The sequence below is a fragment of the Gopherus flavomarginatus genome, chromosome 2, assembly GCF_025201925.1.
Source record: "Gopherus flavomarginatus isolate rGopFla2 chromosome 2, rGopFla2.mat.asm, whole genome shotgun sequence".
In the NCBI taxonomy this organism is placed as follows: domain Eukaryota; kingdom Metazoa; phylum Chordata; order Testudines; family Testudinidae; genus Gopherus; species Gopherus flavomarginatus.
In genome coordinates this window covers 205,877,062-205,998,957 of record NC_066618.1, presented here as the reverse complement: position 1 = coordinate 205,998,957, position 121,896 = coordinate 205,877,062, and the positions used below count along the sequence as shown (strand labels likewise).

The window sequence follows — 121,896 nt, the reverse complement described above, 5'->3', positions numbered from 1 at the left end:
TGCTCTTGCTAATCCTGCTTTGGGAGAAAGGAGAAGGCAGTTTCCTTCACTCTAGACTCCAACCAGTGGTGCACTTCTGGAATCTGTTTTCCTCCACTTGCAGGACAGAAAGGGTCTCTGAGAAGATCACTTGGATATTCTTTTTCAGCACAATGAAATCATCTATAATCTGAAAGGTATCCCATGACACCTCATGGATTATTTGTTTGTGAAGTAAATCTGGTTACTTTGGCCCATTTCTCTTGTAAATGAAAGGCTGAGGTAGTTACTCTAAGCCTAAATATGTGTGTTTTTTTTAGCAGTCAAAGGTACAATACAGGTGACATGCAGTAGTTGAAGTGTCAGTGAGTGATGTCTTTATACATATTCAGAACTACACATGAGTGATAACTTCATAATCTACTCATGGCTTTATCCTTTACAAAAAAAAATGTTCTAAATAATCTTGTATATTCTATTTATACCATGCTATGCCCATACATAAGACAATAAGAATCTCAGATATAGCCATATGTCAAAAGCCACTTTTGATCTCATGCAAAATTATGCTGCAAAAGGGAAGGGTCATTAGGTATGTAAATATTCACCATCTGACAGTAGTGTTGAAAAAATAATGTGCTCATTAATGGTAGAACTTTACACTTTTGTGAATGAACTATGCATCCATAATGTACATGTTTATGCAACAGCAGTTTAGTTAGTTATGTACAGAATGGTTGCGTGTGTGCCACCCATTATGCAGCTACGTGTAAATGTATATGCCTAAATGCAGCATCCCAGACACCTAACTGCAGAAAGATCCTATATTTCTAGGAAGTACTGTAGTAGTGACAACACACAGTTCTCACAAGCTACTTCTTGTACAAAACTAGGGTGACCAGATAGCAAGTATGAAAAATTGGGACGTAGTGTGGGGGGTAATAGGTGCTCATATAAGAAAAGGCCCTGAATATCGGGACTGTCCCTATAAAATTGGGACATCTGGTCACCCTATGCAAAACTGTAGTGGTCTACATCATGCATGGTTTGTGTCCTGTCTTAATTTGCACTGATTCTCTAATGTAAACCATGTAAAGAAGTAAATCTTTCTACACCTGACTAACTGGGATTATAGTTTTGAAGTTATCAGTAATGGATAGAAAACAAGATGCTTGAAAGCGTCTCCTTAAGAATTAAAGCAATAATGGCACGGCCACAATGTGTATTTTATTATAATGATTGTGTTAGCTTGAATGTTTTAAACACCTGCCTGTTTCAGGAAGGGGCATCTTAAATGAGTGTTACACAGTGCATTGGTAGTGTACTGGAATATGGGGCTGGATCCTATCACATGCTGAGTGCCAAAATCAATGGGAGCTGAGAGTGCTCAACAGCACTCAGCACTGGGTCTCTTCAGTACCATTACGCTGTAAAATTATCTCTGCTCTGTAAGTGTCCTTCCTTTCCTGTTCTCTTAGGGAGCAACTGCATAATTAAACTATGAAAAAATCTTTCATTTATCTTCCTCTGGAATTCTTTGTGCCTGAAAAAAAGCAAAGAAACCTCATTTTCCCAAAATGACTCTGTGTTGCCTGTACATTTTCTCCCCTATGATTGTCCAATCAACTCATCAGAATATAAAACAAACTTAATGTTACATACTGCCCTGCAGGCTTATGAAATCAAGATGTATTCTTTCTACTTAAAAGATTATCGTCATCAAAACAGTCAGATAATTGCCAGGGGATAATTATGATTCTGTAATTATTATTGTTGCTGACAGTAAATGATGTACGAGGAAGAATACAGCTTGATTTTCTAAGCTGAAACCCCCCCAGAAGAGAGACAGACAATCAGAAAACTTGTTTTGACTAGAACACTGAACAAACTTGACAGAGAAGTTACAAAAGGAAAAAAAACTTGCATACTCTCTACCAAGCTGAAGGGGATTCTACTGCATTTAAAGGCTGCACCTCAGTGACCAATAATCCGGGCAATGAAAGATGAAAAGTGGAAGGAATAGGCTTTTTTTTTTTCTTTTAACAAAATGCAAGGTTTTAAATACTTAAAAGTTCACAAGGTAACAACCAAGAGCCTTTTATAAAATGTTTTTGAGCACCCTGTGTGAACATGACTGGCTTTCAGTGATGTAATACAATTATATAATTCTTATATACTACCCTGCTCTGACTCCTTAATACACTTTCTAAATTCCAAATACAACACCAAAACAACACATTTCTAGAGTCAGCTTCTCTATTTAGATAATCACTAGAATTATTGCTTCCTTGCTGAAGATGCATCAAAGGCTGGATTTCTCCCCCTCCCCCAGCCACTGCTGGTGCCTTGAAAAACATTTTTTTTAATAGAGGCAGAAGGGAGGACCCTCCAACGACATTCACATTCTTAGGTTGAGCTGCCAAAAATCACTTCTTGCTCTGAACTCTAGCCTTAAGGGTTAGCCTCTGCTAAAGTGGGCTATCAAATGATGTGTTTGTAATGGTCTTGCACAAAGAAATGTTAGTTTAGGCGTTTTAAAAATGAGATCAACTTGATTAAACATGAACCAGTGGGCTGCAACTTGTCAGGCTTTAACATCCCAATGGAGACAAGCCTTTTTGTGTGTGTGTTTTTTTCAAGGAATATTCATTTTCCACCCTTCGTTACACTAAACAAGCAGCTAAAACTGGAAATCAGTTAACTGTTTTGGGGATACTGAGCTAAGGAGGCAGCTGCTCGGTGTCTGTAAATGCGTCTGTTTCCTGTTTCTACTAGTTGTAAATATAGCTCATCTTTCAAGCACCAGCTCTTAATATTGCCAGTAATAATGAACCACCACTAAAACTGCATTTATAACCTTTTTATTTTTACAGTAGGTGTCTGAAAGAAGACAGGCACTGCCGTTTTAAAGTTATTTCAATAAGACAGCTCATGCGCCTGTGGCCAAAGAAAAGAGCACAGAACATGTAAAACCCAGCATCAGTTCTTTAGCCCAAATAACATGGTCTGCGTGTTAGCTTTCAGGTTTCAATAGTAGGGAGAGGAAATCGATGCCCATTTGAGAAGAAAGGACGTTAATTTGGGTATAAAATAAGCAATAACAGCTACAGCAGCTGCACTGAGCTGGTGAAATAAATGAAAATGAAATGGCAGGGAGGGGAAGGAGGAGGAGAACACAAAATAGGAGAAACATCAGCATTATCGTTGCAATCGTTGGAAGCCAAAGAAAACATAAACACAACAAAAAAGCCCATCTGTACCAAGTATTTTACTTAACCTTTTACCAGTTATGGTTAATGCCTTATAACTATTATCTGTAATCTGGATCCAGTAATTACAATTTGTTTTTCCTTCAGGTCTCCATAACATTTTACTGCAACTATTGTTTGCATTTTTTTGGCTTAAGAGCCACTGGCACCCTTCCATGCCCAAGATTTGTTATGTCTATTTAAGCCACTATGGCAGGCGTGGCTGCTTTGAGTCAGACATCTCAAGAAATGGCCTGAGCACCACTGGACTCTCACATTAGACGCTTTATAGTAGTAGCTCTTCCCTGCAGTGTGTGGCACCTGGGTTAGCCTAATCCAGGTGTGAGCAGCCACACTGCAGAGCCATACTTGAGTTAATGTGTTTACCTGGTCTTGCTTGCAGGTGTGTCACGAGCCCTTGGGGGTGTGTGTGTGTATAAAATGGTCATGTACCTGTATTGTAACTGTTGCTCTTTAAGCTGTGGGTGCAGCCGTGTATTCCACTCAGGGGTGTGTGTATGTGTGTGTGTGTCCAAGCCAGAAACAGTTTCTGCTGCAGTACCTGTCAGGGCAGTGCACACACACAGTGCAGCACCTTGTGGCCCTTCCCAAGGGTCTATAAGGTAGCACAACCCTGCTTCTCCCCCCTGCCCCCCAATCCCTGGTCCAGCACTCCAAAGTGGCCTACAACGCCAATGCAGATATGGAGGGTGGGTTATTCTTAACATGTGGCTGCAGACAAGAGTTACACTACAGGTAAGTAACCGTTCCTCCTTCTTCCAATGGCTGCAGATGTATATTGCATTCAGGTGAGTCACAAGCAGCATTGTAGGCAATGGGACTTGGAGGCTGTATAAACAGTGACTGAAATATGACCTTGCCAAAGTTTGCATCTTCCCTTGAAGCTGTTCCATTCATTCAGCATTATGCCACTGCATTATGGAGGACCAAGTAGCAGCCCTGAAAATGTACAGGGTAGGTACATCATTCAGAAAAGCTATATACATTGCTTGAGCGCTCTTCAACGGTGCAGAAAGACATGGCAGAGGTGGTGTATTGGCCAAACCATAAGCTGCTGTAATACAGGATATGGTCCATCTGGAGCAGTGACTCTCAATCTGTGGGCTGCTTGCGGCCCAATCAGAACACAGCTGCAGCCCATGTGACATTCTCAGGGCCATACAGCTAGTATATGTATTGTATGGATGCAACCCACATAACAAAGAGAGCTGCATATGCGGCCCACAATGGTAAATAGATGGAGAATCACTGATCTAGAGCCTGCCTGACCCTTCAGCCTACCCACATAAAAGTCAAAGAGGCTGGATAAATGACGTCACATGAATGGGCAATGCCCTTCTTACATCCAAGGTATGTAAACACTCTTCTTGCTGACCAGCCTGCACTTTCAGAAAGAACACAGCTGGGTACATTGTCTGCTTGAAGTGGAAGCCTGACACCACTTAATTTAAAAACTTTGGGTGAGGCCCCAAAGCTACCTTGTCCTTAAAAAACCCCAAGATCTGATGGCAATAGGAATGGTCATCATCTGAGAAAATATATCACCAGGAGTAAGTAGCCAGAAAGTTCAGCTGGGTGGCCCATGAAAGCAGCTAACGCTATTAAGCTCCCAAAGTGGAACTTATGCTTTTGCAGGTGGATACAGGTGAGTAGTTCCCTTGAGAAACACTGTTCTGTCTTGAACAAGGGGATGAATGGCAGAAATGGATGCCAGGTGACCCTTCAAAGAACTTAACAAAAGGCCAGACAATTTCAGACACTGGAACTGTTCCAAAACATCTTTGCTACAAGCTCTCATAGGCTGAGTCCCTTGAACAGAAGCCCAAAGTAAAAAAATGCTTCCACTTAAACTAAAAGTGGCCCTAGTTGATTAGCATAGGCTGTTGGGGTCTGGATGTAGGAGCAACCCATGATGCTGTGAGAGCAGAGCTGCACGAGCTTGTACGAAGCTACAAAGTTCTGAATAGTGTTCACCAAGCCCAGGTAATAGAATCATCTTGATGTGATCCTGCTTACTTTGAAGATGAGTTGCAGGATCAATGGAATTAGGGGCAAGGTATACAATAGGTCTTATTGCCATTTCAATAGAAAGGCATTGGGCAATCAGCCAGCACAGAAGCCACTCTGAGAGCAAAACTGAGACCAACAGTTCTTCTTGTCTTTTGTAGCAAACAGGTCAACTGCTGCAATGCCCTCCCCAAGAAAACAGATCTCCAATTTTTCCATCTTTTTTTTTTTAACAGTAGTCTAGCATCTGTCTAACTAAAACCATATAGGCAGGTAAAAAATCACTTTCCTACACTAGTTCACGACTCCTCTATGTATCCATTCATGAATTTCATTAGTCCTGTTTGCAACAGCATAATCCTGGGTGCACACATTGTTGCTTGTCTACTATGACCCCCTAGATCCAATCACCACTTTCCATTATAGTCTCTGCCCCAACCATCCATAGGTATGGGCGGCATTACATGTTCCTAAACTTTGCATTTGGCTTTTTTTTTAAAAAAACATTGTTTGAATGTGCCTAGCGTAGCACATGCTCTAGATGGCTCTGTCTGCATACCCGCTCCTTACACTTCTTTGTGTCAGCCACAACTTTTATCAGTGGTGATTTTAGATTTACTTCCAGATCACTGCCTAGCACTGGCAAGTCTACTACCAAATTTGGTTGTATCCCACCAGAAACACTGTTAGTCACTGGTGCTGCCTTACTGATGACTAATTTTGAGATCTGTCAGTTAGACAGTTCTTAATCCAGTTAATGTGCATCGCAATGATAGTGTTATACCAGGGGTTGGCAACCTTTCAGAAGTGGTGTGCCAAGTCTTCATTTATTCACTCTAATTTAAGGTTTCATGTGCCGGTAATACATTTTAATGTTTTTTAGAATGTCTCTCTTTCTATAAGTCTCTATATTATATACCTAAACTAGTGTTGTAAAATAAACAAGGTTTTAAAAATGTAAGAAGCTTCATTTAAAATTAAATTAAAATGTTGATCTTATGCCGCCGGCCCGCTGCTGGTCTGGGGTTCCGTTCACCTAGGCCGGCAGTGGGCTGAGTGGGGCCTGCAGCCGGGACCTCAGCTGGGAAGGGTCTGGCAGCCAGAACCCCAGACCGGCAGCAGGCTGTGTGGGGCCGGCGGCCGGGACCCCTGACTAGCAGTGGGCTGAGCTGCTCAGCCCACTGCCGCTCAGGTGTTCCATCCACCAGCTCCTACCAGCTGGGATCCTGGCTGCTGGACCCGCTCAGCCTGCTGCTGGTCTGGGGTCCCGGCCCTGTCCACATACAGTGGGTACCTACCTTCTCCCTGGTTCTGGCCCATTCTCTTCCTCTCTCTGCACTGAGCTGAGGATGGGAGTGCACTGAGCACAGGGCTGAGGGTGAACAGTTGGGCCAAGAGCTAGAATGAGGGAGGGGGCTCAGGGTTGGGGCAGGAGGTTTGGGTGTGGGGCACTTACCTGCAGGGGCGGCTCTAGACATTTCGCCGCCCCAAGCACGGCGGTATGCCGTGGGGAGGCGGTCTGCCGGTCGCTGGTCCCGCAGCTCCGGTGGACCTCCCACCTGCAGGAGGCCCACTGGAGCTGCCTGCCATCCTCCCGGCGACCGGCAGCGTGCCCCCTGCGGCATGCCACCCCAATCACGCGCTTGGTGTGCTGGGGCTGGAGCCGCCCCTGCTTACCTGGGCAGCTCCCATTTGGTGCGAGGGTTGCAGGTGTGTGTGTGTTAATGCAGGAGCTCCCATTTGGCTCAGGGTGGGGTGGGGATGGGGGGGGTGCATGGGGTGTGGGGGGGGCTGGGTATGTGAAAGGGTCAGGGCAGAGGGCATGTGAAGGGGGTACAGGTGTCAGGGAGGGAGGGGCTGGGTATGTGTGGGGGTGCTAGTCAGGGCTGGGGGCGGGTGAAGGAGTCAAGCAGAGGGCTGGGGTGCATAAGGGGGGGGTACAGGGCTCAGGGCCGTGGCCTGGGGTGTGTGCAGGGCTGTGGGGCTCAGGGCAGGGGGTATGTGTGCCCCTATTCCACCCACCCCTTCCCCAAGGCCCTGCCCCTGCTTCTTCGCTGCAGACCCCAGGACTCCCATGCCCCATCCAATCCCCCCCTCCAGAGACCCCCTCCATCCCTAACCACCCGGCCTGGGATCTCACCTCCTATCCAGCCCCCCCTCATTGCACTCTCCTGGCCCCGGACCCCTTACCATGAGGCTCCTAGCAGCATGTTCTGCTCCGTGAAGAGCCAGACATGCTGCCCCGCAGGAGCGGGCAGTCCTGCCCCTCAGAGTGCTGCATGCATGGCGGCAGGGCTCCAGTGGGGGTGGGGGTGTGTGTCTGACTCCCCCCAAGAGCGCTGTGCGTGTGCGCAGCCGCAAAACTCCAGGGGAGGGCGGCGGCTTGGTGCGCTTGGCCGGGCACTCCGGCCTAGTAGCGTGGACCCCGCAGCTTGCCGCACTGGAAAAGTGGGATGATTTGGCAGGGTGTGCCTGGGCACGCCCCGTGCACACGCCTATGCTTCTGCCCCACCCCACTCCGGTCCCTGCGGAGAAGAGCGGGCTGGGCTGGATTTTTAATGGCACGCGTCCATTAAAATCGGCTCACAGGCCCCCATTGGCATGCGTGCCATAAGTAAGTTGCTGACCCCTGTGTTATACCACTGCTGAGTCCGTTTTTTTTTTTTTTTTTTAAAATGCGTAAGTGGGAGGAAAGCGGGAATGCAGGTTTTTTTTTTTTTTAAAGTACATAATTATGACCAGCAATTATGCTGTTCAGTGACAATTTAATTTTTAATAAACTGAAACATGGCCATAGCACTTCAGCTCTTTGGGGCACAGTATATGCCTCACACAGCCCCTGTGAGGTAGACACTGTTTGATCACTATATCTTTATATAGCTGGTGAAACTGAAGCAGAGCATAAGGGTTTCATCCTGCATGTTTAATGGGTGCTTTGCCATTGACTTCAACTGGGGCAAGCTCAAGCCCTAATGGTATGTGTACACTGCAATGTAAACCCAAGGTCTGTGGTACTTAAGGCCACAGGCTTCATGGTTGTAGACCTGCCCTTTAGCATCCATACTGCGTACTGACCCTATGTTTAGAATGACTGGACCCAGCTCTCATTCCCACACTCACCTGTCTACACTATGCGGAGCTGAGTTAAGCCAGCCTACCCAGGCTTCCTAGCACCCTCCCCAGGTGCAACTATGCTAGCCGTATTCATGGTACATAGTGGGAAAACTTGACTGGCTAGCTCAGGGTGGCCAACCTGAACCTGAGGAGCCATAATTTACCAACATACATTGCCAAAAAGCCACACTAATATGTCAGCAGCCCCCTCCCCCTGCACCTTCCACACACCAGAAGCCCCACCAATCAGTGCCTCCCCACACTTCCCAATCAGCTGTTTCATGGCATGCAGGAGGCTCTGAGAGGTAAGAGGGTAGGAACAAGGGCACAGCTGGCTCAGGAGGGCAGGAAGGGGTAGAGTAAGGGCAGGGCCTATGGCAGAGCAGTGAGCACCCTCCCCCCCCCAGCACATGGGAAAGTTGGTGCCTGAAGTTCCAGTCCCAGAGTTTGTGCTTATACAGGAAGCCGCCTATTAACTTTTGAAGAGGCATGTGGCTGCCAAGCCGCAGGTTGGTCACCCCGGTCTAGCCAGTGGCACTTTGCTGGAAGTTGTCACAGCCCACCACCACAAGCTGCCATGTCATCTTTTGGGTCTGCCCATTTCCAGACCCTAAAGTAAGAAACATGGAGCAAAACCATTTGAAGAACTTGTTTGGCTTGGGCTTTCATGCCTGTTTCAGGGAACAGGCAGTGCCTCCATGAAGCACTGATGGACATTTCAGCAGTGTTTTCTGACCTACCAAAGGCACCTGTTGGATGAAGTGGATAATGATACAGCCATGGCAGACTCCAACTCGCTGATGCCGCTCAGGGAATAGATGCTGGTGACCCTTATGTAGACTTCTTCTGGAGCAGGGCCATAAGCACAGACTGGTGGGCTCACGTAGTCATGCAGACATGGGATGACCCAAAATGGCTTCATAACTTTTAGTGACAAAAGCTACATTCCTGGAGCTTTGTGAGCCACTTACTCCTAGCTTCCAGCATCAGCAAATGCATGAGAGCCAACATGCCACTCCAGAAGCAGACTGCTATACGCCGCAGGAAATGTGCTAGTCCAGACTGCTACAAGGTCACTGCTAACCAGTCTGGCATTTGAAAAATCCACTGTGGATAAAGTGGGGGCAGAGGTTTCTGTAACAATCGGGCACCTGATTTAACCACAGCTGGTGGACAAAAACAGTATCCCACATGCAATTGCTGGTTTTGAGAATGGAGTCCCAAGCTGTGCTGAGGACACTGATGGGACTCACGTATCCACACTTTGCCCTCTTCAAAGAGGACATAACTACACAGGGTCCTACTCCATTGTTATGCAGGCCCTGGTGCAAGAGAGGTTCACTTATGGATGTCAATGTGGCCTGTACTGAAAAAGTTCATGGTGCCTGGGTTTTCTGCCAGTTGGGAGTCTACCTTCATGGCCAGGCTGGGACACTGTTCCTACCAAATAACGTTGTCATAAATAGTTACTGTTCCCACTGTTATTCTAGGTGAAGCTGACTACCCCATTTTGCCTTGCCCTGGCAAAAAAAAAAAAAAAAAAGAAAAAAAAAAGCTTTTCTGTGTCTAAGCAGACACAGAAAAAAGAGTCGACAGTTGCTTAAACTGGAGCTGCTCTTCACTTCCTGACCCCCACTCAATCCTCCAACATTACTCTCTTTTCTTCTCCTCCTAAAAGAAACCTTTGTGAAACAAGTAGTGGAGGCCATCTTCTTGCTGCAAAGTGATAACTTGTAATAGAAATAATGGGGAAGCCCACACCAAACAGAAAGAATTCAGTCTCCTCTCCTGCTTCTATATGGATTTTGGCCAAAATGGGTCATGAAATGATGGTGCCCTGGTAGTCAGATGGTCTATAGTTTCAGCCAGAGACCTTGTATGGTGTTCAGGAACAGTGCATAAACCTTTACTCCAATTAACATTTTTAGGTTAATTTAAAACCAGAAGTGTGTGTGGAGGAAACTCGTTTTAAGTGTCTGATAGGATTCCTGCTTATTGCATGTTATCAGTCCTATTGACATCAGTGAAAATTCTCATGTAAGTGAGCAACATTTGGGCCCACCACTATATTTTAAAAAATTATCACTATATGCCATCAGTAAGTGCAGACTTATCTCCCTTTAATGTTTATTATTGCAAGCTAGTACAAAGCAGAACACCGTCAGTAAATTACAGCATCATTCTGGATGAAAATGAACCAGTTATGCTTTAGTCCGTATGCAGTTACAGTCAGTACATTTTATTCAATCCTACAACATTCTCAATCGTAATTCAACTTTATATAAAACACAAAAAGTATAAATGAATACCTGGCTACTGTAATTAACTCTTACTATAATTTTCAGTTGAAAGGTCTTTGAAAATTTCAAGACACCATTTTTTAAAACAAAGATCCAGATCCCCAGCTGGTGTAAGCTGTTGTAACTCAACTGAAGACAGTGTCGCTATGGCATTTTACACTAGCTAAGGATCTGGCCCATTAGTTCATTCACTTGCAGCAGCAGCACAAAGGGTTTGTCTCAGAATTGAGATGGCAGTAGTTAGAGAGAGATCAGTGCGTATGTTATATGTGACTGAAAGAGACATATCCTCTCTCTGAAAAACAAAATCTGTATTCCCAGGGAATGGAGGAACCAGTCTGACAATGGTGGTTCCCAGCTGACGACCAGAATAATATTGTGGATCTTAGAGAAGCATTGTGACTTACCAAAAACTGACCACCATTGGCCATTGCACATATGGATTTTTAATACTAGATTCATTTTCTTTCATAAGACAGATTTTTTTCTTTTAAAAAGAAGCTTAGCATTTAAGAATCTTTACTCCTTAGAACACGGATATTCTCCAGCCAGCCAAATGAAAGCTCAGGAGAAAGTCCATATCAGGATGCTCCAAAAAAGGCTAAATTGCATAATTTTTTGTACAACCTAAGCTGAGCATTTTCTTATTCTTTTCTTTTTTTAAATGAAACTTTATCTTTGGTTTCTTGTATTTTTTCTGTTATTCTATCCTTTGTTTCTTCCATCTTCTCTGTTAGTCTATCCTTTGTTTCCTCCATTTTCTCACTAATCATGTCCCTGGTTTCCTCCATTTTCCCTGAGAGACGCTCTTTTGTTTCTTCCATTCTATCCTGGAGGTATTCTGTTACCGGAGGAGGTGTGGACATGTAGCCATGCTTACGAAGATACTTGACAGTAATGGATGTTCCTCCTAAAGTTACCGTGTATCTGGCAGGAGTTGCAATCTTAAAGGAAACCAAAAAACTATCAAAATTATGTGTAAATGGGCCAAGGATATTCTTTAGAAAATCTCTCCATTTTTTTATAAAGCTTATATTGGCCAATTCCAACTTTTAAAAAAAGGAGCTCCAAGTTATAAGGAAATAAATTAACCTATTCTGAAGTGAATTCTTCAGAAAGGCACTCTCTCTCACACATACACTTTTTCATTTGAAGTATCCCAAGTATTACAGGTTTGAAGAGAAATTGCCAACTAGGCAAAACTTCATGTACCCCTGAGATGTATCACTTCTGGGATGAAATACAGCAGCTGTTTAACATCGCAATGAGTTTGCCCCTAAACTAACTTTTTTTTTTTTAATGCAAAGTACCACAGGATCTTTGCTGACTGCAAGTGATCAGGAATTCCATTTTCCATCTCCTGCAAAAGCACAGTGCCTCTTTATTATATACCAATATGCACCATGACATGAGCATTTTGCCTGAATTACATATACTAAATAACCAATACTACTTCTTCATTTAGGCCCTAGAGGTTCTTTAGAAGTCTCCCATCCAGGTAACAAGGTGATTTTGTCCTTGTGCATAAAACCAGAAGGTTTGTAGGTTAATTTCTTAAAAAGTATGTACCAGCGTAATACTTCCTTTTGATCATGCAGATCGAGAAAAGTGTGACGGGGGGCAGGGGGGAGGAGGTGACAACTGAAAGAATGAGAAGTTTAAAAACTATATACGTTAAAGAAATGCAGACTGGATTTGCGCAGTGGCTAAGGGAGCATCCACATTAGGAAAAAAAAGGTAGCCTTTTTACCATGTGTTAGCAAACATGTGGTAAAATCCTGCTGTCGACAAGTAGTTCTCATTAACCTCTCCATCAGCTAACATGCGTGAAAACTACAAATGGCCTTGTCCACAGCAGGATTTTACCACATTAGTACTCTTTTTTCTAGGCTATGTCTACTGCAGATGCACCGCTGTAAGGTCTCCCACAGAGCCGCTCTCTCCCACCAGCACAGAGAGCTCTCCCACTGGCATGTTAAACCACCTCTAACAAGCGACGGTAGCTATGGAGAGCATCTCCAGCCGACACAGTGCTGTCCACACCAGTGCTTTATTGGTCAAACTTCTTTCAGTCAGAGGTGTGTTTTTTCACACCTCTGACAGAAAAGTTTTACTGACAAGAGTACTAGTGCAGACAAACCTCTAGTGAAAACAAGGTCTAAATGAACCCTCTGGATCGTGCTGTCTAATCTCTCATCCTTTATTGCTCCTTTTCTTCTCCTACCCAAGTCTTTGTTCCCAGCTCTGATCTCCATATGATGACATATCATCATGAAATAAAAGTGGGAGGACAAATACTAATTCCTAATTCTCCAAGGGCTGAAGATTTGACAGCTCTTTAGCTACTTATAAATACTCTCTGCATCTGTCTCTCACTTTAGAATAATCTCACTTTGCTTAATTGCTCCTTGTTGGAAAATACTAAACAATGCTATAAGACTTGAAGGCCAGTCACCTTTACTACAGGATAGACGCTGGCGTGGAATAAGACAGATAAGCCCAAACAGAAAACCAGGAAGTCATAATTTGTCATGTTATTGACAGTCACTGCACCCTGTAACAAAAGAGCAAGTTCCTACAAATATTTTAAATACCATTTAAACAAAACAAAAATAAAAGAAAGCGAATGGTGAGCAGCCACCAGGATGATTTGATAACTCAGCATGCAAAGTAAGACTGAAAGAATCTGTTTCATTACAAAGAAACACCAAAAACCAAAAATGTAAAAAGGTGATGTAAGACTAAATGCCAATTCATTTTTCATAAAGTTTACAATAGCAAAGATAAGTTAGTATTGAATTGAAACTGTATTTTCTACTGTTTTCTAGCAACAAAGCAGATTCAGTCCTAGTCTGCATCAAACCAGGCCCTTGATTACGTATAATTAAAAGGGACTTCTACTTACTGACTAGAATTTTCAAAAAACAGTGGCAAATATTTATAAAAATTGTTAGAAAATTCATTGAATACTTACACATTCTATACTATCTTCTGGGATTCTAGGACACCTAGCCTCCAGCTAATGGTTAAAAGAAACCCTCTTATTAAAAAGGGTATTTACTTTACAGGGAAATGTTATTCCAATATCCAAAAATGAAGACTACTGGGAGAATCTAGCAGTTACCCCACAACGTGAGCAGCTACAGAGGAGGCAGGAAATGTAAAAGAAAAAGAGATAAAGTTGGTCAAATGAATATTCTCTTCCAAAAAGCAAAGACCCTGAGAAAAAGATTACTAGCATGCGATTTTAGATTATGAATTCTTTGGGGGTAGGAATTATTTTTTAAATGTCTGCACAAGTGACTAGCAAAATGGGGCCTGGATGTGGCTGGCCTCAAGACACCACCTGATGTTAAACATTAAGTCAACTCCGAGTAGCTACAGGGCCAGATTTTCAGAAGAAAATAGCACCCAGCAGCTCTCATTGTTTTGAAAATGTCATCTGCATTTATGGACCTAGATAGGAGATGCGTATTTCTGAAAATGTAGCCCTTACATTTATATCAGGCTTGATCCTACTTCCCTCCATTTCAATGGGAGCAGGATTGGACTCAAATCAAGAAAATGTACATATACTTGGCACGGCCACATCTCCTGAAAATAGTACACATATGCACTATATACCAATCCAAGAATAGGTTGTGTTTATTATAAAATCTTTATATTTTAAATGCATACATCCATTGACTACCTATAAGCACCAGTATACTAAACTGTTTAAACTGGCAAGTATCTGTGCCTTTACTTCATCATCCCTTTACTTAGGACAAAAGTTAGCTACATAACTAGTAAAATGCATTAAAACAATCAATCAGATGTTCGCACAACAAAAGGACAATGTATTGTAAATAAAGGTGTTAATACTTAGCTCTTGTACATATTCAAAGCACCATAAAAACAGATTATGCAGATCTAAACCCAGAAAAAAATATCCAAAATCTGATCTTTAAAGTAGTATATTAGGACAATTGGACAATGAAATCTCAACTAAGAGAGAGTGATGAAAGCATAAGCACTAAACTAAAAAAATTCAGTAGGAAAAAAAAAATGCACTGTCACCTGAAGAACTCAAAGCATTTAAACTGTCACTCTCTAGCTCTGTGAGTTACGTACGGGGAAAACAGAGATATTACGCTGGATTGTCACCACTTTTAGAGAACACTTTTATTCAACAACAAACAAAACAGTTCAGGAGTATTTTATAGTGATGCAAAGGTGCTTAAAAGCACTATGACCCTTTTAACTTGAGTAACATGAATATTTAGGTTTAAAACATTCATTTAAAAATGTCTAAACTATTAAGAGGGAGAACAGAGCTAATTCTTTCTGATCTAAGAGAAATAAGAGAACTGTTCAGATCACTGGGCAATGTCAGAACCAATTAACTATAATGGTACCTACCTTATACATTGCATACGCAGTTAGTGCATATCCACTCTGAGAGTTTTTCAGAATGCTTACAATGCTTTCTGGTACCCCAATGAACTCTAGGAAAGGAACAACATTCACTCCTCTATCAAAGAAAAAAAAAAGTTATATATAAAAACAGGATTATGTTTGAAAGAATCATTAAAACATTCAGCACAGCATTATTACTCTAAGCAACATGCTTGTTTTTAAACAGATTTTCTGGTATGTTTGTATTACATGTAAACAAACAAGATTTTTACTTTATTTTGAGAAATGAAAGTAATAAATTCTACCTGATGGTTTGAGCTACTATTTAATTAAACTGCATCTGTCCCTATTTAATATATTTGGAGGTAAGTAGATAAACTGGTGCAAAGACAAAGTCATATTGATCTAAACCAGGGGTCTCAAACATGCGGCCCACGGAGCTCTTCCCTGCGGTCCACCATGCTCCCTGTGCCCCTTCCCCAGTTACTTCCTGTCGCTTCACCAGTATACATTGTATTTTGCACTAAGAAGCCCTGGGCAGTAAAAGTCTACAAATGAAGGAAGTTATGGATGTAGTTGTTATAACTGTTAATTTTATACGTGCACGAGGGCTGAGTCACACAGACAGTTCACCTCTTTTCTAGCAAGTATGGACAGTGAATATGGGGAACTTCTGTATCACACTCAAGTTAGATGGTTGAGTCGTGGAAGTGTTTTGAAGCGGATTTTGCACTTAGAGAGGAGATTGATTCCTTCATGAAAATGAAAAACAAGGAGGTTCCACAGCTTGCTGATTGCACTTTTATCTGCAACCTTGCTTTTCTAGCAGATGTAACTGATCACCTGAATGCACCGAACTTGAAACTTCAGGGTAGAAAACAGGTGATAACACAGATGTATGACAGTGTTAAGTCATTCAAAGTCAAGCTTACTTTGTGGGGGAAACAGCTGACTGCTGGCACTTTGGTCCATTTCTCAGCTCTGAATTCCTTAGGAAAAGCTGAACCCAAATCCTTGAAAGAATATGCAGAGATCATTTCTAACTTACACAAACAGTTTGATGTGCAGTTTAAAGATTGCTAGGCCCTTGAACCACATTTTCAACTTTTTTCCACACCATTTGCTGTTGAAATTGACTGTTGCAGAGGAAATGCAGATGGAGTTAGTGCAGCTTCAGTGTGGCACCACCATTTTGAAGCAGAAGTCTACAGATGTTCGAATTCCAGAATTATACAGGTTTCTTTCGCAAGAATGATTTCCCAAGTTATTCTCTGCTTCCGCAAGGATTATGGTAATGTTTGGAAGTACATATATATGTGAAGAGTTTTTTTCTTCCATGAAGATTAACAAATCTGTGTTAAGGTCAAGGCTCACTGATGAACATTTGAAAGCAACACTGAGTTTCATCTCAGGATATCAGCATCAGCAGGAATAAATACAGTACAACTGTTGCTCTAGAAAACAAAGTGCCTTTTTATAGCGTTAAACATTAAAATGTTAACTACTAAGTATTAGAAGACTCAGATTAGAAAAATAAGATGGGCCTAAATATGTTGACATTGCCCCTTTTAAATCTGTTGATAAATAATTTCAGACTTGAATAATTTAGCTTTCTGTAACTATTATTCATGATCCAACTTACTTTTCACCTCAAGATGGTGCTGCTTTTCTAGTATGATATATTGAGGCTCTGCTTCTAACTAGTTTCTAATTAAATGTTTTAATTTGTGTCCATTTGTCAAACTTGTGTTTTAACTGCTAACTAAAGACTCAGATAAACTAGCTAAACTTTACTCAGTCTAAAACGTCTGGATGTGAGCATCAGCTTAGATCCATCCAAAGCAAAATATTTTAATAGCTTGGGACTTTTATTACTCTGAGATGGGCTAAATTCAGAATGACATTTGGATCTATAGCACCTAGAAAGGGCAATTATGCCAGCTGGTTAGAGTAACTAAAACAAACACTTGTGTCATAATGCATTCTGATGTCAAAGGCCCATCCTTCCAGCCATAAACTATCATTGTTTCATGTCTTCTATTATTAAATATGCAACATGCACAGTCCAGAGATAAACAGTTACTCCAATTCAACAAAAGTCACATACTAATAAAATCTCCCCTCTAATCTAAACTGATCTTGTAGTTGACATGAATATTACTTATTCCAATCAAGGTGAGTTTCCAAAACAAACACACCACCGTAAGTCTTCAGCAATTTCACATGAGATCTAGTGTGGCTAGATGAGAGTAGACATGGCGGAGCGTTGATACATTAGTTTTATTACAAGATGTACAGATACTAACAAGAAAAAAAAAGAGAAAGCAGATGACTGATGGTATCCAGAGCTCATATTCAAACAAGTGTGTATGTCTGGCAGCGTGTCCAAATGATGTCCAGACCTGAAATAGCATGGGCACTGCAAATAAGGACTTCAGTATATTAGCAAATGCTGCATACTCCATGCACACCTGACACTCCCAGTGCCTTCGTGAGGGTCCAAAAAAGAAAAGGATTAATTTAAATAAAACCCCAGAAACAAAGCATCATAATACAATACATTTTCATCCACCACATTGTTCTGGAGAAGCATGGGGAGAGAGATGACAACTAATCTCAGTGATAAAAATAGTTTCTTGGGAGGAACAGGAGCGAATGACATTTTCTTCAGAGAGTTTCTACTAATGGGCATAGCCTAGACCACCAAACACCTACTGAAACTGGAAGCTTTAGTTCCCAATACTTTCTATAGGATTAAAGATAAAGGAGACAGTAAAAGAACAAGGAAGTCATCAAAGGCTCCCTCTCACAAAAACCTTCTGAACACAAAGATAGGGGGGTGGGAGGGAACTACAGTAACTCCTCGCTTAACGTTGTAGTTATGTTCCTGAAAAATGTGACTTTAAGTGAAACGATGTTAAGCGAATCCAATTTCCCCATAAAAAATAATGTAAATATTGGGTTAGGTTCCAGGGAAATTTTTTTCACCAGACAAAAGACTATTTTTATTTATATTTATGTAAACATACACACACACATGCACAGTATATGTTTTAAACAAACAATTTAATACTGTACACTGCGATGATGGTTGTGAAGCTTGGTTGAGGTGATGAAGTCAGAGGGTGGGATATTTCCCAGGGAATGCTTTAGTGCTAAATGATGAACTAGCTTTCGGCTGAGTCCTCAAGGGTTAACCGATTGTTGTTAATGTAGCCTCACATTCTACAAGGCAGCACAAATGGAGGGAGGGGAGATAGCATGGCAGACAGATACACAAACCCTGTGTGAGAGAGAGAAATGCGTATTGCCCCTTTAAGTACGCTGATCCCACTCAAAGTAAACTGCCTTGTTAATTAGATCAGCAAGTTGAGACAGCAGCTGCTCCCAAGGAAGCTCCCTCATCCTGAGCCTTGTCCTGTCGTTACCACCCCCCAGGGAGATGTGGTAACTGGGGTGCAGAAGCAGGGGGACACCCTGACATTAGCGCCCTCCCCATGCCACATAGCAAGCAGGAGGCTCCTGGAAGCAGCTCCAAGGCAGAGGGCAGGAGCAGCACATGGCAGTGCGGGGGGGAGGGACAGCTGAACTGCGAATAACTGATAGCCTGCTGGGCGGCTGCTGCATAGGGAACTTAGGGGAGCTGATAGGGGGGCTGCTGGTACTCCCTGGTTCCAAGCCCCCACCAGCTAACTCCAACAGGCTGCTTTTCCTGCAAGCAGTGGACAAAGCAAGCGGCTGCCAAACGATGTTATAAGGGAGCACTGCACAACTTTGAACGAGCATGTTCCCTAATTGATCAGCAGCAAAACAACATTATCCGGGATGACTTTAAGTGAGGAGTTACTGTACATTAAAAAGGTACCATGTGAAATGGCTGGCCTTTTGGCTCAGCGGACAGTGCAACCATACAGGGAGTTCTGCATATGCTTGTTTGGAAGAATCAAAGAAAAAAGTTCTAAGCCAAAGTGAGAAGAGGGGCGAAAAGAAAGATATTGAGAAAGTAGATCACTCCTGTATCTTCTAATGGTGGTGTTACAGGCAGAGGCAAAGTAAAAATAATTTTATTGAATAAAAAAAGGTAGCAGATACCAAAGACAAGAAAGCACCTTGCTACCACCTTTTCTCCTACCTCTTCCACCTCCTAACCCCTTCAACTTAAAGAAGTGAGAACCTACCTGGTACACTCTATGGTTGAGACAGCCTGAAAAGCAAATATGGTATATATATTTTTTAACCTATGAACTCTATCATTCAAATTTCAACCCCCACAAACAAAATTAAATTCAAAAGAAGGTTTGGCCTATAGTAGAGCACGCTCCTAAGTTTCTTCTACCTACATAGGGGAGGAAAACCAGAAGGGAGAGGGGTCAGGCCTACAGCGGATTTCACCTCCCTTTACTATTATTTCAGAGAGGGGAGGACAAGCCACCATTTTTGCCACACAGCAGAGACTGGAAGCAGATGCCACTGTGTGTGTGTGTAAGGTCATGCGTAATATAGGCACCGATTCAGTGGGTGCTCCAGGGATGGTGCTCCCCCACCCCCGACCCCCAGGCCTCCCATCCGCTGGGTGCCCCACTGATCAACTCCTCCCCCTCCTTTCCAGCACCTCCCGCCCGATGCAATTAGCTGTTTCGCCGTGGGCAGGAGGTGCTGGGAAGAAGGAGACGGAAATGAGCGGAAAGAGGCAGGGTGGGGACTTGGGAGAAAGAGGGGGGAGAGGAGGACCTGGGGTGGATGAGCACCCCCTGGGCCCGCAGGAAGCTGGCACCTATAATGTGTGCATTGTTTTATTTTGGTGACAATTACATTCCTTCCAAATGAAGATAGAAGTATTTTGTATAGACAAACTGTAGCAAGTTAAATAGTACATAAACAACACACTGATATGAGGTCTATTCCCTTTCATTAACAATCTTGGGTTTAGTAAGACATGGAAACTCCTTTTGCTGATGGAGTAAGTTGGGTAATTTCTGACACTAATAAGATCTACATTGCAGATGTTCTTGTATATATCTGTCTCAGATTAAAAGCAATAATGACCTTGTTACAAATCAGTAACTTACTTCATGGCTGCGTAGTAAAAGGATCCAAACCATACACTGGAAGTCAACAGATGCAGTGGAATCATAACTTTTCCATACTGTTTAAAAGTTCTCTTGAACCTCTGAAAGAGACTAATTGATTTGTCTTGTAATGGATCAGGCTCTAAAGAACTTGATTCTACAGGCTTCCCCTGGGGTATATCACTAGCTGGTTTCAAAGGGTTTTCTTCCTTTTGTTCTTTGTGGTGAGTGCCTTCTGGTTGGGATGAAAATACACCCAGTGACTTTCCTTCCTTTGAGAGACAGAGTGCAGCAGATGCATGGAGACACTGTTTTTCAGGGCCCAATGCCAAAATCACTTTGCATCCAGTCTGAGGCAAAACTGGTTTTCCTTTTAAGTGTTGAAGGAAACCAGTGCGATGTGGTACCAAACATGTCCGATGTGCCAGCTGAAACACAGTCTGTATTAAATTCCTTTGCATTTTGATGACTGATGAGACCTGGCTATAGTTCCTAGGGAAAGCAAACAAGAAAAAAGTTGATTTTTCTAAATTAAGAATGGCCATAATAATTGTATTTCAAAAGATTAATTTTCAACTTCTTCAATGTGACTTTAAAATCTGAGGATACTTTCAAGGATTAGAAGAATAAAAATGTATTATACTAAACCAGTTAGCAACTAAAGATACACAAGAAACTGAAAAGTTTTGCAGCTATTTCCTAGTGGCATCCAAATCATCTTAATGTGCATATATTTAATATTCTGAAAAAGTGTGCTTATTCTACTGCTTTGTGTGTAACAGTGATACTTTTAGCCGACAAAAATATATTATAACCTCACTAATTTGCTCTAATGACTGTATGGCGCTCTTGTTAGCGATACTGGACAAAGAATGTACTGATAATGGAGTTTAGTTTTAATGATTTACATAATTTTTACTATTTTAGTACTAAGTAATTTATTGTTTTTTTGTTAAACCAATGACATTTTAGTAATTCCAGACCTAACAATGGAATGCTCCTATTGAATTATGCTGAGAAGTGGTGTGTGAATGAAGATTAACATGAAGAATTTGTAGTTATACTGTAATTCAGAATCTCCCTCCCAAAATTATAATACAATGAACGTTTTTTAACTATATATAACCCAAATGAACTTTTCCTTTTCAATGTCTGGTGAGTATTTCTGAAAGTTCAACAGGACCAACTGATAGCTCCCATATATACACACACACACGGAGATCATTTCAAATAAATACACATAGATTGCAATGTCTTGCAATTTTTGTGAACAACAACATTTCACTTATTGCCCTAAAAGATAACTATTTCCTTTCATTTACATAATGATAGCATGTTACAGCCCAGCTGAATGGAGACCTCTAGCTTAATTTTACTTAGGTTAATGCTGGTTAAGCCAGTTGCTGCTCCATTTACCTTTCCAACCTTCATACCTTTCAAATCTGCCTTTGATAGCATTTAGAATTTTAAATCCCATGAACAGTCTAAATCCACATTAGAAAACCAGTGGCATTTAATTGTCCATCGCTGGTCTCCCTTCAGATGTGGCTTTTTTTTTTTAAGTATATAAACAGCAGCTTTGGCTGTATTCTGTATTTGGTAGCTGAGGTGCAAAGTTAATGTTTTTTAGATTGCTAAGAAAGACTTCATGATGTAAATGGAAGTCTCAGAAGCACACAAAAAACTAGGCATGTGCTTTTTGCTACTTTATGGGTGTATAATATAATGAAAGACTTAGAAGCTTCTGGACCCTAGAAATATAATTCTTGTGTACACTGAAGACTCTGATGAATAGAGAAGTAGAGAAACAGACATTACAAGATTGCAATTTAAGAGGGGAAAGGATTTTTGGTCATTCTACACAGGGTTGTCTACACAGGAACGGTTTACCCGGTGGACATATTTATTCTGGTACAAGATTGGCTTTTTTCAGTAGGGTTTAAAGTTTATCCCAAGTGACATAAGCTAAACTAAAAAAAAAAAAAAAAAAAAAAAGACACTAGTATTGGAATACTGTCTACACATTTTCTCAACTTTTGCAGTATACAGAGATATAACTGAACCAAAGGAGTAAGTCCACACTGCTTTGTCTAAAGAAGCTGTGACATCCCTGTGTGAATCATAGCATCCACAAAACATTGTGCTTTTTCTTAAAAAGTGTATAGCATTCTGGGCAGGTATCCCAAGAAAGTTCTGCTGCTAATATCAAATCATTATAAGTTGTTTCTCCTGGTGGATTTTGCGATACCTTCTGAAATTCTGGGTCGTGTGGTCAAACTCCTATGATTCCTTCCATAATATTCCAAAATTCATCTGGTTATCACTAACCAATACCATTTTCAAAACTGTTGGTTTCAAACAAATTTTGTAAACTGCTCTCAGACAGCATGGAGGAAGCATTTCTGAGCACCGTGAGCTTGACCATCCTGCATACAAACAGGATGCTCCCGATGTACTGGCCACCACTCAAGTCGGTGGCAGGACAGACCGACCACCGCCACAATACTGTACAGAAACAGTTATTGAAGGATGATGACGATGAAACTGGGCAGTTATTTCTACATGATATTTTCTTAGGCTGGTGTCACAGAGTAGAGTGCCACTTCTGGGCTCAGCCAATGATCACTGCCTGATAGGACAGAACGCTGCTGCAGACCCAGGATGTTTGGCTACAGAACTTTATGATACGGAAGGCTGCTCGTCCTGGAGTTACAGTGGTGAAATACCAACAAGGCCCACTCAATGTGCAGAAGCATATGGTCATTGCCATCTGGAAGCTTGCAATGCCCAGCTGCTACCAGTCAGTAACTGACTAGTCTGGTTGGTAGATCAACTTTCAGGGTTGTTGGTCATGGAGATACACGTTGTTGGCTGTGAGGGTGTTGCTGTCCTGGGTCATTAAGCTTGGCGATGCACAGAAGGTTACTGATGGCTTTTGAACCTTTGGGGATCCCATATAGAGGCCATTGATGGACACAGGCCTCTCTGATGCCAGGATATGTAGAAACTCACCTCTGGTTTAGGCAACGAAAAATGGAACTTTTGCTCCCAAAACTACTATAAACATGTATGGTGCCAGGTTTCCAGCCAGTTGTCAGGGAGAACAGGTTTACTTTCTGCTTTTCTAGCTTATGAAGCCTTTTCCTAAACACATGGATAGGAGAAAGAACTGTTTAACCATAACCTGAGTAGCTGCAGAATGACTACGGAGCATTTGGAAGACTGAAAGAAAGGTTAATGTATCTCATGACAAGGCCAGAGGCTTCTGAGAGATATCTGTCTTGTATCATAGATGCTTGCTGTGTTTTTCACATCTGAGAGCAAGGGAGAGAGTCTCATCAATGGGTGGGAAGTGAGGAGACTTCTGAGATGTTATGACCTGCTAGAGAGGATGCCTCTATCTAATGCCCCTATGAGCCCGGGAATCCCTGTGCTTGTACTTAGATAGCATGGTATAGAGAATGTAATTTAATAAATGAAGTGTATACAATGTAGAAAAGACTTATGAATTGATTTTATTAGGAATTGATGTTAGGGAAAGCTGTGACTAAGTGATTTTTTCAACCCAGGGCAACTTAAAACATGAATAATTTGATTGGGGGAGGGCGGGGTGGGTGGAAGGAGCTGGAAGGACCAAGTGTGAACTTAAAAAAACCAAACGGTTACTCACCTTCTCGTAAGTGTTGCTCTTCGAGATGTGTTGCTCATATCCTTTCAATTAGGTGTGTGTGTGCGTGCCACGTTCACAGTTCGCTGGAAGGTTTTTCCCTTGGTAGCACCCATTGGGTCGGCTCTGGAGCCCCCTGGAATTGCATCTTCATGATGCTGCATATAGGGCCCTGCCGACTTTCCGCCTCTCCAGTTCCTTCTTGCCAGATATGCCGACAGAGGGGAAGGCGGGTGGGTTTGGAATGGACATGAGCAACACATCTCGAAGAACAACAGTTACGAGAAGGTGAGTAACCACTTTTTCTTTGAGTGCTTGCTCATATCAATTCCAATTAGGTGACTCCCAAGCCTTATCTAGGGGTGGGGTCAGAGTTTATGGAATTGCTGATTGAAACACAGCCCTGCCAAACACTGTATCATCCCTGGCATGCTGAGTGATAGCGTAATGTGATGTGAAGGTGTGGACTGAAGACCACACAGCCACTCTGCATATCTCCTGGATCGGTACCTGGGCCTGGAAGGCTGCTGAAGACACCTGAGCTCTAGTGGAGTGTGCAATTGGATTGGAGGCAGGGACCGTAGCGAGGTCGTAACAAACCCGGATACAGGATGTGATCCACAATGATATCCTCTGTGTGGACACTGGGAGGCCTTTCATCCTGTCTGCTACAGCAACAAACAGCTGGTTCAACTTACGGAACAGCTTAATTTGTTTAATATAAAAAGCCAATGCACGCCGCACATCCAGGGAATGAAGCCCCTGCTCGTGGCTATTGGCATGGCGTTTTGGGATAAAGACCGGAAGGAGTATGTCTTGATTGGCACGGAAACTCAAGACCATATTCGAGAGGAATGCCAGGTGGGGTCACAGTTGCACCTTATCTTTGTAGAAAATGGTATACGGAGGGTCAGATGTGAGAGCCTTGTAGGAAAAGGCCACCTTGTAGGAAAGGTAAAGGTCAGATGTGAGAGCCTTGTAGGAAAAGGCCACCTTGTAGGAAAGGTAAAGGTCAGATGTGAGAGCCTTGTAGGAAAAGGCCACCTTGTAGGAAAGGTAAAGGAGTGAGCATATATTTAGGGGCTTGAACAGCCCCCTCCCTCCCCCTTCAGCCTCGAGAGTACCAAGTTAAGGTCCTAAGCGGCAGTGGACTGGTGAATATGAGGATATAATCTGTCTAACCACTTGAGGAACTGCTGCACTGTTTCGTCAGTGAAGATGATGCGTCCATACTCTCCTGGGTGAAAAGCTGAGATGGCAGCCAGGTGAACCTTTATCAAGGAGCAAGACAAGTTATGCTGTTTCAATTTTAGGAGATAAAGGGGACTGAGAATTGTGTTGGAGGGATACAACTCTGTGAGCGCCAAATTGCAAATCTATTCCACTTGGCTAGGTAAGTCGCTATAGTTGAAGGCTTTCCGCTACCCGGAAGAACCTCCCTCATGGGGTCTGGGCATGTAAGCGCTAGTGGGTTCAGCTATGCAGCTTCCAAGTCATGAGGTGGAGAGACTCGAGACTAGGGTGTTGAAGCCTTCTGTGATGTTGAGTGATGAGGTCCGGAACTAGCGGTAGAGTGATTGGAGTGTCCACTGATAGCTCCAGCAGCATGGTATACCAATGCTGCTGTGGCCAGGTCAGTGCCACCAGGAGCACCGCAGTTCCATTGCTCCAGATCTTGAGGAAGACCTTGTGAACCAGTGGTATAGGAGGGAACCTGTAAAAGAGGTAGCCCTTCCATGGGAGAAGAAACATGTCTGCCAACAAACCTGGGCTATGGTTTAGGAAGGAGCAGAATTGTAGGCACTTTCTGTTGCCCCTTGTGGAGAACAGATCAATCTGGGGAACTCCTCACTGATGGAAGATATTGTTTATCACATCTGGACCACTCATGGTTGCGGAAAGATCTGCTGAGGTGGTCTGCTAGTTCATTCTGTGACCCTGGAAGATAGGAAACTTCCAAAAGTATGAAGTGCTATGCAGAACTCCCAGAGCTTGAAGGTTTCCTGACACAGGGGAGAGGAGCGTGCTCTCCCGTCTGTTGATAACGTTGCTGTTGTATTGTCTGTCAGGACCGCTACGCACTTGCCCTCCAGGAGAGGCTGAGAGGCCTGACATGCCAGCTGGACTGCCCTGAGCTCCCTTACATTGATGTGAAGCATCAGTCCCTCCTGAGACCAGAAGCCTTGAGTTCTGTGCTTCCTAAGGTGTGCCCTCCCCCCCAAGACTGAGGCATCAGTGGTCAGATATAGGGATGGATGTGATTTGGAAAATGCGACACCGTGCATACCACGAACCCCCAATGAAGAGACATGAGAACGTCCAGTGGAAGGGTAACCACCATGTCTAGACTGTGCCTGCTTGGCCGATACACCGATGCCAGCCAAGCTGGGAGAGGTCCGAGTCTGAGCCTCGCATGTTGTGCAACATACATGCAAGATGCCATGTGACCTAAGAGTTTTAAGCGACTCCTTACTGTGGTTATAGGGAATCGTTTGAGGTCCTGTCTGATACCATGAATAGCCTGAAAGCAGGATTGGGTAGGAATGCCCTGGCCTGTGCTGAGTCTACACTGCCCCTATGAACTCAATTCTCTGAATAGGGGTGAGCGTTGACTTTTGAGTGTTTAGGAGCAGGCCCAATGGATCTTATGAGGGAGACATGTTGATCCACTTGTGTTCTGGACGGGCCCTTGACTAGCCAGTCGTCTAGGTAAGGAAATATCTGAATCAGTCTTTTCCGCAGAAAAGCAGCCATGACTGACATACATTTGGTAAACACCCAAGGTGCTGATGATAGGCTGAACGGCAGTACTGTGAATTGGTAGCGGGAACTCCTGACTGTAAACCTTAAGAAGCGCCTGTGGGGTGGGATTACGGAAATGTGGAAGTATGCATCCTTCAAGTTGAGGGCCGCATACCAATCTCCTCGATCCAGGGACAGGATGATAGTGGCAAAAGAGACCATTTGAAAAACTTTAGTTTTTTCATGAATCTGTTGAGATTGTGCAGGTCCAAGATGGGTCCGAGGCCCCCTTTTACTTTCAGTATTAGCAAATACCGAGAGTAAAACTCCTTTCCCCCCCGAGCTCCGTTGGAACCTCCTCCACAGCCCCTGGTGATAGGAAGGTTTGTAGCTCCTGGACGAGAAGTTGCTCCTGAGAGGGGTCCCTGAAGAGGGACGGGGAAGGGAGGTGAGAGTGGGGGAGGGGACTGAGGAAAAGTGGAGAGAATATCCTATCTCTACTGTGTGAAAGACCCAACAGTCTGGGGTGATCTGGGACCACGCTCAGTAGAAACGGGATAGACGTTCCAAAAACTGGAAAGATCCACTTGAGAGGTTGGTATAACGCCCTCAGGTGCATCCTCAAAATGTCTGCCTAGGGCCTAGTGGCTGCCTAGATGACCCAAACTCTCTCTTATTTGGGGACTGGCAATGATGGTTCTAGTTTCTGGGATGCCTATGGTTTTGGTCCTACTTAAACTGCCTCTGGTATGGTTGTGGTGTGGGTTGAGGCTTAAATCATCTACGCTGGGTGGCAGGAGTGTGCAGACGCAGCAATCTTAGAGTGGCTCAGGAGTCTTTCAGACTGTGTAGTCTCGAGTCTGTTTTCTCCGAAAATAATGTGACTCCCCTCGAATGGTAGATCCTGAATTCTGTTGGACCTCCCCAGGAAGGCCTGAGGCTTGCAGCCATGAGCTGTGAAGTTGCACCCCATAATGCTTTATGGGATATGCTTATGAATGTATATATGACATAACTGGAATGTTTTACACTACATATGCCATGTAACATAGCTCTGTAAAGGTTATGATCTACTGAATACATTCATACTATTTGCATGCATGTGTCATTTTTGTACTCAAAATTACAAATATTTGTTGTATGCTTGCTTAATTTTAAATAGCCTCAGTGAAGCAGCTGGTGAGCTTCCTGAGAAAAGACCATTCTCAGTAAGTGCCCAATCAAGAAGCCCTTAAGCCAACAATGAACTTGGAGATGCCAATCCACATCTGAGCTTTCCCAGGAATGTGGCTTGGCTGGTAAGGAACTCAGTCATGCATGGACATGTGACTTGCCCATGTGACTCCAAAACTCAATTTTGTAGCTGGATTCTATTGTAGCTGTATTCTATATAGGGGGAGGAAGGGGTGTCCACCCACAAGAGAAAGTCTATTTAACCCCCTGGGAGATCCCTCCATTTTGCCTTCAGCTGGCTCAAGAGACAGCCTCTCAGCCCCAAAGGATACCTGAAAGAAACTAGAACAAAGGGCAGTAACCACAGGGGGTAAGAGTGATTGCTGGACCCAGATTAGAAGGAGACTAGTCTGTAAAAGGAAGCTTACTGGAACACCTCTAAGGGTGAGATTTTATCTGTATTCAGTTTTTTTACCGTATTAGGCTCAGACTTGCGTGCTTTATTTTATTTTGTTTGGTAATTTACTTTGTTCTGTTACTGCTTGGAACCACTTAAATCCTACTTTCTATGTTTAATAAAATCACTTTTTACTTATTATTTAACCCAGAGTATGTATTAATACTTTGGGTGGGGGGGGGGTACAAACAGCTGTCTCTCTCTCTCTATCAATGTTATAGAGAGTGAACAATTTATGAGTTTACCCTGTATAAACTTTGTACATGGTAAAACAGATGTGGGGTTTGGACCCCATTGGGAGTTGGGCATCTGATTGTTAAAGACAGGAACACTTCTTAAGCTGTTTTCAGTTAAGCTTGCAGTTTGTGGGACCTGTTTCAGACCTGGGTCTGTGTTTGTGGCCGGCAAGCGTGTCTGGCACATCCAGGCAGGGCTCTGGAGTCCCAAGCTGGCAGAGAAAGCAGGGGCAGACGTAGTCTTGGCACATCACTTGGCAGCCCCAAGGGGGTTTCTGTGATCCAACTCATCACATGAGGAATAGCGCACTGCGATGCCCAAAGCCATCATCTGCATTGCAGAGTCTGCTGAGTCTAATGCCACTTGCAGCAACGTCCTGGCAATTGTCTTACCCTCATCCACAAGAACTGAGAATTCCAGCTTAGAATCCAGTGGGACAATGTCCGAGAAGTTAGAGACTTGAAGTTATATTGGATAAGGATCGCTTGCTGGTTTGCAATCCGAAGCTGGAGCCCTCTGGTGAAGTACATCTTCCTCCCAAAGAAGTCCAGCTTCTTTGTAGTCTTAGCTCAAGGGGTAGGTCCTTGCCTTTCCCTCGTGTTAACAGCTGCCACTACCGAGTCCAGTGTGGGGTGGGTAAACAAGTATTCCTAGCCCTTGGAGGGTACAAAGTACTTCTCTTGACTCCCTTAGCTGTAGGAGCCAGAGAGGATGGGCCACAGGGTTTGTGTGTTCTCTTGAAGAGTCACCCTGGTGCGTCATGCTGAGGATAAAATGTCTACCACTGGGTCTGATACCTCGGTCAACTTCTCCATCTGTACCCCGTGGTTCTGAGCAATCTGCCTTAGAAGTTCAAGGTGAGCTCTGCTGTCAGGAAGGGGGAGGCGCCATCATCTTATTTGGAAACGATGAGGCGGAGCCCAGAATATGGGAGAGGTTCTTCTGCCCGTCCAGCTCCTCAAAATGCTGCGGCTCCGCCCTGGCCCTGGTAGCAGTGGTGGTACCGTCTGTGGTACTAAGTGAAGCCATGATGCCAGGTACGGTGCTGGGTCTGTTGTCGGTGCCGGGTGTGGTACCAATCATGGTGCTGGCTGATGCCCGGGAGATATCCCTGGCCCCAGACGCAGCCCTTCTCTCAGATGTGAGGGAAAAGGAGTGTACAGAGGTGGACCCCTGGGACTGGTGGTAAGCCTATGGGGTCCAAAAGGGCCACTGGGTCAGCATCTGAGCCATTGCGGTGGCCATGGTACTGGAGGAAAGGTTTGGGTCATCCCTGCTGACTGAGAGTGCCAGCGGCTATTATGTCGGCTTCTCCGGCACACCCGAGTCTGTGTCCGATGCGGATTCCAATGAGTCCATGCGCAGGGACCATGGCAGAGCCATGCCTGTAGGTGCCAGGGATCGTTGCTGGGGTAACAGATAGTTGCCGAGTCATAGCTGGCTTGCCCCTGAACTTTACCAGTGGCCTCTGAGTCATTTGGGGACTCAGAACCGGTGCTGAGACACCGTGGTTGGGGGAGTGCAAGCCTGTCAATGTTATCAGGTCCTGTGCTACCTTGTAAGTCTTGAGTGTGGAAGGGAGGTCCAAATCCTCCACCTAGGTCTCCTCCAGTGGCACTGAACTCAGCAGTCCCTCCCGTGGGCCCAGAGTTGACGGTGCCAGTCGCTGACTGGAGAGGAGGTGCGGTCTCTCTCCCTTGGGTTCACATTCCTGTGTGTGGGAATGGGAGTGCCCTCTATCAGTCTCCCTGTGCTGCTTCTTCACAACAGAAGACGGCGAGCGGTGCTGAGATTGATCCCATGCCATGTTCAGCACCAGGGAACACCAGTGCCGAGGGTCCCTGACCCCAGAGTCCTTCCTCGGCACCTCCTGTGGTGGAGAGAGATACTCCTCCTTCCCAGCCCCAGCTCAGGGGCTGCCACTGTGGGGGAGAGAGGGCACATCCATCACATCTAAAAGGTAAAACTACTGATATGAAAATATGAGTTGTGTGTTTTTATTTGTAGAACAAAAAAAGATTAAGCTTTTTTTAAAAAAAATATACCGCTTTTATCCGAAGTGCTTTACAAGAGTTAGCTAATGGTACAAACAACATTTGGAAAGATCATTAAGTGGTCTGCCGAGACCCTCAGCAATTTTCAAGTGGTCCGTGGGAAAAAAAACGTTTGAGAACCACTGCTTTATAGGTTACCTTTACTGTAAGATGGGTGTACAACCAGTTAAAAGTCTGCACTCACAGTAGTTATTGATGGGGTCCTGCAGAATCCGGTACTATTCAATATTTTCATGAATGACTTGGATAACGGAGTGTATTATATCCTTATAAAATTTGCAGATGATAGAGTTGCAAGCACTTTGGAAGACCGGATTAGAATTCAAAATGACCTAGACAAAATGGAGAATTAGTCTGAAATCAACAATTACATAATTTCAAAAGCACATAGGAAGCAAAAGCAAATGCACAGACAAAAAAGGGGAATAACTAGTAGGCAGTATTACTGCTTCAAAGGATCTGGGGGTTTTTGTGGATCACAAACCAATTATGAGCAAACAGTATGTATAGTCGGGAAAAATACATCTGGTATGCATTAACAGGGGTGTCATATGTAAGATTGGAGCTCTGTGTCCCACTCTACTCAGCAATGGCGAGGCCTCAGCTGGAGTGCTGTGTCCAGTTGTAGGCACCACACTTTAGGAAAGATGTAGACAAACTGGAGGGCAACAAAAATAAAAGCGTTAGAAAACGTGATCCATAAAGAAAAGTTAAACTGGGTATGTTTAGTCTTGAGAAAAGACCTGAGAAGTCTTCAAATATGTTAAGGATTGTTAGAAATAGAGCAGTGATCAATTGTCCTCCACATCCAATGAAGACAAGACAAGAAGTAATCAGCCTGATCTGCACCAAGGGAGATTTGCACCATAGGTTAGATGTTAGGAAAAACTTTTTAACTATATGGATTGTTAAGCATTGGAATAGGCTTCCAAAGGAGGCTGTGAAATTCCCATCATCTAACCTGTTCTTAAAAATCTCCAAACACTTTAACTTTCCAGCCTTACTTTGCATGCAGACCTAGGATCATAGGAAACAAAAGTTTAAGATGTGACTTCCCCACATTCATTTGAAAAGTCTACTGGTGCCCCATGGAAGTGTTCAATATTGTTTAGGAAGACTTCTACTAATACAATATTTTCGACAAAACAGTTTAAGGCTAACATGAAAACAAGATCTTAAAGAACTTAAATTCATCCCTTTCTGCGGCTTATTGCCAGCAGAATTATACCACCACCACTTCCGCCAACAAAAGAGACATCCAGTTTTTCTTGTAAATATCCCTCTACAGAAATGGGACGAGTAATTAGTTTCCCCCCACCTCAACCTTTAAAAGCATTTTCTTTAATGCAATGTTTTCCCTCTTTTTTCCATGAACTATCAGTGAGTCTTTAACAGGGTATTAATCTATATCCTTAAATGTGACAGTGTTGACTATTCTGCTAAGTGATTTAACTAGGAAAATCCAGCAACTGTGTTTGTCCAAGGCAGCTGGACATACCTGGTACAGTCATACATTCTTGCATAGGGTCCCCAAACTGTAGCACATGAGCTTGCCAAGAAGTGAATTGATAGAACACCAATTTTTTAAGATGTTGGTATGTTAACCATAAAGTTAGGAAATGTCTGTAATGTGAACCACATTCAGCAGGAAACTGTTGCACATTCCAGCAGCAGTGAAGGATACTGTGCCATGATCTTTAGCCTTGTCTATACCACACAGTTCTGTCAGCAAAAGGCAGCTTTTGCTGGCAAAACAGTGACGGTTACACACTGGAATGCTACTTTTTTGGGGAAAATTCTCCTATTTTGCTAACAAAATAAAACCACCTCAATGAGAGGCATAATGCTTTTTGAATCAAAGTTAAAGTAACGAATGGCAGCATCTACTTTGATGATTTGTTACGTTGCCATAACAGGAGTCCCCCAGTATCCCACAATGCCAACCGTGAGAGACGTCTCTGCTCACTGTTTTGAACTCGGCTGCCCTGCACACAGCTACACAAGCATGTGCCCTTCTCCTTTCAAAGGTCCGGGAAGTTCTGACAGCTCGGCATGCTGCTCTGTTCCAACAGTAATGAGCAAATAATTAATGTGGAATCCTGCTCTCTTCAGCACCAGGAGAACAGTGGCAGGCAGGCTGCTGCTGAGGGAGGGAGGAAGGAGTGGACTGGTGCGCTGTGCAGAACCAAGAAGGGAGGTGGGAACTGATGTGTGGAGGATGTTCCCCTCCACCACCTTAGGACTGGTTGCTTCGGGTTGCTGTCTGAAGTTAAAGACACAGCATGCCAACATGACACACTCACTCTGCCCCAATGGAGACAATCGCTCTCTCTCATACACTCCCCCACTCCAATCCCCCAACACACACACGGTCTCTCCCCTCCGCCCCCACACTCATCCTCCCCACCCCACTCCTGCTTCAGTTGAAAAGTAGCTACAAATCTAGTAGGATGCCCATGGAACAATGGGATTGAGAAAAGTACATCACCTGACGCTGTACCTGCCACAGGAGGTACTGCAAACCCTTCCCAAAGCACCCTGTTGCCAGTTGCACAGTGGGATAGTTACCCACAGTGCACTGCTCTGTTGATGCAAGAGCTGCTAGTGTGAATGCACTCTGCCAAGACATGCTACTGTGGACATACAACAGTGGTTTAATTAAAGTAGTGGCTATATGTCAGCAGAAACTTTTGTCAACAAAACTCTGTAGCGTAGACAAGGGCTTATTCTCTGTGGTATTTCCACATGTGGCCGTGGCACTTCTAAATCTCCCACCACTGTGCTACATTGGTGCAGCTCCAGTGGCACTAGCACTAGCAGAGGCTAGTCATCAACATGTTTACATTATTGTATCTAACCTTGCCTTGCTTGGTCACAACATAGTTTAAATATGCAGATAGATGGGATCTAGCTAGATCACAGAACCATAATAAAGCCTTGGACAAGTTAAGTCTATATCTAGATTTTAATATTCACTGTTGTAAGTGAGTCTATCGACAAAGCAGTATTTATAGTGTAAACAGACCTTAAGTAGAATAGGGAACAGCTTTTCTTAAAGATCTTCAAGTGTTAGTGACAGAACTTTGGAAAAAAGTATTAGAAAGTATATAAGTAGAAGAGCTGTATTTTATATCTGTGTATTCAGTTAAAGACGTGGGATGTTAAACAGTAGGTTTGTACTTAAAAAGCATTTCAATTACTCTTTAAAATGATGTGCAGTTTAGCTAATCTGCATCTAACTAGAAGTGACAGAAATACTCCCACCCCCGCCTTTACTTTGACAAGAGTCAGAGATCTGAAGTTTTAGATTGTACTTAGTTCTACCTTTTAACACCACACTAAATTAAATCTCTACAGCTTCTTAAAACAAATACAACATACAAAACGCTTTATAGCTCTTTCCAGGCTGTTATATTTCTGCACCCTACTGCAGTCACTGCTTTGATTACTTTTTTATTGGATGGTGCTAATTCCAACTCCATAGTAACCACTCAGTATCCCTGCTCTGTAATACTGAGCAGCTACGCTGGGCTCTCTCTTTTAGAAGTTCTATTCTGCCCTCTATTGCATTATTACAGAATTACACTTCAACTTCAGAATGTATTGCAACTATTAGCATTGTATTTGTGTCCCCTTACCACATTATATTGTATTAAAAAAATACAACTTTCAGAAAAATTGGTTACTGCCTTTTCCTTCAACAGGTCCCCGGGCTGTTTGTACTCTTCCCATGAGTTAAGTAAAAACTACCTATGAAATAGATGAATAGGAGACTAGATCCATAAACCAACAAATGGCCTTTTAAATATCTGATTTGGATTTATGGCCAATTATTGGAGGTTCAATATAGTCCAAAATTTGCTTTATACATTTTTGGTTTGGGGGTTGTTAACTGAGCAGTAAGTCCTCTTTGAGCTAAAACTTAAGCAAGCAAGCCTTGGCTAAAAGGTAGCGATTTTTTTTTAAGTTGTCTTAATTTCATTTTTAAAACAATTTTTCATAGTTACTTCAAAATATGGAACTCTTTCCTTTGCTAAAGGAATATAACATTAGCCAAACCTTTAACTTTTCCCATCAAGCTGTAATTGTAACAGACTTAGCACTTTAATGTTTTATAGATGTTTGGAATATTAACATGTTCAAAGACCAGAAATCCTCAGGTCTATCTGGAATATAGTAAAACAGAAGGGCCCTTTAGCAACATCTGGCATGAATAACTACAGTGACATCACCTTCATCTGAACATACAGATCCTGCTCTACCGCTTTCAAGGGAGGCCTTTGGTTTCAATGTACTTCCTCTGCATCCAAATCACTAAACAATTTCTTCTTCAGCTAAAATGTGGATATTCCACAATGGTTCAGAGGCCATCATGGCAGTCGGGGCTTCAGCGCAGGTAGTACAAGCCTGGTGCAGAACCTGATTATGTACTTGGCTTGTTAGCCTGCTCTAATGCCCACACTGCACTCTCTTCACTTGTATTGTTACTTGTGCTAGCTGGATTCAAGTTAGCTCAGATACGCTACTCTGCGCACAGCAACATATCTTTACCGCCTTCATTTGGTCACAAATTGCCAAGAAATATATTTCTCATTATGAAAACTGGTCTTCCTTCCATCCCCCGTGACTACTTCAGCACCTACCTTTGTCGTTCATAGCTTTAACATGACTGACACGTTTCTGGTTAGTGTAAGCGTTGCTAGTCAGAGCTGCAAAAATAGCATGAAACTGAGCAGAACTATATCATTATGGCTGGGAATGCTATGAGCGGCAGCAGAGATACTGGAGCTGTCTGCAGACTCAGGATGACAACACTGCATGTTTACTTTTGCTGGATTATCTTTACAACCATCATGATTATGATTCACTTTAAAATTAAATTTCTAAATCCATTGCTTAGACCTCTGAAAAGCACTAATGCTCAGCTGGCAAGGGAATTTTTCAAATCCTAAGTCAGCCACTTATAACTGGAGAACAGAGCAAAGTAATGGGGATGGGACTGCAGATATTATGACCACTGTATCCTCCAAAAGCATATTGGATTCCGGGAGATAAGATAAAAAAAAAGTCTCTAATTGCTAAGGGCAGTACTTCAATGCATTATTCCTTCTGCTTCATAAAGAGAAGAAAGAAAAAAAGAGAAAAAGATATCTAATGGAGTAAATAAGAAATCTAGACATTCTTAAGGAAAGCAGACAGATGATCAACTGGCACATGCTGGAGACAAGATCCATCAAACAGCATCTTTGAACCTTTTTTTCTCTCACCACCCTCTGTTGGAAAAAGACATCTGAAGTCACTGTAGGAACAGGGCTATAATTGTAACCCCTATGGGGTTTACAGAGCATGGCCCCTTTAAATCTTTTTCCCAGGGGGGAGGGAGAGATTAAGAAAAAAGGAGAGAAACTCCTCTCCCTCCCCCTGGGAAAAAGATGTAAAGGGGCCATGCTCTCTAAACCCCAAAGGAGTTACATAATAAAAAAAATCTAAATAAATATAATCTAGAAACTATGATATTTTATGTGTCCTCAACCATCTCACTAATTCTTCCATTTTTCCTTACAGTCTGGAAAGAGACTACTGATAAGCATTATTTCTGATAACTGATGACAATCACCAGTACACTTGTACAACTCTGTTTTTAATTGTTTCTTTAACTTTTACTCATGAACAAGATCAGTTTTTGGGCAACATCAGATGGCAGAGCAATAGGATGACAAGAATAGCTGGGCCAACTGGCATTTCCCCTTTCAAGTCTCCACAAATAACATAGGACTTACCTAAAGCATTTTACAATACCATTTTGCTCCACAACAGAAGAAACTTCATCTCTGGAATTGTCAGTGCACCATGAACTGAACTGTGTTCTTGTGAGGGATCATGAAATGGGCAGGTGTGATGAGGCATAATTTGTGAGAACTGAGAGAAACATTGAGGGTGAGAAGTGACTGGGTACTTTTAAAGAAAGGATCAAAACTGCTCGTAGAGGGTATCTCCTGGAAATTCAGAGACTAAAGAGGTCACAAATTACTATTTGCATTGAAGTAGCACCTAGAAGCCCAACCACAGCAATTGTTAGCAATCTAAATAGACAAAACAGGCAGAGTGAGAGAAAGATGATTAGAGAGGACCCTCCTGTCAGAGCATCTGCTTTTATCACCATTTTCTTAGTGAAAGTCTGAGACAGAAGTCTATTGGAAATGTTGCTGACCCACTGAAAACATCAGGAAGCTACCACTACAGTGAATTCTCAAGATTCTAGCTAGACCTACTGATATTTTACGAATTGGTTCAGCCACTTCAGGGCAAGGATCAGCCTCAGATTCCGAATTTCCTGTGGACTACAATGTGCCTCAAGTAGATCCCTAAAAGTTTGGTTCAAGGGAATTGGTCTGATAGAGATGAAGGTTGCAAGGTAGAGTAACATGATGAAACAACTCACTGCTGAGAAGACCCACATATCTGATCTTCTAAAAGTATGCAGAAAAAGAGAGATCCTTTCTCCTAGCATTTTGGACTCCAGGAATGGAAAGTAAAAGTCAAAAGGAATGATGCCCTTCTTTTATTGTGGTTATGCTAAGAATTGTAGGAATACAAAGTGACACTTTTTTCGCTGCAAACTCTTTAAGAAGAATGCTGAGGTTGTCTTCCAATAAATTCACTGTGATAAAGGGAAGGAGTAAAAATCTGAGGCTTGGCCTACACATATGTTTTGTTGCTTTAACTATGTCCGCATAGTTAAAATGGCAAAAACACCATAGTATAGGCTTAGTTATATTAACATATAAGCACTTTTATAGCACTACTACTGCATCTACACTAGAATTTACATCAGCATAACCATGTTGCTAACAAAAAAAAAAAAAAAAGACTTTTTACCAACATAGTTATGCTGTCAAACTTAAGTATACACTAAGCTGAATTTTGAAGATGTTGACCTCTTCAAGAACAAACGCAGAGAGCAAAGAAAGCAAGCCAGGATGCTGATTTTTACCCAAATGCAGTTGTTTGTTTTTGAAGCTACCTTGTGTTCCTGAGTGTAAGATTAGATTTGAAAAAGATAACCTTCTTAAAGTGAACAAAGTGTAAAATACAGCTATGTCTATCCATATTTTCAGTAAGCCTGACAGAATTGCTAGGAGTCGTGAACTGGCCCGTTCACCTCAACAGGACTTTAATTCAGATGCCATCTGATAGATATTAACATTAACTACTTCACTGTTCCTCTCTTACATGTTTTGATCAGCAATCAAATCATGAATATGAGCACAGTCTGCTGTGATATTTTATTTTTACTCCATGAGAAGGTGGTGTTTGGGTGTGTGCCACCACCACTCCCTCTACCTCAATTTGACGCATGGAGCCTATAAAACAAAGGGTGTGGAATTCAGGGAACAGGTGTGGGGGAGGAGACATACCCATACCACATCAAGAGAAAGTCAGACCATCTCTTCTCTATGTCTATGCTACGGACCTCACAGTAGCACAGCCGTACTGCTACAGCTGCACCGCTGTAAGGTCTCACATGCAGCCGCTCTATGCCAGCAGAAGAGAGCTCTTCCGCCAGCTTAATTAAACCATCCCCAATGAGTGGCGGTAGCTATGCTGGCAGGAGAGCATTTCCCACCTACAAAGAGCTGTACACACTGGTGCTTTTGTTGGTGAAACTTATCTCGGTCAGGGGTGTTTTTTTCCCCACAAACAAAAGTGCTAGTGTAGACAAAGCCTCTGAAATATTAACTTGGGTGACTGTGTCTTATCACCTGGTTGGTCTACTGTGGGTGATGGCTGTCACAATTGCAAAGCCATAGTTGAGCTGCTGCATTCACACTAGTGTAAGGTGTTAGAGATTTTGGGGTCATAACTAACTCATGGTTCTTAGTGCTTCAGTAACCAGACTTGCTTTATAGTTCTCTCCTAGAGTTGTAAGAGAACTTGCTAATGCTCCTGGATATATGGGGAATTGTGGGAAGGCACTGGAGGACTATCAGCAGTGGCACTCCAGTCCTTTAGCCTATATCCACACTGTAAAGCGGGCAGGTTACAAGCCTCAATATAAGCAGCACTCAGATTATAGTCCATAGCCCCACCTGGGCCAATTTAGCTCAGACTGAAAGCACCAAATTCAGGGAGCTTTGTGAGAGTTTGTTGACAGAAGTCACACTAAGAACAACAATTGAGTAAGAGCTCAGGTTAATTCTGCAATGAAGGCACACAGAGATCAGCATGGAATCCAATTCCCACTGAGGGTAGGCATTGAGCCTTACAGAGGGGGAGCCAAGCCTATGGGTATATTTACACACCCACAAGGTATCTTTAGTCTACTATGAATGAATATCATTTTGCTGTCTTGCACGTGGTCATTAGCACATCCGATGAGAGTTCCCCAGAGCAACTTTGTAACAAAAATTGACACAAAGTTCTCTATCTAATTTGATTCCAGTCAGCTACTTTCTGCTTTGGTCCCAAGGAAGGTTAGCCGAGGCAAGGTGGGAGCAAAGAAAACCCCAAACACTCAATAGGCAGGTTCCTGCTGCCTCCTTGCAAAAAAGGCAGAGAACAAAAAGGGAGCAGAACATGGGAGGAGGGGTACGAGGAAGAGAATTTCTCAAACCTGAGGCTCCCGTCCCTGCCTGAAATGACCCTCTCTACTAGCAGTAGCTGTAGCCACATCCTATGAACTCAGAAGTTACTCACATGGAAAGCATAACGCATTGATGCAACACGTTCACGGAGAGAGCAGCTCAAGGAGAGTGTAACGAGTCGAGGCCCACCCAGACTTGTTTCTCGCGGGGAGACGGAAACATGCTGGAGTGAGCACAGCTGAGATGGCAAAAGCACTTGTACACAACAGCTTTCACGCACGAGCTCCTTCGCGGCCGCCTGAGCGAAGTGGGGTTTCCAAAGCAGGGAGCGGCCGCAGCCCGTTCCTACCCCCACCGCCTCGGGCGCGGAGGAGTAGCAGGGAGGCCCTGGGCGGCGCGCAGCACGTCTCCTCCCCGCAGCGCTTGGCGGCAGGTCCCTGGCGCTGCAGCCGCGGCGGGCAGGGGCCGAAGCGCTGTCCTGGGGGCTGGCGGAGGGTCAGGCTGTCCGGGGTCACGCCCCTCGCTCCCCGCCGACCAGGGACCCCCGGGCCCGACGCGCCGCCCGCCCCTGCCGGCGGAACGCGGGGATCGTACCTTGCGCTCAGGCCGCTGCTCCATAAGGCCGGAGCCACAGGGTCCCACTCGGGGGGCAGAGCTGGGACCCGACTGCAGCTGCCTCGCCCTGCCTCCAGGCAACGTGTTTGTACTAAGCTGCGCCCGGACCCCCACCCCCTTCAGGCCCGATTGTTCACATTGCGCATGCTCCACTGCAAGGCCTTCTGGGGCCCGTAGTCATGGAAATCGTCAGGCCGCTGTCCCCGCAGCCAGTTCCCTCCCTTCACACACGCTCGAGACTGGAAAGGAGCCAAGTATGCGCGTGCGCATTTGTCACCCCACTGCGGCTTTCTCATTCTTTCCCCCCACCGGATATGACATAAACATCGCAAATCTTTCTATGTGCGTCACTTCCGCAAACAGGATGGTGGAAAGCTTGGTTTGGTGATCGCTGCGCAGGCTCTCAGGCCAGTACGTTCCTCGGTCCTGAGGAGCCGCGTGCGGGTGGGGGGGCTACTGGCCGGGTTCGGAGCGCGAAACCGCCCCTCAGAAAACAGTTTCCCTGCGCCCGCTCCGCTTCTGCGGTTCGAGTCATTTGCTTTCCGCAGAGCGGGAAGTTTGGGGGCGTGGCTGACGCTCACGTTCCCACGCGCACCGCAGGGGAGGAGACAGCTCGAAGGGCTGCGCGCGCTGCGGAGGAAGGGGGCGGGGCAAAGTGGTGCAGGGGGGAGGGGCTCGCAGCGCCGTCGCTTGCTGATTGCCAGGTGGGACGCAGAAGAGGGAGGTGCGGGAGGGCGCTGTTGCCGGGGAACGGGATGGGGCTCGCGCTACCGTCCGCATGTGCCCTGCGAGGGCGGGGCAGTGAGAGGCCCAGGGATGGGGGGGTGGGCCGAAGGGGCGGAGCCTGGGCCCGGTGTTTGGGCGGAGGAGGAGGAGGAGCTGTTCCAGCCTGATCACTCCGCTCCCTTCTCGGTTGTCGGGGGGGCGTGGTTCGTGAAGGTGATCTGCCGAGAGTCTCTTCTGCTCGCGGGTCAGAGACGGGGGGCGGGTCTTTGCCGCCCGGAGCCCCGCCCTAGTTCCCCCTTTGCTGGGGCCTAGGCCTGGCGCCAGCGCGAGACTCCCCGAGTGGCGGGGACCGGGCCAGAACGTGGCGGGTGGTGTCACCGGGCTGCCTTGGGCCTAGCCGAGCAGAGCCGGGGTGCGGAGGGAGACCCAGTGGATGAGCTAATGTCCCTTCTGGCTTTAGATTCTGAAAAACGTCAGCTTGAAATCTGGTCAGCTGGGGACAGGAGTGTCTGGCCCTTACCTGGGCTATGCCAGCCCCGACCTTTCTGCCAGCCCTTGCTTTTCACCACCTTGTTTTACACATTTTAATTTTTTTCTTTCCTCTCTTTTGTGAGACAGAATCACACCACTAGGAGAGCTGCTCAGGTGAAACTAGCTGTACCAAAGTCCTGTCAAATGCTCAAAACAAACTGGAACAGAGAGAGAGACTCATATGGTAACTTGGGTGTTATCTGTGTTAAACTCAATTGAATACATTTAAAATGTTACTTTTTAACCTGCTGTCTTCTTTTGACTAATCAAATAGGAGGGCTAGATTGTGTGCCCTCTGTAGCAAAAACTGATTTTAATTTGTTTCTATAGCACTAGGTATGGGGCTTTTATAATGTAAGGGAGAACAAGCATAAATTGTAAACTGAAAGTCAAATCTCACTTTTCTCACAGAATTTATTCATGAAAAAAACATTGATTGCTATTTGATCAAGCAACAAGAAGAATAATCTCCAACATGTCTGATTTGAGCAGGGCTGAAGAACAAGAGTTAGAAAAGAGCTTAGTTGAGGAAGGAGATAGAACAGCATCTAAAGCTTCAGAGGCAGAGTCTGCTGTCAGTTCGGATGACAATAATACAACTTCAGGTAAAGGGCATTGTGCTAGAAATGAAAAGGAAGATGTTAGCAACCATGAGGACAGCACATCAAAAAAGAAAAAATCAGAACTTGAAGATCATCCTAGAAAAGTGGTAAGTACTGGTCAGACATAACTGAAAATAGATAATAGGCAGGTATTAAATCTTTGTTTCAGGGTGTGGGTTTAGAGAAGTTTATTAATCCTTAAAGTATTTATAACAAGCATTTTTACAGTGTATGTTTAAGATTTTAGAAGCTAGTGTCTCATGATCCACTTAACATAAAAGTTAATTTTAGCATTTGCTGCTATTGTCTGAAAACTGAGTACAGAATTATGTTGGAACTGAAGGAACTGGGGAGAAAGATGGTAATTAGAATGATGAGAGACTTTAAACCCGGGTGGGAAAACTATGGCCCACAGGCCAGATCTGTCACACTAGCCATTTTAATCCAGCCCCCGAGTTCTGGGGTCTGAGGCTCCGGCCCTCCAGCTGGCAGTTGGATTAAATGAACCATGCATATGTATCTTTTGTTGATCTGCACTTAGAAAGGGTTTCTGAGTTTAGGGTACACTTCTAGGTTGATACAGCTACATGGCTCAGGGCTGTAAAATTTGCATTCTGTGTAATGTACTTAGTTCGGCCTATCCCACTGTGTGGAGGTGGCTAGATTGACATAGTTGTTGGAGATATGGGTTATCTACATTGATGGAAAAGTACCTTCCTTTGATGTAAGAAGCATCTACGTTACAATGCTGCAGCAGCACAACTGCAGCACAGTGCCGCAGCTATGCTGCTGTAGTTTAGACGTACCCCAAGGCTGTGAATTCAGAATGGATTTCTGATACTAAACTTTTAAGTTCTACTTTGGAATAACCTTTGGAGAATGTACATACAGCCCTTAAATCCATGGCTTCACTGGGATGAAATTAATTCTTTCAATGAACAATGGGAATAGCATTCAAGAACTTAAACCATCTTTCTGCAATGAAGAGATGCCTTGAATCACTCAGCAGAAACCACTTTGGCCAGTTCTGTTTGTACAGTGTCTAGCACGGTGGGATCTTGGACTATGACTAGGGATCTTAGGTGCTCTAGCAATACAAATAACTAATAATACTAATGATTTTAGGTATTAAAGAGTGTCCTCCTCTTTGGTTAGAATTAAAGAACTGAGGGCAGTGACCAAGGGAGGAGTTGGGAAATAGTCTTATGTAAACGAAACCAGTAAACTTTGCCATTACTACTTATGTGTTTTAAAAACTGGAGCTTAACATCAGTCTTTTTAATTAAACACTGAAGTCTGTTCACACTCTCTCATTTGATTCTCTTATTTTCCATTGTGTATAGCATTTGGAAGAAGGGCATGGGCAAACTGTAGCTGCACATTACAATGAACTTCAAGAAGTTGGACTAGAAAAACGTAGCCAGAGTCGCATTTTTTTCCTCAGAAATTTTAATAACTGGATGAAGAGTCTTCTCATTGGTATGACTCCTTTATTGCTTGCTTTTGTTCTCACTTGAAAAGTTAGTAATTATACTATATATTATTGCAGTGTATCTAATTGTCTTGGTTACATTCAAATATGTCTTGGGGTCATTGCAAAACAATCATGGTCATGTTAAAACTGCAGCTAAACATTTTTCTGCTGTCTAGTGTTCAGTACAGCGTATCTTTACTCAGAGGAAATTATTTAGTTCAGCTCTTTTAAAATTTGATTGCAAGCTTTTCAAGGTATTGATTTTTCTTCCTTTTTCCTATGTGCTTTTATGCATCTAGCACAATGGGAGTCCCAGTCCTGATAAGATATTCTTACATTATGGTCACGTCAGATTTGTGTAAAACATTAAACATCAGCTGATGCTCCTGAAAACTTGATAAATATTAAGTTTAGAAGCTAATCTGCTTGTTGTAGTTTGCCCCCCCCCTTTCCCCCACAAGTAACGTGCATGCAAACAGAATCTTTGTTTCTCAGGAGTTAATTTGTTCTTGTAAAATCTCCCATAGAAGTCCTATATTTCATTTTGTATTATCTTTTCCTTTAGAGGTATTATTACTTCATATGTAGAATAATTTTATACTATGTACATTTTAAGTATTTGAAAACATTGATGTGTCAGAGTGTGAAGGAAGACAAATGTACTTGCTGTATGATCAATAATTTTTAAAAGTATAGAAAAACTACAAAATATTAGAGGAAAAAGAAAATGTAGTAACTTTGAAAAGTGATCCTGGTACTTACTTTCCCATAAATCTTCCTTCAAACTTGAGTAAAGTAAAGGAACAAATACTAAGAGAAATCAGTAAATAAAGAATAGCAGAGCCAAGGGAAGTAAGTGCCAGGGATTTATAAAGAAAAGATTTTTCCAGAGAAAACTTGATAGTATTCATCTTATAGCACTAAAAAAATTAGTGGATAAAAGCAGTGAGGGGTAATATTTAGATTATTATAAAGCATTTGTGTAGTGTCTCTTGAAATCCTATTCAGAATTAATTTAAATCTGTTTGGGTGCATGCTCTATAACATGGATTAAAAACTGTCCGAAAGACCCTGAACAAAGGGTAAGAAGTAGTGAAGTATCAAGTTGAGGAGGAAGGGTCTGCAGGTATGCCAGAAGGAATATTGTTGGGTGTAGGCTTAATTAATAACTTTGTGAATGTACTGGGAGTAAACTGACATCAACGAAATTTGCATAAGATCCTAACACTGGTTAGGGCAGAGAAATAATGTAGGATCCTAGAGAGGGTAATACCAGGGATAAAAAGCAACAAAATGAAATTCCACTTTGAAAAATGCAAGCTAACACACATGGGATAAAAAATACTCTTTGGAAAGGAGAATCCTTGTAATGCTTACTAAAACTTAGACTGGGTAGTAAAGAGAGAATCAAATGTATAAATTTGCAATATGATGGCAGCCAAAAAAATACTATATTCTGTCGCCCGTTTCCACTCTCCACCCGTTTCTGAGTTGGTCCGCAGTGGTGGTCCTAGACCCACTAGGGTAGCTCATTCTTTCTTTTAATTAAAAGAATGCTCTCTCATGCTCATAATTCATACCCAGCCTCATTCTGGATGAGATTAATTTTGTATTTTGTCAGTCCTGCTTCTTAATCACCTGCGGGCTCAGGGTTAAACAAAGCAACACATTGCTTTTTTTCTGTCCTATAAAACACCCCTTCCTTCCCAAGGCTTGGCTTATGCTGCACACACCACACTCAGCCCAGGAAGCATTCATTCCTTTTTTTCCCTCCAAATCTTTTATGACATTGATAAAATGTGTTTTTAAAAAAGTCTCACCCCTCCCCCCACCCATCCACACACACTTAAAAAAACCACACTTCCGGAAAAGAAATATACAGAGCTCGAATCAAACTTTTTTTTTTAAACAAACTCTAACGTAGTCTTCCAATGAATTTTGAAATTCTAAAATACCAGACTTTGTGCTTTAGGGAACTTTGTATAATGAAAGAGGCTTCATTGTTAGTTCAATGTGTGCTTTCTCTTTTGTAGGTGAATTTGTAGAAAAGGTACGACATAGGAAGCGAGATATCACTGTGTTGGATCTGGGATGTGGCAAAGGTGGAGACCTGCTTAAATGGAAAAAAGGCAAAATCAGCAAACTTGTGTGCACAGGTAAGAAGGCAAAGTAACTTTCTAGAGACAATACAAAAGGTTCTGTGGAAATGTATGCATGTACCATGAACATGACACTTCATTCCTTTCTTTCTGGATATGTCCAAAAATGCTGTGCTTGCTGTGAGGGAACTTCATTTCAGTGCTCTGCCCTGGCTTTTTTTATGATGTTCATTTTATAATGGTTCCTGGTTAAACTGTTTGTTAGCATAAACAGAGGGGAAAGTCCCTAGTGTTTCTTTTCAGTTATCATCCATTTTACCTCATAAATACAAAGTGAATGTTTGGAATCGAGTAAAAATGTGTGTTTAAAATTGCCATGAAAAATGGAGCGTATATTTACACTGCAGTTAAAAGCCCACAGGCTTAGGCTAAGGAACTGTTTAATTGTGGCATAGATATTTGGACTTGGGCTGCAGACCGGATTCCAGGACCCTGTTGGCTGGGAGGGTCCCAGAGCTCAGGCTGCAGCCTGAGCCCAGATTTCTACCCCTCAATTAAATGGCCATTTAGCCGGAGCCTCATGAGCCTAAGTCAGCTGGCACAGGCCAGCCATCGGTGTTCAGTTGCACTGTTGATACTGTAGACACCGTTAGTCACCACTTAATTACAGAATCAAATTAATCAACCATTAATTACAGAATTAATAATACAGAGTTGTATAATCTTGATCTTAAATTTGCTTTCCAGTTACTGGAGCGTTTTATCAAGGAAGTTTTAAAGGAAGATACTGGCAATATAGCACTGCAAAACAAGTGCATTGGTGTTATCCTGAAAACTATCTTTACTATGGAAAAAGCAGGGAACTATTTTTAGAGATTTTAGATTCTGAGAAAAATTATAATGCTAGGGAAAAGGCTAATTTTTATTTTCTCAGTTTGCTATGCTATCACTGGGTTGGAATTGTCTTTGCTGCAGAATTAGCTATGAGGAGGAGATGGGATCTGATTGACTGAACCCTTCATTCTTTTTACCATATGTAAATAGCATTTTTGTTTAAATCTGGTATATTTTAAAAATTTCTTTATAGTAACAGTCCTTTACTAATAGTTATGTATTTTATAGAGAGGGGAAAATTATTCTTGATATCTTGAGGACCACAGTTATTTTCTACCCTCATTGGGTATTTTTGGCCATTTGCATGTTCAGTTAACTGATTTGTGTACACACTTCCTCTAATGGTCTAAACCAGTTACACATTGCACACTAATAGTATTTAAAACTGTCTCATTGTCCTCGTTATTCAGTCAGCAGTTATGCCTGTGCCATTCACATCTCTTAGATGTAGTCTACACTAGATAAATTTCTTACTGCTGACAGTGAGGTATGTCTACATTAGAAACACTACAGTGGTGTGTATATCAGGGCTTAGATCAACTTAATTACATCACCCGTGGCATGAAATTTTTCACAAGCTGTCAGCTACTTTGTAGCACAGAGCAGCCCTGAATGTCCTCAATAATTTCAACTAAGCACCTTTTATCTGCAAGTGTAAAGAAAAAGAAACCACCTTCAGTTGCACTTCAAAAACCCACGGAGTTGAACTGTATCCATCCATGTCAAGTGTGTCATTTTTTTTCCAGTCTAACAAGGCCTTAGAACTCTTTAGAGTTCTCTGCAAACTCTTGAAGACAACACTGCATCATTTTTACATCCGTCAATCTCTTCACATTGTGAAGGTTTCCACGACAACTGTAATGGCTAGAAATTTCTTTTATTAAACCTTACATTCTGTGGAATTTCTATTTTATTGTATGAGGGCTAAATTAAAATTAAGGACGTTGGTTTGGCTCTCTGCCATTTTTAGTACCAAGTATGTGTGTAACAAGTTAATGTGCCTAGTTCCTTGTAGTCCACATAAGTATAAATAAAACTTCATAATGGAGCATAGCTACTGAAAACCAGCTTTTACTCATACTATGGTATATCAGCTCTAACTCCAATCATACCTATCTGAAGAGAAGTTTGTGTATGTAGTTTATTTTTTTTATAGATATTGCTGAAGTTTCCATGCAACAGTGCCAACAGCGGTATGCTGACATGAAAGCCCGGTGTCGTTCTAATGAATACATTTTCAATGCAGAATTTATAACAGCTGATAGCTCCAAGGTACAGTTGTTCCGCTTTATTTATTTACTAGTGTTGTAACTAGTTTCTTGGCATTCTGATTTGAATAAATGTTGGAAGTGACTAGAGTAAAAGTTCAGGAGTGTTTCGAGGAGGGAACACTTTAATTTAAGGTTTAATTGTTACACTAAAACAGGGGTGGGCAAGCTTTTTGGCCGAAGGGCCACATCTGGGTATAGAAATCTTATGGCAGGCCATGAATGCCCACAAAATTGGGGGTTGGGGTGCGGGAAGGGGTGAGGGCTCCAGCTGGGGGTGCAGGCTCTGGGGTAGGGCCAGAAATGAGGAGTTCAGGGTGTGGGAGAGGGCTGGGGCAGGGGGTTTGGGTGCAGGGGGGAGAGTGAGGGCTCTGGCTGGGGGTGCAAGCTCTTTGGTTTGGGGATGAGGGATTTGGGATGCAGGAGGGCCCTCTGGGATGGGACTGAGGGGTTCAGAGGATGGGAGGGGGATCAGGGCTGGGGCAGGGGGTTGGGGCATGGGTGTGTGCTCTGGAGTGGGGCTGGAGATGTGGGGTTTGGGATTCAGGAGGGTCCTCCGGGGTTCAGAGGGCAGGAGGGGGATCAGGGCAGAGGGTTGGGGGAAGTGGCTCAGGGATGCAGACTTCAAGTGGTTCTCAGACACAGCAGCATGTCCCCCAAACGGCTCCTGCATGGAGGCACGGCCAGGTGGCTCTGCTGCGTGTTGCCTTGTCTGCAGGCGCTGCCCCTGGAGCTCCCGTTGACTGTGGTTCCTGGCCAGTGGGAGCTGTGGGGCCCTCCCTTGGGATGGGAGCAGTGAGCCCCGTGACTGCCCCTACGTGAAGGAGCTGGAGAGGGGACATGCCCTGCTTCCAGGAACCATGCAGAGCAGCCCCTAACCGTGCTCCCTGGCTGGCGATCCAGAGTATGGCAAGCCCCAGACCCCGCTCCCCCAGGAGCTTGAGAGCTAGATTAAAATAGCTGGCAGGTCGGATCTGGCCCGCGGGCCATAGTTTGCCCACCCCTGCACTAAAGGCTTGTCTATATGCAGACTTAGGGCTTGTCTACATTATGCACTGGGCAGCCATCAATCCAGCAGGTGTCGATTTATCACGGCTAGTCTAGACATGATAAATTGACCTTTGGCCGCTCTCCTGTCAACTCTGGTACTCCACCGGAGCGTGACGTGTAGGCAGAGTCGACGGGGGAGTGTCAGACGTCAACTTACCACAATAAAGACACCACAGTAAGTAGATCTAAGTATGTTGACTTCAGCTACATTATTCATGTAGCTGAAGTTCCATAACTTAGGTCGATTTCCCCCTCCCCCCCCAGTGTAGACCAGGCCTTAGTGTGTGGCAAGATGGGGTTGTAAACGTACAATGCACTAGTTGGCTGTGTGGACTCTGCTGTCACACACACTTTGGCCCCTTAGCACGGAGCAAGTTAGTGTGCTGTAGATTTTACACCCCAGCTTGCTATACACTGAGTCTCTAATTTAGAGCTTTTCTACATAATTATTAGAACTATATAAGTTAACGAACAGTTGCTTAAAACGAGTTCTGACAAACTCTTTCGTTGTTTTGTAATGTAGTCTTGAAAGGATGAATACATCTTTCACCTACCGGAGGTGCCTTTCAATTTCCCCACTAACTAGTGGGGTCATATTATTCCTAAAATTTTGCTAACTGTTGCTACATAGCCACTAGGGAAGTTATAAACATTTGTCTTGATGGGCCCGTGTTCTGTCCTACCCCCAGAACAAATGTGGAAGACTTTCTGACTTAATTTAGGAGGACTAAATAATCTTCACCTAATATGTTGCATTTCAGTAGCATGAAGTTTTCCAGTAGCATTTTTATTTTCCATATTGCTTATATTTAGAACTTATTTTGATAACTTTTCACAGCTTTGGACTCTTGTTGCAAGGCTTGTGGAAAGACCAGTCTGACTCAAATTCCAAGGACTCATTCTAGCAATCACAGGTTAATTGTGTCTGTGGGGAAAGGGTGTGTGTGCAAGTGCATGCAATAAAACCATGTGATTAAAAATGATACATTGATTATTTTTGACCTAGTAAATTGTATTTCAAAACTGAAGTCATGTATTTTGCTGTTTTTATTTAGAAAGTACAAAAACATGTACAAATATCTACAAATTTTGTAAACTGAAAATTCATCTTAATAAAATTTGCCATAATTCACTTGCAGCTGAACTCTCAGTAAAAATACTAGAATTTATTTTGGAAACTAATAGTTGTAACTTAATGGGCTTTCTATTTCATTTTATTTCTCCCTCTACCAAGCAGTACTTCATGTCTGAATTTGCTGAGGGAAGAGGGAAATAAACTTTATTTTTTTTCTTTCAAGTACTTGGATTCTGGGATTGGCATGCACTGCTGGAGGATTAACACAAACCACTTTTTTTGTTTCTGCAGCCTTTGGTATATGTCTCATAACTCTTTTTTTAATCCATTTCAGGAACTTCTGTCTGACAGTTACAGTGATCCACATATGTGCTTCGACATATGCAGCTGTCAATTTGTTTACCATTACTCATTTGAGACATATGAACAGGCTGACATGATGCTTAAAAATGCTTGCGGGAATCTCTGTCCTGGAGGGTATTTTATTGGCACAACTCCAAATAGCTTTGAGCTTGTGTAAGTACTATTCATTCTATTAATTTTTAAAATTGTATGAAATGTTATCAAATTTAAAGGAGAGTCACTCTTTGGGTGCCCCTGATGTATTTTGCAGCAAAATGTTTCCAGCTGAGGGCCTGTGTTGCCTGCTTGCCGAGAGAGTCAGGCATATAGTAACTTGAATAAAATGGAGCAGATTGCATCCACCCTTATCTTTCATAGGGAGGCTTGCCCTCAGGGTACTACAGTTCCTAGCACGTAATGCTTCTGTATTGATTTAATTGGTGACAAAACAAGTACAATGTGGGCTGTAGCTGCAAGCTTCCTCTCTGACATTTTTGAATCTGCCTATTTCTAACCCTGAACTGCCTCTAAAGGATAAAGAGTTCAGTTTCCATGTTTGTTTAATTCTTGACCCCTTTGAGTGTTATAACCCATTATCTTCAGACTGTTGAAATTTGATTAAAAACTTTTTCATTCCCATGTTTTTATATTAGTCTTAATTGATGGCTAAATTTATTAAGGGAGATGGTGCAGTGCAGAGAATAGGGCACTGGAATGGACTGTGTCCTTCTGTGACCTTGTCCAAGGTCCCTGCACCTCTCTCTTTAGTTTCTTTATCTGCAAAATAGGAATAACAGCGTATTTATCAATGATTACTCTTTTTATATATCTTTTATGTAGAAAGCGACTTGAAGCCTCAGAAACGGATTCATTTGGGAATGATGTGTACACCGTACAGTTTGAGAAGAAGGGGGAGTATCCCTTGTTCGGCTGCAAGTATGACTTTAACTTGGAAGGAGTTGTTGATGTCCCTGAGTTCTTGGTTTATTTTCCTTTGCTGATAGAGTAAGTTTACTTCTGACTACATTATATAATCAATTTTTGAAGGATTATATAAGCACTTGTCTAGCAGAAATCTACCAGCAGGCATTACTGTAATATCAGGATATACTTCTTAAAATGCTTTATTATTATTCTCTCATATCTGGTTCATATTTGGAGTATTGATAGTGAAAATTCTTGCAATAAAAAATCTATCTTCAGATCCTGAGTAGTAACCCCAAATTAAGATGCTGATGTAAAACAGTGTTTCAGATTCTTGATCAGGTAGCTAAAACTTTATATTTTTATGGTATTTGTAAATTGGTTATGCTGTGCTGCCAACTATTTTAAGGCCTCCATGTTTTTTAACAGGACTCTACTAATTTCAGTTGCGCCTCAGAATGAACTCATTTCCCCTGCTGCTATTACTTAAAATGCTAAGATACTTGGGGAGAAATCCTTGCTTTGTTGAAGTCAGTGTAAAACTGTTTGACTCACTGGAGCCAGGATTTTACCCTTCAGGGAGCATTTCTGTTCTGAAAAGTATCACTAAAAAAATGAAGTGATCTGCCCATGTGATATATATGGAAAGAAGAAAAAAAAGCCACTGTTAGGCTTGTAGAGCCAACATATCTAAGAATGCTGAGGATTCTGTTCAGACTTGTCAGTCTATTGATATAAATGCTTACTAAAGCACAACTAGTTGCAGGCTGTAGGGTTGCACGGGAGTCACTGAAGGCATAATCTGTCTTACAGAACTCTTATTATTAGGGTTAATTGTGAAATGGGTCGTCTTTCTTTCAGGCCTTCTTTTTAAATCATAATGAATCTAAAGAAGGTAAAAAGCCTAATTTTTTTTCCTCTAGAGACTTCCTCTGAAATAGTATATACTCCAGCAGTGTTTCTCAACTTTTTGATATCAGGGACTGACTTGCTGTCTTCCTAAACTGTGTCAGTGAAATCTCATGGACCCAGGAGGCTTCCACAGAGTAGTAGTTGAGAAACACTGCTCTATGGTCTGTGTTTTGAGGATATGTAAATATGCATCTAGCTAAAAATCTCACTTTCAGCTAACTTCTTGGGGGGGGGGGGAATGTATACATATGTACAAAATAAATTTTAATTAAAAGTTGTTTCATTATATATGAAACAGAGTTTAAAAAATATAACACTAAATAAGTTTCAGAAATTGACAAAAGATGATGTGACCTTCCTCTGCCCACAGCTTGCCTTTCCTTCCCACATTCTCTTCTTTCTCCCTTGTCTCCTCCTCTAACCTCTCCACTTTGTGCACTGAACCCATCCCATCTCCTGATCTCTCTCACCCATACTTATCTCCTCCTTTACTTTTTTCCTTAACCCTTTGCTCTTTCTGCTCATAATACAAGCATGCTTCAACCTCTCCCGTCTTAAACCCAAAAGAAATAAGACATGCCACTCCTGACACCGTTTACCTCTCCAACTACTGTCCCATCTCCCTTTCGTGTCTGAGGGTTTGTCTACACTTATTGGAGGGGGATGCGCAGCGAGCGATGCGTCGGTGGTCGATTTAGCAGGTCTAGTGAAGACCAACAAAATCAACCGCAGATCGCTCTCCTGTCAACTCCTGTACTCCACCTGAACGAGAAGTGCAAGGGGAGTCGACAGGAGAGCGTCTCCCATGGACATAGCATAGTGTGGACCCCCATGGTAAGTAGATCTAAGTATGTCGACTTCAGCTACATTATTGACTTAGTTCAATCTCCCGTCATAGTGTAGACAAGGTCTAAGCTAATTGAAAATGTTATCTAGGATTGCTGTCTGTAGTTTCTCTCCTTCAGTTCCATCCGAGACTCTCTTCAGTCTAATATCTGCCCCTTGCACTCCACTGAAAAGGCTCTTGACAAAATCTTTAATGATTTCCTAGGTGAAGCTCAGAACCAGTACTCTTCATCCTCAACCTGTCAGTGGCCTTTGACACCGTCATCATGCTCTTCTTGTCCCATGATTTCTGTTACTCTGTCCTCTTCTGGTTCTTTTCCTACCTCTTTAATTGTCCCTTCAGCAAGTCCTTCAGTGTATCCACCTTTTCCCCACCTCCAATGTTGTCTGGATTCCACAAAGCTCTGTCATTGGTCTCTTTCTCTTCTTTACACTTCGGATAATCTCCTCTGCAGCACAAATTCAACTATCCTCTCTATAGTGACAGCTCTCAGATCTATCTCTTCCCTCTGGGCCGTCATCCTTCTGTCCAAAATGAAATCTTGGCCTCTGTCTTGTGACTTTTAAATCATTGGCTGAAGCACAACCATCTTGCTTGTTGCCCACATCAATAATCAGTCCTTCATCTTTGACTCAGAGTCTGGACGCAAGGATCTAGAAAGGTCTATCTCAATCTTATAGATTCTCTTACATGTAAGATACAGCCTTTCCTATCCATCCATACAGCTTGTCCAGGTTCTCACCATTTCATGTCTCCATTACTGCAACATTCTTTTTTCTAGCCTTGACAAATGCAATCTTGCCCATTCATATCCATTTGGAATGCTGTTGCAAAGAATATTATTCTAGCCCACTGCCTTGACCACGTAACTTCTCTCTTTGGATCACTTCACTGGCTTCCCTGGCTTCCCTTTCTCACATCAAACATTAGATGTTTGTGCTCGCTTTCAAGGCCCATCCCCACCCTACTAGTCATCTGTCATTTACTATTGAAATGTCAGCTCCTGCTGATTGGCCAGTAATGCCAGCCTTCAGTGCCCACTTGTTAATTTCTTAGATCCATGTAAACACCCACAAAGCTACCTTGTTATCCTTAAAATCCCTTCTTAAAGCTCTCGCCTTTGCAGTGATGCCTCAAACTTGACAACAGTTAGACTGCTGGTATGCTAATACTAGTGCCTATCATGGTGACCAATACTGTCTCATTGTTTCCTTGTATTCCATGTCTATATCTATATGTTGTTTCTTGTCTTATACTTGGGGAAAGGACTCTCTCTTTTTATTCTCTCTGCATTGAGTGCAGTACAATGGAGTCCTGGTCCATAATCAAGGCTCTTAGGCGTTATGGTAATACAAATAAACAATAATAATAATTAGGCAAAAGGCCTCTGATTCCTATAGGCCCAGCTCCAGTATTAGGTTCTGTTAATATAGACCTGTGCAGAATCCCATTTAAGTTGACAGAACTCTTCATGGGTTCAAGGGGTCATAGTAGTGATTTTGATGCAGGGGCATAATGCAAAAAAAAAAATAAATAAATAAATTTTTTTTTACTCCAAATTCAGATTGAGTTGTCATCAAAACTTTTGTGTTTCAAGGAAAGAGAAATTGCTCTGTCCAAGTCAGAAATATTTATACCCAGGCATAGAGCAGAGAATTTTTGATGACATAACTCCTTGAAAATGGATATTTGATGGCAATGTGGACTTTTCCAGTCTTTCTGATAAAAGCCATAAATATATAACGTTAGAGGTTTCAGTTCTACTGAAGACCATATGGTGTCCCTGTGATTCAAAACTATCAACTATGATAAACTCAGGCTTTTGTTGCTTTTTCACAGAATGGCAAAAAAATATGGCATGAAACTAGTCTACAAAATGACATTTCGGGAATTCTACGAAGAAAAGATTAAGAATGAGGAAAATAAAATGCTGTTAAAGCGAATGCAGGCTTTGGAGGTAAATATAAAAATGCTGATTTTAAAAAACTCATTCTTTCATTTAAATAGTGTTTTGCTTCTTGCTGGGGTTGATCTAGTTTAACAGTAGCTTTGGGCAATAAATTATGACCACTAGTCAAGTGCTGGCATTGTAGGAGTCAAATAGTTCCTATGGCATGCTGCTGAAAGCAGTTAATCGTCTAAATTTTGTAGCTAACGAGTTTCAAGTATATTCTGTTGAGGACAGGTTTTTATATTAGGTTACTAGGCAACTATACATGTTATACTTGTAATTTCCATTTAACAGGTTCTGCACACTTGTGCTTTGTATTATATTTGCTTATCTTTTTATATAGGGGTGTGTGTGTGTATATATTTGTAATATCTGGTGCTAATAAATAACTGTTCATTGTAAAGAGTGGTCCGATGCCTCCATTATAAACAAGAGAAAGAATTGGAATAGAAGGACTTGCTGTTGTCTGTCATAAAATTACCTTTTTTGTGTGCAAGAAACCTATTTATTAGAAAACCGAGCAAGAATTGAATTATGTGTACAAAAATAAATACTTGGTATATACAGGACAATTATTCTTTTAAATGTAAATCCATAACTAGTCTTATAGCTATGTCCAGCAGAAATCTTTTACCCTCAGTGTCTCACTTACCCTTGGTTCCCCCAAAGGAACGGGAGTGTGTGTGTGTATCTTCTGCAGCTTCAGTCAGTTTTCCAAACCCGGAGAGGTTAGCACTATACACACACTCCTGACCGTGGTTGATCTTGCCTAGTTTACATTGCAGTAAAACTAAAGGGCCTTGTCTCCACTATGTTTGTACAGCAGAATAGCTAACCAGCATTAGTTACACCATAATAAAAGCACACCTTTTTTTTGGTTAGTGAAGACCTAGCCATAATCTGTCAGGAGAGAATTTGCTTATACTGGAAGAGCAGAAAGTTTAGAGTGAGCAGGATGAAGAGCAAGAGTTGAGAATAAGAGGAAACAAGATTAAAGATGTATGAACAGGGACAAAGATGTGTTGAAAAATGAAGACAGGGATGGTAGGTTAATTTTGCAAGGAAGCTAATGAAAGGATTCAAGGAGGGGGAAAAGGATCAGAGAGAAGAATATGGTTTTGCCACAGTATTTTGGATTAACTATTGAGATGAAAAGAACGCTACAATGTCAGAAGCAAGGTTTTTGCAATGGCAGCATCAAGAAAGGACAAACATTGGAGATGTAAATACTATATAAATTGTGTTACAGATGCAATATACATTTTTGTGATGGCTTGTGAGAAATGATAGTAGTTTATCGTGTTTGTAGACTTTTTTATTTTTTAAACATGATGACTGATGCCCATCCAAGTTGATAGCTGTGATAGTATACTAGACAAAGCCCTGGTCTACACTACAGAGGTCAACATAAGGCAGCTTACATCAACATAACTCTGAACAACTACACTAAAATGTGACTCTTACCAATGTAACTTGCCTGCCATGCTGACTTAACTCCACCTCCGCAAGCGGCATAGTGCTTAGGTTGATGTAGTTAGGTGTAGATGTCCGTACAGACACTGCGTTGCTTACGTCTATTGTTGTCGTCCCACAGTGCCCCAGACTAACAGTAAATCGGTGCAAGCGCTATACTGGTGAGGCCATGCACCGCCGACACAAGGAATATAGTGTGGATATGCAAAAGAGATTTAATTACTGTGGTGGCTATGTGTTGACATACCATAGGTTTACATAATTTTGTACTGTAGATATACCTCTGCTAGCATTGGGCCTCTATGGGTAATTCATGTCCTGATCTAGAAGCTTTACCTTCAGAACAGGACTATGGTGAGTTGCCCTGGCAGTGTTGGCAGTGTGCAGGAACTTGTACTGGTACCTGTCCTACAGCTGAACTGTGAATAAGTAAAAATCACTGTCTGGTATCTAGAATCTTTCACAAGTACTAAATCTATTTTAAAACTTCAGTTGGTAACTTTGTTTAAAATGATAGCTATGTCATGTCTCATTTTTGATGTTTTGAACATTCATCTATTTTTATAACTTCAGCGTTGCATAGGACTTCATTTCCAGTACTTGGAGCAAACAGTTCGGCAGCCACTTCAATCTTATCGGTTTTACCCTATTACAGAACAGTGATGGGACAGTCTTACAATAGTGAATGTGATTGATAAGCTCTATAGATAGAGATACATATCTATCATTTCTCTGCAGTAAGTAGTAGTCAATTCTGGTTCACTGTTTGACATAATTAAATAGGATTTCGTATACATCTGCTTGAGCATAAAAATTGGTTTAATTTTTTTTTTCCAGAAGGCAAATAATGAGACTAAATTTTCAGACTTGGATATCTAATGGTAGGCATTGAAATAACTGCAGATTGACTTTTTTGATAGGTATTGAGCTCCCTTTAAGGTATCTTTTAGGATATGTCTACAGTGTAATTGAAAACCCATGGCCTGTTCCAGATGACTTTGGCTTGTGGGACTCAGGCTAAGGGGCTGTTTCATTGTGGTGTAGATATTTGGGCTGGAGCCTGGGCTCCAGCCTGAGCCTGAATGTCTACAGTGCAATTAAACATTCCCCTAACTTGAGCCCTGTTAGCTAAAGTCAGGTGGCACAAGCCTATTTTCAGTTGAGTGTAGGCATACTCTTATGTAGGAGACACCTTTTTTGGTTCACTTTTTTTTTTTTTTTTTAAAACATCTAGTCATTATGTAGTAACTTACATCTTTTCTTCAGCCATATCCTGCAAATGATAATTCCAAACTTGTCTCTGATAAACCTGATGATTATGAGCATGCAGAAAAGCTCATGAAAGATGGCAGACCAAAGTTACCTCTGGTAAGTGGTTTTTATTTAAGTGATAGAATCTTGTCAGAAGCAAAATGTGCTCAGTGAAACATAGGGTCTAGACTTGCAAACACTTAGGATTCTGCTTAAGTTCAGCTCCATTGAAGTCAGGGTCGGTGCAAGGATGTTTCGTACCCAAGGTGAAACTTCCACCTTGCGCCCCGCGTCCCCTCCCTGGGGCGCCCCCCCCCCCCGCGGCAGCTTCCCACCTCCGCCCTGAGGCACCCTCCCCCCGCCCCAGTTCACCCCTGCTCCGCGCATGACCACCCCGAGCATGCCGTCGCTGCTTCATTTCTCCTGCCTCCCAGGCTTGTGGCACCTAAGCTGATTGGCGCCGCAAGCCTGGGAGGCGGGAGAAGTGAAACAGCTCACTCCTGCCCCGTCTCCTCCCCAGGCACGCCGTGGCTGCTTAACTAAATGCCGGCAGCGACCAGGGTGGCCGAAGATCTGACCGCCGCGGACGCTGCCGAAGAAAATGGTGCCCCCCAAATCCCAGTAGCTTAGGCGACCGCCTGGGTCGCCTAAATGGTTGCACCGGCCCTGATTGAAGTCAATGGAATTCTTCATCTGTATAAAGTACATACATAAGTGTTCAGAAAATTAGGGTCTTAGTAGACAATTTATTTAATGGCATATTAAATTTTATAAAAATCAGTGTTAAAATTAAATGGAAAACTTACTGTGTTCTTCAAAGAAACAACTATAGTTTAGAATGACCAATACCCGCTCTCTTCCACAAGAGACCTGATGTTTAATTGTCCTTTATACTAAAGGGTAGCGTATCCGTGTAGAATGTAAATCATAGGTTGAAACATTCTTCCCTTTAAACTGAGATTATTTTTCTAGCACTTGTTTATCCACTCATTGATATATTTAAATAAAGGTCTGACCTTTATAGTAAAAATGTAGTGATAGTGTAACATAAAACCCTATATAAAGGGGGAAAAACTGAATAAAAGAGTTAGCTAAATTATTACCTCAAACCTGCAGATGACTGAAAAAGAAATTTCCCTATTAGTTGATAGATTAATTTAATTAATCACCTATGTAAAGAAAAAGCTGCTTGGTTTCTTAGACAAGTATTTTAGTTACTAACTGTTTAAAATATTCATGATTATGGGGAATGTTTGATTTATATTTTATCATACTCCATTTGTGATATTGCGTTATCAATTTCTTTAAAGGGAACCTTGAGTAAATCTGAATGGGAAGCAACAAGTAAGTACTGTTTGTAAAGTTTGAATACTATTGTTTATCAAAACTGTTTAATAAATAACATGACTGCCTTGGACATTGTGAATAAGTGTAACTATTAAGCAGATACTTTCAAACTTGGTGACCTAAGGTTAAGCATTAAATAAAAGGTACCCATTTTTGTGTTCAATAGCTTTGAAAATCAGATTCCTTTCAATTTAGGTGCTTAAATATGGATTTAGTTCCCTATAACTGGGTTTCAATTTAAATATACTTAACAGAAGCAGTTTACAGTGCTCAAAACTTTGAGGAATAAATGCATAGTTTGGGAGAAGGCTTTTTATGTAGCGAAGATGGAATGGAAACCCTGAAGGCTGATAGATTTGGTCTTTAAGTGCTTTGGTACCTTGTACCTTAGCTTAGCACAGGCTGTTTTTCTGATTGTGCTGTAAAATTTTAATAAAATAGAAATTTCAAGTTTTGAGGTGAATTAAAGAACCAAGTAAAAATTAGCAAGCAATTATCAAGCAAACCCGATTATTTTCTTGAGGGCTGTTGATATTGCATATTGCTTTTCTCAGTAGTTGTTATACTTCAGACACAAGCAGGTTAGGAATAAAATAAGACGTCTGAGGGTGATAGAGGCTGCAATCTGATGTTGTATAGGCTTTTTTAAGTAATACAACATTGTTACATACGTTCTGAATGTTTTTAGAGAGAGGTCATAGAAAATTTTCTAAATCACAAAATTTTAAACATCTTTTTTCTTCTGAAATTCTTTCCAAAGAAGAAAAGAAATTGATTAGAAAAAGTATTTCCTTTCGAGAGACAGTTTTCATATAACTTATGGCAGACAAAAAGCCATATACTATCAGGTTAATGTTTTTTTAGAGTTTGGTATGTGTTGGCATCCTCCGGAGTGTGTTCAAAAAAAAAAAAAAAAAAAAGGCCTTATTTATCATGTGAGTTTTCATACAGTCTTGGGTCACAATTTTTCTCATGTGGAGCAGATGACTTAATTTTCTTCAAATAATTCTTTACTCCCTTTAGTGCTTTGGTTGTACAAACCAAACTAATGTTATCTTATTATGACTGTTTCATTTTAGATAAACATACATCAGTCCAGTTGTAAAGGGAAAACATGGAAAACTCCTATAACTACAAGATTTTTCTTTTTTTCAGCAGTTGTTATTATCTCATAAATGTGGGTTTTCACATTTTTGTAAAGTATTTTTTTCTCGTTCCATTAGAGAGAGATTGAGGAATAGTGCCTATAAGGAGTAGGATATAGTCATAGCTTGATCAATTAAAAACAATAACATTTTGTTTCACTGCTAGAAAAGGCATTCAGGCTTACTATATAGATTGAGCAACCTTCTGGCAATGACTTATCTTATCATAAACAAATATATTTGATGCCAGCTGGAAGCCCATAATAACTGTCAAATTGGATTCTGTTTGTTCTCATAAGAAATTGGTCTTGCAGCACTTTCTGACATAATAAATGAACGTCTCTGTTACTATAAAACATATGGGTCTCCACAGATTTCACTATCCCATATATCTTTCTTTGACATACCAAATTAAGTATTTCTGAGGAGTGTCACTCTAGCCAAGACTGCGCTGAAGGTACATCTTGCAGTTGACAAATGCTGGCTAGTAGCTGTAAACTCCAACCCAGCAGTATGTTTTCAGGTCTTGCTTTTTTAAAATAAGCAAACTTCAACTTTTTCTTTTGGATTTTAGTCAGATTTCCTTATTTTTAATTGTACAGAGTTGAACACAGCCTTAATTCTGCCCACTATATAGAAATAAGTCTTTAAATTTAGGGTTGATATTACCTTATGTGCACCTATAAATCGAATAAATTGTGATTTGAAGACTGTCTCTCTCATACATAAAAGGGAGCAGAGTTAAGGTGACATGTCAAGAACTCTTGTAATGAAATGTGAATGTTTAACTGCAATTAATGTTGCATTAAGCCAGGGGTGAGCAAACTAGGGCCCGTGGTCTGTATCCAGCTCGCCAGCTGTTTTAATCCGGCCCTCGAACTGCTGCTGGGGACCAGGGTCTGGGGCTTGCCGTGCTCCAGCTGGGGAGCAGGACAGGGGGCTGTTCTGTGCAGCTCCCAGAAGGAGCAGCATGTCCCTCCTCCAGCTCCTATGTGTAGGGGCGTCCAGGGAGCTCTGCTCTGCATGCTGCCCTGGCAGCTCCCATTGGCCAGGAACTGTGGCCAATGGGAGCTGCAGGGGTAGCGCCTGTGGTCGGGGCAGCGCGCAGCAGAGCTGCTTGGCTGCACCTCCGTGTAGGAGCTGGAGAGGGAACATGCTGCTGCTTCCAGGAGCTGCTTGAGGTAAGCGCTGCCCGGAGCCTGCACACCAGCCCTAGCCCTGATCTCCTTCCCACCCGTCGAATCCCTCGGTCCCAGCCTGGAGGACCCTCCTACACCCCAAACCCCTCATCACCAGTCCCATCCCAGAGCTGGCACTCCCAGCCGGAGCCTACACCCATGCCCTACCCCAGAGCCCCCTTCTGCACCCTGAACACCTCATTTCAGGCCCCACCCCAGAGTCTGCACTTCCAGCCAGAGCCCTCGCCCCCTCCCACACTCCAACTCTAATTTGGTGAGCATTCATGGCCCACCATATCATTTCTATACCCAGATGTGGCTCTCAGGCCAAAAAGTTTGCCCACCCCTGAATTAAGCTGATAATACTGTGTTACTAACTGCATTTAAAATACTTATTGATAGTTACTTTGCATTTAATTTTAGATTCATATTTTGTATCTTAGATTTGTGGTTATGCTTTCAGAAGAAATCCAATCCCGCCTCTTAAATACAAAAATACGTTTGAATGGAGACGTGGGTTTTTGCATACAAAAGTTGCAGGTGCAATACTAGAAGTTGCTTTTAAAAATTTGCTGTAATAAGAAATGGTAACTGATGGGGTAGCCATTGTTGCAGTTTCTTTTAATAAATAGAATTTGTTCTGCAACAGCTTAGGAGAGAGGGAAATGTTTGTGTTTGTTTGAAACCTTTGGAGAGCAGAAAGTAATGCAAATTTGAAATATTTTCTTCTCTCATAGGTATTTACTTGGTTTTTGCATTTGAAAAGCAACAGTGAAAAGAACAATACTGGAAGTAGCAAGAAGAAATTGCATCCTGGTACAAGTTGGAGTGATGTAAAACCATTGTGGCGACTATTTTTTTATGTTTATTTTTTAATTATTAGAAGTGTGCAGGACACTACCAAAAACTAGGGCAAGCTCATGAATCTGAGTTACAGTTGCCTATCTGCGACAGATGGACTTTGGTGTATATAGAGATTGTCTGAGCCTGGTTTTTAAACATTTTTCAGTAATCTGCATGCTCTCAGAAATGCCGTTTGAACTCCACAATGCTCTTGTTTCCAATAAGAAGTTTGTTAGTAAAGTTTGTTCAGGTGACTAAGGGCCTGGTCCTGGTCCCGGTCCTGTACCCATTGAAGTCAATAGAAGGATTTCCAGTGACTGCAGTGATGTAGGATCAGGGCGTTAGAGCACTGTACAGCAAAGCTCAGATTGATCACAGTGCAGCACTTCAACAGTGTTAAATTGTATTGAAGTTGTAGTTTATGTAGAAAGGTCCCAAACTGTTCTTGTTTTTTGTGATCACTGGTATGTAGTGTCATTACGTGATAACTTCAAGATTAAATGGGTTTATGTTCTGTACCTGAATGTGCTGAAAGTATTGTTAGAGATGCCTTCAATAACTGAATTTCTGCCAGTTTTAATGTTCTGCAGATTATCTGCAAACAGGTAGCAACCCCTACATTTAGATTGCCTAAAACTTTCAGTTATAAAAGATGCCTGTCTTTTTTACTTAGAAGCTTTAACACTTTTCTTGTTTGTGGCAGTTCTTTGAAACTTGGCAGGGACAAATCTTGGGGACTAAAGACATGCTTTCCACTCGTTCTGTGAAATATTATTCAGGTTTGGCTGAGTTGATAAACTATTGAAAATAATTATTTCCTTTCTCTCACTTGTGCTGCTCAGGAAAATTTTGGCAGCATATCAAAATAAGTAACAGTAGCTTTCTAAAGAGCTGGGCCTATGCTTCACTAAGAATACCTGGGATTTGAGCGAGCACCTACAGTAGTGGGCATGGAGAGCTTACCCCCAATGACATATGGCACTAATGACTACTTCCCCCACCTTGGGATAAAGCCCTTTTGAGCTGCCAGCTAATGAAGTCTTATAGTTCGGTTGGTACAAATGTGTACTGCAGTGTTGAAGGTTTAGGATTCAAACCCTGCTGTTACATGGTATGGGATGTTGTTACTGGTCTACCTAATAGAACTTGGTTTTTTACCTTTTTTTTTTTCTTAAAAAAAAATAAAAAAAATAAAAATCCTAAAATTACATTCCCAACACAATCAAATGAACGTTATTTAGGTTGCAAAGTCAAGCACTCAAAATTTAGGAAATGTCAGATTTACAGTTTCCTGGGCATCCTTAATAATGTGATCATATACTGTCTACATGACCCTTGCCTCATTCACTGTACAAGATGGAAGCACAAAGGAGAAGAGTTACAGTTGCCTGGGCAACTTAAATTGCTTGGTTGTAATGATATTCTGCAACAGCTTAGGAGAGAGGGAAATGTTTGTGTTTGTTTGCAACTCCATTCATTATAATGCCACTGCTTTGGTGTAAATGAAGCTCCTCCCAGATTGTGTCCTTCCCTGTGGCTACATCTACACTACAGCTGGGATCGAAGCTTTGAGCTTGATCCACTGGTGGTCGATTTAGGGGGGTCTATTGAAGACCCATCAGATTTACAGCAGATTGCTCTCCAGTCGACTCTGTACTCTACCTCCGACGAGAAGAGTAAGGTAAGTTGACAGGAGAGTTTCTCCCGTTGATACCCCCCCCCCAATGTAGACACTGTGGTAATTCAACCCAAAGTATGTTGACTTCAGCTACATTATTCACGTGGCTGGAGTTGCGTAGCATAGGTCAACTTACTGTGGTAGTGTAGAAACAGCCTATGTTGTAGCTAAGCAATTTTTAAATGTGAGAACTTTTAAGTGTTTTATGGAACTGCATAGAAACATCAAATCTAGATCAGCTAAAAAAAATCACTGCTTATATCAAGTTGTATTTGAAAATGCTCTGTACTTAAACATCCTTATGAAAGTCCCCTTACTTGTGCAGTTTAAGTTATTGAATTTGGGGCTGAAAAAATCTGAAGAGGTGCCAGGGGAGAACTGGGAGTTGCTAGACAAAGAAACTGGGACAAGGTGTAGGGTAGGGGAAGTCACAATGTTTGGGAGCCAGTGGGGTTGGAGAACTTGGGCAGGAAGGAGAGAGAGGTTGGGAAGTGAGTGAACTGGACGAGGCTGGGCAAGTAGACTGGGATCAGAAGCCTGAGGAGTGGAGACCAGGACAATGAGTCAGTAGTGGAGTAGAGACAGACCTGGGACGGGTTTAAGGGGAGAACAGGTCAGGCTTGCAGGGGATAATTGAAGAAGTCTGTACTTACTAGAGAACACTTCCTTCCAGAGCCTAGAATGGAACCCAAGATCTCTGAGTTTTGCTATTCCTGTGATACCAGAGATCTGTGAAACCTTGAGATGGTGAGAAAAATTCATTAAAATGGTTATCAGAAAAAAATGTTTTGACAAAAATGAAATTTTTCATGAAATTGTATCTATTCTGATAAAAGTCCCAAACTTTCAGAATGATTTTTTTTTAAGTTTTTTAGCTTTAATTTTATTTTGGAATGAAATTGTAGGAAATTTAAAAAAAAAAAGTGAGCAGCTTCTACTTATACTGATTGAAACATCTTATTTTATAAATCAGTGTTTTTTATTTGTGTTATAATGAAATAGCTTGACATTTTGACAGTAATTTAAAAAAAACGTTTAAAAACACTACATTTCACAAGGTTTTGTTCTAAACAAATTCAAAACTTTCTAAATTTGAATTTTTTAAATGAAATTTTCAGACCTTCCATTTCTCAGGAAATTTCTAATTAGAATTTGTTGTGATTGGAATGAAAACAAATTTTGAAATGTCAGTTTCCCACAAAACAAATTGTTTCACCCAGCTCTACTGAAGCCCACTGGGAAAGAGTCCTGTATCACTTTGGTGCTGGTTCACATAGCGAATAACAGCCTACTACTGCTATCAGATACCCTGTTAGTTCAAGAGTCAAGCTAGCTCCCTGGATGGGAAAATAAAAACCTTTCCAGCTGTTGATTTGTTCATGTTTAGAACATGCGAGAAGCTGACAATTCCAAAGTAATGCACAACCTCTGTTTGCAAACTGTACCCACTGCCCATAATGTGTCTCCAGATATCTACCGTACTTTCTGTAATTATGGAGTGTGGACTAGTCCACACTAGTAGCCAAACAGGTAACAAAGCTAGAGAGAAACTTATTGACTGAGTCACTGTCCTAGTGTGCCTGGACCTAAAACAGAAGAAGAAATAGACTTTCTATCCCCGGGAATGTAAAGTGTCTAAAATGGCACAAAAGCAGTAGACAAGCTGAGTGGGGAAGAGAGTCTCATTTCAAACAAAGTATGTAATAAGCAGTGTCATGTCGTCCATCTTACTGGAAGTCTAATGGTAAATCTTCGAGCAGGAGCCATTTTAAGGCCAGTCGAAGGATTAAATAATCTCCACTTTTCAGTCACTTGGAAGAACACAACTACCATATCAGCAGATTGGACTACTTTCTGAAACTCCCTGGCTTCCCTTGTGTTTTTTAGTTTTCCATCCCGTACCTTTCTACCCTAAATATACTGGTGAGTTACATTTTTGGGGTCTGGAGGAGAATCTGGGAATTGTCTGCAAATTTAGGATTTGAAATATTTCAGATTTCTTTTTTGGGGTGGGGGAATATACTCTGTACCTTTATCTTTGTAACTCCACTGTTCTGTTGATGGAGAACTTCAATTCACTTCTCATGAATTACCTCTCTTTTTACTTTACCAGAGGCAAAAACATCTAAAGAACAAACTTACCTAAACTAATCATTCATGCTGACTTGTTAGGTAAATCCATATTGGCAGACCTAAGTAATTAAGTTGAAACTTGTGAGGAAAAAATGTCAAGTTAAGGGTGTATTGCACAGTGCCTATGGAAGTGTAACAGCATTGACAACAATTAGTTGCTAATTAAAGCAGGTTTAGCTGGCAGTCTCATTGAAACTGCAAAACAGTTCATCAATGCTGAATGATTGTTGTACTGAAGAATCATTGCGAGTTTTAAATACTGTTTAAGAGGGGCTAGTTTTTGCAAATTAGATAACTGCGCACAAATGCACTGATTTGGGTGTGAATGTGTAATTGCCACATTTGCAAATTAAATATGTGATTACGTGCTTTAACTGTCCAAATATCTGCCCCAAGCTTTATGGGAGTGTACTGCACAATCTTACCAACCCTATTCTTAGCTCAAAGATGAACTTCTGGGGCAAGATCAGAAGAAGACATCCATTTGGCTATTTTTGAAATATGCAAATATAAAGGCCTCAAGGGTTATACACAAACCAGCTAAGAGAATGTTCAGGTGCATTTTTTTGCCCTCGCATACTTTTTAGTACTACAGGCCCAGTGTACACACAGAAATTGCACTGACTCAACTAAATCTGTTTCCTTAAAATTGATGCAGTCCCCCTTCATAGGCATCTTGAATCAGTTTGAGGGGTTAATATTAATGAATTCAACATGTACAAATGTTCCTAAGATACCGTGAGGCTAAATGTCTCTGGCCCATTGCTAGAATTATAGCTTAGATATATAGAGCCCTGTGTGGATACAAAATCTGTATCTGTGTCCAGTCCAAGATCTACAAAAATAGTCTGGGGATATAAAGCAGATATCTGCAGTTTTCAGAGCTCTAGATGCAAAATTTATATGTGCATCTGATTTTCATAAATGGTCCACAGATAGCTGCATCTGTGGATTTGCAGGGCTCTACAGATATAAACGTTAAATGTTGGTTACACCACAGGATGTGTAATTCAGCCTACTCACTCTGATGGCATGAGTGTTGTGGTTTGTGGAGGGGGAATGGTTGCCATGAGAGCTGCGTACCAGTCTGTGTTGACTTATGGCCACTGGGTATGTGTAATGGCTGATCCAGTGGCCATGCCTTCCCTAGTCTACCCCAGCTTGCTTTTGACAGCCTATTTCAGAGCCCAGTTCTGCAGTGTTCAGCTGTTGTGCGGTGTTCCGGTGCTGCTGAACAGTGGTTCTGGTATACTGGTGGCTTTTGTCTTGTGGATCAAGAAAAATTTCATCCCTTTGAAAATAACTCTTAAGATGCTGCTGGGTGGAGACCTGATCTGTACAGTCGTGCACCAGTACCTTTTTTATTAAAGTGGATTCAGTCCTGGTGACCAGTCCATATTAACACTGCTAGAGAGTGATGAAGACTTGTATTCACAAAACACTTATATCACTATTTGTGGCAATATATGCTAATTTGTCACCATCCCAATATAACTAAACTTTTATGGTGAGTATTTTTGTCTTCCTGTCCTCTACTGAGGCTATCAAAATAGGTGCCAGTTGTGGTAGTGAGTTTTGTGATATAGATACCTGTCCTCTCAATATTTTGTGCAAAAAAATGATAATTTATGCTAGAAAGTTGCATCCTAAAATTGAAAGTTGCAGTTTTTGCAGAAACTGTAATTCATCCTTATTGCCCTAGTTAATAGCTTAGTCAGTAAAACAGTGGCTTATGAGCTTGATTTTTTTCAAGGTGCTGAGCCTTTTGGCTTTGATCCCATGAAGCACTTAAGCATGTGCTTACCTTTCAAGCATCTGAAGTTATTGGACTACTAGGTCTTAAATATAAGCAAGTGCTTAGTTGGAAGATTGCTGTATTGAATTTTTCTGATATAAAATACTCATGAAAATGGTATAGGATTTGAAGTAACCCTCTTGCAGTCTTGGAATAGTTAATTTACATAAAGGATATGTCAGTTCTTTGATTGAAATGAGGTATTTTTCAGAATCTCATTCCATATAACCAAGTATTACCATATCTGAAGTACACATTTATTAAAAGCGGAGTAATTAGCATAAGCTTGCTACAAATATAGTTTAGCAATTACAAAGACTTAAACAGTTACTTTGAGGAACATCAGTGCTAGGATAGAAATAAATCTATAACAGCTGCAAAATAATCAAGTGGTTGATAATGAATCCTCTTTGTAAGCTATTTAATGCCAAAGTAATACTGTGAGGAAAAATAGCCTAAAATCTTTATCTGTTAGGATAATTTGTGATGGTGATCTTATTTGGCACATCTTTTGCTATTTAGAGAGAGAATGAAAATACCAGGAAGAATAGAACTGATTTATTGTAGGTTTAGGATTTTCTGGTAGTACACAAGTATCTTCTTAATAGAAGCTGACATCCAAAAGTTATGTGGTATCTTAAACGTATCTTAAACGTCATAATTTTTTTAGTTTAAGCTCTCAATAATTAGTTGACGTTTAGTTTCAAATAAAAGTGTATTTTGCTTCTGAGTACATGAGGCTTTTGCAAGTATCTTCTCTCCTGGTTGACTCTCGGTTCTAACAATTTGAGACTCAGGAACGGGGATAAACTTTTAATTCCCTGAAACTAAACTAAAAGACCCAAGACAGCCCATATTGTTCTCACTACTAATTTCATAAAAAATGTCTTCAGGTCACTCTGAAGTCTCAAGTCCTTGTCTAGACTCTTCCATATTTCTGAGTCTTTCAGGCATAAGGTGTGATTCCCTGCTGTTTTGCATTTTGTGTAGTTGTTTACTTACAATGGTAAAACGGGGATTTTTTTTTAACAAATTGTAAATTCATTGAAAAATGCATTTTTCAGAGTACTGAAACTTCCAAAATTTGGGTCAAATTTGGGTAATAGTTTGGGCCAAAGAAAGGAAATCTTTTATTATTAGTTTTCAATTCAGCCCCTCAACTAAAAAATCAATTATTCACTCAGCATTATTGCATGGTGAAAGTGGGTGAGAAAATAATCAAATCAAAATGGTAATATTTTACACTCACTTTATATTGATGTGAATGATTTACACAAGGTGCAGAGCACCAGTGAATGAGTTCTCCAGAGTCCAATCCTTCCTCAATCCTGCATTAGTTCTTGGTGCCGAATCCTGACTTCTTCACACCACCATCTTCAAATAAAGACTACGTAGCTGGTGATTCTAACTGGCTGCTGCACAACTCATCTCAAGTTCCCTTCTCAGTTCATACTGTTTTTCACTGTCAGATTGGACAAAAGTTCTCTAACTTATGCATAAAGTACTCAAACTTTTTAAACGACTGCATAAAGTAATAAACTCAAAGCCTTTTTTGTTAGCGGCTATATAAAATGGACCTTACAAATAATTTGATTTTATTTCAAAATCAAAACATTCAAAAATCAATCAACATTATCATTAAATCTGAGTCCAAGCAAACTTGCTCTTGCTCTTGCTCTGCTATCTAGTGGCAATCAGGGACATCACATTTTCAGAATAACTGTTACAGGAAGCTACTTTGTTCACTTGTTTTCTTAGGGAAGCCTTTCATTTCTAGGATGAACAATGGATTACTTCTCAGTCCACTGTTTTTTGAGGTTTATCATTATGGAGCTTGGATGTTAGATTTGTTGCCTGCATCTTGTAAATCAAGAGAGCCATAAATGTGCCAAACAAATAGCTGAACAGTAATTTCAGTGCTGGAAACTGTGTTGACTTCCTTGTTAACAGCTCCTAGTAAAAAGTGAATGAGAAGCAAAGGGCTGGAGTCATTAGCTGATAACCTGAGTTGATAATGTAACAGTTATGAGCTATACAGGAAGGATGGATTTAATATTTTCTGCATCAAATAGAACTGTGTTAAAAAACAGGAAAAAATCAATGGTATTGTTGACACTAGTCGTCTCAGAGAGCTGGTAATGGGTTATGGAGACTTTCACTTAAGTAACTGAATTTGGTTCACTGTAGTTGTAACTGGGTGTTCTATGGTTTGTCACTATTATTTATAGCCAGGTTACACTTTTGTATGCTAGATACTGTAAAAATATGGGAAGGTACAGGTCCTGTCCCGAAGAGCTTACATTTGAATGCACCGATCCTACAAGTAGCTCTGCATGCATGGACCTTTGCCTTCTCTAGGGCTGTGAATGGCCACAGGATTCTGCCCAAATGGAGCAGCTTACAGGATCAGTGCCTGACAATGAAGAACTGACATTTTATTGTAATTAAACAGTCTGCTCTTTAGAATAGAGAAACACCATTCTAAATAGCAGTGGTGTTCTTTAAGCAGGGCCAACTCCAGGCACCAGCATTCCGAGCTGGTGCTTGGGGCGAAATTCTGCAAGGGGCGGCAGTCCCTGTTGTTTTGCCCCCAAGCAGCGCGCTGAATTGCCGCCGCGGGCGGTGGGGACAGTCCATGTGCCCTTAGGGTGGCAGGTGTGTTTCTGCGGTGGCGGCAATTCGCAGCAGCTTCTATGTTTAGCTGTCTGCCGCGCCTTCAGCTAAACATAGAAGCTGCCCCCGAATTGCCACCGCGGCGGAATCGCGCCTGCCTCCCTAAGGGCACACGGACTGCCCCCACCATGCCTGGTGGAAATTCGGTGCGCTACTTGGGGCAGCGAAAACTGTAGAGCCGGTCCTGTCTTTAAGCATTTTTTAAAGGGTGATGGCTCATCTTATAGACCCACATCGTAAACTGCCTAGCACAGCAGGAGAAAATAAGTAGGTGTATTAGTCCTCATGGCCAGACTTCATATGCTACTACACCAAATGGACTATTACTCAAAACTGCCAGGGCAGAAGGATGGCAAGCTGGCAAAAAGAAGGTGTTAGGGGATGGCGGATAAGTCTCCCCTGTTGAAGCCAGTGCACTATGGCCCAGTGACTATTTAAATTATTATACAGGGGAACAGTCATTGGTCCAGAGAGAGGGTGACTGTGTAGTCCAGTGGTTAGGGCACTCACCTGGGAGGTGGAAGGTCCCAGTCCCTCCAACCATTCATTTTTTATCCACGGTGCGCACACCCCTTTCCTCAGCATCTTCCATTGTTTAGCTTAGGCGACTCCTTGCCTAGCATGTTGTCTGCTGTGAATTGCATCCTTAGACCCGCCCTATCTCTCACCATTCATTGTATAGAGAGCATAGATGCTTAACTTGGCTTTGTGTTGTTCCCCTGATATTCTAGACAACTAATAGGTGTCTAAATCCCTTTATAGATCCCATCTCAAGTTCTTCCAGCCAAAGAGACAGAATCACTCTCTTTATTTTCTTTAGACCTGAATGAACCCCTCTGTTACCATGACTCAGCAAATATCCGCATCCTTTACACAGTATCCTCTAGCACCTGAGTGACTCAATTTTCGGACTCATCTTCACTACAAAATGTTATTGTGGCTGAACACAGTTGTGAGCAAGAATCCCAGGTTTTGGCTCTAGATCAGTACCAGGAGTTCTGTAAATCAGAATTCCTGTCATTTAAATAACACTTTTAATCCTAGTATTTTAAAGAGCTCCTGACCACCTTTAATTTTCACAGCACTCCTCTGATGCAAATATTTTATATACATTTTATAGATGAGTAACCCAAGATGCATAGAAGTGCTCTGAATTGTCCAGCTTTACTGAACAAGTCAGTGACAGAGCCAAAAAAAATCAAAATGTTGTGACTCCCTGTTCTCTGATTACATACACTTTCACCCCCTCTGGCTGGGGGTATTTTAATTCTATGTGCAGTTTTGAACACAATTTCTTCCTATGCTTTGAAAGACAGCAACTTAAACTAAGACAACAACTAAAGACAGCCCCCTTGTGGCTATGATTCTCTTTCACTGCACTTCATTTATTCTGGGCTATAAGTAGGATTAGAGTGCACTTTTTTTGTACAATAAAACTCTTTATGAAAATCATTTCTGAGTACCGGAAATCAGTAAAAACATTTTCTAGAGACTGGAAGCCTTAAGTTCAAATTAAAGAACATAGTTTTAAGGCTGTAGCAATGGGGGAAGAGACTTAAAAGGAGTTTAAAATAATTTTGTAGGGCCCAGTCTTCTTCTTGCTCTACATATGGAGGGCATCTTGTACTAATGCTGACTGTACAAATATAATTTATTTCTGAAAAAATTTGAGATTTTGAAATTCTCTTTTGTCTTGAGTTGGGGCTGAGTTTTTTACTGAAAAGTAAAAAATTTGGATTTTTTTGGACTAACCAAAACGTTCCCAAAAACTTTGTTCTGGGTCAAGCCAAACATTTCATTACTTTTTTTTTATGTTTTACATGTTTAAATGCAATACATTTAATTTCAAAAAAGTCATTTGTAAACAAAAAAAAAAATCAAAATTTTCAATTCCAACAACTTCAAACCAGGACATTTCAACATTTTCCAATGCTTTGTTTCACTTTTTTTCAGAAATGAAAATTTCACCAAAATTGCCATGTTCCTGCATAATGTTTAGTTTTCATAGAATCATAGATTATTAAGGTTAGAAGGGACCTCAGGAGGTCATCTAGTCCAGCCCCCTGCTCAAAGCAGGACCAATCCCCAAATGGCCCCCTCAAGGGTTGAACTCACAACCCTGGGTTTAGCAGGCCAATGTTCAAACCACTGAGCTATCCCTACCCCTGGGGGTTCAGGTGGGTTGGAGAAGGCTATTTTAGTGGCTCTCAGCCTGCATGCAACTGGCAAATGAGTAACCCCAGTTAATCTGAATAAATAAACCACCTCTTTAGTGGTTTATAATCTCTGGCATAGTGATATTTGCATGTAGCTGGCAAGTGAGTGGCCCATGAGGAGGTTGACATATTGGGGAGCCATCCTCGTACCCCTGGCTTTTCCCATGGTTTGGACAAAGTGTTTGTTGAGGGATGTTAACAGGATACTTCACTTTGAATGGTCCCTGGAAATATTGGTTAACTACTTATGCTCCACTTTGTATTTAGCTGTGCCACACTGAGTATGCTTCCCACACCTGAAGAAGAGCTCTTTGAAAGCTTGTCTCTCTCAGCAACAGAAGTTGGTCCAATAAAAGATATTCCCTCACCCACTTTGTCTCTAATATCCTGGGATCGACACGGCTACAACTACACTGTATCAGACTAGTATGAGCATTTATAAACAATGACTAGACATAAAAGAAATCCCCATGGGAATCCTAATGGAAACATATATATGTGAGATAATGAATGAAGATGGATTCCTTATTAGCAGGCTATGAATCAAGATGAGCTGTTGTCATGAACTACCAAAATAGAGCTCAAACATCTCTAAAATATCAGGGTCCAAGACGTTCTATACACTGAAGAGCCACTTATTTATGGTCACTTATTCTAAAGGTAGTGAATATTCTTTGAAAGTAAACCGTAGACCAGTCAACACTGCTGTCATTGAGGAATACTAATAAGACATGGCAGGCAACACATTTCTGGACAATTGTACATACAATTCATTTAATGACACAAGGCAGAAATCAGTCACATTAATCAGGCAGACCACCAACACATACAATTACAGAGAATGATTTGATAAAAGAGACTGATTAGTTTTGTTGCTTATTGATATTACTAGGGAAGTGCAAACTGAGTCAGCAAGAGTGTGTTGAATATTTTCCTCTACAGGGTTCCCCAGGCACCTGGCTATACTGCTAACTTCATCAGAAGCTGATTGTAGAGTGCAACTTCAACGTTCTATGGTACTTAGGTACCACTGCATCACAGAAATTAAAGGATATTTTGTTCAGTTTTCATTCTGTAGTTGTCTTTTTCTAGATATTATAAGATTATTAACTCATCTTTCTGATTGACTAATACACCCACTCTGATTATACCAAATGTCAGTAGTTGTCTGACAGGCAATCATTTACTTGTCTTGCACCTTTGTGTTTCAATGAACTAATTTGTATTCATACACAGTGCTGATACAATGACGTGAATGAGTCTTTTGTTAGGGTAAAACCAATGAGGAGTCCTTGTGGCACCTTAGAGACTAACAATTCTTCGAGTGCTTGCTCATATCCATTCCAGTTAGGTGTGTGCGTGTCACGTGCACGTTCGTCGGAAGATTTTTACCCTAGCAACACTCGGTGGGTCGGCTGGGTCGCCCCCTGGAGTGGTTTCACCATGGCGCTTGATATATACCCCTGCCGACCCAACTGCTCCTCAGTTCCTTCTTACCGCCCGTGTCGGTCGTTGGAACAGTGGAGTGCGGCCTAGCTGTCCTCCACTTCCCTAGCTACTCGTACTTTCTTCGATATCTTCTTGTATATAGTTGGAATTTTATAATTACAGTTAGTTTGATAGTTGTTTAGATAGTTTATATAGTTAAGCGGGGTTTGGGCATTAGCCCCTTCCCCGCACCCGGTGCAGGGGCCCATGCTCAGTTCACCGGGATTCAAACCTTGCTCGGCCTGCCACAAGCTGATGCCTACAGGAGATCCCCGGGGAATCGCGCATCACCGATAAGTGCCGTATTTGCAAGGCATTTAAGCCGAGGACAAAGAAAGAGAGGGACTTTCGCTTAAAGAATCTCCTGATGCAGGCAGCTGTCAATCCTCCACCCTCGGCACCGAGGGTGGAGCACTCTGCTAGAGGCGCTCCGGCACTGGACCATGCTGGCACTGCTAAGACGCTGCGGCACCGGCCATCTCCGTCGCAGGGACCTGATCGGCACCGATCTCTCTCCCTGAAACTGAGAAGGTCGAAGTCCTCCACTACCTCTGTGCCCTCCACACCACAGACGCAGACTTGTTCGTACCGCCCAGCACCTACACCTGCCGCGGCACCGACTGCTGCGGTACCGTCGACTCTGGTCCCTGAGAGCTCCCCACCGAGGCCTGTAGTTGAGCCCCGGTGCAGAGGAGATCAGCAACGGCAAGAGAGAAGCACTCTTAGCAGGGTCTTTCAGCTCCTTCCTTGCCGTCCCGGCACCCGTCCGTGTCTTTGCAGGCGGACAGTTCGTACGTACAGGACAGAGACTCCGATGTGTCTGCCAGGATATTCCATGAGCCTCAGGCCCAAGATCATGGCCCTCACCAATGGGCATTCTGGACACCTTGGGCATATCATCAGGCCCAAGGTGCACATGCAGGCCCATCTTGCTCTGCCACATTGGAGCACCGGGTGCCGGAACCCACTATAAGCTGCCCTCCTCCTTCTACTTCGGAGGAAGCGCCGGTCCAGCCACAAGACTCCCAGATCCCAATGGAGACAGATGCTGGCCACCAAGAAGAGGCCTCAACTGACCCGCTTGTCCCTGGTCTCTCCTCATCCTCCTCTCCAGACGAGGCAGTAGCCAGAACATCATCTGTAAGCCCTCCGCCAATTGACCTGAGGGCCCACCAGGACCTCCTCAGGTGGGTGGCACTAAATACGAACTTGCAAGTTGAGGAGGTCCCGGAGGTAGAGGACCCAGTGGTGGACATTTTATCATCTGATGCCCCCACGAGAGTGGCCCTCCCCTTTATCCGGACGATCCAGGCCAATGCCAACACGATCTGGCAGTCTCCGGCCTCTATCCCACCTGCTGCCCGGGGAGTGGAACGTAAATATATGGTGCCGTCCAAGGACTATGAATACTTATACGTCCATCCTCCTCCCTGCTCCCTCGTTGTCCAGTCGGTCAATGAGAGAGAATGCCATGGTCAGCAGGCCCCAGCCCCGAAATCAAAGGACGCGAGGCGCATGGACTTGCTGGGGCGCAAAGTCTACTCTGCAGGGGCGCTCCAACTCCGCGTGGCTACTCAGCAAGCCCTCCTTAGCCGCTATAATTATAATACCTGGGTGGCAGTGGACAAGTTTAAGGAGTTGCTCCCGCAGGACTCCCGGCAGGAATTTGCCGCCCTCCTGGACGAGGGAAAAAGGGTGGCTAGAACTTCCCTCCAGGCTTCCTTGGACGCAGCCGACTCTGCAGCCAGGACCCTAGCCTCCAGAGTTACTATGAGACGTATGTAATGGCTGCAAGTCTCAGGCCTTCCCCCGGCGCTCCAGCATACAATCCAGGACCTCCCCTTTGAACGGCAAGGCCTCTTCTCTGACAAAACAGACCCTAGGCTGCAAAGCCTAAAAGATAACAGGGTCATTATGCGCTCACTAGGCATGCACACGCCAGTGACTCAGCGCAGACCCTTCCGGCCCCAGCCACACCGCTCTTACCCTCAGCCCAGACAGAGACAGGGCTTTGCCAGAAGTCGGAGTAGAACCAGTCATCGGAGGCAGTCAGGCTCCCAAGGGGGCCAGAACCAAGGTTCCTCCAAACCACGCACAGGGCCAAAACCTACCTTTTGAAGGTGCGCCCGAGAGTGACGTACCAGTTTCATTAAAGGCTCTGTTCCCTCCTTTCTCCAACACCCTCTCCCTTTTCCTCCCTGCGTGGTCCCAGCTAATGTCAGATCACTGGGTCTTACGCACGCTGGAATTTGGGTACCACCTCCAATTTATTTCATGCCCCCCTTCCACCTCCCTTCCTCGTCCCTCTTCAGGGACCCCTCTCAGATGCTCCTTGCCAAAGGAGCTATAGAGGAGTCGTGTCATAAACAGATAGCTAAGGGTTAATGTCTCTTTCACATGAAGCACCTGACCAGAGGACCAATCAAGAAACCGGATTTTTTCAACTCTGGGTGGAGGGAAGTTTGTGTCTGAGTCTTTTGTCTGTCTGCCTGCTTTTCTCTGAGCTTTGGAGAAGTAGTTTCTACTTTCTAGTCTTCTGTTTCTAAGTGTAAGGACAAAGAGATCAGATAGTAAGTTATATGGTTTCTTTTCTTTGGTATTTGCATGAATATAAGTGCTGGAGTGCTTTGATTTGTATTCTTTTTGAATAAGGCTGTTTATTCAATATTCTTTTAAGCAATCGACCCTGTATTTTATCACCTTAATAGAGAGAGACCATTTGTATGTATTTTTCCTTTCTTTTTTATATAAAGCTTTCTTTTAAGACCTGTTGGAGTTTTTTCTTTACTTCAGGGAAATTGAGTCTGTACTCACCAGGGAATTGGTGGGAGGAAGAAATCGGGGAGATCTGTGTGTTGGATTTGCTAGCCTGATTTTGCATTCCCTCTGGGGGAATAGGAAAGTGCTTTTGGTTTCCAGGACTGGGAACGGAGAGGGGGAGTCACTCTGTTTGGATTCACAGAGCTTGTGTCTGTGTATCTCTCCAGGAGCACCTGGAGGGGGGAAGGGAAAAAGGATTATTTCCCTTGGTTGTGAGACTCAAGGGATTGGGGTCCCCAGGGAAGGTTTTTCAGGGGGACCAGAGTGCCCCAAAACACTCTAATTTTTTGGGTGGTGGCAGCAGGTACCAGGTCCAAGCTGGTAACTAAGCTTGGAGGTTGTCATGCTAACCCCCATATTTTGGACGCTAAGGTCCAAATCTGGGACTAAGGTTATGACAGGAGGTACCAAAACACGAAAGGGGCACGGGGTTTTACTCCAGCTACTTCCTAATCCCCAAGGCAAAGGGGAGTCTCAGACCTATCCTGGATCTGCGGGAAGTCAACAAATTCATGATAAAGTTGAAGTTCCGCATGGTATCCCTGGGGACCATCATCCCATCCCTGGATTCCGGAGACTGGTATGCCGCCCTTGACATGAAAGATGCGTATTTTCACATAGCCATCTACCCCCCTCACAGGAAGTACCTCCGGTTCGTAGCCAACCACCAACATTTTCAGTTCGCGGTCCTACCGTTCGGCCTCTCTACAGCCCCAAGAGTATTTACGAAATGCATGACTGTAGTCGCCGCCCACCTCCGCCGCCGTCGGATACACGTTTTTCCGTATCTAGACAACTGGCTCATCCAAGGGACCTCCGAGGCACAAGTCACCCATCACATCGGCATTGTCAAGGACCTTTTCCTACATCTAGGCCTGATGATCAATGTGGAAAAATCCACTCTGATTCCTACTCAGAGGATAGACTTTATTGGCGCCACCCTGGACTCCAATCTCGCCAGAGCCTGCTTACCGCTGCCCTGGTTCCAGGCAATGGTGGCCATCATCCAGAGCCTGCAAGCTGTTCCGTTTACTTCAGTTCACACTTGCCTCGGTCTCCTGGGTCACATGGCAGCCTGCATGTTTGTGACAAAACACGCCAGACTGCGCCTCCGTCCCCTCCAATTGTGGCTCAACTCACTGTACCAACCAGGCAGAGATGCCATAGACATGATAGTCACCATTCCCCCGAGCATCCTAGGCTCCTTCGAATGGTGGCTGACCCCCTTCCTGGTGTGTGCAGGGCTGCCGTTCCATCTGCCCCAGCCCTCTATGTCCCTGACAACGAACGCATCATCTCTCGGCTGGGGTGCTCACCTTGGACATCTACGCACTCAAGGCCTTTGGTCATCTCAGGAGCTGGCCTTGCACATCAGTGTCTGGGAGTTGAGAGCAGTCCACCTTGCGTGCCAGGCGTTTCAGCAGCACTTACAAGGCCGTTGTGTGTCAATATTCACAGACAACACAACAGCCATTTACTATATAAACAAACAGGGCGGGACACAGTCGTCGACCCTTTGTCAGGAAGCCATACAACTCTGGGACTTTTGTATAGCCCACTCTATAGACCTTATAGCGTCCTTTCTCCCGGGGGTTCGAAACACTCTGGCGGATCGCCTCAGCAGATCATTCCTTTCTCACAAGTGGTCGCTTCACCCGGATGTTATTCTTTCGGTCTTCTGGAAGTGGGGATTTCCCCATGTAGACCTCTTCATGTCCCGCGAGAACAGGAAATGCCAAATATTCTGTTCCTTTCAAGGCCTCTCCCAGGGTTCGCTAGCAGACGCTTTCCTGATACCATGGATGACTCACCTGCTCTACGCTTTTCCACCGTTCCTGCTCGTCCACAGGGTCCTGCTGAAAGTACGCAGGGACAGAGCCCGCTTGATCATGATCACTCCAGTGTGGCCCAGGCAGCACTGGTACACCATGTTGCTCGACCTGTCAGTAGCCAACCCCATCCTTCTACCTCTTCACCCGGACCTGATAACTCAGGACCACGGCAAACTTCATCACCCAGACCTACAGTCGCTCCATCTCACGGCGTGGCTCCTAGGTGGTTGACCCAGTCTGAGTTGTGTTGCTCTGCCCCAGTGCAACAAGTACTCTTGGGTAGCAGAAAGCCTTCCGCTAGATCAACATATCTGGCCAAGTGGAAGCGTTTCTCATGCTGGTGCGGAGAGCAGAACGTTCTTCCTGCCGAGGTCTCGATCCCCACCATCTTGGACTATCTCTGGTCTCTTAAACAGCAGGGCTTAGCGATATCATCATCGAGGGTACACTTGGCGGCCATCTCTACCTTCTACCCAAGGGAGAATGGCCGCTCGGTGTTTTCACATCCTGTGGTATCTCAATTCCTCAAGGGCTTGGAGCGCCTATACCCTCAGGTATGCCGCCTCGCCCCAACCTGGGACTTCAACCTGGTTCTTACCAGACTTATGTCAGCCCCATTCGAGCCATTAGCAACTTGCTCACTTCTGTACCTGTCCTGGAAAACTGCTTTCCTCGTGGCCATCACATTGGCAAGATGAGTTTCCGAGCTTTGGGCTCTTACGGTGGACCCTCCATATACTGTGTTCCACAAGGACAAGATGCAGTTGCGACCACATCCGGCCTTTCTCCCCAAAGTGGTATCAGCCTTCCATGTTAGCCAGGAGATCTTCCTTCCGGTCTTCTTCCCGAAGCCACATTCATCGTGCAGGGAGCAACGATTGCACTCCCTAGACGTCCGTAGAGCACTTGCTTTTTATATCGAGCAGACAAAGCCCTTCCGCAGAACACCCCAACTCTTAGTCGTGGTGGCAGAGCATATGAAGGGCATACCCGTTTCCTCACAAAGGATTTCATCCTGGGTGACATCGTGCATCTGCACCTGTTATGACTTGGCTCATGTCCCCTCGAGCCACGTCACTGCACACTCTACCAGGGCTCATGCTTCATCTGCTGCCTTCCTGGCTCACGTGCCCATCCACGAGATATGTTGCACAGCTATCTGGTCCTCAGTCCATACCTTCGCCTCTCACTATGCCCTGGTTCAGCAGTCCAGAGATGACGCAGCCTTTGGCTCCGCAGTATTACGCTTTGCGACATCTCACTCCAACCCCACCGCCTAGGTAAGGCTTGGGAATCACCTAACTGGAATGGATATGAGCAAGCACTCGAAGAAGAAAAGACGGTTACTCACCTTTTTAACTGTTGTTCTTCGAGATGTGTTGCTCATATCTATTCCAAACCCGCCCTCCTTCCCCACTGTCGGAATAGCCGGCAAGAAGGAACTGAGGAGCGGTTGGGTCGGCAGGGGTATGGTGGCACCGCTCCAGGGGGCGACCCAGCCGACCCACCGAGTGTTCTAGGATAAAAATCTTCCTATGAATGTGCAGACGGCGTGCGCACACCTAACTGGAATGGATATGAGCAACACATCTCGAAGAACAACAGTTACCAAGGTGAGTAACCGTCTTATTTATTTGGGCATAAGCTTTCGTGGGCTAAAACGCACTTCATCAGATGCATGGAGTGAAAAATACAGTAAGCAGAATATATATTAGAGCACATGAAAAGATGGGAGTTGCCTTACCAAGTGGGGGGTCAGTGCTAACGAGTCCAATTCAGTTAAGGTGGAATTGGCCTATTCTCAACAGTTGACAAGAAGGTGTGAGTATCAGCAGAGGGAAAATTACTTTTTATAGTGACCCATCCACTCCCAGTCTTTATTCAGGCCTAATGTGATGGTATCCAGTTTGCAAATTAATTCCAGTTCTGCAGTTTCTCATTGGAGTCTGTTTCTGAAGTTTTTTTGTTTATGAATTGCCACTTTTAAGTCTGTTATTGAGTCTCCAGGAAGATTGAAGTGTTCTCCTGCTGGTTTTTGAATGTCACAGTTCTTGATGTCTGATTTGTGTCCATTTATTCTTTTGTGTAGAGACTGTCCAGTTTTGCCAATGTACATGGCAGAGGGGCATTGCTGGCACATGATGGCATATATCACATTGGTATATATACAGGTGAACGAGCCCCTTATATGCGGCTGATGTGGTTAGGTCCTATGATGGTGTCCCTGTAATAGATATGCAGACATATCTATGTTAGGGTGACATTCTCTCCATTGTCCAAAAACCAAACCAACTCTAATGCTTGGTCCCTTGTTTTTGTCCTGCCACGGGATAATTGTGTGAATACTGTAAACTATGGGACAATGTCCCTAAATGCAAGGCAGGTCCAAGCAAATATGAGATCTCCAGTGAGGCTATTTGATTGAAGGTCCCTTGGTACAAGGGGGCAAATTCAGTGTGACTTGCCCACACCTTTTCATCAACATTTTCTACAGGGGCGGCTCTAGATATTTTGCTCCAAGCATGGCAGGGGTGTGCCTTCAGTGGCTTGCCTGCGGGAGGTTCCCCAGTCCCGCAGATTCGGCGGCATGCCTGCAGGAGGTCCGCCAAAGCCACTCCAGGCACGTGCTTGGCGTGCTGGTGGCTGGAGCCGCCCCTGATTTTCTGTCAAGTTCTGGCATTCAGTTTCTGTAACCAGTGGGGTAAGTCCATGCTATAGTCTGTTTTTGAAGGTGTTTAGGTGATGGAGAGTTCCATTGAACAGTGGGTGAAATCTGTGATGTGCCCCATGGAGGGTCACTGTAAAGGTCGAGGAGACGTTTAGATCCACCAGGAATCTCAAGCTATTATCACTGAAGCGCTCTGAGGTTTGTATTCTATGCCACTGGAGCATAGGCAGTAAATATGACATCATGATTTTCAGCTTATGCCTTGTGGATGGGACACCCATTACACTACCTGCACTCTGGGTGTAGGTTTGATGGCACTAACCAAAACAGTCATCCTTTTAGAAAATACATAAATCCGAACAGCTGAGGAGGAGGAGCTGTCAGGAGCTTGGAGTAATATTGGAGTTTATTTCTTTAACATTCTGTATATAACATTGTCTATGATCTCAGATTCAAGAGGCGACATTTCTTATGTCAGAAATTGACAATAACATGGGTTGTGTGGAACAGAAGTAAATTTAGGTCTAACATGAACAACATGCCTGGTAATTAGGCAACCAAGAAATATCACTCTAGGGCAACACATAAACTGTAGTATTTCTGAGCAGGTAAGCTGTAAGATTATGGACATCTGTGCAGTGGATTTGTGCCAGAGTATTACTTGAATTCTTTTATCTCCAAGCCTGACTGCATGTTTTATAGTTAATAAGTTATTTTGCTCTAACAAAGATAAAGTTTGAATACAGTCCAGGATATCACATTCATGCTAATTTGAAAATTAAAATATGACATAAAAATGGAATAAAAAAATCTGAAAGATCAAAAGAGAGGAAAGTGCATTGTCAGTCAAAAAGCCAAAATGGGGGAGACTTAGCCTGCTGCTTGATTAGTCAACATGGCTGCAAGTTTTGGTAAAAAAAATTCCTTGATATGGAAACAAGCTAATAATAGTTTTCTCTATTCACCTTAACAAGACACAGAAATAGACTAGAAAGCCAGTTAATATGGCATTTTATTTGTAAATGTTATGTTATTGCAGCTGTGCTTATACTTTATACTAGTTGCCTAACAAAAAGAAATGACATGAAGAGTGTCAAGAGCATGGCAGACTGTCTTGGGTCACTGGACTAATCGTATAACCTTTAACTTCTGGGAGCCCTGCAGCCAAATCTTGATTAACTAGATGCTTTCATAATACTTCCTGCATATGCCTTAAGCCCACCAAGTAACTTGGAAGAGCTGGCACTCTCTTCTTAAGATGTCAATGGGAATAAGGGTTCAATTCAACTGCCTTGACATAGATGGGAATTTTCTCATTCTGTGGCCTGAATCAGTTCCTACTGAGTACCAGGGGCTGCAGAACCACAAATTAGGACTGAAGTGCATTGGCACAATTGTATGGGTAAGCTGCCGTGCCATGCCTGGCTCAGTTTAGCTGCTGCTTAGTTCCTCATTTTTGTGGCCTTTAAATTAAATCACAAATTTTTAATATGCCATTTTATTTTAACAATCCATTTTCCTTCTGATGGCTGCAGTCCCTCCTGGGTAAAGGAATCAGAATGGCTTCAGCTGCCCCTTCTGAGGACCTCATGTAGGCTCAGCCAATCAGGAAACCTAAAGGAATATCAACTGACTTCAGCCATTTTAATCACAGCTGTTGACTTTTATTTCGTTGGTGCTCCACCCCTTCTCTGCCCTGAGGCTCCACCCCCACTCTGCTGCTTCCTCTGAGGACCCACCCTCACTCCGCCTCTTCTTACCCCATATCCTCCTCTGAGTAAGGCCCTCCGCCCATCCACCGCTCGCTGCTCTCCACCCTTCTCCGAGTGCCTCCTGTCAGCTTCCAAACAGCTGTGGCTGGTGGGTGCTGACCACCCACTATTTTTTTTCTGTGGGTGCTTTAGCCCTGGAGCACCCACGGAGTCAGCGCCTATGATTCGAATCCCACTATATAATCAATCCCAATTTGTAACTGAAAATGTTGCATGAAAATCTGTCCCAGAGTGTTCACAGGCAGAGCGAAACCTTCACTGACATGAAAAATTTAATTGAAAACACCCTGTATGTCTATGGAAGTTTCATGGACTAAAAAACAAAAATGCCTTTTCAAACTCTTATCCGATATTTTTCACAGTTCTATCAGTATGGACCATGGTGTCAGGCATTTCCTAAGAATTAATCAGACTGAGTTTAATGACTCTTTGCTGCATTTTGGGCCATTAACTTCCCTCCCCTCTGGTCATTAGTCTGCAGGAAAGGCCCCATGCCTCCATTAGTTTGCAGCAGTTATTATTTTTGTGTGGCCACGAATGGCACTGCAGCTCATATTAGAATTCAATCAAAAATGAACGGAACAACAGTACAACCACTCACACAATTCCAAAACAAACTAGTTTGTGCTGTCATTGAAGGAGCCCTCAGGGAAGGCAAAAGGCAGCCCACAAATGTCAAGTTATACAATTTTAGTTACAGCAGTGGTGCACACAGGCTGATGTGTTGGCAGGCGGATGCTATCAGAATAAAATGTTTTATTCAATGAGTCCAGAACCTTGGTTGTGGAGGAACAATACCTCCTTGAGATATAGAGATAATATGACTTACATCACAAATGCTGGAATGACTTTACCTTTCAATGAAATGAAGTCACCTCTGGGATGAAGAGTGGCAGGCAGCTGCACAGTGATGTGGAGAGGGGAAATGTAGGTCAGGGACTGCAGAGAAAACTGCTAATTTACCAAAACAGTGCTACCAGAGCTTTTAGTTCTTTTCCTCTGAAAAAATGACATTGTGGGGTTCCATGCTTACTGCTGCTTGTTGATGCTCATAAAATTTGCTCTGTTTGTAAAATGACAGTTTTTAATAACTACTAACTCTGAAAGCTCACTCTGAACTCTAAAAGGCACACTGAGTAATTTCTTCCTCACACATCATCAACTGTAATAAAGATTCTGCAGGCCAATGTTACCTTCAGTTACACCTGCATAGAGTTGCAAATGGGGTTGCATAGGTGTCCCTGCAGAATCCTTAATACCAGTGATTGCTGTCAGAACTTAACTACTAGATCCCAGACTGAGTTTGGAGAGCTGGCAATTAGAAAAACCCCATGTTGTTACTTACAAACTGAGCAAATGGGATATGGAATCAATAAAGCAAAATATAGCAGGAAGCCCTGTAGCTACTTTTACAGTTACATTTCAGAGTATAAGTGCCCTTTAAGGTCTGTTCAGTACAGACACTCACAGTTTTAAAGGTCTCATTGGAAAGGCCACATACAGTTAACTGCACAGCAATTAGGAAGGAAAGTGTGAGTGACTGCTGCTCATATTTGAACCAGTAGTTCTAGGGAGTCTAACTATAGTTCTCTAAATTCAGTGCTAACACCACAAAACCCCCTCTCCGGTGTTATAGCAAGTATCACTTTGAAAAAGACAATGTGGCCAAAATATAGGATGTCTGCTTTGTCCTTTAAATGTAATGGATTTTATCCATGGAACCATAGGCTAACAGAATCATTTTGAATTTTTTTTATTCTAAGCAACGTAACGTGTGTGTACAATAAAATAAATATAAGGATTAGGTGCATCAAAAGTGGTTCAAAGTCATCTGGTTAAATTACAATTCGGTGCATAGATGCTATACTGCTAACCTCACCCACAACTTATACTCCATAACCTCATGATAAATAGGTTGCTGTTAATTATTATGGAGGGAGCCGCCTCATTTGCCAACGTGTTGGATTTCTATCACTTTGGAAAGGTAACTTTTGTGGTGTTGGGACCCAGCAAAAAGCAGAGTTCTTTGGCACTAAAATGGATGAGGACTACTGCACCTTCTCTGTAACGTCCATATTATTAATTATTGTTTTATTATTTATACTGTAGTAGCATCGAGGAGCCTCAATCACAGATCAGGACGCTGTGCTAGACGCTGTTCAAACACATAACAGAGACAGTTCCCGTCCCAAAGCGCTTACAATCTAAGTATGACAAGAGACAACAGCTGGGGAGTACAAGGTAATAATCAGATAAAGCTGTACCATCACAGTCTACAGTAGCAATTGAGAAACATCTACAGACAATACAGTAAAATTACATTACAAAGCTCAAAGACCAAGATTTCAAAAATGACTAGTGATTTTAGATGCCACTATTTTTAGGTGCCTAATTTGGAACAACTGAAAGTGGTCTGATTTTCAAAAGGCTCAACACATTCTGAAAATCAGGCCCCTTTCTGATGGGATCCCAAAAACACTAGTAATTTTTAATAAACTTGGCCAAAATGTAGAAAACATATATAAGTCTCTGTGATAAGCTGCTGTCATGACGTGTGTTCATTAGTTCTAGCAGATAAATACAATACTGATCACAACACACACACACAAAATAGATAGATAGATAGATATGCAGTGGTCTCGCTCCTCACCATTCTAGTTGAAATTAACATCAGGTTACATAACTACATCAAGGAGAAAACCTCCCTTTATATATTGTAATGTAGCAATAAAATAAGGAAGAGAATTCTATAACTGATGTGTAGTACATACAACAATAATTATCATGATCTGCTCCACCGCACATACACAGCATTGTGGTAGAATTCTGTTTACAGCTGCATTGTTTTAAGTTCAAACATTCTATGACAATATGAGTGTAATAGTGTATGTAGTAGACTGAGGTGAGCAGAAACTTGACCAACCATTGCAAGAGCTTCTAAGGGAGTGATATTAGCAGAGAAGGCCTATTATTCATCAAATGGAAAAGTCACAGTGTAACAATGGTTGGTCAAGTTTCTGCTCACCTCATTCTGCCTTGGCACAGTGATCTATTCAGTTGCTTATTGGCTATTGGTTTAATACGGAGTCTCTTTATAGAGGAGTTTGCAAGTTCATTGATGGACGGCAATATGAGCTCAGTGCTGGCTGTAGTGGTGCAGGCGGTGAGTGAGATTCCAGGGGTTTGCAGTGAGGTGCTTACTATCAAATTGGTCCTCATGTTTACACCATGCATTGCCTGATCTTTATTTTATATATTCATTATACTGAATACTTAAGAATTCCTAGTTATTACTTTGAGAGTTGACAGGTTCTTGCCCCAGGATCAGGCCCAGTATTATTCAAATTGTTATATAGTTGGGACCCTTGATGTGCACAGTTGCAACACTACACTATAGGAACTCCTTTTATATTTACAAATACAGTTTATTAATACATTTAGCACAGTCACAAACACCACAATTTAGTAAGATAGAGATACTACAGAATGTACATCTGCACATCCACATGCTCACCCCATCTCCTGTAGAACAACCTAAAATGTTAGCTACCATCTTCCTCATCACCACCACCCTCCCCATCATCACCAGTGGCGATCCTTCTGGCACCTCCCAAGGACTACATTTCTCTCTCCCACCACCCCTAGGCTGTGATGCCACTTTTATAATATGTTACACTGACACCACTATGTTCGATGGATATTCAATCGGGGATTTTTTCCTCTTTTCCTTATTTTTATTTCTTCGCCTTATTAATGTTGTAGTGTCATTTTCCTATAGCTTAGTATATCAATGATCTCAACTTATTATCATATACGTCCATTCGTTATCATGGCCCTTTTGTCATTAGATATCACATTTGTTATTTCTGCCTTAACTGGTTATTTCGGTTCTTTCCAAGTTCTGGTGTACCTGTTAGTTTAAAAGGGTATGAACTTAGGAAGCCCCCTATGCCAACTGCTTTAACAAATCCTCTGTGTTAAAGGTCACAGCCATATATGGACCTTATGCTTTAGCTCATCACCATCTATCTAGGTGAAAGGTCCCAAACATATGTATACTAATTTTGCCTTAGCTCAACATAAAGGATGTATGTGGCCTGGACGTCCCTTGTGTTACAGCCAAAACATACTCTAATATAAACCTATAAACTTATTATAATAAAACAAATAATCAAACCCATAAGAAAATAAGAAATTTATAAGAAAAGATAGGCAAGCAAGCACGCTAGTCTTAGATCTATCTGATGTATCTGTTATGTACATCAGTTCGTAGCCTGGACACTTCTGTGGTCGACTTATGTACCTGTGGTCAGAACTTCCCCTTAACTCTATTTTCAGCTCGTCAAATACTTGGTGTTTATCTGTGCAAAGTTCATAGGTTTCAAGCCTTATGTTAACGTGCTGAAGCTATTGTATTTCAGGATACAGGCCTGTAGGTTTCTTGCATTACTGCTGAATATAATGCAAAGCAGTGAATATAAAAAAGGCAAGCTAGCCCACTGGGTACAGTAGCAGTAAATACAGTATAAATTATTCAGGACTTAATCTGTAGGAGAAATAGTAATTTTGGCCATGAGTAGATCAATTTTCTTTTAATTTTGCACTTGGAAAACTGTTGAAACAGAATTATTACAAAGAGAAAAAAAATAAGCCATAGTTCTTCTCAGATACATATATCCAATAAAAATAAAACCATAAGGAAAATATCTTTGCTTTAATTTTAAATAATTAAAATAGGGAAGATAGAATGCTGGATCACCTCTACAGTGTCAGTGCAACACCTGGTCCTGCATATTTCAGTACAGATTTTCTTTTCAGAGTAGCAGCAGCCTCAAGAGTACTCTAGAAGCAGCAGGATCAGGCCTTGACACAGTGTTAGGGTCTTAAGAGACTCTCTGTGGCCAGTGGTCATAGTGCTATCAATTAATGTAAGCCAACAAGAGGAAGCATCACTGTGATTCCTTTAGGATGGGGGAAGAATAGGGAGTAAGGAGAATGTGAAATTTCAGAAGATATTGCCAAAACATTGAAAAATAAAACCATTGGAAGTCATGGGATTGTCAGTATGTAAAAGCCTTTAGTGTTTTGATGGGACATTCAGCTTCAGTCATGAGCCACTTGCATCTGTACAATGAAACCTTTAGAATGGCCTCAATTGTACTTAAAAGTGTCATATTACAGAGCAGGGGTTCCAGATTAGGAGAGGCCAGGGGGCCTTGCCCTCCCATTTTTTGAAAGTGGATGGGCCTGGCCCTTCCATTTTTTGCCCTAGGCCCTGCCCCTTCCTCTCCTTCCCAAGGCCCTGCCCCCAGCTGAGACAGCAGCTGGACCCTGGCCAGAGAGCCATGGCAGCTGTGGGGAGCCACAGACCCTCCACCTGCCCAAGGTGGGGGCCCGTGAGAGCAGCCCCCAGCCTGTGGCCCTGCCCTCCCAGGGCGCAGGGCCCCAGAGCCGCAGTCCAGCTATGGTAAGAGCTTCCTGGGCAACTGTGGGGAGCCGCGGATTCTCCAGCTGCCTTGGGCAGCGGGTCTGGAGGGTGGGGACTCAGGCCAGGGGCTGGCCCCCCTATTTTTGGAAAGGCTCTGCCATCCCTGTTACAGAGAACATTGTTTTCCTCTACTAGTGGCTAAATTCCTAAGTAAATTCACGACCATGCACGTAACATTTTAGATGCAGAGATCTTGCGAAAGGCTAGTGCCTGATATCTTCATTAGCATACTGCTCTGCTTCTTTTCAGAGAACTCCCGATCTTTTCAGAGAACTCCCGATATTTTCCTTGAAACCAATCAGTAGTTCTGAGTACTGACGGTCTGTGGCTGTGCCTTCTCTGCCAAAAATAATTGAACTTGATGTGCTGTTAAACCAGCATTTTAAAATGAATGTATTCAAAAGAGGTATGTTTGTCTCAAACTGTGGGGCTCATTAAAATTTTGAAAGTACTTTAAAAATACAACCACAATGTGATTATATTTTAATTAAACAAAAACAAAACCCGTCCCATTTATCTTTTAGATTAAGTTTGACGTTTCTATTTCTTGATTGAAAGGAGGGGACAGAGTTGTTCTACTGATAACACCAGAGGCAGAAGCAGCCATGCTGAGGCACTGTAACAATTAAAGGAAAATACCTGTCAGCTTGTCCTATAGCTCTGGCATGGGGTGGCTGCCGGGTGCTAGATTCCAAGCAGCTAATGGGAGAAGGAGTGATTAGAAACCATCTGCCTTCTTGGCGGGTGATGTTGCTGTGAATTGGAGAAAGGAGCCAGTGATAGCAGGATGCATCTCACCTGGCTTTTCCTCTACTTTCTGTTCCTCCCTGAACTGAAAGGAGAAGTGTCTCTTTCCCACAGAGCCCATCCCAGCCTATGTCTCCAGCTTTCTACCCGGCCAGCTCCACTGTCCGTGTGTTCATGGATAGGCACAAGGGCTAAAGCTTCAGACACACATGCAGACCAATGGTGATCAATTGTACCTGACAGAGACCTGAGGGTTCAGCCTCTAACATGTTGGCAACAGTTGCATAGCTTTTGTCTTACCAATAAAATATTACTGACCTGAAAAATTGTGGATGTGTGTGACATACCAGGGAACAATCCATACCAATGAGTAGCTGTGTCACCCCTCCCCTGTAACCTAGGGTGCTTTTTACAATGCTTTGCTGCTGTAGCCTCCAACCTGGATTGCCCAGAAACAGCTTCAAAGCATGTAAGTCACTCCCGACTATTTCTGTGTGTGCTGCAGTCAGCCAGCCAGACCTTGGCCCTTACCAGCCTTAAAGACTATCACAGGGTGACCCCAACATACTCACAGTGCCATATTTCCCCCCAGAAACATATGTCCTGTACTTCCCAGCTCTCTTCTGGACAGTACAAATTAGAGATCTTGAAAGATTAAAAAAATTGGAAGATTAAAAACATAATCGTGATTAATCACACTGTTAAACAATATTAGAATACCATTTATTGAAACATTTTTGGATGTTTTCTAAATTTTCAAATATATTGATTTCAATTACAACCTAGAACACAAAGTATACAATGTTCACTTTATTTTATGTTATTATTATTATATTACAACTATTTGCACAGTAAAAAAGATAAATAATATTTTTCAATTCACCTCATGCAAGTACTGTGGTGCAATCTCTCTATTGTGAAAATGCAACTTCAAATGTAAAGGTTTTTTTTTTGACATAGCTGCACTAAAAAAAAAAAAAAGGTAAAACTTTCGAGTCTACAAGTCCACTCAGTCCCACTTCTTGTTCAGCCAATTGCTAAAACAAACAAGTTTGTTTACATTTATGGGAGATAATGCTGCCCGCTTCTTATTTACAGTGTCACCTCAAAGTGAGAACATGGCTGACTTGCAAGGTATTTACATGCCAGATATGCTAAACAATTATATACCCCTTTATGCTTTGACCACCATTCTAGAGGACGAGCTTCCATGCTGATGACGTGTTCTGCTCGATAAAGATCCAAAGCGGTGCAGATTGACGGACGTTCATTTTCATCATCTGAGTCAGATGCCACCAGCAAAAGGTTGATTTTTATTTTGGTGGTTTGGGTTCTATAGTTTCTGCATTGTAGTGTTGCTCTTTTAAGATTTTTGACAATATGTTCTGCACCTAGTCCCTCTCAGATTTTGGAAGGCACTTCAGATTCTTAAACTTTGGGTTGAGTGCTGTGGCTGTCTTTGGAGATCTCACATTGGTACCTTTGCATTTTGTCAACTCTGCAGTGAAAGTTTTCTTAAATTGAACAAAATGTGCTGGGTCATCATCCAAGACTACCATAACACAAAATATATGGCAGAATGCGGGTAAAATCACAGAGCAGGAGATATACAATTCTCCCCCAAGGAGTTCAGTCACAAATTTAATTAACACTTTTTTTTAATGGGCTCTAAAGTTTTACATTGTTTTGTTTTTGAGTGCAGTTATGTAACAAAAAAATCTACATTTGTAAGTTGCACTTTCATGATAAAGAGCAGCGAACAGGAGTGGCTAACTGGGGAGTTTTGCGAGGGAGTTCAGAAGGGGAGTGTGTGGGAGGACTGGATACACTTAACATTCTTTAAAACTTAAAGCCAAAAATATTCCTCGATAATAACAAAGCATCAACAAAGGAGTGAGAGGCAGGAGTAAAAAGAGAATGCAGGCAGATGTCCAGCGACAGAGTGGGGGCTATCCTGTTTATTGCATCCAATGCAACATGTATGATTACCTGCCCGGTGGCGTATGTGCGCATTCAGTGCTAGGAGCTCCTGGCCCTCAGAGACCATGTATGGGCTTTGGAGATGAGAGTGGCTGAACTGGAGGAGCTAAAGACCCCTCTCATGGCTTCCCAGAACCGTGTGCCCTCCTCCCCCCAGCTGGGGCTTAGCAGGAGCTGCAGCCAGGACCTCGCTCCCATGTCCCACAGCTGCGGTCAGCTCTGGAGTGGGGGCTGAATGCCCCCAATGCTGCATCCCCTGCTGTGGCTACTGGTGAGGAGCTTGGCCTGTCAGCCCTGCTCACCCCCATGGGACTCCATTCTTCCCCCCTACCTAGCCCTAGCCCCAGCCCCAGGTTATTTAGTCATGGACAGGTCATGGGCTCTGTGAATTTTTGTTTATTGCCCATGACTTTTACTCAAAATAACCATGATAAAATCTTAGCCTTACTTATGGTACCTCCACATTCTAGCCCTAAGTGACCAATTGCCAAACGAGCAAGACAGGAGGCAAGAGTTGCTCTATGATGGAAAGTACTTCTCCCTCTAGGATGGAGAGGTAGAAAAGAAGGTTAATGGGAAGGAAAACATTCAATTATTAGCTTTCTTTCTCTTCTTTCTCCAACTGTGCCTGTGGTAACCCACACCAAAGTCTGGCACTGGGTTTCTGGACTGCCCTGTTTGCCCATCTCAGTATCCTATATTAGCAAGTGTGTGAGGCTTTCTTTAGTCAAACAGCATACCATGATGAGAGCTGTGCTCTGACAACCCAGAATTATTAGAAGAGTGATATTGCCCTGACTTTTATCTTAAAATATTATTGAGCAACATGACTGCACTTGGTCCTAAATGGCAAAGGTTAGAAAATACCAAAGTTTGTTTTAACTGCTAGGTATTATTTTTCCAAGTAAAAAAAATCAAGCAAAAACAAATACAGCCTGAGATTTTACTTTTAAAAGCCATTTCAAAATTGTTGAAAAGGGTTTATAGTGTGGGAAAAACTGTCAATACCCTCTTTGAAGTTAATTCACATGGCTGTGGATGTATTCAAAAGGCACTTTTGTTGAAAGTGCTATTAGCTATTTCTTTTTAAAACTGCAACTCAAGTCCAGCTTTTATCGATAGGAAAAGCACAAAGAAAAGTCCTCTGCACTTAAAAACAATGATTGCTATCAGGAAAGAGCAGGAGTTATCTGAAAAATAAAGGAACAGAGTGTTAAGGACAGCAAACATCCTACGGACCCATTCACCCTGCCTTTTCTTCAGATAGGGAGTGAGTGGATATAAATAGAATGAATAGGACTACCTCCTTCAGTGGTAGTGAATGTCTTCAAAAAACATGACTTCAACTTGAGTTGTCTACACACAGAAATGGTACTGCTTTAATAATGCTGGTATAGTTAAAATGGAACAACCCTTCTGGGATGGATACAGTTACAGTGATATTAAGATGCTTATATCAGTATATTCTTATACCTAGATGCGAACAGGAACTAACTATGCTGATATAAGGCACGTTTATACTCATATAATTTAGGGCCACACAAGGGGTTATACAAGTATAACTATTTCAGTACCAGTACATAATCGAGACCAGGCCTTAATTGCCAACCCCCACTTCATAAATAGCCCGCAGAAGTGCACATGCAATTACTAGCTTACCTCTGCTTCACCATCTTTAGGTAGTCCTCCACATCCCAGTTTGCATTTATTACCACTTCTCCCAAGTTGGCAGAACAACTACCCCCTGGCCACGTCCATTACAGCCCACCCCAGGGTCCTACACAAATGGGGAAGATTGTGAAAACATCTTATCAACTCCAAGCTCACCCAAGCCTGGCAAGAGCCTATGGGAATGGAATGCTAAAACTGAGGGAAAAAGCAACATTCTATCACTAGGCATGGAAACTCAAATTTTGACTATAACTAGTTCTCCCCACCTCCCAGCAACTGAGATGTTGTGGTGACTATGGATGAGGGTGTTATCACTGAGTGACCATCTGTCCAATCTATGTAGGAAGAAAAGGAGCTCATGAGATGACATGTGGAAGGAACTCTTATGCACAGCCAAAAAGTAGGATTAAAAGATGGAGAAGGGAAGCAAGGGTTCCTGAAGCTTGACAAAGTAGAGAGAGAAAAAGACAGGGAAATGACTAGCGCCTCTCACTCTCAGCTGCTAGGAATGATGGAGAGGTTAATAGCCTTCCTGGAGAACATAGAGGCTCTCTGGTGAAGGACAGTGCCACACCCCACATACCCCTTGAAGCCCTCTACTTCTGAGACTACTGTATTCTGGGATATACCATTCACTGCATCAACTCTCCAAAACAGGTCCTTTCGTAACTAACAAAGAAAATGGGAGCTCCCCTTAAGTCCCTCCTCTGAGTTGCAGAGAACAGTTTTGAACATGTTCCGTGCACACAATTGTGATCTTAAAAGCATAAACTTGCTCCATCTTATAACTCCTGGTTTTTAATGGGTTTCTAAGTCTGCACATTGTGTATGTACAACAATTTTTTTTAACTGCTCACAAAGTTGAAATTGGTATATATATTATTGTTTATTACAAATTCACTGAAAATGTCTTTGCAGTCATGGTTCCACGTCTGGAACAATTAATGAAAATGCCCTCCTCCAAGCACTAATTCATTAACCAGTTAGTGAAAGTGCTGCACCTTCACATACACTATAATAAATAGTTTAACCAGAACTATGATAAAGTCCCCACATAAATTATACAAGAATCCCCAGATGATAAAAGTTTTGCAGCACTGCACATACACATTAATATATGTTCAGTAATCCTGACTGAAGCGTTGTACAAAAGCATGCACTTTTTTTGCAAGTGACTCTTACCCTTATAGTAGGAGCATAGTGCCTCCCTAATTCTGTGTCCCTGAGTAGTTGCAGCACTTTGTAGAGGTATCTTCTCTGGCTGTTCAAAACACACAGCAAGCCTGGCATCCTCCTTCTCCTCCCATCTATCTGCAAGGCTCTCTTTGCTCTCACAAAGTTTGTACAGCAAACAGCTACCTTAAAATGTGCATATTTCTCATTAGCCTCCAGCCTCAACATCTGGCTCCTCCATCTAAGTTTTGCTCTCCTAAATGCCACTGTTATTTAGCAACTAATCAGGGTATAGTTAAACTGTTCCTTTCTCCTACACAATTGTCCATTAAAAGGCTGCATAAGCCACGGAAGCAGAGGATAAGCTGTGTCTCCCAGAATGAGTGGAAGAATGGCAACACCATCAATGTCCATAGAGACCACAGGAGCAAAAGTTTTATTTCACATTGCAGAAAAGAGTCCAGAGTTTCTAAAGATCCTGGCATCATGGACCTTTCTAGACCGTACTCATTAATATTCCTCTAAGGCACTTAGCTGGTTCCCATCCTGGTCACTAGGCAACCCAGCAAGTTCAGCCGGGCCCAATGAGCCTTCTCCAAATGGCTGTGCTTCCTGACTGGGCAGGACAGCTAGCAGACAGCAGTCTACTTGCATGGGTGGCAAGTTTGTATTATTTTGGGTGGTGTTCAAGTGGATCCGTCCCATCCACAGGACGGACCAGGGCAACCACCCTGGGCCCCATGCTTTGGGGGGCCCCAGGCTTCAAGGGAACACTCAGTCCATGTTGGTCTGGGGGATTAGTGGGGTGCCTGGTGCTAACAGCAGCAAGCAACCCTGCTTCGCCCTGCCTCTTCCCCCTCTCACTCCACCTCTTCCCTGAAGCCCCTGCCCCTGAGCAATGCCGGGAGCTGGCGAGCTGGAGCAGAGTGGGCTGGGGCCAGGTCACTCACTGCTGCTAGTGCCAGGACCCCCGCTAACTCCCCAGGCCACCCTGGACCTCATGACCCCCTGAAGCATAAGGCAGGGGTAGGCACCACCATGTTGTGCGATGAACACTTGACAAAATTATCGGACTTAGTGGCGGACATTGGGGAAGGGGGGCATTATGTCATTCAATCATTCAACCCATAAAATAGCACACATTTTGTCAAACTGAAAAAAAAAAGAGCCTGTAACCTAGCTAATAATGATAACAATAATAATAACTCATATAATTAATGAAAAATGTGTGTATACTGTATATGGATTATTACATGAGAAATGAAAATGAGTTTGCGTTGGGATTATACAAGGCACTTATATCATTTAAACACATTTGGTACCTTGAGTAATGATAACACTTCTTGCAAATCACATAAATAGGGAACCCGTGGTCCCTTTCCCTCACCTTATTGAAAAGGCACAAGGGTTATTGCTGGCTGCCCCAGGGCTGCAGAAAACCCTATGGGCAAAACAATTTATACAGAGGGCTGAAGTGGGTCTCCTATAGTGCATTAATTAACACTTAATAAATACATTACATTACAGAGATAAGAACCTGTAATGACAGACTTTACTTCACGAGAAGCTCCAGAGAAAGAAGACCCAGAGGGAGTAATGGTAGGGGCAATCCTAGGGAGACCAAAGGGGCTAACAGAGGGAGGGAGGAGACAGAGAACAAGGGGAGAGGCAGAGTCACTGCAGAGTTGACCCAGTCTTCTGCGTCTCCCTTGTGGGTGGAAACACTGATCACTACTATAGGAGGGAACAATAGAATGGAATGCCCAGAAGAATGAATGACTTCAGGACAATTTCCCTTGCAGAGCTTTTCTAGCTCCCACATTTACATTTCTACACAGGGTGGTTTGGTCCACAGAAATAAAAATCTGCACATCTTCCATGTATTTTTGGACCAATGGAAAAAAACAGGTACAATTCAAGTGACTTTTAAAATTGCCTATGAAACCGAGTTAACAAAATAAATGAGCTGATGAACAACCAGAAAATGTACTTCTCAAGTGAAAAAATTATAAATGGACTTCTTTGCAAAAAGAATTGTAAGTTTTCTTACAAGAAAAGCCACAAACTGTCTGGAAAGGAAGAGTAGATTGAATTACTTGCCTCAGTGAAATTAAAATATCTAGAGAATTGAGGTGCCTGTGATGATGATGACTGGGGCTTGCTCACCTGTGGCTCCCCCTTCCAGTGCTGTGGAGGCACAGAAGCAGGGATCTGGAAGAAGGTTGAATCCAGTGTAACAGCCACCCAGAGACTCACCTAGGTGCTTAGAAAACTTCCTGTTCCCTCTTCTGGCTTAAATAGTGAGTCTGAGCCAATCAGAGTCCACACGTCTCCTTCAGTTGGGAGCTCTGTGGGCAATGACTATCATGAAATAGACTCTATCAGCCACACTCGTTGTTGCTGGATCATGGCTATAGACTGAGGCTTACCTGGGGATTGATAGACTCATGGACTTTAAGGCCAGAAGGGACCATCATGATCATCTAGTTTGACCTCCTGCACATTGCAGACCAGAGAACCTCACCCACCCAATTCTGTAATAGATGCCTAACCACTGGCTGAGTTACTGAAGTCCTCAGATCATGATTTAAACACTTCATGTTACAGAGAATCCATCATTTACTCTCATTTCAACCTGCAAGTGACCCATGTCCCATGCTGCAGAGGCAGGTGAAAAATCCCCAGGGTCTCTGCCAATCTGCGAGGGGGGGGGCAAAGGGGGATATTGTAGGGAGCTCTGGAGCAGGGGAGGCAGTGGGGGAGGGGAGTTATCTGGCACAAAGAGGGGGCTCTCTGGAGAGGGGTGACAGGGGCCACGGGGTTTCTCGAGGGGGGCAGAGGGTTGTGTGAGTCTCTGTGGGGTGGGAGGGAGTGATGGATGGAGCCAGCCGCAGCCCGGGTCTGCTCTGCAGGAGGTGTTGCTATAGCCCACTCAGGAAGCCCCCTCTGTCCTGTGTATTTTATTCCAGCCCCGGGGTGCCCATCGCTGCTTCTTTCCTCTGCCCATGGTTCCATCTGTCTGTCCCCACAACCCTCCCAGTTGTGTCTGTGTGTCTCTGTCTGACAGTGACAGACTCCTGGGGCTATCTCTGCCTGCAGTTCCCTCTCCCTCCCTGCTGTGGAGGCATGGCCAGGCAGCTCTGGCACCATCCCTGCAGCTCCCACTGGTTGGGGAGCTGAGTCAGCGCTGGGGCCTCCCTGCAGCACGCAGTGACTCCAGGGACAGGGGGAGCTGCCCCTGAGGTGAGAGCACCCCATGGTGCTGACCCATGGTGCAGGGCCTCCCAAAGCACGGGGCCTGGGGCCCAAACATTGGTGAAGCTGGGCCCACCTTCATGAATATTGATGGAAGATGGGCACCATGGGCCCATACAATTTGCTGCCTATGTCTATTAGAGCCTTGCAGCAGCACAATGACTGCTCAATGCATACCATACCCACAGCTGTGCTTGCCCTACTCCTGCCTCCAGTCCCGCTCCAGCCTGCTTCCAGTTCTTGTTCCAACCTTGACCCCCATCTGATCCAGTCTAGTCTTTGCCTTCTAATTCTGACTCTGGTTCTGACCCTTGGCTTAGCTCCTCAACTTTGATCTCAGCTTCAAATCAGCCCAGTATCTGATTCCTGGATCTATACTGGCCAGTATGCTGAACTGCCACTACAATCACTAGACATGATCTGCTTCACCCACTAGATAGGCCATCCATGCCCCAGCAGCTAGCTGTAGGGAGGGCATCGACATAATAATGTGGAGATCCCTTCTATAATGACCACAGTGGGAGCCCAGCTTACCATTTTGGACTTGGTTGGGGCCTTACAGAACGTGGTGGCCCAGGTTGCTGCATTTTAAGAACAGAATGCAGTCCTGCAGGCCCAAGAAATGCAGGCCTAGGCTGTCACACTACAAGACAGGAATGCCACCCTTCAGGCCCCCTGACTCTCACACCTATTGCCTGTGAGCTCAAGGTTTTCCTACCATGCCAAATTCTGGGGGTTCTTGAATCAATGTTGCCTGCTGTTCATACTGAAGTCTCTATCATACCCTATGGACCTGTCCTTAGTAGGACTTGTGATTAGCCAGCTGACCAGAGAGGCTCAGGCATGAGCATGAGCTTCTCTACTATCGGAGGGGTCTACCCATCTGCTCAAATTCTTCGAGGAATTTGTCCAGGCAATAACGCATTTTTTATGACCCTATCAGAGCTTACATGATAGGAGCTGTGTCCAATCCCTCTGGCAGGGGTCCTGGTCTGTGACCAGATACTCAGCCGAGTTTTGATGGCAGGCAGCAGATACCCACTGGAATGAGGCCATGCAATGACATAATTTCCAGTAAGGACTCAGTGATCCTATTAAAGACAAATTAGCTTGGATGGAATCTCACCCTAGCCTGAGGCACTGATCATTCGGTGCATTAGGACTGATGATCAGCTAGGAGAACAAAGCTAGGACAGGAGGTGCAGCACCCAACCTTCATCAAATCCAAAACTCCTGTTGCATACAATTCTGGGTAATCTACCAGACCCCGAGCAAGTTTAACCCAACCTCTCTGCCAATGAAAATAACCAGCACCAGGCTTGAGGACTAGCATTTTGTAGCTGAATGCCCAGTCAAGAACTGGGACACCTTTGTGGCTCAGGAAATGCTAGGACCCAGCCCCAGTAGTGAAGCTAGGGCTGAATCTGTACTTTACTCTGCCCTACAGTGAGTCATTCTGCCACAGCTCTGCCGGAATCCTGACAACTCCAAACCAGCACATCACTCCACTTCATCTTCGTCTCCATCTCCAGGATGCCACAATGCTCAACCACCACTTGGAGGCATTGGTCAACTCAGGCGTATCCAATAACTTCATCAACGAAGAAATTGTCAAATGTCATTGGATTCCTTTTCTCTTCAAAGACTCCCCCAGGCTCATTAAGACCATCGACAGCTCACCTCTCTTTTCAATGCCCAACACGTATCAGACAGTGCCTTTTGCAGGTCATCACCAGTGGTGGCCATGGGAAATTATCCAGTTCAGGGTGATCTATGCCCTGTACTAGCCAGTCATCCTCAGTCCCCTTGCCTCATCACCTACTACCCCTTAATCGGTGGCAATCAAGGACAGTGCTCTTCTGCTCCCTGTGGTGCCTGCAAGAATGGCTCCTGAGCTCCCATCCATGGTTGATAGAAGTCTGTGGTGTGCTCCAAATTCCAAGAGAAATAAACAGTGGGCCTAGCTACATCTAAGATTCTTCTCAAATACTGGGAATTTACACAGGTGTTTACAAACAGAAGGTGGACACTCTATGCCCCCACCGCAATTACGACTGCCCTATTGAACTCCACCAGGGTACAGAAGCTCCCTTTGGGCAAATTTATGCTCTTTCTGAGCCTGAGTAGCTACAGGCCCTCTGGAAGTACCTAGAGGAAAACCTATGGAAGAGATTTATTTGTCCTTCCCCCTCCGAAGATGGCACGCCTTTATTCTTTGTTCATAAGAAGGACAGCACTCTCTGATCCTGTGTCGATCACCAGGCATTAAATCAAGTCACAGTATGCAATTGATATTCCCTTCCTCTTACCAGTTGTTGTCAGATGCTACCGGTGTGGTGCTCTACTCTGTTCAGTGTTGGTATCACTCGGCTGCGTGTGTGTGTTCCCTCTGTGTGCTGTCTCAGCTCTGCGCAGATAGCTAACACAACAGACCCAAAGAGAACCCCTAATGACCACAGAGGCTAGTAAGGTACGAAGGCACTTCGGTCAGGTTTATTGCCGTATTGGACACAACGATAGTTCCCCCTAGATTGTTACTCTACAGGGCATACTATTAATACGTGCTCACGGTCAATAACTCGGCTCAGTTAGTGGCGGGACTTTCCACTGCCCCCTTGGCCAGACAAAGACACCGCCCCAGGGATACATTCTTATACACAGGTACAAACAAGTTACACATCACTCCTGACGTACTGAGGTGCAACCCTTCTACGTAGCAAGGTACAACCCCTCTATGTAGTAAGGTGCCACCTCTCACCTTGTACATGTTGGTTCGAACAAAACAACTCTATCCATCATATTACCCTTTTGCCCCTGTCATTGGGATGGGTCAGTCTGTTCCTTGTTATCTGTGTGGAGTGTACAAGTATGCAAATGTTCTGATGTCCAGGACCTTTTAGGTATGTCTCTTTTTCAGCATCAGCCCTTTCCTTGCCAGCCTCTGTGAGCAGGGCCTGCCTCTGGCTCACAGCTTCACTTTGCTTTATGTTAGCAAAGTCTTGACCATTACTTTAGTTCAGGCCTTAGGCCTCATACCAGGCTTCTGATACCAACGTTTATATCTCAGGGCCTCCTCTTACTACACCAGTGAGCTCCTGGAGAGACTCAATCAGCCTGGGTCTTCATGAAATGAGACCTCTGTGGAGCATATAACTTAGTCAGAGGGATGATGGCGTATTGATCCAGATACAGTCTTTTGAATATTTGGTCATGCCATTTGGCCTCTGTAACACTTCTGCTACCTTCCAACATTTTATGTATGATGTCCCCGGGGAAATCCTTGAGCAGTACATTGTCATCGTCTCTGAAAATCAAGAACTTCATGACCCCCAGGTACATATTGTTCTAGATTGGCTATGCCAGAATCAACTCTATGCCAAAATTGTGAATTTGACAAGGACCCTGTGGAATTTTTGGGTTATGTCATCTCCCTGGCTGGGCTCACTGTAGACCCTCACAAAGTAGCAGTGATCAAAGATTGGAAGGCACCCTCAAATGTGTAAGGGGTATAGTTATTCCTGGACTTTGAAAACATTTACAGGTGATTCACAGAACAAGGGGTTCTCCAGTCGGGTCATTGCCTTAATGTCCGTCCTTAAGAAGGGAGCCAGATTCACCTGATCTGCTTCATTTAATCACCTGAAAGGAGCCTTCACACTCCCTCCTATCCTAACTCATCCACACTCTGCTCAGGTCTTCATCATTGAAACTGATGCCTCAGACATTGTAATAGGTGCAGTTCTTTCCCACTTCACAGGTCCCTATAAGGTACTTTACCCCTGTGCCCTTTTCTCTTGGAAACTGACTTTCACAGAGAAAAACTATGACATAAGGGATAAGGAACTCCTGACTTTAAAGTTTGCCTTCAAGGAATGGTAGCACCTTCTTGAAAGGGCCCGCACCCCTGGTCAACTTTGGACTGATCACAAAAACCTAGAGGACCTACAAACAGCCTGATGGTTAAACCAATGCCAGATCCGCTGGGCATTTTCTCGATCCAGATTCAATTTCACAGTCACTTATCATCCTGGGACTGATAATGGGAAGGCAGACGCTCTGTCTTGCAAGGACAAACAGCACAAAGTAGAGAAGGAAGCTCTTATCACTGTTATCAAACCCTCCCATTTCACCAGCAGGATGGGCAAGGGCCAGCTGATGACTGCCAGCCACTCTCTGCCAATCTGTGGTGCCAATCTGCCAGTACCTGGAAAACCCTGGTTCCTCCCCAGGATCAAGCTTCTGTCTATAGCAAGGCCTCCTCTGCTACAGGGGATGGTCTTTATATTTCTGAAGGGGACCCCCAGCTCCAAGTATTGAGATTGTGCCACAACTCCCCCATGGCAGGACATTTTGGCCAGTTTAAGACTGGGAATTTGATTTCCAGGTGTTTCTGGTGGTCAACTTTATGAAAAGACATAAAGGACTATATTAAGATTTATGATATCTGCAGCACACTAAAAACACTGCACATGATGCCAGTGGGCCTTCCCCTGCTCCTTCCCATGGCCTTGATCCACCCTCTTGATGGACTTCAATGTGGAGCTGCCCTGTTCCCAAGGATGTTGGGAGTGAAGGCATATTTAGGCCTGACAGAATTTTAAGAGTCTGTTCTGATAACATTTAACAGAGTAAGCATAAGTAGAACTGTGCACGTATAAGAAATAGCAGAGTAATCATGTTTGTGAGAACAAGAAAAGATAAACTAACCAAAAAACTAGAAAAGACCAGTTTGAACAAATACTACACCTGTACTGACAGCAGAGGAGAGTTAATATAAAAATGAGAGACTAATACATATGTATAAGAAAAGATAACAAAAAGTTATAAATAAGTTTGCTTAACAGAGGGAGGTTGAAGCTGTATTGTCAGTGCTGGATTCAGCGGTGATGAGATTGTCCTGATAAGCTACCTGCTTGTAAGTAATTGATCACTACTTGCTGAGTGTTTTGCCTTAATAAATGTTTGTTAGTCCTATCTGCTGAGTAAGTGAACCATAATCCAACAAAGGGCATTCAGTGGTACTGACAGTTATGGACCTTCTGACAAAAATGGCCCATTTCATCCCCTGTTGTATCCGGCCATCAGCACATGAACAGCACAGCTGTTCCTAGAACATATCTTCTGTTATCACAGCATGCCATAACATATCATTTCTGATAGGAGTGCCCACTTAATGTCATAATTCTGGGAGGAATTCCTTTGACTTCTCAGTACCAACCCCTTTATCTCAGCTGCCTAACACACTGAGATTGAGTGGCCAGACTCAAAAAGTCAACCAGACACTGTAATAGCATGTCTGCTGCTTCTTGAATTTTCACCAACATAATTGGGTCCCCCTATTATGACTGGTTGAATTCACTTACAATAAAGCAACCTATGCCTCCACTCAGCAAAGCCCCTGCCAACTTTGGTTTTCACCCTCAGTTTCAACTGAACTATCAGAAACCCCCTTGATTCTAGCAACCACAGACCTGGCTCTTCATCTTCAACAAATTCATCAGGTGCTCCCAGAGCAGGGATAGGCAAACTTTTTGGCCTGAAGGCCACATTTGGGTATGGAAATTGTATGGCAGGCCATGAATGCTCATGAAATTGGGGGTTGGGGTGCAGGAGGGGATGAGGGCTCCGGCTGGGGGTGTGGGCTCTGGGGTGGGGCTGGGGGTGAGGAGTTGGGAATGCAGGAGGGTGCTCCGGGCTGGGACCTAGGGATTCGGCAGGCAGGAGGGGGATCACGGCTGGGGAAAGGGGTTGGAGTGCAGGGAGGGAGAGGTGCAGGCCCTGGGTGGCGCTTACCTCAAACAGCTCCCAGAAGCAGCGACATATCCTCCCTCTGGCTTCTATGCAGATGCACGGCCAGGCGGCTTTGCATTGCTGCCCCATCTGCAGGTGCTGCCTCTGAAGCTCCTATTGGCTGTGGTTCCTGGCCAACAGGAACTGCGGGGGCAGCACTTGGGGCGGGGGCAGCATGTGGAGTGAAGCCCCCTGGCTGCCCTTATGCGTAGGAGCCAGAGAGGGACATGCTGCTGCTTCCGGGAGCCATGCGGAGTCATGGCATTCACGGAGCGGGGCAAGCCCTTGACGCTGCTCCCCAGCTGGAGCGCCAAAGCGGGTCAAGTCCTGGACCCTGTTCCCCGCCGGGAGCTCAAGGGCCAGATTAAAACACCTGAAAGGCCAGATGTGGCCCTCTGGGCCGCAGTTTGCCCATCCCTGTCCCAGAGCATTTTGCTGCTGCAAAGGAGTCTTATAAGAGCTATGCTGATCAACATCAGCAAGTCACCCCAGACTTAAATGTAGGTGATAAGGTGTGGCTCTCTGCCAAAAACTTGAAGTCAACCCATCCCTCTCTCTGTCAAACTTGACCACAAGTAGCTCTGCCCCCTTCAGATCACTCAGAAAATAAATCCAGTGACTTTCAAACTCCAGCTCCCAGAGTCTCTTACAGTCCACCTTGCCTTTCATGTCTCCTTTCTCAAACCATTCATCAACAACCCCTTCCACAGGTTGGATGGATTCACCACTGCCACTGGGGCAGGAAGAGTTCAGGGGCAGGAAGAGTACCAGGCCCATCAAATCCTTAATTCTTAGTGGGTTGGGGGAAGTTCCAATACCTAGTGGATTGGCAGGGGTATGGAACAGAGGAGCCACCTTGGGCGCTGTAGCAGGGTGCTCGTGCAGAAGCACCTAATTAGCCCCTACGTGGCCAGCTCCAATCAAGAGAAGCAGATTGGGGCTGATGGAAAAGGCCTGATGCCAGCCTGAGGATTGGCAACACCTGCTGGCCTGACAAGCCAAGGGCTATAAAGGCTGGGAGGGCCCCAGAAGAAAAGGGGGCAACAAGGGAGAAGACAGTCAGGGAGGGAGCTGGAGGCTCCTAGCTGAAGGCTGACTCTGTGTGTAAGGGAGGTAACCAAACCTGTAAAGCTTGTATATAGATGGACACTGGTGGTGGGACAATGTTAAGTAAATAAAGACACGGGTGGTGCACAACCCTGAGGCCTGTCTGAGCCTTACTAGGGAGGGCAAACGGGACCCAGGAAGAGGGGCGGGTCATGAACCCTGTTACAGGAGCCTGTAGAAAACATCCATGCCCCTGTCCTGTTACAGGAATTTCATCAGCAATATCATGAAAAACCAGGACCAAAGGCCCCTAGAAGGACCCCTAAACAAGTGGGTAAAGTCAGAAGCATAGTTGGATCCCAGTCTGGTCGCTATACATCCTAGCAAGCTTAGCTGGGTCCAGTGAGCCATCTGCAAATGGCAGTTCTTTCTGACTGGGCAGGCGAGCCTGCGGTCTGCTACTTGAGCCTTGCAGTGGCAGCTGCACAGCGACTGCTCTGTGCTTACAATGCCTACAGCTGCATTTGGTCTGCTCCTGCTTCCAGTTCTTGTTCCTGCCTCATTCCAGCCTTGACCCCTGTCTGCTCCAGTCTAATCATTATCTCCATGCCCGGCTCCCAGTCCTGACTTTAGTTCAGATCTTTGACTTGGCTCCTCAGCCCTGATCCCAGGAACACCCTCACCCCGGTACCTGACTCCTGTATCTACACTCTCCCTTACTCTGAACTGTCACTGCAATCACCAGACAAGGTCCTGCTCCACTCATGCTGCTCATGCGCTGGTATCTTACAATTTATAAACCTTCCACAGTGATCTACCAGGTCTTGCAGCACGGAGAAATACTCCTTTTTGTTTATAAACTCTGAGGCCTGATGTAAGGACAAAAAGTAGGGCACATGGGTCTTACCAATAATTCCCCTATAATTCAGGAACCCCAACCATGCAAAACCATTAACAGTCTTCTGTGCATTGCCCAGTCTTATGCCCCAATGTGACATAAACTTCTTGAGAGCAGTGTACACCTCCATGACCACATCCCTGACAGTTGCTCTATCAATGCCAAATTAGTTAGCTACTGATTGGTAGCAACTGGGGTTTGTGAATTTCTAGTCACATGCTTCTCCATGCTGAGGGCAGCTTTCATGGTGGTGTTCCACTGCTGCAGCTCTAGTTCTGTGAGTTCTGCACAGCTTTCTAGGAAAGTGGCTTTCGACACCTTAAAGTTCTGTTGCCACAACTGGTCGTCCCAGGTCTGCTGCACTATCTTGTCTCACCTCTAGAGCTTCAAAGCAATGTTCCTGCTCCAGATCTTCTAGAAGTGTCTGCTCAATTTTTAGCCTCCTCCTCCTCAGGTACCCTTATCACCTTGGTTCTGAAGTCACTATATGACTTTAAATATGCTTTCAGCAGCAGCAGTCAGTTCATATTCATCACCATGAGGCTCACGGTACTTGCTAATTTCCTTCATGCTGCCTGAGAGTGCTTTGAAAATGGTGCTGGCTTGCAAAAGCCAGCGGGATGATAGGATGAAAGGAGAGGAGTCATGGGAATGATGTAATTTGACCCCCAGAAGGTCTTTGCCTTCCAGGAGGCACCTCACAACACACACTGTGAAAAATCCCGCAATGCATACACCACAGAGCAACACATTATGGGATGTCCGTCCATAATGCTTCTTTCGAAACATCACTATGCTGTGTGATTGTGATGATATGAGGCAAATATACCTTTAATAACGGGCCAAACAATGTAGTGTGCATCCACTGATTGTGCTACAGCTGTTGTGGATCACACAACATGGATACACAAAAGTACTTGGATAACTCAGAACTACATTAAAGTTAACACTTTCAAATTTGGATATCTAAACTTGGTCTTTTAAAGCACTCTGGTGAAAGTAGTCTAATTATCAGATGTCCTGAGCACCAATAACTCCCAATGCAGTCCGTGGAAGCCATGTGTACTCAGTATCTCTGAAAATTCATTTACTTCTATTTAGGTGCCTGTGTAAAGACTTGGTGTCTAATTTTAAGTTTTGAAGATTACACTAAACTAATAATTACAGTCCAGATGTGGAATATACAGAAAGGTTATGTGACATATGGGCAAAGAACATAGTCATAAGACAGAACCAGAAGAACAAATACATTTTTATTGAACAATAAAAAATGATTCCTGTAGCCAAAGAGCGATCCTGGAGTAAAAGTAGTTAAGTGTATTAACACCAAGCAAGTAGGGTAGATTTGCATTGGCTTCAGTTAAAGTTGTATACTACATCAGTTAGGATTAGCATCAACTAACACCCAAATCAACGAGTGTAACAAGCTCTTTTTAACATTAATCTCTTCTGGGGGACATGTTATGCTATTCACTGCTACGTCACGCTGGCAGGAATAAAGTAATATGAAATTTCCTTTTTACATCTTGCAGATATACTATAAAGGAGTGAAAAAATCTATTTCCCATCCACCTCCACTCCGGCCTGCATTGGATTTAGACAGTACTGTATTGTACTGTATTTTTGAAAGTGTGCTTACTGTAATCCTTTATTCATAATTTACATATGCACGGAATGATTGCTACAGAGTAGAACACACATACCACAGTAATACACTCCCATGAGCCATACCTGAATACTCCTTTACATGTACTGTATGCTCTGTCTTTGACCTGATTCATATTTCACATCCCGAATCCCACATAACAATTGTACACTCCCTACATGAATGGGAGTGTTCACATATATATATATAAGCAGAGTCAGGATAAGCTCTACCCTGACATCTGGTGGAAAGAATTTCAGAGAATGTATTTGCATAGGCACGCCTACCCTATCCCAGACTGCCGAGCTGTGGGACTGCTTGGTGACAAATGACTCACCCTCATTTGGGTGGTACTTGCTAGACAAGGGACATGGGTTCCAAAACCCAGTGAATGGAGAGAGGCTGGGGACAGGTGTCTGTGCCTGGTGGTGCAGTCTCCTTGTGGAGCCAGAAGCACCATTTCCACCCCCTCCTCTCTGCACTGTGGAATGTCAGAGTTGATTTTTTTATTCCCTCAAGAATCTAAATACAGGTTACTGAGCTGAACTCATTTTGGGCTAATGGTGCACTAGCACTGGGGCTCCCCTACTAAGAGCTGAGATCACTGAGAGTTGAAATCACTAAAGAGCTGAAATTACTGAGCTGAGAGCACTGAGTACTGTGCTAACTAGTAGGAGAGCCTGACGCTATACTGTGGAACCGAGCAGCTGGCGGAGTGGAGCAGTTGTGGGGATGGCTGGAGCGGATCATGGAACAGCTGGTGGCAGCGGAGCAGCTGGCAGAGCGGAGCAGCTGTGGGACGGGTGGAGCGGCCCACAGAGCGAACGGAGCTGAGCAGTTTGCAGGGAGAACTAGAGCAGCTCATGGAGCAGAGCAGCTGGTGGAGCGGAGCAGTTTCTGAGGACGGCTGGAGGAGCAGAGTGGAGCGGCTGGTAAAGCGGAGCAGTTCGTGGAGAAGGCGGAAGCAGAACCCACGGAGAGGCAGGGCAGTTGGCCCCGGACCACGTAAGGTGCCCCTTTCTACCCAGGCTGGGGGGAGGGACCTCTACAGATAAACTCTCGAACTCTGGGGTGGCATTGACCAGAGACTTTTGGGTTGTTGGACTTCGGGGTGATTGGACTTAAAACCCTAAGGGGAAAAAGGACAGTGCCAAACGTACTTGGAGGTGGGTTTTTGTTTATGGTTTGTGTTATAACCCTGTTTGTGGTGTTTCTCCAATGGGATGCCACATTGATTCCTTCCTTTATTAAAAAGATTTTGCTACACTCAGGCTCCGTGCTTGCGAGAGGGGAAGTATTGCCTCCTAGAGGCGCCCAGGGGGGTGTGGTATGTGAGTGTCCCAGGTCACTGGGTGGGAGCTCGAGCCGGTTATGCATTGTGTTACTGAAACGGAACCTCTGGATACTGAACCCGGCCCTTGTTGCTGCCAACTCAGAGGGGCAGAAGGGTTACATATATATATATATATATATATATATATATATATATATATATATATATATAAAAATAAATTTACAGTGTGTCTCCTCCTCTCATTAACCATCTAAAGCAATCTTTCCTATTCATTCTCAATTTTAAAACACAATGCACGTCCACTGACCATCTTCATAATAAAGGATCATACATGTTTCAAAAAGGGCCTTTGTGAGGTGCTGTCCAGGAAGGAATTTTTAGCAGCCCTAGTTAATCATCCTATGAAAAAATAATGTATGAAGAGGGGTTAACTATGACCTTTCCTGCTCCCTCTGTTCTGGTGGAAGCAGTCCCAGAAGAAACACTTTTTTGGAGTGGCTTCCTGCTGCCACTAGCATCCTTGTTTGAAGGAGATATTGAAGCAGTCATATCTCCTCTTTCACAGCTGCTGCTCCCACCTCGCTGCTGCCCTATTGCAAGAGGTGTGGGCATCACGAGGTGGTTGGAATGGTTCCCTGTAATGGTGGGAGGAGAGGTGAGTGGCCACAGCAAGCCCAGCCAGCTCTTCCACTGCTGCTGTTCCATTTCCTTCTTTAATTATGGTCATCTGTGCACCTTGGGCCTATCCCTGTTCCTACAAAAGGTAGTGGCAAACTCCTGGTGATTTCAGTGAAAGCAGGATGGCCCTTACACTCCTGGAGTAAATTATCAAGCTCTTTCTCCAGAAGATCAAGTACATCCTCTTTGTGATGTGTGGAGAGCCTCCTCCTGCTCCAACCGTGTGGAACAAGAATCCAAAGGCTGACTCAAAGTCTGAGTGTGTGACCTGGCATTGCACTACTGGACAACAGTCAAACCATCCAGTTTGGTGACTGATTTCTTGTAATCAATTGTCTACTCAAAGTATTAAAAAGAACAGTGAAAGCTATTGTAAATGCAGTTAAGCTGTGATGTAAGGAACATTATCAAGGGCAAGCAGAATGCACAGAGAAATTTATAAATGGAAAGATTAGAAGAATTAAAAAGAAGACAAAGTAATAAACAATTAGAGGAGTAAAAGAAAATAATCAGCACTGAAAAGAGCACAGTATATACACTGTTATTGGAAAGTTTATAAACAATGAAAGGAAATGATTTGCTTTAGGAATCTGATTTCCAGGTGCTGCAGACAAAGGATTAGAAATTATGCAGAAAGCACAAGAAAGGTAAAACATGCCATACATCAGAAGTACTTCAAGATGAGAACCCCATATTCTTCTCTTTAGGCCATGGGATCAGAACTATGAGATTGCCCTGTAAACATAAACCATGCTAGTTACAACAGAAAGCTTTGTTTGAGAACCGTTAGAGCCTTATTATGAAACTGTGCTAACTAGCACCATCTACACCACTGAGTCAACTATATTTAACCACTGTGCTTGAGCATGGTTTAAACAGCTGTTGCTGATAGAAAGAGTTATAAACACAGTTGGATATTCCCAAACTGTGTTAAACTGTAAAAGTCTATGTTATTTAACCCTGTTAAAACACAAAGTGGAACAATTTAATTTAGCCACTCAACTGATGTTATATAAATAAACTGTTTGGGCCGCATGCTTAGGTGTATTTGTTAGGCTAGGTTGTTTCAGTCGTGTAGACAAGACTGGACTACCTACCAGGTTAGTAGCATGATTCTCAGGAAAAAATACTGTCCATAATGGTTAAGGAAGACATGCTTGAATCCTGCCCTCAATAGGATTAAACCATCTTGTGCAACCAACATGGTTCTGATACCAGCCTGGATAGTACTTTAGTACTTAGGTTTGTAATTAGAGCTGGCTGAAATATTTTGAGGCTGAAACTGGTTTTATTTTTCAGTTAAAAAATGCAGATTCAGTGATATTAAAATGTTTTTGAATTCTTGTCACTTTTGCTGAAGTTGGAAAAAAATCTGAACAAGTGGAAACAAAAGATTTTAATTAGGGCTGTCAAGCAATTAAAAAAATTAATTGCAATTAATCATGCTGTTAAACAATAATAGAATAACATTTATTGAAATATTTTTGGATGTTTTCTACATTTTCAAATATATTGATTTCATTTACAACACAGAATACAAAATGTACAGTGCTCACTTTATATTTATTTATTACAAATATTTGCACTGTAAAAAACAAAAGAAATATTATTTTTCAATTCCCCTAATACAAGTACTGTAGTGCAATCTCTTTATCATGAAAGTTGAACTTACAAATGTTGAATTATGTACCAAAATAAGTCATTCAAAAATAAAATGATGTAAAACTTTAGAACCTAGAAGTCCACTCAGTCCTACATCAGCTAGCCACTCAGACAAACAAGTTTGGTTACAATTTGCAGGAGGTAATGCTGCCCACTTCTTGTTTACAATGTCAACTGACAGCGAGAACAGGAATTCACATGGCATTGTTGTAGCCAGTGTTGCAAGATATTTAAGTGCCAGATGCATTAAAAATTCATATGGCCCTTCATGCTTCAACCACACCATTCCAGAGGACATGCATCCATGCTGATGGTGAGTTCTGCTCGATAACAATCCAAAGCAGAGCGGACCAACGCATGTTAATTTTCATCATCTGAGTCAGATGCCACGAGCAGAAGTCTGATTTTCTTTTTTTGGTGGTTTGGGTTCTATAGTTTCTGCATCTGAGTGTTGCTCTTTTAAGACTTCTGAAAGCATGCTCCACACCTCGTCCCTCTCAGATTTTGGACTGCACTTCAGATTCTTAAATCTTGGGTCAATTTGTAGCTATTTTTAGAAATCTCACATTGGTACCTTCTTTGCGTTCTGTCAAATCTGCTGTGAAAGTATTCTTAAAATGAATATGTGCTGGGTCATAATCCGAGACTGCTATAACATGAAATATATGCAGAATGTGGGTAAAACAGAATAAGAGACTACAATTCTTTGCCAAGGAGTTCAGTCACAAATTTAATTAACACATTTTTTTTTAATAAGCATCCTCAGCATGGAAGCATATCCTCTGGAATGGTGGCTGAAGGGGCATACAAATGTTTATCATATCTGGCACATAAATACTTTCCAACACCAGCTACAAAAGTGCCATGCGAATGCCTGTTCTCACTTTCAGGTGACATTTCAGGCAGCAGTATCTACCATAAATGTAAACAAACTTGTTTGTCTGAGAGTTTGGCTGAACAAGAAGTAGGACTGAGCGGACTTGTGGGCTCTGAAGTTTTACATTGTTTGTTTTGTTCAGTTATATAACAAAAAAAATCTACATTTGTAAGTTGCACTTTCACAATAAATAAATTGTACTACAGTACTTGTATGAGGTGAATTGAAAAATACTATTTCTTTTGTTTATCATTTTTACAGTGCAAATATTTGTAATAAAAATAATACTATAAAGTGAGCACTGTACACTTCGTATTCTGTGTTGTAATAGAAATCAATATATTTGAAAATGTAGAAAAACATCCAAAAGTATTTAATAAATTTCAATTGGCATTTTATTGTTTAACAGTGTGATTAATTGTGATAATTTTTTTGAGTTAATGGTGTGAGTTAACTGCGATTAATCAACACCCTAATTTTATTTTTTCAGTTTGAAATTCCCTTCAAATTTATGAATTTAAAAAATAATTAAAAAATAGAAATGAAAACCAAACATTTTGTTTGGGTCAAATGAAACATTTGGTTCGGTCTGAAACAATTTTTTTCCTGACTTTTTCTGAAAAATTTCATTTGCAGTTTGACCTGAAACATTTTTTTAAATTTTTGTCAGAATTGCAAACAAACCGAAATAGCTTTTATTCACACAGCTCTAGTTGTCACTCTCAGAAATGTGCCCATTCTCCCAAAAAGAAGTTTGTCTTGGAAGGACATTAGAATGGGACAATTAGCCACAGAGATATGAAATACCTTTTTTCTGGATTTCAATCTTCTGGAGAACATAGGTACAGATGACTAATTGTGAGTAGTGGTGCTACATCATGTCATCTGATATAATAACATTGAATCCCAAGTCAGAGAATAGCCTTGATATTGTTACTTGAATATACACGCAGATGAAACATGTTTTGATGTTGCAAGATCATTAAGGGTGGCATGAGCCAGAGAATTATCATGATATGGGCTTTTGAAAAGTAAATAAGGATCCTCCCTCTCCTGAGTGAGGCCTTTGCCAGCACTTTGCCTTGAACTGTGTTTGTGTGTCAATTCTGGAGAAAGTTCAAATGGCTCCTATTTGGAACAGCTTCTAAGGGCCTGTTCCTGCTTCCATTCTTGTAATTGTCAAAACTCCCATTGGTCACAGTGGGAAACAGGAGTGGGAGCAGGCAAAATTAATTCCCAGAGGAACTTTATGAATCCACGCTCAAAAACACAATGAATCAAACCTCCTTGGGGGCAGGGACATGTTGTCTTCTATATTTGCACTGTGTCTAACGCAGAGCATGGCCTGATCCTGAGAAGAACCTTTGGACACTACCACAGTGTAAACAATTATAGCACTAAAGAAAGTTCCTGCTGTGCATCGTAAACAGACACATTGATTTAATTCAAAATTAATAACAAATTCCTTGTGACCTAGATCTAAAATAACTGTCATTTCACTATATTGTCATTTCTGGTACATTGCACTGAAAACGCACAAAGTGACATAACATGCCCCATTTGTTATTGTAATACAGTTTGTGCTTAGTCCAGTATTGCTGTTAATTCTTTAAGAAAACTGACATATTGAATAAAAATATGCATTTTTAAATTGCTGTGCACTGTGGAAAAAGAACTCTGGTGAACTGCTGGCTAAGGGCAGCAAAGCTTTTTACCTCACACAAATCTGGGACCAACTGATCAGGTTCAAATCTGGCACCAACTGCTAGCTGATTAGTGGCTTATGTGGAATAAGTTGATGGTCTGAGTGCTGATTCCAGTAGGTATTGTGCTGATTTTGATTTAGACAACTATCAGTCATAGCACAGAGGCAAAAGACTGAGGGCACGATACAAAGCCCACAGAAAGTAAAGGAAAAACTCCCACTGAATTCACAAGTCTTTAGACCAGGGCCAAAATGAACACAAAGGACTAGAGGAGGTTAAACTAGTTGATCCTTGTGGGGAAATGTATAGTTCTCATTGACTTTTCTTGTTCAGTCAGTTTGGCAAGCAATACATTTACTCAAAAAAAAAAAAAAAAGAAATGAAGCGCTATAGATGTAAAGCTTCATAGCTTATTTTTGATTTTCAGTGATGTGCAGAAAGTATTTGGCGGTATCAGAAGGCAAGCCTTAAATATCTTCCTAACTACTGCATTGTCTGGCAGGCTGATAAATGGCTGTTTGCGAAGGTTGAAAGTACATCTGACATAAACAAAAATTGTGCTGTCACTTGAGGTCCTTGTTGTGGTTTCATTAAAAATGTCATTTTTTAAAGACCTGCAGTAAAATCCTATAAATGCAGATGGAACAATGGAACAGTTGGGTTTTATTTTTCCATCACTGCGTGTTCAAATAATAGTAACAAAGAAAAATATAATTTATTTGGAGAGCTGAATATTTATTGGCCAAACAATCATGTCACAATAGCCTAGGAATAATTTGAATAACACTGTTGAGAGAGGTTTGTCTTTCTTTTACCATAAAGTGAGTGGAGCAGGTTGTAAGGGCTAGATTCTCTTTTTGGACAATTTTTTCATGCTCACTTGCCATCTAATCCAGGGCAGAAGTTCGGCCTAACAATATAAATTGTGACATGTAGACACAATCAGATGTAGGAGTGGTGCAGAAATGACACTGCCCCATGGAGAGCCACTGTGCCTCAGAAAGGCACCATGCTTCCCAGGGCCCCATTGATGTTCTGGGGTGTGTATCTTAAATTTGGGACACAACTTTTTTGTGCAGCATACCTCTCCACATGCAGCCACACAGCTCTGCTGGCTAGCACAGGAGGGAGGAGAAAAGGGAATCCTGGATCTGTTTGCTTCTTCCCTTCCACATGTTTCCAGAGGGAAGATTATAAGGTGCAACACCGGTGCAGGAGATGTGATGCTGGGGAGGCATTACATGGCCCTTGCCAGGGAGAATTCTGGTAAATTCTTATTTTCCGCAATCTAGCTCTAGATTTCAAACACCAGTTTTAGAGTCATCTGATCTGCTGCCCAGTAGAAAAATACGCATTTACAAAATTCAGGGTGAGTAGCAGGATTAGATTTCAAACATCCTCCAAAGTTTAGGGGTGTTTAAATCTGGAGTCTTGGTTCAGTTCCAGTTTCCAGCAAACACTTTTAATCTAGAATAGAGTGTTTAACATAATTACCATTTCTTGTTGGTTGTTTATACAGGACCAAAAGTGTACATGGCTCTTTAAAGTGGCAGAGGCGATAAGGTACCTGCCCAGATATGCTTGCCATCTCACTCAGATGGATACAATGCAGGAAATGTTTTATTTGGAGTACTCAGGAGTTCTCATTCTATTAGAGAATGACTGGTAGATTACGGGGAGGTAAATTCTGCTTGTTTCACTGTTCTGATTAATTTCATTAGTAGTAGTAACATTATTGTACAATAAATACCTCACATGCATTTTTGTATTTTGAAGGAATCTAAGGGACAAGTCCCTGCCCTGTGTGGATTTGCTAGTGGAAGCAGCACTTAACCTTAGAGAGGGGGAGTCAGCTGTCTTGCATGCTACAGGTAGATCTACAGGTCAGTATTTTAATGTTGGATGTGGTGTGATTTTTTAAATAACGTTCTTATACACTAGTAAAAGTGCTAGTGTAGACATGGTTATACCAGCAAATTAAAAAAAGAAAAGCTTTTGCTGGTATAGCTTAGTTCGGTCAGGGAACTCGTGAACTCTGCTGGTAGAATCGTTCCTTTGCTAGTATAAATTCCATCCCACCAGAAGGGTTTGCTAGTATAGCTGTCCCTGGCTGGATGGCTACGATGGCAAACCGTGTTTAGCACAGGCTAGACTTTTCCAGCAGAACATTTTTTGTCTTCACAAATGCTGGTTTGTTGAAATCAAAATGTCCTGGGTGACCATGCCAATTCTGACAAAATTCAGGCAGAAGCCAGGCAGGTTTCCAGTGTTTCCCTGCCTGCCAAGCAGATTTCAAAACCTACCTTGTTTCCTTTTAGCTCACCTGCCTGGCTTCTCAGCAGCCTGACTGGAATGGGGAGCCTGGAAGTCTGCGAGCCCTGGTTTGTGGTTCTTTGGCAGACTTTCCAGGTCTTTCAAGGTCCCCAGCTCCAGAGTAGCCTGGCAGGTTGGCTCCCAAGACTCCCAGCTCCTCAGAAGCCCTGGGAGCTCCCTCTCACAGACTTCTCAAGCTATAGGCTGCCAGAGCTCTGGGCAGCTTGGGAAACCATAGAAATGTTTTAGAAAGGTTGAAATGAAACCTGTTGACGTCTGGGAACTGCTAAATATAGACCTGCAGCCCGAGCCCTGTGAACCCAAGTCAACTGACCCAGGCTCTGAGACTTGGTTTTTCTATGCAGTGTTGACATACCCTTAGTCACAAACCTGACCCACCAGTCTGCGTTCTACTCACAGGACAGAGTGCCTGCCCAGTCTGGGTTATCCTGTCCTGCCCTTATGGGCTAGTCTCTACACCTAGTGCCCATCTGGCACCCCTCCATTTGATCCTCCAAGCTGGAGGGGATCCTACTAGTAAAGGTAGGCATAGCGTGTTCTTCGTTTATGTCTTTTTGCAGTTCTGTTTAATGACACTGTGGCTCTTTGTCTGTTGAAGATCAAATGCCACTGAGAGTGCATATAAGGCAAATGCTAGGTGTTAATAAAAATAAATAAATAAAGGCTACCACAAAGTTTTGTTCCTGTGCTTTCACCAATTTTGGATCGATGATTTCAGTGGAGACTTGTTTTCAATCAATACTAAAAATAATAGGGAAAGAAAAATAGAACTTGTGCATAACTGTAAGAAAACAAGCAAAGCAACTGGCATATTTATATGTGTATATATATATATATATATACACACACACACACAAAACAGTTTGGGAGTGAATTCTGGATTGCAAACAGCTGCCAATAAAGAATAAAAGTTGACGTGCTCTACAAGTATGAGTCACTAGGTGGTGGTAAAAACCCAAACCTTCAGTAATGAAATGTGTGGGAAGGGAAGTTGGAGGCAAAGAAGGTGGTAGAGGAGGAGTCACAGAGCACTGAAGTCATTAACTCTCTGAGACTATATAAGGGCAGTTGCATGGTAAATAGTTTATACCTGGGCAGCCTTGACTCTATGAATTTGAACATTCTTTTTTCATTTAGCCCTTGAGGATGGACAGGCAGGGGAGCTGAAACTTGTGACAGCTAGAGGGAAAGAATACAGGATATGAAGAGAAATAGGATCTGAAGGAACAGTCCTGGTAAATAAGTACAACTGCTTCTTAATTGTATCGGAAATGTTACCTTTTAAAATGGAGAGTAGTTTTTCTTAAAAGCCTTTGAATTTTATTTGCACTGACTAACAGCAAGCTAAATATGTTCTGCTTATTAAGAATTTTATTGCTTATGACATTCCTCTCAAAATATTATCATTAATGGGAAAAAAAGCCTTGATTAATATACCCATAATTTGAATAGAATACCCATTCCTGACAGAAATTCCCTTGTGATTTTAGTGGGCAAGTTAAAATATTCAAATCTTAATTACAAGAGAATAAAACAATGTGAAACCTGAAATATATAGATTTGTCTTGTTTAATGGTTTAAAACAGTATTGTTAAGCTGAGCATATTAGTCTGGAGCAGATAAGCTGTTTATATCACATTATGCAAACTTAAGAAGTACAAAGGTCAGAAAAATATTTAAATCTTTTGCTTAAAAGGCTCAGTCATTAATTCTTGCAGGAATTCAAATTTTATATAAGTATGATCAGATGAGAGGATACAGTCTGATTTCAGTTATGAATAGTGTATTCTTATGGGTTTCAAGGCTGCCAGGATTGAGACACCTGTCAGATACTATTTGTTGTTCTGTAGTAATTTAGCTGAAAATATTCTTTGTTCACCAGAATTTCCAGATAAAATATGCTAGCTTCAGGGAAAGACAATCAACATTGGAGAATGAGCAAAAGTCTGAGGAGAAAGAAAAAAGAAGGATAATAAATCTCTCTATTAGTTTGTGATTTTAATTTCCCTATGAGCAAGGATAGCTGGAAAAAATATATGACAGGTTAATTTAGAATAAATATAGAATGTGGAGCAGTCACGAGCTGGATATAGTGAGTTCAATACAAATATTTGATTCCATTTGATATTTGCTTTGTCAACTCTTACCTGTTTTTGTCATGTTGCCATATTTTTTTGGCAGGGCTTTTTGCCTTTCTGGAAAATGCATTTACCACCCTGCTTTACAAGTCCTTTGGAAAGAAGAGAGCATATTTGCCTCCAGAGATGAACTCATCCTACCAAATACACATTCCAGAACTTAACTTGAGTACTTTTGGCATCAACTTTACAGTGCCTATTGTCAAGAACAAGTCATCACCATGTGAGCAAGTGGTCATAGCAGTGGAGGTGTTTCTAATCCTGGGCATTATAAGCCTCCTTGAAAATATCTTGGTTATCTGTGCAATAGTAAAGAACAAGAACTTGCATTCACCTATGTATTTCTTTGTGTGCAGTTTAGCAGTAGCTGACATGCTGGTCAGTGTTTCTAATGCTTGGGAGACCATAACGATATATTTAATAAACAATAGGCATCTAATTATGGAAGATGCTTTTGTACAACATATAGACAATGTTTTTGATTCAATGATCTGCATATCTGTGGTGGCTTCCATGTGCAGTTTGCTGGCTATAGCAGTAGACAGGTATGTCACAATTTTCTATGCCCTGCGTTATCACAACATCATGACAGTGAAAAGATCAGGGCTAATCATTGCATGCATATGGACATTTTGCACTGGCTGTGGCATTATCTTCATTCTTTATTATGAATCAACTTACGTTATCATTTGTCTCATCACAATGTTTTTCACCATGTTATTCCTCATGGTCTCTCTGTACATACATATGTTCCTCCTGGCTCGTACTCATGTCAAGAGAATAGCGGCTTTGCCTGGATACAATTCTGTCCATCAAAGAACCAGCATGAAGGGGGCTATCACTCTGACCATGCTACTAGGCATCTTCATTGTTTGTTGGGCTCCATTTTTTCTCCACCTCATCCTGATGATTTCTTGCCCTCAGAACCTCTACTGTGTTTGCTTTATGTCTCACTTCAACATGTACCTCATCCTCATCATGTGTAACTCAGTGATCGATCCCTTGATCTATGCCTTTCGTAGCCAGGAAATGCGGAAGACCTTCAAGGAGATTATTTGTTGCTATAGCCTAAGAACGGCCTGTGGGTTGCCGAGCAAGTATTAGGAAAATGCATTTTTGAATGAGGAAACCAAGATGCAACATTATTATTTATCAGGAAAATCATGCGTCAAAATTGTTAGCATCTTCTTGCCCTATTTCTGCTGAAGGAACTATAAAATATCTTTCTACCTTATACTTGTAATGAGGATCATGTTTTATGAAATTAGAAAGCTGTTTTTCTAGTTTGATGTTATTTGGTGTATTTCCCCTTCCATACACACCTATAACTCTACCTGGCATTAATAGGAGTTAGCATATGCATGTATATCAAGAGAAGAATAGAACATTTGGGGCCAGATTCAAGCCAGATATTTTATAAAAGTAGCAGAAATTTCATCCTTTCCCCTCTTTGATTTTTACGGGCAGGGTACATGAATATGTAGATGTGGGTAGGATATCCCTATTTGCCTCACTGCCAAATGCAGTGAGCATTAACTAACACACAACCAATAGATGGGTTTCTAGTTAACATTTTCTTTGGGTACAACATGGCTCATTGTGGCAGTGTGAGAATGGACAGGTTTCCTGTCAATTTCTTCATTGACATAAAGCCAGAAGAATAACTGATCAGCATTAAGTGAAAAGTATAATTTGTAAATGTCAGTGTCTATACACCTCAACCAACACAATTATGAACAAGAAATTGTATATGTATATATACACAAATTTTTGTACCCCAATCATGATTGTTGCACTCACAAAATACATACTACACAAGAGGTCAATGTAATTGCAGCATTTCCCAGTATTAAGCATAGTATTTTATGACACCTGTCTGTATTTGTTCCAGTGTTCCTATTACTGTATATTTAGGCAAAGGTGTACCACATGCTGATTTTAATGCTGCAGTGGTTCATCCTAAAGGTGGCACTGGATATGGGTTTTTCTGGGCCCTGAAATGAGTATAGCATATATGGCTTCAAGGTAGACAAAGGTAACCCATGTAACATTTTGTGGGGAGAGGTTAGGCCAATGAGCATGACAGAGGCAGCAGGAAGATTGTCAGATGCGGATGGATTTGGGGCACTTATTATTAGAGAAATTTGGGTCCCAGAGTACATCTTTCAAGATGGGCATTACACAAAGTAGGGATGGTTTTCAAGGCGTACTGGGGGTGGCTCCCAGGAACATGGGAGAACGTGTAAAATGTTTACATAGGCCTAAGCCAGCATCTGATATTCTTTTCTCTTTACCAAGAGGCTGCCATTTTCATAAAATACAGCAAACCTCTTAAATTTTGTGTGGGCAATTTGCTTCCTGTTGTGTTCTCTCCAATACCGTCTTCTGTAACAGTTATGTAATGTGAAAAATATGAGATATGATCACAGATAAAGAAAGTACAATCAAGGAGCCACAAAATATTCTAATTTCTCTTCCAAGGAATGATACAAATCTACAGAATGTCCTCTCAAAAGCTGGACTTTAGCATTTAAATATAAAATATATAAAAACTCACAGAGGGAACAGTTTCATACTGATTACACATCTGAAATGTAAGTTAGCTCACAAGATTAAATTATTTCTTTCCAAAACCAAGAGGTTACTCTTGCTAAATTGTCTCCAGTGAACCTGTTTCAAGGCCTCAACCAAAGCCCATTGAAGCCAGTAGAAAGATTCCCATTATCCCAATTGGCTTTGGAATAGGTCCTTAGAGCGTAGCATATTATAGAAAAAAAACTTGGATGTTTTATTATAAATGTCAATTTTTTGCTCCAAACTCAGCACTTTATGCAGCGCTAGCCTCAAAAACACAGAAATCCAGAGAGCCACACTGTTAGAAGGACAGCTGAATATCTTCATGTCTACATTTTCAGTGTGGAGGTTTGTGGTATTATGATCACAGTGGAGACTGGATGATAAAGCTTTGGACTTGTGTTTGGAAATTAGTCAAGTTTACAAAATGGGGGCCATATACTGCCCTTGATCTGCATCCTCAGCTCCCATTTACATGAATGAGCATTTCACTCACAGTTGAGCACAGAATTTTAGTGCACCAATTGTATCAGGAACCCACCAATACTTTAGGGGCCAGATTCTTCCCTCGGTTACATTTGAGAATGGGATTTTACGTCGGCAGAATTTTGCTTTAAGGTGAAGTTCACTCCAGTGAAGAGTTCACCACTTAAATCCCACTTTAAGTAGCATGGATAGTCACTCTACACTGGGGTGAATTTCATTCTAGCTAGGGTGAAAATGAGACAGTACATTTAATTTCCAGCAATGTAATTAAAGGCACAACAAGTCTTCAAATCACTATGTAAATAAACCATGAAATCCTCATTAGGTAATTCAGTTTGAAGATTTTATAAGGTTGTATTGTAAATAATTGTAAATCAGTAAATAGGAAATCAAAACTGTAAAAGCTTTGGATATTTTCTTAATTGTACATTACCTCATTTTGTTTTTGCTCTGGAATTTTATTTGATGTAAAAAGATAAGTATCTGAGGTAACTATTAAAGTCAAGGGTTGGAAAACCCATTTGTTGTTGAATATTCATTGTAATATAGTCTCTAGAGTTTATTTGGAAAATTGTCAGTATTTTTGGGGTGTTATTTCAAGTGGTAAATTGCAAACAGAATTCCCCAGGAAGGGAATATTACACACCAGGATTTCATGTTTCATCACTAAACTGATATTTAGTGATGAAAGCCGTATAAAAGAAGTTATGGGCTAACCAAGAGATATTTAAATTAATTTATTTTCTCCTGCAGCTGTTGACATCTTCTTTTCCCATCATTGTCAGCTTTACATGGGGAAGAGGGCTCTCTGGCATGACACTGATTGCACAGAGTGGAAACTGCAAGCATCTGTAATAAGAGACAAGAAAAATATGCCACAATAGTGGCCCTGATTCTCTGTTCTGTTACACCAGTTTCAGTGGACTCATGCCAGTGTAACTAGTATAGCAGAGTGGCAAATTAGGCCCAGTGTTTATTAGTCATTGTGACTAACACTATTAAAACTAATGCTAAATAAATGAATACATAGATACCACCATATATACGCCTCATATTCAACAACTGAATGAAAACAAATATACTGTTTTTGTTTCTACTAGACTATGATGAGGAAAAAAAGTGAGTATTCTGATTGTTTCTGGCAGTCATCATTATTGAGTTTTAATTAAAAGTATGAACCTTCATGCCAGTAGCCTCAAGAGAAAACCACAAGAAAATTAGCCACTGGGTTTTGCTTTCAGCAGCCCACCAATCCACGATACCACCCTTGCTCATGCTGTCATTCAGTTATGTTTCAACAGAGGGTCTGTCCACTCGGAAGACACATGCATAGTAACAACTCTGTAATAGATCAGAATGTTAACCAAGAAAAACAGCCCTTTGAAGGGGACACTTGATCACTACTTCTTCGCCGATCCACTAAAAGGCCACTTCATTTTCAACCTGATGGTGGTAAGAGCTCAAAAAGTTATCCTCTGATGGTTAATTTATTTTTCCTTTAACCTTAAACACAACAGATATGACCACTATTATTTGCTGTATTGGATGTTTCCCTTTTCCCCGTGTCAAAAATCAAGAGAGAAAAAGAATGGAGAACTTGTTTTGTTCTGTGTGGACACCAGTAGTGTTCTATTATGAGTCATTATTATACATCTCATTTATTCTGCATTCAGACCTATTGAAAGTAGATGCAACTTCCATAGAAGTCATGCGGGCAACTGATGTAAAGGGCTAGTGTCAGTTACACATCCAGTCAAAGGAGGTCAGAAGGAACTAGGAG

The 121,896-nt window shown here is 42.7% G+C and overlaps 3 protein-coding genes across 7 annotated transcripts; 2 read left to right on the top strand and 1 right to left on the bottom strand.

The window, feature by feature from the left end:
* Positions 1–10,468: 10,468 nt before the first annotated feature.
* Positions 10,469–39,928, bottom strand: FAM210A (family with sequence similarity 210 member A). 3 transcript variants are annotated; one of them, XM_050938858.1, is made up of 5 exons: positions 39,646–39,928; positions 30,605–30,798; positions 20,137–20,628; positions 15,071–15,182; positions 10,469–11,613 (listed from the first exon to the last, which is right to left on the bottom strand). In XM_050938858.1, the coding sequence occupies exons 3-5, from the start codon at positions 20,595–20,597 to the stop codon at positions 11,314–11,316; spliced, it is 873 nt and encodes a 290-aa protein (XP_050794815.1). In that variant the 5' UTR covers positions 20,598–20,628; positions 30,605–30,798; positions 39,646–39,928; the 3' UTR covers positions 10,469–11,313. The 3 variants fall into 3 exon arrangements, with proteins under 3 accessions (XP_050794815.1, XP_050794814.1, XP_050794816.1); XM_050938857.1 differs by having other exon boundaries at positions 30,651–30,798; positions 39,646–39,927; XM_050938859.1 differs by lacking the exon at positions 30,605–30,798.
* Positions 39,929–39,993: 65 nt separating this feature from the next.
* On the top strand, positions 39,994–62,116 carry RNMT (RNA guanine-7 methyltransferase). 3 transcript variants are annotated; one of them, XM_050938843.1, is made up of 12 exons: positions 39,994–40,077; positions 41,011–41,107; positions 41,335–41,632; positions 42,869–43,004; positions 45,033–45,155; positions 47,149–47,264; positions 49,720–49,901; positions 50,568–50,732; positions 54,250–54,367; positions 57,101–57,202; positions 58,396–58,429; positions 61,493–62,116. In XM_050938843.1, exons 3-12 carry the CDS (start codon positions 41,399–41,401, stop codon positions 61,528–61,530), a joined length of 1,248 nt encoding a protein of 415 aa, XP_050794800.1. In that variant the 5' UTR covers positions 39,994–40,077; positions 41,011–41,107; positions 41,335–41,398; the 3' UTR covers positions 61,531–62,116. The 3 variants fall into 3 exon arrangements, with proteins under 3 accessions (XP_050794800.1, XP_050794801.1, XP_050794798.1); XM_050938844.1 differs by lacking the exon at positions 39,994–40,077 and adding an exon at positions 40,346–40,370; XM_050938841.1 differs by lacking the exon at positions 39,994–40,077 and adding an exon at positions 40,673–40,804.
* A 53,899-nt stretch (positions 62,117–116,015) lies between these two features.
* On the top strand, positions 116,016–119,722 carry MC5R (melanocortin 5 receptor). Its single transcript, XM_050938851.1, has 2 exons — positions 116,016–116,153; positions 117,100–119,722. The coding sequence occupies exon 2, from the start codon at positions 117,183–117,185 to the stop codon at positions 118,158–118,160; it is 978 nt and encodes a 325-aa protein (XP_050794808.1). The 5' UTR covers positions 116,016–116,153; positions 117,100–117,182; the 3' UTR covers positions 118,161–119,722.
* The last annotated feature ends 2,174 nt before the right edge of the window (positions 119,723–121,896 follow it).

Excerpts from the sequence above, each read along its gene's own strand:
- FAM210A (XM_050938858.1), bottom strand. The coding sequence starts at position 20,597 with ATGCAAAGGAATTTAATACAGACTGTGTTTCAGCTGGCACATCGGACA. Across the intron at positions 15,183-20,136 it reads TTTTACTACGCAGCCATGAA|AGGAGTGAATGTTGTTCCTT; the intron begins GTAAGTTACTGA and ends TTTCTTTGATAG. Across the intron at positions 11,614-15,070 it reads CTGCGTATGCAATGTATAAG|ATTGCAACTCCTGCCAGATA; the intron begins GTAGGTACCATT and ends GTTTCCTTTAAG.
- RNMT (XM_050938843.1), top strand. The coding sequence starts at position 41,399 with ATGTCTGATTTGAGCAGGGCTGAAGAACAAGAGTTAGAAAAGAGCTTA. Across the intron at positions 47,265-49,719 it reads TAACAGCTGATAGCTCCAAG|GAACTTCTGTCTGACAGTTA; the intron begins GTACAGTTGTTC and ends AATCCATTTCAG. Across the intron at positions 58,430-61,492 it reads ATCTGAATGGGAAGCAACAA|GTATTTACTTGGTTTTTGCA; the intron begins GTAAGTACTGTT and ends CTTCTCTCATAG.
- MC5R (XM_050938851.1), top strand. The coding sequence starts at position 117,183 with ATGAACTCATCCTACCAAATACACATTCCAGAACTTAACTTGAGTACT.